This window comes from Peromyscus leucopus, chromosome 16_21, assembly GCF_004664715.2.
Source record: "Peromyscus leucopus breed LL Stock chromosome 16_21, UCI_PerLeu_2.1, whole genome shotgun sequence".
NCBI lineage: Eukaryota > Metazoa > Chordata > Mammalia > Rodentia > Cricetidae > Peromyscus > Peromyscus leucopus.
In genome coordinates, this window is record NC_051084.1 from 8,449,505 (window position 1) to 8,591,503 (window position 141,999).

Here is a 141,999-nt window from a genome sequence, read left to right on the forward strand (position 1 = left end):
TTTCTAAACTCTTACCAGACTGTCTATTTAAACTACTTTTGGACATCTTAAAATTGACTCTTAAAAATGATTATGCTTACATTGTCACCGTCTCTGTCATAAACTACTTGGTTGCAGGAACTCTGATTTTTATTTTCTATAATTTTTTATGGCTAATAGAGCATTAGTAGCCATCAAGATCATAAGGTCAACTTGGTAAGCTAGAGATGGAACACTGTCAAAGGAACTTATTAGATATTTAATAAAGATGTTTTATTTCAGAAAACACCATCTTTCTTCACTGGATTAAATATATTGACTTATAAAGCAAAATTTGGAAGACGAAGTTTGTGGCGGGGAAGTCTAATAATGGAAAACCAAATAGCAGAAAACGAAGATGTCTTGAGGATTTTATAACCATGATCCTCTGGGGCGAGGGCTGAGACACAGCTTATGCCCGAGGATCACGGTGGTGGCGCGCCTTCTTCTCCACTTTGGCTCTTCCTTCTCTTCTTCTCTTTCTTGGGTGCATCACCCTGTTCCCCTCCTGGATTTCCGTCTGGTGGTGGTGCCGCGGGTGCTTCTGCCGGGGCCCCTCCTGCGGGTGGTGGTTGTGCTTCAGGAGCTGGGGCCGCTGCCTTGGATGACCTTGCTGCAGGAGGTGGAGCATTTGAGGCCATTCTCTGGGGCGGCCACGAGGCAGGAGGCGTAGCAGTCTTCATGTATTGGTACTCGAATTCATGTTCGGTCAGTGGGCACTCGCCCTGCCATTCCTGTCTCTTCAGCATGGGGTCGTTGGTCCTCCTCATCTTGGATTCAGGCCTTCTGTAACGTGGTGGTTCACACCACATGGTTTCGGGTGGAAGGCTTGGGTCAAACCTTACTTGAGAGTCTTGTCCTCTTGGGGAGTCTCGCCTCCTTGCCGCTCCCATCTGATCCATCGGAACCCCGCCCTCGCCCTGCAGCCCCATCCCCGGCCGGACTCTTCGTTTGATCTCTCTTTTGTGCAGCATCGTGTAGGATTCATTAGGACATCCAATCATTCTCTTTTTCAGTGAGTCCCTGCATCCTTCTAGAAAGAGTCCGTCTTCGGGTCCATCCGCACAACCTAGGAACAGAACTGAGCATACAGCAAAAGCGTGTGATTCAGGTATCCAGTAATTCCTCTCCCCCTCCCCCAAGACTGACTTTAAAACCAACAAACTGAGGGTAATTGAAGATTTCCCCCAAAATATAAAATGGTGGAAATTACATAGTATAGTTATTAATATGACCTAGATATTAGATAATGTAGGTATTGATAACTAATAATAAAATACAGATATTATTGATAAAATTCTGGATTCTTTTCAGTAAATTGGAAGGCCAGTGAGAGAAAAGGTAAAATGTAATGGGAAGGAACTTGCTGTTCAGTAGGTTAAGACTAATGAATAGTGAGTGGCAAGGGGATAATGAGCTTGCAGCTTGGGAAGAAATCAGGTAAGATTTACTGTGGGAAGAAACGATTATCTTTTAAAATGGAAGAAAACGCAAATGTGCTGTCCCTGTTGATAAAAAGCATATTTCATCATGTAAAAGTAATAATAGTACTAGCTGATAATCATTGCCATTATCACATTCCAAGAACCCACCCTCCATACATTTTTAGATTTATTTTGTGTTAAGTGTGTGTTTCTGGTGAAAGCACACCACGTGTTCAGTGCTCTTGGAAGCTAGAGGAGAGTGCCAGTCCCCGGGACTGGTGTTAGGGACAGCTGTGAGCCCCCATGGAGCTCCAGGGCCCCAGGTCCTCTGCAAGAGCAGTAAGTGCTCTTAACCATGGAGCTTTTCTCTCCAGCTCAGCCTGGCACCCACTTTTTTGAGCATGAAATGAAATAGTCCCATCTTCACAACAGCCAGACAAGCCAGACCCTGTTGTTAGAGTTCTGCAGATGAGGATGGAGTGTCTAGGTGTTACTGATGGAGGAGCTGGGAACTGAGTCTGCTGGTCAGATTTCAAGGTTCAGCTCTAAATACCACTTTAGACGACTTGAAATATATGCTAGCTCATTTGTCAAAATTTCAGGTCCCTTTAATGATGTGTGGGTAAGCCAGCTCTCCTGTGCGTCCATTTTTGTGTTCTTATAAAACTCAATTTGTTAGCTTTGGGTAAGAATTTTGTGTGGTTTTTTTGTTTGTTTGTTTCTTTTTTTTCCCTCTTTAGTGATTTGGTTCCCTAAATCAAGAAAAAAGAACCATCTAGGCTATCAAAGCAGACCGTGAGGATTCTTGCTGGAGCAGGAAGGCTCAGTGTGGACAGGGGCTCAATGTCTCCTGCCTGTCCAATAAAGTCATTTAGAAGGCAGGAGGGAGGAGGGAGCCTCCACTGTCAAAAAGAGAGGAGCTCTAACAGCTATTGGGGTTCGGAGTGCGGCGTTTTCCTCACACTGTGCTGGAGGCGAGTGAGGAGATGTTCCTTGGCGCTCACTCTCGGAAGGTGGTTGGGGTACAGGTGTTATGGCCCTTTTGCAGGATTTCACCTCCCCCACAGCAAAGCAGACACTAGAAGTCTTAGGAGATTTTGAATAAGAGGAGAATTTGAGGATCATATGCCTCAATTTTGGGAGTAGAAAAGTCCAGTCCAGAAAGTATGTGAACTATGTCAAATATCTAAGTTGAGAATAGTTGAAGAACTTACCCATAGGAGGCAGCGCTAAAAAAAAACAAAGCACACAAGAGACATTAGTGGAGTTTTTCAAACGCCAGGAGAACCCACTTTCTAACAGCTCTTCTCATTTTTGTGTTTACATCTGTGAAAGCATGTGCCGTGTGTGTGTGTGTGTGTGTGTGTGTGTGTGTGTGTGTGTGCGCGTGCGCGTGCGCGTGCGCGCGTGTGCGCCCGTGCTCTAGGAGGCCAGGCAGAGTTTCAGGCAGCTGGGAGTTGCCTGGTGTGGGTGCTGGGAACTGAACTCAAGCCTTCTGAAAAGCAACCAGCCTTGTTCTTGACCTCTGTGTTTTCTTTCCATCCTCCACCCACAGAGAAGACGACTCTGTCCCAGAGCTAAGGTCCACATCCTCAGGCTAGTGACGCAGTCCCACCTGAATGTATTTCCTGCCTTTCCTTACTCTTCCACAAGTTACTTTAAAATTCTCCTCATCGATTGGTGGTTACAATCATCATGGTGTCTTGACAGACATGGTTTGTCAGTCTGGGAGTATTTGTCATCGTAAGTAAAAACAATCAGTTTGCTGGCCCAGCACAGAGAAAGCAGATCCCGGGATAACAGACTGTGGCAGGGGTTCTCAACCTTCCCAATGCTGCGACCCTTTAACACAATCCCTCATGTTGGGGTGACCCCCAACCGTAAAATTATTTTTGTTGCTACTTCCTAACTGTATTTTTGCTACTGTTATGAATTGTAATGTAATTTTTTTGGGGGGGACATAGAGAGTTGCCAAAGGGGGTGGTGACCGTAGGCTGAGAATCACTGAACTATGTATTGGCATGTGCTCCACCAGAGTCTTCCACAGTAACTGAATCAGAGACAAGATCGTGCGTTTTACTACAAAAGGAAAATAGGCAAGAAGGATCCAAAGCCAAAACAATAAGGAGCCACTTAAGACATAATGACTCTTTCAGACAGAAGGTTTTGCAATTCGGGGACAGAAACTCAAGGGTGACAATCACAGAAACAGGAAGGTAAGGGAATGATACAAACTTACTGAATTTCCCCGACTGCGAACTGAAAGAGATAAAGGCAAAGGCATCATCAGTTGATGTTGGGTTTCCTTCCTTCCCAAGCCCTGGGCCCCTGCGTTGATGGAATCCATGCCACTGTTGTCTGTGCTCCGCTGGGTGGGTGGGGGGACATTTGGTTTCCTGTGCCTGATGCCTGAGCAGCTTAGCTCTTTGGCATAAAAGGCTGCACCCCCTGTCTTCACGGGCCTTCACTACGTCTCAGTTTTGATTTGAAATGGGAGATCCCTAGGCTAGCACAGAGGTTCTCCACTGGCTTAACTTCAAGACTGTGTCTCAGAAAATACTGAAGGTGGAGGGATGGGAGAGACACGTGGCCAGGGAAGACAGACAGATAAAATTATTTAAATTTACACTAGCAAACACGGAGGGAAAGGGATGGAAATTATTTGTGTCTCTGAGCTCAGTGGTTCAGTTCAGAAAGTGCCAGTGCGCTTGGAGGCCACAGACGCTACCCACACCAGAGGAAGCTTGAAAGAGGAGACCTGGACTTACCGGAGCTTATCGGTGTGAACACTTGAAAGGAAAAGAAAATGGATTAGTTTGAAAATAAATTACCTACTAGGTTCCCATTAAGACCCCACTTGTAACACTAGAGGAAGGACTTAGTGAGACAGTCTATCCTCCAAGAATATGCTATGATCTCATAGCCAGTCTGAACTCCTGTGAACGACTTAGGAGCCCACAGCATCTTTATGGCCTGTGGGGTCAGTTATAGGAGTAATGGCCATTTTTTTTTCCTTCATAAAATGCAAAAAAAAAAAAAAAAAAAAAAAAAGACTCTTAGCCAAGGCAAAGTGAAGTGTCGTGACTCTTAGGAGACTGACAGGTTCCTAACATGAGCCCTTCTCCCATGGTCTCTCCTTTCGTACTCAGGAACATCATCGCTGTGTTCTGTACACTTACAGGGAGCTCATTTGTAACCTAAGCTCATGACTCTAAACTTTGGTTACAGTTGCTGTTTTTGGCAATCTCTGGGGTTTAATAAGAAATCTAAGGCTGGCTTGGGAAGAGTTGTGGAAGAATATACTCCAGATATTTTAGGATGAGAATATAATTAACAAAGAAAATGATTTTTTAAAAAAAATTCTAATTAGGTGTGTATGTTTCTCTCTCTCTCTCTCTCTCTCTCTCTCTCTCTCTCTCTGTGTGTGTGTGTGTGGCACATATGTGTCATGGTGTGTGTGGAGGTCAGATGAAAGCTTCCTGGAGTCACTGGGCCTTCTAAAAGCTTCCCATCTTTAGGTTTCAGGGATTGAACTTGGGCTGCAGTCTCAGTGGCAAGCTCCTTCATTCACGGGGTCAGCCTGCTCCTTCATTCACGGGGTCAGCCTGCTCCTTCATTCACGGGGTCAGCCTGCTCCTTCATTCATGGGGTCAGCCTGCTCCTTCATTCACGGGGTCAGCCTGCTGGCTGGCCAGTCTCCTCTTTACCTCTCATCATGTCCTTCAAGGTTCCCACTGCTCAGTTCAGTTTATCTTTAATTCAAAACTGTATGAATTGTCTTTAAGATTTCTCTGGGTTTTGTGATAAGCTCGTGTTATGATTGAGGAAAACTTAGTAACCCCACAACTTCCTAAGAACTGTGGGAAATCAGAACCACAGCAGCAGGAATTGATGTTCAGCTGAGCGTGTGCAGTAGTTATGAGCAATGTCAGTTTCCTCTTTGCTCAGAGGGCATTTAGGGAGGAGTTGAAATACAATCATCTGGTAAAAGTGCTTTTTATGGGGCTAGGGAGGTTAGAGCTGCTAAAAGGTGGGCGAATTCACGAGAGAATGTCACCCAGGCTGGGGTCGGAGCCCCCCCTAGTGTCCTAAACAAAATTTGACTTAATGCTAATAGGCAAGGATTTTGTCATTTGATTAAAATCCCAGTTCTCTCACAGAGTGCTTGCAGCAGCTAATGTCTACCTAGAGAGCATAATGCTGCCCACTGAAGGACTAACGACTCGTGGTGCCAGGAGCCCTGCACCACAGAGTGTGAAGTGTTGCTGAGAACAGAACGACACCAACTCCCCCGCTAGTGGAGTGGGGGGATTGTCACCTTGACCTAACTGTCACATGAAAAGCTAAGACTACGTTGGGAGAGACAGATGATAGAAAAGTGTGAAAACACACATTGCTCAAGAAACAATGAGGAGAAACAGACTCCACATTCAGCGGTGAAGGATTTCTCTTCAAAATTCTCTACTAGGAATTATGCTAAAGGAGGCCCCAGAGAGACATATTCCATATTTAGGATTACTCCATAGAGCATGTTTCTACCACTGGAATTATTAAGACCCTGTACTCTAATGTACATAGCACATGGCACGTTTGTTTTCTAAAGGGCTAGCCATGTGTGAAAGCAAGATCTCTATCAAAATTGCACCAGCATTAATTATTCCTGAATTCTCTTTGCATTAAGTGAACAGCACCACGCAGGGCCCTAATGTCCATCTTTAGTCCTCATTCCATTTATTCGCTGCTGGCTAGTCATTGTGCAGATTAGACAGTCAATTCTTCAGTACTTAGGGGGCTCTAGGTGACAGAGAGGAAAGGGAGTTGGAAAGCATGTATCTAAAATCCTTTACTTCTGGGAAAGGTTCTAAACGACACTGAAATGTAGAAATGGATGAGTAATGAACTTACCAAAAGGCACGAGAGCAACTGGCAGGACAGCATGAAACAAAAACACGTTAGCAGAACATTTGAACAAGGCTCCAATCTCTTTCATTTTTCTTTCTCCCAAGGCCTAACCATTGCTAGTGCTTCTGCTGGCCCAGACCTCCCCGGAAGCAGCTATCTATGACGGGAGGCAGGGGTGTTTTCTAACGGGAGGGGCTGGTCTGACGTGACTGACTGCCCTGGGTAAGGTTCCCTTTTCCCATCCAGTAGGACGTTAATGTGGAGCAGTCAGTGAGGAGCGGGCTGCACTTATCCGCCTCCTTTGCCTCCTTCAGTCTGTGTGCCCCGTGCTCCTCCCGGCTATCTCCGTATCTGGTGTGTCATCCTCCATAGCTTTTCTTCTCGAAAGAAGCGTGGAAACTTCTGTTTCTTATGGGAAGCTGTCGGCAGGCTGGAGAGACGGCTCCGTGGTTAAGAGCTCTGGCTGCTCTCCAGAGGACCCTTCTCCAGCACCCACATGGCAGCTCACAACTGTCTGTAACTCCAATTCCAGGAGATCGAAACCCTCACATAGACATACATGCAGGCAAAACACCAATGCACATAAAATTAAATATTTTTTTTTTTTTTTTTTAAAAAAGGAAAAGCAAAGCTGTTAGCAACTTCTTCTGGGGATTTTTCCCCTCAATCTTTCAGTCGAGTGTTTGTTTACCTTTCTAATAACAGACTGCTCATTAAGAGGACATGCTGGGGCATTCACAAATAGAAGCATTCCACTGAATAGAGATCGGTTAGGTCAGCATTCTCCCCATTTTGGGATCCCTAATTCTACCAGATTGATGAAAAGAAAATGCACTTACAGATAGGCACTGCTACACGGGCTAAGATCCAAACACAGACAGTTAGTGTGGGCTGTACCGGCAGCAGAACCGATGACAGAAGTCTAAGGATAAGCTCTTCCAGACAAGGATTCTGGGCTGAGGAGAGGCCCTCCCACTCTTCATAACAAAGTGGCTGCAGTAGGTTTTTTCTTACACTGATGCAGTCATTTTGAAAGGGTGAAAAAGATACAAGCCCTTCCCCTTTGTCACCCAGTTCCTCTGGAAAATGAAGTACTGCGGAAGCTGGACAAACTCCATTTCCTGGGCTTTCGCTCTCTTTTGTTACTTTGTCTCTCAGGACTTTTTCTGCTTCCCCTCTCATCTCTTGCCTCTATTATTTGAAAATGCGTTCTTTTTGTGGAAGAGTCAGGAGAGCAAATTCAGGAGATGCTGCCCAGCTCTGACTTCTGTTTGCCAGTTTCATTCCATTTGGCCAAATGAGGCAGAACTTTTTGAATTTCATGCAGAGGCCCAGCAAGCTGGGCCACTCTGGTGCAGGGCTGGGGAGCAGCCTGGCACCAGCAGGTGACCTGTGATGTCTTATAGAAGTCCCCTTTTACTTTTCATCCCCTCTCTGAGCACTTGTGTGCCATGGCATGCATGTGGGGTAGAGGACACTTTGTAGGAGAGTAATTCTTCCTAAGTATGTAAAAACTTATTTGCTTCTAGCAAGACACTTTACTTGCCAGGAAAATACCACCATGTTGATGCTTCCACTAGTCCACTGTACCCTGTGCTTTAAAAACCAAGAGATTCTGGTACTCGGGAGACCTTGTAATCGACCCTAACATGGAGACAGACAAGGCTGCACTGAGCAGGTGCCATACTTATCAAACAGGACTTTCTTAGAATCACAACAGTCGGTAAAGCCAGCTCAGAGAGCACGAGGCTCACGGGTCCTCTTCAGGGAGGGTAGAAACACACATTCAAGTTCTAAAAGGTTTTTGTTAGTGGTCAGAAGCAGCTGTGAACTGCTTTCTGCCTTTCAACTTCCTTGGACAGGAAACGTGTCAGAAACGTCCAATTGCAGGAGTGAACTCTTGCAGGGATGAGTCTTTTCCATCTTTGCCCTGCTGTATCTCTCCTGGATTGCCATAGTTTTAATTTTTTTTTTTTTTGTAAAAGAGTAACATCTCAGTTGACTTAACTTTGCTAATTCAGTTTGATTTCACCATCTCTTACTTTCTTTTCTTTTCTTTTTTTGTTTTTAAACCCCAATTACCCATAAACTCTAGCAAGAAAAACAGCAGGTGACATTTTTCTCATAGGTGACAATTTTTGAAAACTGTTCAAAACAGCAGGAGTATGTTCTGGCATCCTGTAGTAGGGGGACTTCCAGCAAAGGGTTATGTATTTTAGAAGGAGCCAGCAGAGGCTAACAGGCATGCACTAAGCGAAGGAAGGATGCTGGCTGCATAGAGAGACGAAGGTGCTGACTAGCTGGACGTGGTGACAACATGTCATATACATACAGCAAAGCACACACAGTAGCCCATCAATGTGAACATTATTGTGTCACTGCAAATAAGTTAAAAATAAAATAACCCAGTTAAAAGTATTCAAAAGGACCACATCTGACTCCAAGGTACCTTCAGGAAGCACATTGTCTGACTTGGAATCTGTAGGGTTTTCAGTTTCTAAAATATTTACCAGTGACTTTAGAGGAAGCTGTTCAATATAAAACAAGAGAGACTGAAGGTCTGAGGTCAGAGAGGCAGCAGGTGCGGGAACTAACCCCAGGATCATCGAGCAGACACAGCACTTACCCGGATCTTGTCTGACTGTGAAAAAGAAACAGATAAATAAATGACCACACCGTTTCTAGACGAAGAACACAGCTACTTCTTAAACTATGCAACAAATTCTAGCAGAAGGACTGGGAGAGACTGCCGCATTCTCCAGAACCCACCACATCCGCTGGCGGCTCTTAACTGGGGTGCATTTTTGGAGAAAGGGGTGTCTCTGGGAGAGGCCATTGCCTTTCCAGATTCCCCCCCCACCCCCGACTCCCTAGAAATTTGAAAATTCCCAGTTAACATTTTTTTACATTCCCATCCTTTTATTATCCCTCTTCCTATTTACCTCTTTGGAAAAATTGTGTTTAACTGTAATATTTTTATTATGGCTCAGTTGTTTTTTTTTTTTTTTTTTTTTTGGTTTTTCGAGACAGGGTTTCTCTGTGTAGCTTTGCGCCTTTCCTGGGACTCACTTGGTAGCCCAGGCTGGCCTCGAACTCACAGAGATCCGCCTGCCTCTGCCTCCCGAGTGCTGGGATTAAAGGCGTGCGCCACCACCGCCCGGCCGGCTCAGTTGTTTTTATGGTTCATCTTAGAGCACACTCTCTTTTTCTTCCATAAGCATAAATCTTTCATGGGGGCCTGGAGGATGGTGGCCATTATTTCTCAGACAGTGAGCTACGGAGACCTAGTATGAGTAACTGTGGTAGGATATGTTAGTTTATAATTCCTCCTGTGTATGTTAGGAGTAAGTAGTGACTTATCTGATACAATGTATATGCATGTTAAGCAGCAAGTTCACTGCTTGGCACAAGGTAAGTACCCAGTGAATAGTTATCATCATAGCACCACACCAGGTACTAAGCAATTTCAATTATCACTTCCAAATGGCTATGGATAGCTAAGAATGGAGCCAGCTGCTGGGAACAGGAGTAGGGAAACGTGAAACTAGAGAGCAAGGGATTCTGAAAAGCTAATAAACACAGTCAGAAATAGAAATGTTGGGTCTTGGTACGTTCATAGTATTAACATTGGGACTCGTGCACAGGAAGCTAGTGATGACACAATTGAGGAGAACACAGGACTGCTGGGGGATGTCTTTCCGTATGTTGTGAATATATGTTGTTCCGGTTGGTTAATAAAAAAGCTGCTTTGGCCTATGGCAAGGCAGCTTAGAGGCAGGTGGGAAATCCAAGAGAGACAGGAAAGAGAAAGGTGGAGTCTGGAGATGCCAGCCTGCCACCCAAGAACAACATGCCAACAGGTTAGTAAGCCACAGAACATGTGGCAAAACATAGATTAATAGAAATAGGTTAATTTAAATTATAAGAGCTAGTTAGCAAGAAGCCTGCCATAGGCCATACAGCTTGTAAACAATATTAAACCTCTGAATGATTATTTTATAAGTGGCTGAGGGACCTTGGAGCCGGAGGAACATGGGACTGTGGGGCTGGGCAGGACCAGAGAAACTTTTGACTACACAGAACTTTCCTATTACAGGTGGTCCAGGTCTTGCTTTAATGAAAAAGGAAAAAAAAATTAGCATAGTTTTTGATTAAATAGAAGTATTTGTCCACGTGTGTGACTTCTGCATGAGTCTTGCAAACTGGCTAAGCAGGGTTCAGCAGGGTAGCTTTGTCTCAGAAGGAAAGAAGGGTCCGAGGCTAGAGATGAGCTCATGCTACCCCTCCCGTCTGAATGTCCCACATCCCAAGCTGTGTTGAACCTCTGCTCTCAGCTGCTGCTCACGTGTGGAGGTTGGTTCCCTCTTTCCACCGTGTGTGTCCTGGGCTGGAACTCACAGCATCAGGAGAGGCAGCAAAAGCCTTTATCTGCTGAGCCAGCTTGTTAAGTGCGAATGGGGGTTTCCCTGGGCGTGCGCGTGTGTTCTTGTTCGTGGGTGGCTAAGCAGCAATGTTATTAGATGTGAGTCTGAACTTACACTCTCTCAGGCTGCGTGACAGGGTTGTTGTGGTTTAGAGACCTCTGTTTGTTGTGAATTCTAGGCTCTTTGAGGCAGTGGGTTTGTCAGCACCCTAGAACTGCACCTGTGACTGGAAAGGGCTTCAGTTCTGGCTTTGGGGTGCCTTCAAATCTCACCAGGGACAGAGGAAACCACAGCAGGGTTGTTCTCATCGCTAGTGAATGAGGAGGAATTGCCCCCTCTTCCATCTTAGAAACACAGACGCTTGGGTCTCCCGTAGGTGCTCACTTTTCCCAAGACGGGCTCCTTGGGGTGTGATTGCTTTTTTTGCTCTCTTATTGCTTTGAGAAATTAAAATACATTCAAACTAAGTGCCCAAGTGCCGATGGTCACCACCTACAACAGGACATTTGCCACAACTCACTACTGGGTTTGTTTGTTTTGAGAAAAAAATGGTATGGAGAACTAACAGCCTTTGAACACAGATCTCAGGTCAGTCTCTCCACTGGCTCTTCAAGGCAGTCACTCCCATGAGTTAGGTGTGTTTCCAGTAATTAAAAAACTGCCTCACTGTTATGTGGAACCTTAAGCATTGTTTTTTGTTTTAATTTAGTTGAGTAATCTTTTAAAAACTTTGTATCTGTAAATATCATTTAATACTGTAGTTTGGGATTTTCTTCGGTCATACAAATGTAGAAACATATGCTCAATACATTTTAAATTTTATTTATTTTTATTATTAACCATTTCATATACCCTTGTGTGTTCTTTCACTTATATATAAGGTGTTTCTCTGGCACTTACATTCTGAAGTGGAATTCAGAGGTTCTGCATGGATCTAGTTGTTTTGGGGCGGGGATGGGTGGTTAAGGCCTTGTTGTGCAGCTAGGTTAGACTTAAATTTATATCTTCCAGCATCAGTCTCTCTCTCTCTCTCTGGTTTACAAGACAGGGTCTCTCCGTGTAGCCCTGGCTGGTCTGGGACTCACTATGTACACCAGGCTGGCCTTGAGCTCAGAGACCCATCTTCTTCTCCCTCTCGAATGCTGGCATTAAAGGCGTGCGCCACCACTGCCTGGCCCTGCCTCTGGGCACCTCCAGTCTGTCTCTGTGTTTGTCTGTCTATCTTTCTTTCTTGGTCATTCTTTCTTACATAACTGTCTTCTCTGTCTTCAAACTATCTTTAATATATTCTCTAAGTATTTTTTTATTGTATGATCTTTGTTGTATGGTTTTTTATTGTATGACAACCCACGAGGAAACGTGTGACCTAGAACACTGCTTCTTGGTGTCCCTTCCGTGCTCTGCCGTGCACTGTGCCGCCCGCATCCACATCTTCACCTGCAGAAACTGTCAGCAGCTTCTTTAACCTTCTCCAGGGAGCTCCCTTGTCCTGTCAAGGTGAGTGATGACTTCCGTTTTGGAAACTGTATCGCCAACTCTTCATCCCAAAGTCATATTCTCTCCGGCTCGGAAAGGTGGTTCTGTAGCGCCCTCGGCCCCTCCCTCTGCTGCTGTCTCTCCACGCACTCCTTCGTGTCTGTCCTTAGATTTGTCTTCCGTGTCTGAAACTGACAGTCTTCAGCACAATCCTTAGCTCTCTATCTTTGCGTGCGCCTTTGATGATGCAGTTTATTTCAGTCTCATTCTTTTTACGCCTCCTCTTTCTCCCTGTCGTCCTGTTGTTCAGATCATCATCATCATCATCATCATCATCATCATCATCATTGTCGTCATCGTCGTCATCGTCATCATCATCATCATCATTGGTACCTCTCTATGTAGCCCATGTTTGTGTCAACCTTGCTATCCTTCTGCCTCAGTCTCCTGAGTGGTGGGATTATAGGCATGAGCCACTATACTTGACTGGCCCAGTGTTTGCTAATTAACATTAGATTTCTTCCTCACTGGGTTTCTCTCCACGTCTTCAGATTCAGACATTGAGTTTTCTTTTCACATATACAGTATGTTTCCATAGGAAGAAGATTCTTAGGCCATAAGAGGGTGTTGGATCCCCTGGATTAGAGTTATGAAAGATTGTGAGCCACCATGTGGGTGCTGGGAATGAACTCAGGTCTCTTGCAAGAGCAGCAAGTGCCCTTAACTGCTGAGACAATTCTGCAGCCTCCATTACATATTAAAATATCAAAATATAATCTTGAGTGAGGAGATGTCTACTCACTGGATCAGCACCCGCACTTAGGGCAATGCCCAGACAGAGTAGGCCAACACATACTAAATATATATCTTGCAGTGTGTATCATCTATGTCTGCTAAGCATATTAACTCTGACACTTGAGAATAAATAATTTCCTGTCTCAGTCCTCTTCAGATTCATCTAGCTCTGTTGCTCAGAGTTGGGATTTCTTTATAGATTTATTGTCTTTTTTCTTCTTCCTCTTCCTCCTGTAAACCAGCCCACGTTTGTGCGTAAAGCCAGACAAGACTAAGCCAGCGGAGGGAAGGTGGCATAGTCCCAGCTGCTTTGGCACACTTCTATGCCGCCACAAATGTCATGTCATGGCTTTTACATTCCTTTTCTGCCTAGCTTCTCTGATGCCTCCACCAAAAAGAATATTATTTACTTGGTTTAGATTCTGGCTTCTCATTTCCAGAGGCAAGACCTGTTTACTTCAAGTGTGTGTTCCTATTCCCAGCTGTGGGTCTGTGTTCCTGTTCCCAGCTGTGGGTCTGAAATGATTCACCTCATTATCAACTTGATTGATTTAGAATCATGCAGGAGACACCCTCTGGGTCTAACTATGAGAGTGCTTCCAGGTAGCTTTTTATTTTTTATTATATGTCAGCGTGTGGGTATGTGCACATGAGCGCAGGTGCTCTTGGAGGCCAGTTGGCATTGGATCCCGTGGATCTGGAGTTGCCGTGGTTATGAGTCACCGGATATGTGTGCTGGGAATCAAACTCTGTGGTCTGCTGCAAGGGTAGTACATACTGTCTTTTAAGTTAAGAGAGGTAGATCTCCAGTCCCACAGAATCTTTAGAAGAGGGAAGACCCATCCTGAATGTAGATGGTACTTCCCATGGGCTGGAGTTTTGGGCTGAATAAAAAGAGGAGAAATCAGGCTGTCACCAGCATTCTTCTCTTGCTTCCTGACTACAGAGGCAATGTGACCAGCTGCTTGGCCTGCCCCAGCATGAGGGACTACCCTTAAATCCTCCCCTAGCATGCCAGACTACCCTTAAATCCTTCCTTCCCCGGCATGCTGGGCTACCATTAAATCCTGAGCCGCAATAAAGCCTTCTTCCTGGAGATGCTTTCTTTCACGACAGCAGGAAAAGGTGATGGACACGGTGACGTGCCTAATCTGGAACATCTGGAGTTTCCAGTTCCATCCTTGGGCCTGAGTTATGATGGTGTGTTCATTGTGCAGTGAGAAGTGGCTGATCTGCCTGTCTGCTGAGGACAGAGGAGGTATATGTGGATGGGAAGTTGAGAGAGGCACTAGCGTATCCCAATCCATCCTTCCAGCTCCTTTGTCCTAACACTGAAATCACTAAAATTCTACTAATAAAAACTGCTGGGAGTGTGCTTGGGTGGAATCGGAGTGTTTGCAGCCCACCAGACAGAGCCGGGCACATATCATGGATAGAAATTAGGACATTTTACCCCAAATGTGGATTAAGTGAGCTGCTTTGTCAACTCTCTGCATTTTTTTTTTTTTTGGCATGAATAAGTAGGTTGAGTGGAGCACCCTCTTCAGACCCTGCAGGGTGAGTGGAGCACCCTCTTCAGACCCTGCAGGGTGAGTGGAGCACCCTCTTCAGACCCTGCAGGGTGAGTGGAGCACCCTCTTCAGACCCTGCAGGGTGAGTGGAGCACCCTCTTCAGACCCTGCAGGGTGAGTGGAGCACCCTCTTCAGACCCTGCAGGGTGAGTGGAGCACCCTCTTCAGACCCTGCAGGGTGAATGGAGCACCCTCTTCAGACCCTGCAGCCTCCTGACCCCATTCTCCACAGCACTTGGCTTCTTCTCAGCACACTTACTTATGGTACCTGCTGAGCATTTTGAGTTTTTAACACCGACAAAAACTCTACATTTCAAGTTCAGCACAAGGAGCACACGGGGACAGCACACTCGTGAGATGGCCCTGAGTTTGGCCTTCATCGTCAACATTTCATCTGCATGGTCTCGAGTAGCAACTGATACCTGAAGATGTGAGTTACTAACAAAGCCTGGGAAGTCTGTATCTGGGCCCCGTGACACCGGCCATGCAGTCGGCCTCAGGCCCTTGTGGAGATTGAAAGCAAACGGACATGAGAAACAGGAATCTCATTTTCTGGCAGTTAGAAGCAGAGCCAGCTAAGCCATGAAAACCCCACATACCCCAGCAGAAAAGTAAAGAACTTACACAAAGTTTTCTGTGACATTACTGAGAGAGAGAGAAAGAGAAATCCATTTAATTTTTCTTATCTAGAACCAACAGAGTTCTCTAACAGTTTTGCTGGTGTCTGTTAGGGGTTACTCAGCAAAGATGCATTCAAAACAACTCCATGCAGATTAGTTGTAGCTCAGATTTAGATGCAAGATTAATTCGTGATGAAGAGGTTAGAGGCAGAACACCTGAAAACCCCTTCATTATTGGACTTGAGCAGCTTTGGGTTACAGACTTCCCTGAGACCACTGGATTGTGTACTTCCTGTACACACCATTATTCTCTCGCTGGAAAAACTCTGCCTACATCGGCGACTTCATAGTGCTTTTAGATTTTTGCTGACAAATGCTAGCTCGTTACTTCTTGGTATCCTATTCTACAGTTATGTTTGGTGCAGGGAAGCTGGGCAGGAAGGGATGAGAGGGGGAGAGACTCAGGCCAACAGAAGTCAAGAGAATCAAAATCAATCACAGTACTCACCTACGGACACCGGAGTCGCACCTGAAAAGTAACAACAGCCGTGAGAGGTTTCCATGAGAGGCACATTTGTGAGGTGGGCAGCTTAGGAGGGTACAGCTCTAGGCTTGAATTAGGTCCTATGACTAGATTCTTGGGTAAATCTTTGGCCTCAGTTTCCCATCCACTTCACAGGGATTAATTAATGGCACTACTATAAGAATTCAATGAGATGACGAACTAAAAATATGTTAGTTCTTACAGGAGGAGGGAGTGGACATGCATCGGAGGCCGGGGGGGGGGGCTGGATGACAAAGGCAAGGGGGACTGGGGGGGTCACACATCTCAGGTCTGCACACAGGGTAGATATGGGCAGGGCACACACAGAGGGCCGTGACAACGGAGACCAGGCACAACTCACAGACAGGTGTCTTGGGTGACGGTGGACAGCCTGTAAGACAGAGAAGGGGTTTAGCGCCCCCCTCTTGCACAGATCCGTCTTCTTTTTAGAGCTCCATCTTGATGGGAGATGACCACCCTTTGGTCCTGCCTGACCCTGTGTGAGTCTGTAGATCTGGCTGTCTGAAAGGGCCCTGCGGCATCATGGTTTCTGATACAGGAAGGTGGGTAGTTAAAGTCCTATGACCCCTAAACCTAGAAACCTTAGGGTCGTCAAGGAAAGGAGGCTGTGGGGCCCCAGAGCGAGACTTACTGATGGCGACTGGAGTTATTGCACCTGATAAGAAAACAAAAACAAAAACAAAACAGAAAATTACCTGCTTTTTATTTTTCCTTATTCATTTTTCACTTTATTTTTACATTTTAAAGTTTATTCATTTGGCGTGTGTGTGTGTGTGTGTGTGTGTGTGTGTGTGTGTGTATGTATCTGTGCTATGTGCATGTGGGTGTAGGGTGTATGTGGTTGTGTGTACACACGTGTGGAGGTCAGAGGTCGACCTCTGGAGTTGATTCTCTAGTTCTCCCTTGCGGGGTTCGGGGATTGAACTCAGGTGTCAGGCTTGTGGGACAAGTGCTTTTACCCTGAACCGTCATATTTTAAATTGTTGAGAAACTTACCCCTTGTTACATATTTTATCTAAGTCAGTTCTTTGACTTTTTCCATAAAAGTATTTAAAAAGTAAAAAAAAAAAATTATGGGTAATGTAAAAGCAGGTGCCAGGAAACAGCAGCTCCTAAGCTCTGAGACTTCCTACAGAGTCAGGGAAATTGTCAGATGTTGTTATCAAATGTGGAAAGGCAGACCCAGGTTGGGCACCCTCACCACAGCGGTTATATAAGCACCCCATTCCTCTTTTCCGTAAGCAGTCTTTTGTTGACGATTATGTAAAATTGTAGGACCCTGTGTGTTTTACCTCTTCATGTGTCGGTACATCAGTCAAGTTCAGACTTTATAGTATATTGTCAATAACCCAGGCAGATTTTGATAGTGAATTCTACAGTGGCCAGATAAAGACTTTTGGACCCTAGCAAGGGGGTGCTGGGGGTGGGGGAAGGATGCAGACCTCCTCATCCCACAGTGGCCAGATAAAGACTGTTGGACCCTAGCATCCTTCCTTCTGGGGGAATGGATGCAGACTTACTCATTGCCTGAGACTGTATTCCAACTTAAAAGCAAGTAGAGAAGATTGCTTTGCTTTCTTTCTTTAAAAAGAGTTGCTTTGAGGGCCGGGCGGTGGTGGCGCACGCCTTTAATCCCAGCACTCGGGAGGCAGAGCCAGGCGGATCTCTATGAGTTCGAGGCCAGCCTGGGCTACCAAGTGAGTTCCAGGAAAGGCGCAAAGCTACACAGAGAAACCCTGTCTCGAAAAACCAAAAAAAAAAAAAAAAAAAAAAAAAAAAAAAAAAAAAAAAAAAAAAGAGTTGCTTTGAGACAGGGTCACACTATGAGTCCAGGTTAGACTGTGACCTCCTGTTTCCACTGCCCAAAGCCGGGATTACAGACATCACCGCCACAGCAGCTTCATCACTTTTTGCTTGTTTCTGATTCCCTTTCTCCCTTGCCCCCATATATCAGGGACTGAACTTAGGGCCACTTATGGTAGACCAGTGCTTTACCTCTAATCTATATTCCTGACCCCCTTCTCTCCCAACTCCTAGCCCCTTCCTTTTATATTTTTGCTCTTTATTTTGAGACAAGGACGTATGGGTTTGCCCAGGCATGCCTTTCCCTTAGCCTGTAGGCCACAAAGCAGGCAATGCCCTAGCTCCGCCTCTCAAGTCGTTGGGCTCAGAGATCTGAGGTGCCAGGATCTTGCTAGGGACTTTAAAGTTTTCAGAGAACTGTTGACTGCTTGATGGAATTCCAGACAGCGGGAAAGCAAGGCTCAGAAAATGGGGATTTTCAGGTCCCTTGTTAGATCATGGGGTCTGACAGGCTCTGTGGGGCTCTGAGAAGGCACAGCAGGGACAAACAACACACTAATCGCTTGTGGAAATGGCCCAGCTGGAAGACAGGAATTTGTATTATTTTTCATTCATTCATTTCTTCCTTCTGTATAAGTTCCCAATTCAGAATCTTTAGAAGCACAGGGAGACTTTCCTTTGACCTTAACTTTCAAGTAAGTCAAGGAACTTGTAGAAGCTTGTTAATGTCCCAGTGGAGTCATAAGGGGCCAAGGAATTGGAGCTTTAAGCTATTGGGTTCTAACATGGATGCGGAAATTTTGACTCAAGAGCTTTTTGACATCCCTGGAGACATTGGTTTCTGTCATCTAAGGAGGCAGCCAGACTTACAGTTGGATCCTTCAGCTGAAAAACAAAAGCAGACATTAGTGTGGCAGGTCTGGTGACGGTCCTCAGTGGAGGGACTAAGTGCCTGTGGGGACAGGGTCCTCAGTGGGGAGGGACTAAGTGCCTGCAGGGACAGGGTCCTCAGGGGAGGGACTAAGTGCCTGCAGGGTCAGGGTCCTCAGTGGGGAGGGACTAAGTGCCTGGGGGACAGGGTCCTCAGTGGAGGGACTAAGTGCCTGCAGGGACAGGGTCCTCAGTGGAGGGACTAAGTGCCTGCAGGGACAGGGTCCTCAGTGGAGGGACTAAGTGCCTGCAGGGTCAGGGTCCTCAGGGGAGGGACTAAGTGCCTGGGGGACAGGGTCCTCAGTGGAGGGACTAAGTGCCTGGGGGACAGGGTCCTCAGGGGAGGGACTAAGTGCCTGCAGGGTCAGGGTCCTCAGGGGAGGGACTAAGTGCCTGCAGGGTCAGGGTCCTCAGGGGAGGGACTAAGTGCCTGGGGGACAGGGTCCTCAGGGGAGGGACTAAGTGCCTGCAGGGACAGGGTCCTCAGGGGAGGGACTAAGTGCCTGGGGGACAGGGTCCTCAGTGGAGGGACTAAGTGCCTGGGGGACAGGGTCCTCAGGGGAGGGACTAAGTGCCTGGGGGACAGGGTCCTCAGGGGAGGGACTAAGTGCCTGCAGGGACAGGGTCCTCAGGGGAGGGACTAAGTGCCTGGGGGACAGGGTCCTCAGGGGAGGGACTAAGTGCCTGGGGGACAGGGTCCTCAGGGGAGGGACTAAGTGCCTGGGGGACACACTAGTGGGCTCTTGTCTACTGGGTAGGGAGGTCTTCCCTTTACAGTGCTTGTCACCTGCTCACATCCCGGGTCGCATTTTCCTAACCCATGCTGCCTTCACCTTTCTTCTTTGTGCAAGCCTTGACTCATGGATACAGCCTCCCTCCCACTCTTGTTGACAAGTTGCTATAAACTTTGGGAGGTTTCCTCGAATCTTGTTTTTTTTTTTTTTTTGGACAAGAGCTCCTGTAGCTCAGACTGGCATTGGGCTTGCTAAGGGTGACCTTGGACCCGGTTCTCCTCTCCATACGAGGGTTACAGTGTATGCGCCTTCCTGGGGACAGGCACCAACTAGATGGTGGAAAAAGTAAAGGGGCAGGGGAGGAGCAGGGGAGGAGCATGGGAGGAGCAGAGGAGGAGCAGAGGAGGAGCAGGGGAGGAGCAGGGGAGGAGCAGGGGAGGAGCAGAGGAGGAGCAGGGGAGGAGCAGGGGAGGAGCAGAGGAGGAGCAGGGGAGGAGCAGAGGAGGAGGAGGGGAGGAGCAGGGGAGGAGGAGGGGAGGAGCAGGGGAGGAGCAGAGGAGGAGGAGGGGAGGAGCAGAGGAGGAGGAGGGGAGGAGCAGAGGAGGAGGAGGGGAGGAGCAGAGGAGGAGCAGGGGAGGAGCAGGGGAGGAGCAGGGGAGGAGCAGAGGAGGAGCAGAGGAGGAGCAGGGGAGGAGCAGGGGAGGAGCAGAGAAGGAGCAGGGGAGCAGGGGAGGAGCAGAGGAGGAGCAGGGGAGGAGCAGAGGAGGAGCAGGGGAGGAGCAGCGGAGGAGAAGGGGAGGAGCAGAGGAGGAGCAGGGGAGGAGCAGAGGAGGAGCAGAGGAGGAGCAGGGGAGGAGCAGGGGAGCAGGGGAGGAGCAGAGGAGGAGCAGGGGAGGAGCAGAGGAGGAGCAGGGGAGGAGCAGCGGAGAAGGGGAGGAGCAGAGGAGGAGCAGGGGAGGAGCAGAGGAGGAGCAGAGGAGGAGCAGGGGAGGAGCAGAGGAGGAGCAGAGGAGGAGCAGAGGAGGAGCAGGGGAGGAGCAGAGGAGGAGCAGGGGAGGAGCAGTGGAGGAGCAGAGGAGGAGCAGGGGAGGAGCAGGGGAGGAGCAGGGGAGGAGCAGGGGAGGAGCAGGGGAGGAGCAGGGGAGGAGGGGAGGAGCAGGGGAGGAGCAGGGGAGGAGCAGAGGAGGAGCAGGGGAGCAGCATGAGGCAGAAGGAAGAGGGGAAGAGCCCGGCCTCTCTGAGAGTCTTTACTCACGAACAGCGTGTGACTTACGGAGGCAGGCTTGTGAAGGTTCTTCTGAGGGAAGAGCAAACACAGGACGGCCATCAGGGAGCCGTCACTTACCTCCTCTCCACCCAGGATGGAGAATTCTTGACACTGAGACCGAGAGCATCGTGGTCCGTGTGCTCCGGGCCTCTGCAGCCCCTTCACACCCGCGCCCCACCTGGGCCTCCGAAAAGCTTCTCTTCCTCATTCGTTTTTGTAAATTCTTTTAGTTTTAATTAGCCTGCTCTAAACTTTCTTTTTCATCCACAACTCACAGGGAGGCTAGAAGGAATAAAACCAGCAATACAGTTTTCATGTATATATTATAATATTTCAAAAGCATTCACATGCAGCACACCTATGGTGGCTCTTCAGAGACTTTGGGCCGCTAAGAATTCTCTCTATGAGAATTTCCAAGGCAGCAGGTGTGGGATAGTTAATAGTAGAGATGGAGGTAGCTGTGATTCAGGGTTACAGGCGTGTGCCAAAAGCCAACTATGATGACTTTTATTCATTTGCCAAAAATAAATAAATAAATAAAAAATCTTTAAGACCAGCATTCAGGGTGGAAAACAACACCTGCTGCAGAGGTCACAGAGGTCACAGAGGTCATGATTTTGCGGACGCCTGCGGGGCTGTACACACCACAGCACCAAGACCAACCAGCCTCAGTCTGTTCAAACTGTATTGTCTCCCCTCTTTAGGGCTTATTTGGGAAGTTTTCTCGCCCTTTGTTATTTTCTCTACATTATTACCATCATCTTCTAGCAGGGCCTCTGTAAACTGCAAAGCTCTCCCGAGCCGCCTTTCTCTGGGGCCTGGGAAAACTATTCTGTGTATAGAACATGTTATATGTTATAAGAGCACACCATGTTTCAGAGTACATCGTGACATTTGGTGATTTCCTTTCTCCTTTTCTCTCATTTGAAAAAAAATTTAATTATTTTATGTACATGGGTATTTTGCCTGCATGTATATCTGTATTCTATGTGTGTGCTTGGTATCTACAGAGATCCCTGGAGCTGGAGTTATGGTTGTGAGCCTCCATGTGGGTGCTGGGAACTGAACCTGGGTCCTCTGCAGGAGCAGCCATTGCTCTTAACAAATGAGCCATCTCTGCAGTCCCTCTCTTAATATGTAACTCTAGAGAGTTCTTAGCAGGTACAAAGTGGGAAGTGTGGCGGTGGTGTACGGCAACAAGAACCATCAAGAGGAGGGACAGGCCCTCTGAACAGTATGCGAGGGCAAGGAACACCAGAGAGAGAGAAAAAATACATCATGGACTTACCACTGGATTCTGTAAACTGTGCTACAAACAGAAAAAACAAAAGAAGATTGTGGTTAGAGACAAAGCAGGCAAACTGTTCTCCGAAGGAGCTCGCTGAGAGCAGCCTTTCCAGGCAGTATTGATCTGAGCACTCAGCACCAGTACTTCCCAGGGCATCCTTGCTGCGTGCAGCCTGGCATCAAGCACCCGGCCTCCCTCCAGATTTAGCTAAGAGGGAGGGCTGCCTCCTCAGGCTTGCTTTTTGTGACAGGTGCTGCCGGTGAGCTCCTTAGTTACGTCCCCGCCCTTGCCTTCTTCCACCCCCCCCGCCCGCCCCCCCCCCCGCCCCCCCCCCGCAGGCTTCGTTTTCGCAGCCACCCCCTTTCAGCTTTACCCCTCCCTCCAGCCCTCTCGACCATCAGGTTTGCTTCGGTTAGCTATTCCAGTGTTTATTGACATAGCGTTACAATCATAAACAATAAATGCTGATTTTAGGGCAGTGGGACCCCCATTTTCTAAAATATGAGTCTCTGAGAAGGACGGTGTGATACAGGGGGAGGCGCGGCCGAGGAACAGGATTTGGGAACAGCTGGAGCCAACGTCCTTCTTTGTCATAGACTGTCACTCAGGCTGATCCACTTCATCTACAGGCAACTCACCAATAGGGCCAGGAGTTTGCACTACAAAGAAATTAGAATTGGCATGTTAGTGTGAATATTTTTTGCGGGAGAATTTTTCTAGGCGAGGAAGAGCAGGAGGAGGGGTAGCTGAGATCTTGGAGAACTAGCCCAGTCTGCTAACCACGGACAAAAGGCGTGCGTAGCTCTCACTGTGGGGTTCTTGTGGACGCAGGGGATGCTAGAGGAAGAAGGAACTCTTGCTTTTCCTGCCAGTACTGAGAAGAAACCATTTGCCTCCACGAGGGACTATAATCTAATAAGAATCTTATTTCTCACCAGCTAACACGTCCCAGGGGTACACAGGCAGAGGAGGTAAGGGCTTAGTCTGTCCTTCTTCCGGATTCTGCTTGGAGACTGTGGTGGTGACTGCTGTCTGATGTGATGAGCTTCAGAGTCTGAGCAGAGGGTCAGTTGATGCTGCTGAGGTGACCGGAAGACTGGAGACCTGCCCCCTCACTTGCAGCACTGCTCACACAGGAACGAGCCCCAGTGGGTGACGTGTCCAGAAGGGGAACGGCGGTCTCTCCTGCACAAGCTGCGGCCATGCTGCTGTCAGGACTCCTGTAGACGGTGTGCACAGGGCTTTGGAGGAGTTCTGTGGGGCCTTTTCCAGGGCAGGGCAGCTTTGTTGGAACATCGAAGAGGATGGTGCCCAGACGGCTTTTGAGCCTTGTGGAGACCACAGCGAGGACACCTCTCAAGAAGGGGCTTGGCTGCTGGCTGACAGCCTCTCCTGCTGAGGACACACCGATCAGCCGGCACCGGATGGCCATGGTAATCCTGCGTGGGTGCGGTTGGGTCAATCCAAAGGACCCCCACTGGGACGCAGCCTCTTTCTCTCCCACCACACCGCATGCCACGGTGCTCATGATGGAAAGTGTCTGCGGTTGACCCACCATCTGAAGGTGGCTTCCCGGATCTGGGTACCCTGGGCGACGAGCAGCAGACAAGCTAGAATTTTCGGTGTTTTGCAACATAATTTAGCAATTTCTCTCCCCCCACCACTGTGTGTGTGTGTGTGTGCACGTGCATGCGTGTGTGCACACCCTTGTTTTGGGATAGAGCTCCTGGAATACCTGCTAACTTAATGTCAGCCACCAACTCCGTGGGTACATGATAATTTCACATTTTTTCTCTTTCTTCAGTTTCCCTCACTGCCATCCGGTGCCATCCGGTGCCATCTGGTGCCATCCGGTGCCATCCTGTGCAGCTGTCCTTTTCTGCCCAGTCTCAGCCATATTGAGTCTCTGCCTCCTGCATCTTTTACTCTTCTTCCCCTTTTCTCTTCCATTTCTCCGTTTTCTCTTTTTTCTCTCTCTCTGTCATCTTCATCCTCTTCTGCTTTGCCGTTGCTGGTTCACCTTCGTCTTCCCGTGGCCCCTTCTCTCCTGAACCCAGTACGTTCCATAACCCGCTTCTAACACCCAAAGATGGTAGCAGAAGGACTCAGAGTCAATAAGACCTGAGTCTTTGGGCTGGAGAGATGGCTCAGTGGTTCAGAGCACTGACTGCTCTCCCAGAGGACCCGGGTTCAATTCCCAGCACCCACATGGCAGCTCACAACTGTCTGTGGCTCCAGTTCCAGGGAATCTGACATCCTCACACAGACATACATGCAGGCAGACACCAATGCACTTAAAAAAAGAACCTGAGCCCCCACCTTATTAAGGACAGTGTGACGCCTGCCTCACTCGTCATTAGTCATCATTGCTCGGCCCCAGGAAATAATGTAAATAATGTAAATGGTACCGAGACATTTCAGAGTCAGCCGGCGATGGCTCATTTGGTTGATCACATGGATCTAGAGGAGCCAGCCTCACGTCATACTTATTTAGGTGCAGAATTTAAACAAAAAAATCTTAATTTTTGTTAGTAAGACTATAAAACATACCATGGAAAAAAGTTTACGTGTGGCTAGGACTCAATTTATAAAGCTCTAACAATGGACAACTTTATCTTGGCACCTAGCTGTTACTTGTACTGTTTCTGAGGGAAAACGTATCTCAGGCAGTGACAGTTGCCTTGGAAGTTGGTGACAATGAACCGACTGTCTGGAGAAAAGTCCTCAGGGAAATTAGAAGTCAGAGGAAACGATGTTTACGTCATTTACAAGACAAACAACTGCATGGAGGGGGGAGGTCTCCATGCCTTAGTAGTGAAAATCTTTGTTGTGGGCAGGATCTAAAGGGCTGACCGTGACAAGCGGGCCAGGAGGGGACACCCCAGGCTCGCGGGTTCCACTTCCACGGTTACTACCTTTCCACTCTTGAGCCTGGTTTAACGCCCCCTATAGGAGTTCTGGGAGGGATAATCAAGCAGGCAGTGCTCGGTGTTTGAGTCTGTGCGTAGAGATAACGAACACGAACCAGACTATAAGCCTAAGAATCTCAAGGGTCCAAACATGCAATGGATACTGAGGTGACTTACCGATGGTTCTCTGAGACAGCCCTGGAAGAAACAGAAGAGAAGGAAGTAAGAAGGGGAGTTAGAAGGTGACTCTGGGCTCTGGACACCAATGCTCTCATCTCCATGCTTTCTCTGGTGAGGACTGAACTGTACACCTGAGGGAGGCTGCAGCAAGCCGACTCTCTTGCCATGAGTGTGTAAGTGTAAGTGCTAGAGCAAGCTCAGGCAGAGAAAAGCCCTTTGCCCGAGGGCTCCCCTGAGATGTGGTTGGCAGAAGTTCCATTTAAACCCTACCAGAGGACTAGAAAAACCCTGCCTGCTGGAACTGTTTTCTTCCGCTCCCACTGGCCTCCCTCATGCTGTTGTTAGAAGCCCCTTTGGGATGTTGGTACACTCCTGGAAACTTTCTACAAGGGTCCATCCTCTACTTCATGCTTGCCAGTGAAATGTGTATTCACACGTCACAGATGACTCACTGAAATGCCATTCGGAGGAAAACCAAAAAGGCCAGGAAAATGACACTTCCGGACCTTTGGAACTCCACCATAGAAAGCAGGAAAAGAACCGTTAGCTACTGCAGAAAAAGAGTAATCACCACCGAGGATAATCAGACAAGAAACTTACTGATAGGTCCTGTAGCTCCAGCTGGAGAGAGGGGAGGAAGATAGAGATCATTAATTGGCGTGAAGGAAATACCTGCGTACCTGCCTCTCAACTTTCATTCTAGCAGAACTATCACGGATGGAGCCTATGGGACCTGTAAGAGTGGAGGCTTCTTTTTGTTTTGTGGTGGTTCAGCCTTAGGCAACCGAGAAAGACTCATTCCATGTAGGTTTGTCTTCTTCCATTTCCCCAGAGACTTATGGTTTGAGAAGTATACCTTCCAATGCTTTAGGGCGATTACACTGCCCCTTGGAGGCCCTTATTTTGTTTTTTATTAAGTTAGCACGTGGGATTTGAGGTCATTGCAATTCACGCAAGGCCCCTTTGGAAACTGTAATGAGATGCCCGGGAAACACAGCACCAAGGAATGGGGCAGGTCCACCCCCACCCCTGCAGGTCCACCCCCACCCCTGCAGGTCCACCCCACCCCTGCAGGTCCACCCCCACCCCTGCAGGTCCACCCCCACCCCTGCAGGTCCACCCCACCCCTGCAGGTCCACCCCACCCCTGCAGGTCCACCCCACCCCTGCAGGTCTGCTATCGAAAGGGCGGCAGATACTCACGGATCGGCGCGGAGAATTGCACTGCAATGTGAACAAGGGAACGTCAATGTGGCTGACAGTTGCAGAGTGTGCATGCCACCAATATTTCCCCAAGAAATCATGGAACAGCTCAACCATAGGGACAATGGCTAACACAAAGATGGCAAGTAATTTAGCAGAGAATCTCAAAAGTTCCTATCAGAGCAAGGTATTCAGGACCCATCTTAAATAAAAACATTAAAAAAAAAAAACAAAACCCAACAAAAGAAAAATGTAAGAATGGTTTAACTTTCCCTTTTCTTAAACTCAGTGATTTTTCAGGGCACTTTGTCTCAGGTCTTGGACATCGGGAGGTGGCATGAACTTTGAAAGCAATCAGGAAAATGCGTGGGAAATTCTTCCGGCATGGGAGTTGAGACAGGTGGGGCACCGAGAGGGGAGGGTCCCATAGAAGGACAAAGAGATAAAAAGGAACTCACTGATAGGTCCGATGGTTCCAGCTAAAATATTGGAAAAAACAAAAAGAAGTCAGTTAGTTCTTTAGCGGAGGAAAACGGTTTACATAAAAATCTTTCTGGGAAAGAGTCGGAAAGAGACACTAACAGTGAAGTTTCACTTCACTGGGCAGCACTAGCCGAGGTCAGCACCCTCCCCTGGGCAGCGTGCTGTTGACGTGGCCATGCCTTCCTTTCCGCTGCCCAGCTGGGACTGGTCAGCTGGAGTCAATGGCCTCGTCTTCTCAAGGAGACCATGGAGTTCCTACCTTTGCGATGAGTTAGGGCCTTGTTCACCAGACCAGGCTTGTCACAGAGGAATATGACAGATTGAAGACATTCTAGGTAGGGATTGTGGGTAAAGGGATTAGGACCCTAGACTCCTGTACTCTGCAAAATAACCTCCTTATGCAGGGTGTGACTCATGAGCCCTGACTCTGACATTCTTTTTTTCTCTTTCCTTTGGGATTAACCTATTCAAGGTCTGATCCGCCTCCGAAATCGTGGGCAGATGTGTTAACACACTGAGTCCTAGGGAGGTTCACTTTTCTTGTCAATAGTCCCTTTACGGCTACTATTGTGCGGAAACTCCACAGGGATGGAAAGCTGACTCAATTTGGGCCAACCACATGCGGGTTTTATTTCCTTCCTAAGTCACTCACATCTTTCGCCCTGCATCCGCTGGCTCCTGACAGATGTGCTGTTAGAGTACCATCCACAATAGTCTGTAGGCTCCTCTTCTAGACTTGTGCTCATAGGCACACTCCACTCATTCTACAAACATCACTGTTGGTGTGGGGACCCTCCGTCTGCAGGTGGGACTCACTGAATGCCACCGAAGCCTTCTCCCGTGTTACTGAGGAGGAGACCACGTTAGCCTTCTCCCGTGTGTGCCACGAGATTTTCAAATGGAGGGACATTCCTACTTTTCACTCGGCTGTGCCTGTTCCTGAGAAGGTTTAGGTTCTGTAATCCCATCTCCAAGGGGTGTCCAGTGTCTCAAGGACAGAGGAGGAGGAAAGGAAAGGAGAGACAGTGTTTGCGGAGAAGTAGAGATTCCACGACTCTGAACGTTGTAATTATTCTGCGAAGCAAGGTGCAGCAAATGAGGATCAAAGCGCAGAGAGGAACTTACTGATGTGTCCTGCGTTGCCTGCTAAAAAAACCCAAAAAACATAAAATTAAACTTGGAAGGAGCATAACTTAGGACATTTGTTTTGGGGGGTTTCAGGTCAAGCATTCGCTAAGGCCAGATTCACATAGGAGGATGCCAGGAAGCCAGCCTGCATTTCCTTTTGCTGTCTAGGAGACAGAGGCCACCCTCTCACTAAAGTCATTGCCCTTGTCAGGGCCTCCCCTCGTGCTTTTCACCACGTCTTCCTGCAAATTTTTGATGAAGTGCTTCCTCTGGCCCCTCAATTTTTCTTGCACTTTTAAGTGAATGAACTCGGATTTTGTTAGCAGAATGTTCACTGTGTTGCACAGAGCAGCGGGACCGTTACTCAGAGGGTCTTGAAGGAGGAACAGACAGGAAGAGGCAAGCAGCAGGGCTTCCTGCGTCTGTGTCTGCTCCCACCCTTTGCAAGCTCCCCCAGAGCAGGCGTTGCACAGAAGACCCAAGAATGGGATTACAGATCAGAGAAATTTACCCAGATTATCTCGGGACTTGCTGCCTTTTGCTTTGTCTGTAAACAGAAATTGAGATCATTACTGAAAGCCACAAGTGATAAAAATGCAGAAATCAACTGCATTTTAGGTGCTTGCCCCCAATTAATACATTTATAGCACAACCCCTGTACTTAGAGAACATCTCTAACAAAGGGATGGAAAGACCATCGGGGCAGGATGACCAACACAACTTCAAGAGACAGTCTCCTCAAGAGAGGGCGTGGTCGGGGAGGGGCGGGTCTGGGAGGAAGCAGGTGGTGGTGACTATGGTCAAGATACACGGTATGAAATTCTTTAAAAGTTCACAAAAACATTACAGAAAGGACAGAGAATGGTCTTACAGTTTGGACCACAGAAGGCAGGTGACTGTTCCCTTCAGATGTGTGGTGCAGAGTCTTGAGGTCACAGACCCGAGTGTCAGCTTTGTGATTTTCAGTGCTCTGGTGCTGGGCACATCAATCTGCTGTGCCTGGCTTCCTCATGTTTAGAGTGGAAATTGTGCTCCTCATGTCTTAGTACTGCTTTGAGACCCCAGTGGGGGAAAATCCAGAATAAAAACAAACGGGAAAAGAGGAAATTCTGCTGGGAACACGGTGGGGAGGCACAGAGGGACAGAGAAGACTCGAGTCTGTGGGCCGTCAGTGTGGACGCAGGGAAGCGCCAGGCTCAAGTGCCCTGGCAAACCCTAAAGAAAGTGTACTTGGGATCCAGGGCAGTTTCTGTGGAGATTCCTCCAAATGGGAACGGAATCTGTTCTGCAGTTTGTGCTAAGTGTTCACCCTAGGTAGACAGCCTGCTGGCCACTCTGCTGCTTGATGATCAGTGCCCTTGGGTGTCTTCAGGGGCACATGTACAGGCACACACATGGGCACGCATGTGTGCACATGCACTAGTACCCACATGCACACACACAAGAAAGCACACTTGAAGTTTCTGTGTACACACACAGTCTCAGGACTGCGGCTCTGCCAGGATGAGCCATCATAGGGGTGTTGCCGACTCGAAAAGTCCATCTATCTAAAAATATTTGAGCTTAATAATTAAAATTAATATGGTGACCAAACAAAACACCCCTGCAGATGGACTGGCTTGGCAGTGGCTCATTCAGGAGTTCCTGTGAGGCTGGATGGAAGGCAGGAAGCCCGTGGCCTTCCACAGCAGTGTGGTCGGGCTAGCCCCAGAGGCCTGTGGCCCCGGGAGGGAGGGCCAATGAGGCCTTTTCACTGGTTTAAGAATAGGTGTCAATTGGTTGGATTGAGTTGGACACCTGCGATAAATAAACTCATCTGGCTACAGGGCACTGAGGCTGTGGTGCATTGGGGGTGGGGTTAGGGGTGGGAGGGTTATGAACTACATCTTCAAATAACGTGATGTACATTTGGGCAAGATGGAATGATTTTACCACTAGGAAAGTGGGTTTAATATGAATCCAGATGAGTAATTTTCAGAGTGGAAAATTATCTGAAGCATATATAGATCTGGGGAAAAAACCCAAACTCTCTAATTGGGATTATTTATTTTTTAAATTTATCCCTGATTTCCTTACTTAAAAAATTTCTTCCTTCTCTTCATCTTTCCTTTATTTAGAAAACGTGTTTATTTTGCTGAAATCTGACCCGGGAGACTTTTTTAGACTTTACCACCTCAGTCTTCCTCACTTTTGAGAACCTTAAAACTGGTTGTTGTGGGCTGGAGAGATGGCTCAGAGGTTAAGAGCACTGACTGTTCTTCCAGAGGTCCTGAGTTCAATTCCCAGCACCCACATGGTGGCTCACAACCATTGGTAAGGAGATCTGGCACCCTCTTCTGTATACATAATAAATAAATAAATTTAAAAAACCTGGTTGTTGTAATTACTTATGTAATTGATTTGCATTGTTGGGACAGACTGAGTCACCTGCCTGTGCTCGCACAACTACTGATGTGTCTGATGTGAGCAGGATGCCGGCAGGAGGGGAGGCAGCGCTAGGCAGCCTGGCAACAGCCCCTATCCCAAGAAGACTTCAGTCAACAAGCAGACATGATTCAAAAGTGTTTGTGAGCAGGTCCTGTCTCATGACCCTCAGTTTATGTAGGACATGAGCAATAGCTTTTCCCTAAGCTCCACAGCCCACAGCCAGCAAGAAGAATGTGGGCTGCCCGGGTGTGTGTGTGTGGGGGGGGTGGGGGTGGGGGTGGGGTGGGGGGGCTGTGGTTAGGCGGGGTGGCGGTCGGAGGAAGACTCACCTGTGCCGCAGCTTAAGGAGGGGGTCTGAAGGGAGGAGAGTGTGAAGACACAGAAGAGAACGGGCTGATCGAGTTGAGGAATGTGTGGTCAAAGACATGGGTTTGCTTAGGCAGGGAAGGGCGTGCCACTGCCTTGGAGAGAAATGTTGTGAAGGTGGGCGGTGGACTTGATGCAGCTAACATGGTCAGTGAAGGCAAGCTACAGAATCACGGGCTCCAAGTCCAGTCACCCCGCCTTATCAGAACCCAGAGAAGAAGGGGAACAGTCCTCTGTCTGTGTGGGAGTCTGAGGACATTAGATACTGAAAATGTAAGAAAAACTTACTTCCTGGTCCTTGGCATAAAGCTGAAGAACAGTAAAAAACAAAAATCAAGTTAGTGCAGAGACCACAGTTCGCACACTGTTCCCAGTTATGTCCCGAGACCATTTTCAGGAGCTGCACCCAGGATGCGTGAGGCCCTGCACTGCCCGGGAGGCACCGCACCGTCCCTCTCTGCTTGGTCACTGCGCGGGCTTCAGATTTTCCAAATCTGAACTAAGTTCTCAAGCACACAGATTTGAGGTTCCTTCCTTAGGGTACCACAGTCAGGTGGTGGTCTGTGGCCATGCCCTAGGGGAGACCTCACACCTCCTCAGATCCACACTCTGGAGCCTCAGGGATGCACACACCCTTTAGCTGAGTACTTTGGCCAATTGCACTTTGCTTTGTGGTTAACAGTGACAGGGGCCATATCCTCATGGAATGTACCTGCTGCCCGAGGGTGCTCTTTGTCGTAAGCCTGTTGGCCAGCGTGGGTCTAACCCTACTCTGATGCCCCTGAAGCCCCCTGTTCTCTGAAACTTGTGCTCTTAAAACACATGGTGCCTGAATTCATACTGGGGACTTCCCCTGCACTGCTACAGTGTCTCATCACCAACTTCTTTTGACAGACAGGCAGCCCTGTGTCATTCGATGATCAGAAAACAGGGGAAATTATCAGAATCTTCCCAGGGGCCTGCCCTGAGAAACCCAGTGTCCTGGGGAAGACGCTAGGGCTGGCATGGGGTTATCTGAGGTCTGCGTACACTGTGCTCTTCTGTCCATCCCCCTTCTCACTTTAAGACAAAATTCTTTCTACATGGCTTTAGCTCTGAACTCACACTCTGTCCCTTCTTTTCCTGTCCTCTCACAGCACTACTAATAACTAAGTTCTTATACTCTCAGACTCATCCTAATCCTCCGCTCCTCTGTCCTCCATCTTTCCTTTTTCTTCTCCTGATCTGACCTAATCCCTACTATCTACAAAAGCTCTACCTGACTCTGCCGGGACCAGGAATTCTGCTCCAGTCTTTACTGCACTTGGTTATGTAAAAAATCCGTTTGTCCTGAGTCAATAGGTCTGCAATGCCACTAGTCCTGAAGGAAAGGGATGGTCTGAGCTTCATTTGCACAAGAAACAAAGCTATGCATCTACAGTCTGCCTGTCTCCTAGGCTCTGTAGGGGTGTTACCTAGTTCAGAATCAGCAGTAGATCTGAGAAGCTTATACTGTTTGCTGTTAAGGCCTAGTAGTATATGAGTGCACAAGAAATTCATAGCAAAAGACAGTGGATATATTAAAAACTGTATAACACCAAATATTCCCTGATATGTGGCTTCCCTCTAGAAAAATTCCTTGACTTTTTTAGGTATAGCCTTATTATATAAAGCCAAATCTATAATATATCCTTGTGGCTTGCAGCAAGAAATGAGCACTGGGATTTTAGAGCATTGTAATTGCAATTAGTAACATATATATTCAAAAGTTGCAGAGACTCTATTTTATTTTATTTTTATTTTTTTGTTTCTCAAGACAGGGGTTCTCTGTGTAGCTTTGTGCCTTTCCTGGAACTCACTTTGTAGACCAGGCTGGCGTCGAACTCACAGAGATCCGCCTGCCTCTTCCTCCCAAATGCTGGGATTAAAGGTGTGTGCCACCACCTCCTGGCTTTCTGAGACTATTTTTATTTATTTATTTATTTATTATTTATTTATTTATTTATTTTCTATCTATCTATCTATCAATATTTTTTTAAATTAAGAAATTTTCTACCCACCCTACATACCACCCACAGATCCCACCTCCTCCCTCCTCCCACCCCCTAGCTCTCCCTTCTAAGCCACCCCTGATCCCTACAACCTCCAAATCAAGCCTGGCACACTGAGCTGAGGCAGGTCCAAGCTCCTCCCCCCTGCACTAAGGCTGCCCAAGGTGTCACACCGCAGTCACCCGGCTTCCAAAAGCCTGCCCATGCACTAGGGATGGATCCCAATCCCCCTGCCTGGGTGTCCCCAAACAGTTTGAGCTAAACAGCTGTCTCCCATATCCAGAGGTTCTAGCCTAGTCTCATGGGGCCTCCACAGCCATTAGTCCACAGTTCATGGGTCTCCACCAGTGTGGCTGGTCATCTCCGCACCTCTTCCCATCATGTCCAAGACTCTATTTTAAATGTTAACTCTGGAGCATGTGACTATATATTAATTCTTGTGCTGTAGACATTGTATAATAAATGCATGTACAAAAATACCATGCTGTATACTATAAATAAGTACACTTTGTACTCATCAATTAAGAAAAAAGACCCCCAAACCCACCATGCCTTTTGTAGCCCACTGGGCGTTGGCCGTTTTAAATTTCCACACCCACAGCTGTAGAGAAATGTCTTCCTTGATCCGGAATGCTCCCTAACAAGTCCCTTCTTTAGAAGCCCCTGTGGTCTGTGGAGAACGCGAGCCGTGACTTCCCCACATGCAGTGCGGGGCCATCTCAGCTGTTTCACACCCGACAGAGGCCTTTCAGAGCGCGTTCCCCTTCCCTGGCTGAACCTTCCCAGGCGCAGACCACAGTGTTCAGCATTGCTGTCCGCTGCTTTAGTCTCAGAGGCTTTCTGTGGTCCAGCCAACCCCGCTCTCCTTCGGCAGCAGCTGCTGGTCTTGCAGTCAGTTGCCTTGTCACTCTCCTCTTTATCTCCGGAACTTGACGCCCTCTTTGCTGGGGAGGGCTGTTCTTCCCACGGTCCTCTCCTTGCCGCCCCGTTTCGCCAGGCTGGTGTCAGTTCAGGTCTCCTTTCAAAGCGCTGATGTCTTGTTGTTGCTCCACACCTCCATCTTCAGCTCCTCCTCTGTACCGCCCTAATCTACTCTCTCCGAAGTTCTGGTCTCCAATCTGAACAAGTCAAAGTGTATTTGTGTGCAGCTTTATTTTTTGTCTTACTTGGCTAGGACCTGCATTCTTTACACAGGGGTTGAGGCTGGCTTGCTCACACATCAGACACATTAGTACATCACGTGACTTTCAAACATTACATGTTCCATGTCCAGTGTTCTGTAATTTTCTCCTACCTTTTCTTTTCCTACCAGATTGGAAAATTCACCTCCTTTTCAAGTAAGCAAGAGTATTTATGGTTATTATGGTCAGAGCTGTAAAATGACATGTCCATAAGGGAAGGGGAATGAGCTAATTAATCATTTACATATGCAAACCCCAGGAGGCTCATGAGTGTAGACACAGGCTGGCACCTGCTGTTTGATATATCCTCCTGTTTGCTTCTTCTGTCCGTGTTTCGAACTCTCTAGACTTCAGCTAATTCATCATTACGATAGAATTTACATCATCTAGAAATCAGCACTGGACTCACTTTGCAGTGCCCAGTTCGGAGTAGGAAGTAAATCCACAAGACACTGAGTTCCTACAGTGTAAGGGAGTGGGTCCAGCATCCTGAAAAACCCAGCCTGTGCCATGTTAGCCGCAGCAGTGACAACTCACTGTGCCGTTAACACTTCCCCGTGCAAGGGCTTCAGGGGCCAGCTGGTCCACGGAGAGGTGGAAGGACACACAAGTTCAGAGTTTATTATTTCAACTATTTAAATAAGAAAAGATCTAGGTTGTTCCTATAAGAAATTATCCTTTAAAGAATGATTTAATAAATAAATCAGCTAGATCCATTGACTGCCTTAGAGTCAGATGAGCAGCAGTTTGAATATTATTTTTTTTTTGCTTTAAAAAATAAATTATTCTTTACATGACTGACTTACATAATAATGAAGCAAAGCTAAATAAATCTATCTTCATTATTGTGGTAGTTTGAAAGTAAACAGCCCCCATATGCTGTGGAATGTTCTGTATGTTAAATGTGTTGCTCTGATTGGTTAATAAATAAAACATTGATTGGCCAGTAGCCACGCAGGAAGTATAGGCGGGACAAGGACAGGAGAATTCTGGGAAGTGGAAGGCTGAGGCAGAGAGACTCTGTGAGATGTAAGGTACCGGGAAGCCATGAGACACGTGGCAACTTATAGACTAATAGATATGGATTAATTTAAGATATAAGAACTAGATAACAAGAAGCCTGCTGCGGCCATACAGTTTGCAAGCAATATACGTCTCTGTGTTTACTTGGTTGGGTCTAAGCGGCTGCAGGATTGGCGGGTGAGAGAGATTTGTCCTGACTGTGGGTCAGGCAGGACTGAAGAAAACTACAGCAACAAATGGTGCCCAACGGGTTGGCAAGAGTTTCTACCTAAAACCTGAGAAAAAAGATTCTAAAATGGAGCTAAAAACAGCTTCCTAGTTGTCTCTCTCAAGTTAGCAACAGCCTGCATGTTTGAGCTACTCTATGGCAGGTTCATGGTGTGCATGCAGGCTTGACCTACACTATGTTACACAGAGGTGTCTCCAAGTTGCGCACTATGCTGTGTGTTGGATATAGTTTTTTGCTAGTTAAAAAAAAAAAAAAAGAGCTTTCTGGGCTACACACTCCTTTGATAGAAGCATAGAACCACTGTTTCTAAGAGTTGATGGCTCCCAGAGCTGGTGGTAAATGTACCACCGCCATGCTGGGAAGCTGAGGTGGGTGGAGCCAGCAGCCAAAGCTGCTATTTTAGCCCTAGTAATGCTGCAGTTTCAATAGGTTCACAATAAGGCAGATTCAGAAGGAGCAAGACTTTAAATGGTTTACAATGTGTGTAAAAATGTATGTAGGCTTGGAAGAGAGAGAAAAAGGAATGTATGCAGTTATATAAAGAAATACATAGTTTTAAAAAATAAAGTCTTTAAAGAGACAGTAAAATTAATATAAAAAATAAGACATGTAAAGATGGATATTACACAGAGAATCTGTATTGTCTTTGGGATTCTTAACTGCAGAAAGACATTTGATTGTAAAAGCTGTTGAGTTAAGCCAATATGTATATTTTAAAGGTATCTTGACTTCAAAATTTGGATGTAAGGATATGCTTCTTTGGAAAGGAGGCTCTGCTTTTGTTTCCACAGAAAGCCAGAGGCTATGTATTTGTTCCAGATTAAGACACATCAGGTTTGAGCAGCCAAGACCCCCTGAAAGGTCTCCGATGACACCATGGCCCAGATGATCCAACATCTAGAACTGTTTCAAGGCAATTGGCTCAGACAATACACCCTCACGGACTACTCCATAATCCTAAAATTTTCTTTATGTCCCCATAAGATACAGCACCCCCCTCCAGCAGGAAGTAGTAAGAGAAGCTATGCCCAAATTCCCATATATACCAAGTTGGCTTTGGAGATGGAATTGGCTCATTCCTTCTCTAAACCCAAACATATTGCAAAAAAAAAAAAAAAAAAAAAAAAAAAAAAAAAAAAAAAGGTTAAGAGATTCTTGTGTCTCATGTCAGAAGAGCCCCCCTGGTGTGGGACAGAGGAAAACCAACATTTTTATTTAAAACAGGTTGATTATAAATGCAATCTCTTTCTAAAAAAAAAAGAGTATATGATGTAGATATGATAGAATCAAAGGGTAGATTATTGAACCTGCTTTTAAAGAGCAATTTGCTTAAAAATGTTTTAAATTGCTATGGATTTTAGTTTATTGATACAAATTTAAAGTTAATTTTGTTATACTGTATGTGGATTTTTACTCTTGTTTAAGATACTATGTTTATACAACTCATTTAATTTGTAATGGATGAATTAGTCTTCTATGATAGTCAAACTTATAGTCATGTTAAGTTTTCTAGGTATACATAGATATATTTCAGATACATAGGTAATCTTCAAATACTTCAAAGATTTACAGAATAGATCTTTGGCATTTAAAATGTTTTTAAATTTAGACTTTCTGGACAGTGAGACAAGTCTGCTCCTGACAGCACCGATTTACTTCAGAGAGGAGGATGGGCATCAAAGACACTCCATATGGAGTTTATCTTCACCTTGGTAAAAAAAATAGCCAGTTGGGCAAGAAACTGTTCTTGCCTGGACTGCTTGATCGACTGAACATGCAGGAATCATGAAGGTGACCCACTGAACTTTGCTTGGCAAAATGGTCCTTCAGGTTCCTGCTTCTCAGAGGAAACTGCCAGACATTCTACAGGACACTGAGAGAAGTGACTGAGAGACTCTAGGCCTGTGGGCTAAAGACAGATGCCCCATTTTTACAGAGGAACTATGGATGACTGTCCAGGCTGGCAGCTGTTTCTGTCTGCTCTCCCAAGACTCCAGAAAGTTGCTTGTGTCCTTCTCCTGTTTCTCAGGTAATTATCCTTATAAGGTCTTTAATGTAGTTGAAGACCAGATAGTTACAATTTTCCTTAGTTAGATATGAAACTTTAGACTCGCAAATATAGGAGAGATAGAATATTTTCTTTTTTCTTTTTGATTTTTCGAGACAGGGTTTCTCTGTGTAGCTTTGCGCCTTTCCTGGGACTCACTTGGTAGCCCAGGCTGGCCTTGAACTCACAGAGATCCGCTTGCCTCTGCCTCCCGAGTGCTGGGATTAAAGGCGTGCACCACCACCGCCCGGCAGAATATTTTCTTTAATTTTGCCAAAACAAATCGACTAGATGTTGTAATTGTAATTCTTGCTTGATAACTGTTTTGTTATATGTAATTTTACTATGTGAAAGTTAAAACTTTCCTTTTTGAAAAAAAAGAAAAGGGGAAGTGTTGTGGGATGTTCTGTATTTTAAATGTGTTGCTCTGATTGGTTAATAAATAAAATATTGATTGGCCAGTAGCCAGGCAGGAAGTATAGGCGGGACAAGGACAGGAGAGTTCTGGGAAGTGGAAGGCTGAGGCAGAGAGACTCTGTGAGATGTAAGGTACCGGGAAGCCATGAGACACGTGGCAACTTATAGACTAATAGATATGGGTTAATTTAAGATATAAGAACTAGATAACAAGAAGCCTGCTGTGGCCATAAAGTTTGTAAGCAATGTAAATCTCTGTGTGTTTACTTGGTTGGGTCTAAGCTGCTGCAGGACTGGCCAGTAAGAGAGATTTGTCCTGACTGTGAGCGAGGCAGGACTGGAGAAAACTCCAGAAACACTGATAACCTCATAGGGAGCAGCACTATTAGGAGGTGTGGCCTTGTTGGAGGAAGCGTGTCACTGTGGGGGTGGGCTTTGAGATATTCTATGCTCAGGATGCCACCCAGTGTCTTAGTCAACTTACTGCTGCCTGCAAGACACTCAGCTACTGTCTGCCTGCACCATGCTCCTTGCCATGATGAAAATGAACTGAACCTCTGAAACTGCAAGGAAGCCACCTCAGTGAATGTTTTTCTTATAAGAGTTGCCATGGTCATGATGTCTCTTCACAGCAATAGACACCCTGACTCAGACAGTTATAAAAGTCAACAGAGGATCTAAGGGCAGCTTGGAAGGGTCAGTGTGAATAGCCTTACTCATGGAATGATGTGTAGCCCATCAGTGGCAAGTACTATCATTTTCAGAGATAGATTGTCACAACTTATGGTTTCCAAGCCACATTTAAAAATTGAAGTAATATTTCAAAATGTAAGCACGATTTTGTAAATTCCGTAAAATCAACTCTTCCTTTTGAAAGCTCACTGTGGACAGAAATAAGTAGTCATGTCCCAGAGTCCCGGGGTCACTGGAATAGCCCTGACTAGGAGTGAAAACCCATGGTTCAGAATGTGAGTTCAGCCCCTTTATAGCTGTGTACCCACAAGCCAGTTCAGTGCTCCCTGTCAGCTTCTGTTTGCTCATCTGTACTATCTGTGCGCTAGCCTGTCTTTCCTCACAGCCAACTCCCTGCACCCTGCTCCCAATGGTCTTCCACTACAGCCCACTTCCTGCCTGTTTCTAAGTTTAAGAAAGATGGTATAGCTTTGTTCAAGCACACAAAAATGTTTGCTAACCAACACCTCTTTAATTCTCTATACTTTTGTTAACCTGTGTGTCTATCACTTTCCAAAGAATTCATTAATCTTTAAAATGCTCTGTGGCGGATAAGGAAGGGTAGAAACCTAGCAGGGATTGCAAAACAGTTCCCAGCTGTGTGACCAATCAAAGAGTGAGAATGGGAAAGAGTTGGAGTCCTACGTGTTTGTTCTCCAGAAAATAAATGCAAGCAAAGGACTTATGGCATTAGGCTCAAAAAATGTGTGTCCAAGTCTCTGTGTGTGTTTTTTATTAAAACAAGGGACCTGGAAAGAATGCACTTCCAACCAATGCAGTTGCAGCCAGGGGCTGGGGCATTAGTCGTCTGCTCCATTGCTGCCAGCAAGACTAGGGGACATGTTTGGGAAGTGGGCACTGTCACTCATACAGAGCTTTGCAGTCCCTCCCAACATGTGACATCATTTCTCTCTTGCTGCATGCCCTATTCTCATTGAATCCCCTCATTCCATTCTCCTTATTAATATGGCCCTTGTTCCACAGATTTGGGAATCTGTGTGATTTATGGGAGCACAGCCCTTAGTAAGCCACAAGGAACTTCCATTTACCTTCTATTTGTTGGCTGAGTATTGGGGTGTCTGCTTACAGTGAACCAAGAAATGTGGGGAGTTTGTGGAAACCTTCTGGGGTAGTTCAGGGAACTGTCCTTGTGATGTGCATGGGGCCAAGAGTTGTAAGGGTGAAGAAAAGGTAAGCAACTTACCAGGATTGGATATGGTTAGGGCTGAAAGGGGAAAAAAAAAACCAGTGAGTCCTTCACAAATCTGAGAGAACTCAGAGTCTGTGGATGTTGCCTTAGAGCAAGGCTGTAGGGAAGAGGACAGGAAACAACCCCCCCTTCTCTGCCATCGGTGTGAGGCAGTGTGGTGAGAGGATGTCTCTGCACCACCCTCCAGGCATGCCCCAGACTGTGCTGTGTTTCCTGAGGAACACTGGCAGGAGAGAGAGGGACTAGAATCCACAAGAGTAAAGATCAGACACCTTGAGAAAGAACAGAACTAACAGATATGGAGAATATAACCATTTTATCCAAAGATCAGTGACACAGGTAAATGAGTGAATTCAGCCAAAGAGAGAGCTAGTGAAGCAGAGGGGAATAATCCAGGGACTGCCTGTTGTTCACTGTGCTGGCTGCTCTGTGTCAACTTGACACAAGCTAGAGTGACCTGAAGGAATAGAACCTCAGTTGAGAAATGATTCCCTAAGGTCTAGGTGTAAGGCATTTAATTAGTGATTGATGGGAAGGGCCCACCCATTGTGGGTGGTACCAACCCTGGGTTGGTGGTCCTTGGGTTCTATAAGAAATCAGGCTGAGCATGCCATGAGGAGCAAGCCTTGAGTAGCAATCCAGTGAGCTGCAGCCTCCATGGCCTCTGCCTCAGCTTCTGCCTCCAGGGTGCTGCTCTGTGTGAGTTCCTGTCCTGACTTCCTGAAACTATTAGGAGGTGTGGCTTTGTTGGATTGGGTAGTCCTTATTGGAGGAAGTGTGTCATTGTGGGGGTGGACTTTGAGGTTTTCTATGCAGAAGATATCCCTCAGTGTGTTAGTCAACTTCCTGTTGAGTGAAAGACTCTCAGCTACTGTCTGCTTGCATGCACTGGGCTCTTTGCTGTTGATGATAATGGACTGAACCTTTGAAACTGCAAGGGAGCCACCTCAATAAATGTTTTCCTTATAAGAGTTGCCGTGGTCATGGTGTCTCTTCACAGCAATAGACACCCTGACTCAGTTACAAAGTCATCATAGGACTAAGAGCAGCTTGGACAGGTCAATTTGAATAGCCTTACTCATGGAATGATGTGTGGCCCATCAGTGGCAAGTACTATCATTTTCAGAGATAGATTGTCACAACTTATGGTTTCTAAGCCACATTTAAAAACTGAAGTGATATTTTAAAATGTAAGCACGATTTTGTAAATTCTGTGAAATCAACTTTTCCTTTTGAAAGCTCACTGTGGACAGAAATACGCAATCATGTCTGGGAGTCCTGGGGTCACCGGACTAGCCCTGACTAGGAGTGAAAACCCATGGTTCAGAATGTGAGTTCAGCCCCTTTATAGCTGTGTACCCACAAGCCAGTTCAGTGCTCCCTGTCAGCTTCTGTTTGCTCATCTGTAGAATCTGTGAGCTAGCCTGTCTTTCCTTACAGCCAACTCCCTGCACCCTGCTCCCAATGGTCTTCCACTACAGCCTATTTCCTCTAGTAGAAGACCACTGGGATTGATTGAGGGGATATGTTATCTTAACAAGTCCCAAGGAAATTCCATATACTTTGTTTTTTGGCAGAGTATTGGGGTGTCTGCTTATAGTGAACTAAGAAATGTGGGGAGTTTGTAGAAAGCTGGGGCAGTTCAGGAAGAAGGTCTAGTGATGTCCATGGGGCTGACTATTGTCAGGACGGCAGAAAAGCTAAGCAACTTACCAGGAGTAGATTGGCATATTGCTGAAAGGCAAAAATAAAACCAGAGTGAGTTATTCACAGGTCTGAGAGAACTCAGAGTCTGTAGAAGTTGCCTTAGAGCAAGGCTGTAGGGAAGAGGACAGGAAACAACCCCCCCTTCTCTGCCATCCGTGTGAGGCATTGTGGTGAGAGGGTGTCTCTGCACCACCCTCCAGGCATGCCCCAGACTGTGCTGTGTTTCCTGAGGAACACTGGCAGAAGAGAGAGGGACTAGAATCCACAAGAGTAAAGATCAGACACCTTGAGAAAGAACAGAACTAACAGATATGGAGAATGTAAGCATTTTATCCAAAGATCAGTGACACAGGTAAATGAGTGAATTCAGCCAAAGAGAGAGCTAGTGAAGCAGAGGGGAGTCATCCAGGGACTGCCTGTTGTTCACTGTGCTGACTGCTCTGTGTCAACTTGACACAAGCTAGAGTGACCTGAAGGAATAGAACCTCAGTTGAGAAATGATTCCCTAAGGTCCAGGTGTAAGGCATTTAATTAGTGATTGATATGAAGGGCCCACCCATTGTGGGTGGTGCCAACCCTGGGCTGGTGGTCCTTGGGTTCTATAAGAAATCAGGCTGAGCATGCCACGAGGAGCAAGCCTTGAGTAGCAATCCAGTGAGCAGCACTCCTTTGTGGGCTCTGCCTCAGCTTCTGCCTCAAGGGTCCTACTCTGTGTGAGTTCTTGTCCTGACTTCCTGACACTATTAGGAGGTGTGGCTTTGTTGGATTGGGTAGTCCTTGTTGGAGGAAGTGTGTCACTGTGGGGGTGAACTTTGAGGTTTTTCTATGCTCAGGATGCCACCCAGTGTCTTAGTCAACTCTCTATTGCCTGCAAGACTCTCAGCTACTGTCTACCTGCATGCACCATGCTCCCTGCCATGATGATAATGAACTGAACCTTTGAAACTGCAAGGGAGCCTCCTCCATGAATGTTTTTCTTATGAGTTCCCGTGGTCATGGTGTCTCTTCACAGCAATAGACACCCTGACTCAGACAGTTATAAAAGTCAACAGAGGATCTAAGGGCAGCTTGGAAGGGTCAGTGTGAATAGCCTTACTCATGGAATGATGTGTGGCCCACCAGTGGCAAGTACTATCATTTTCAGAATTAGATTGTCACAACTTATGGTTTTCAAGCCACATTTAAAAACTGAAGTGATAATTCAAAATGTAAGCACGATTTTGTAAATTCCGTAAAATCAACTTTTCCTTTTGAAAGCTCACTGTGGACAGAAATAAGTAGTCATGTCCCAGAGTCCCAGGGTCACTGGAATAGCCCTGACTAGGAGTGAAAGCCCATGGTTCAGAATGTGAGTTCAGCCCCTTTATAGCTGTGTACCCACAAGCCAGTTCAGTGCTCCCTGTCAGCTTCTGTTTTCTCATCTGTAGAATCTGTGAGTCAGCCTGTCTTTCCTTACAGCCAACTCCCTGCACCCTGCTCCCAATGGTCTTCTACTACAGCCTATTTCCTGCTTGGGAATTGGGGATATTTGAGGGGATATGTTATCTTAATAAGTCCCAAGGAACTTCCATATACTTTCTGTTCTTTGGCTGAGTATTGGGGTGTCTGCTTATAATGAACCAAGAAATGGGGGGAGTTTTTAGAAAGCTTCTGGGGAAGTTCAGGAAGAAGGTCTTGTGATGTCCATGGGGCTGACTATTGTCAGGAATGAAGGGAAAGCTAAGCAACTTACCAGGAGGAGGTCGGCATATTGCTGAAATGCAAAAAGAAAACCAGAGTGAGTTATTCACAGGTCTGAGAGAACTCAGAGTCTGTGGATGTTGCCTTAGAGCAAGGCTGTAGGAAAGAGGACAGGAAACACACACACACACACACACACACACACACACACACCCTTCTCTGCCATCGGTGTGAGGCAGTGTGGTGAGAGGGTGTCTCTGCACCACCCTCCAGGCATGCCACAGACTGTGCTGTGTTTCCTGAGGAACACTGGCAGAAGAGAGAGGGACTAGAATCCATAAGAGTAAAGATCAGACACTTTGAGAAAGAACAGAACTAACAGATATGGAGAATATAACCGTTTTATCCAAAGATCAGTGATACAGGTAAATGGGTGAATTCATCCAAAGAGAGAGCTAGTGAAGCAGAGGGGAATTATCCAGGGACTGCCTGTTGTTCACTGTGCTGGCTGCTCTGTGTCAACTTGACACAAGCTAGAGTGACCTGAAGGAATAGAACCTCAGTTGAGAAATGATTCCCTAAGGTCCAGGTGTAAGGCATTTAATTAGTGATTGATGGGAAGGGCCCACCCATTGTGGGTGGTACCAACCCTGGGCTGGTGGTCCTTGGGTTCTGTAAGAAATCAGGCTGAGCATGCCATGAGGAGCAAGCCTTGAGTAGCAATCCAGTGAGCTGCAGCCTCCATGGTCTGTGCCTCAGCTCCTGCCTCCAGGGTCCTGCTCTGTGTGAGTTCCTGTCCTGACTTCCTGACACAATTAGGAGGTGTGGCTTTGTTGGATTGGGTAGTCCTTGTTGGAGGAAGTGTGTCACTGTGGGGGTGGAATTTGAGGTTTTCTATGCTTAGATAACTGCCCAGTGTGTTAGTCAACTTCCTGTTGAATGAAAGACTCTCAGCTACTGTTTGCCTGCATACACCATAGTCCTTGCCATGATGATAATGGACTGAACCTCTGATACTAAAAGCGGCCACCTCCATGAATGTTTTACTTATAAGAGTTGCTGTGGTCATGGTGCCTCTTCAGGGCAATAGAAACCAAATTTAACGTTAAGAAAAATGTTATAGCCTTGTTCAAGCACACAAAAACTTTTGCTAACCAGCATCTCTTCAATTCTCTATTCTTTTGTTAACCTGTCTCTCTATGACTTTCTTAAGAACTCATTAATCTTTTAACTGCTCGTAGTGTATAACAAAGGGCAGGGGCCTAGCAGGGAGAGAAAAACAGTTCCCAGCTGTGTGACCAGCACAGAGTGAGAAGGGGAAAGAGTTTGGGGCCTAGTGCCGTGTTATCCAGAAAATAAAGCAATCAAATGGCTTATGGCACTAGGCTCAAAAAATGCATGCCAATGTGTGTGTGTGTGTGTGTGTCTGTGTCTGTGTCTGTGTGTCTGTGTTTATCAAAACAAGGAGCCTGGAGAGAATGCACTTCCAAACATTTCCAACCAATGCAGTTGCAGCCAGGGGCTGGGGCATTAGTCGTCTGCTCCATTGCTGCCAGCAAGACTAGGGGACATGTTTGGGAAGTGGGCACTGTCACTCATACAGAGCGTTGCAGTCCCTCCCAACATGTGACATCATTTCTCTCTTCCTGAATGCCCTATTCTCATTGAATCCCCTCATCCCTTTCTCCTTATTAATATGGTACTTGTTCCACAGATTTGGGAATCTGTGTGATTTGTGGGAGCATGGCCCTTAGTAAGCCACAAGGAACTTCTATTTACTTTCTATTTGTTGGCTGAGAATTGGGGTGTCTGCAGATAGTGAACCAAGAAATGTGGGATGATTGTGGAAAGCTTCTAGGGCAGTTCAGGAAGTGGCCATGAGATATTAACGGCGCTGACTATTGTCAGGACTGTAGGAAAGCTAAGCAACTTACCAGGAGTGGATGCACATGTTGCTGAAAGCAAAAAAGAAAACCAGAGTGAGTTATTCACATGTCTGAGAGAACTCAGAGTCTGTGGATGCTGCCTTAGAGCAAGGCTGTAGGAAAGAGGACAGGAACCCCCCCCCCTTTTCTGCCATCGGTGTGAGGCAGTGTGGTGAGAGGGTGTCTCTGCACCCCCCCCCCCAGACTGTGCTGTGTTTCCTGAGGAACACTGGAAGGAGAGAGAAGGACTAGAATCCACAAGAGTAAAGATCAGACACCTTGAGAAAGAACAGAACTAACAGATATGGAGAATATAACCGTTTTATCCAAAGATCAGTGATACAGGTAAATGAGTGAATTCATCCAAAGAGAGAGCTAGTGAAGCAGAGGGGAATCATCCAGGGACTGCCTGTTGTTCACTGTGCTGGTTGCTCTGTGTCAACTTGACACAAGCTAGAGTGACCTGAAGGAATAGAACCTCAATTGAGAAATGATTCCCTAAGGTCCAGCTGTAAGGCATTTAATAGTGATTGATGGGAAGGGCCCATTCCATTGTGGGTGGTGCCAAACATGGGTTGGTGGTCCTTGGGTTCTATAAGAAATCAGGTTGATCATGCCTTGAGTAGCAATCCAGTGAGCAGCAGCCTCCATGGCCTTTGCGTCAGCTCCAGTTTCCTGCTCACTGTGAGTTACTGTCCTTACGTTTTGACACTATTATGAAGCAAGTGACCTCAATTAATGTTATCATTAAGAGTTTCCGTGGTCAAGGTGTCTCCTCACAGCAATAGAAGCCGTCTTTCTAAGTGTAAGTAAGATGGTAGAGCCTTGTTCAAGCACACACAAACTTTTGCCTACAAACACTTCTTTAATTCTCTATCCTTTAACCTGTGTGTCTATCACTTTCCTAAGAACTCATTAATCTTTAAACTGCTCAGTGGTGGGTAAGGAAGGGCAGAAACCTAGCAGGGATTGAAAAACAGTTCCCAGCTGTGTGACCAAGCAAAGAGTGAGAAGGGGGAAAAGTTGGAGTCCTAGTGGTTTGTTCTTCTGAAAATACAAGCAACGGGCTTATGGCATTAGGCTCAAAAAATGTGTGTCCATGTTCGTGTGTGTGTGTGTGTGTGTGTGTGTGTGTGTGTGTGTGTGTGTGTTTATCAAAACCAGGGGCCTGGAGAGAATGCACTTCCAACCAATGCAGTTGCAGCCAGGGGCTGGGGCATTAGTCGTCTGCTCCATTGCTGCCAGCAAGACTAGGGGACATGTTTGGGAAGTGGGCACTGTCACTCATACAGAGCGTTGCAGTCCCTCACAACATGTGACATCATTTCTCTCTTGCTGCATGCCCTATTCTCATTGAATCCCCTTATCCCATTCTCCTTATTAATATGGTCCTTGTTCCACAGATTTGGGAATCTGTGTGATTTGTGGGAGCATGGCCCTTAGTAAGCCACAAGGAACTTCCATTTACTTTCTATTTGTTGGCTGAGTATTGGGGTGTCTGCAGATAGTGAACCAAGAAATGTGGGGAGTTTGTGGAAAGGTTCCAGAGCAGTTCAGGAAAGTGTCCATATAATGTTAATTGGGTTGACAGTTGTAAGGGTGAAGGAAAGTTAAGCAACTTACCAGGAGCAGGTCGACATATTACTGAAAAAAAAAAAAAAAAAAAAAAAGAAAACAAAAAACCAGAGTAGTTATTCACACATTTGAGATAACTCAGAGTCTGTAGAAGTTGCCTTAGAGCAAGGCTGTAGGGAAGAGGACAGGAAACACACACACCCTTCTCCGCCATCGGTGTGAGGCAGTGTGGTGAGAGGGTGTCTCTGCACCACCCTCCTGGCATGCCACAGACTGTGCTGTGTTTCCTGAGGAACACTGGCAGGAAAGAGAGGGACTAGAATCCACAAGAGTAAAGATCAGACACCTTGAGAAAGAACAGAACTAACAGATATGGAGAATATAACCATTTTATCCAAAGATCGGTGACACAGGTAAATGAGTGAATTCAGCCAAAGAGAGAGCTAGTGAAGCAGAGGGGAATCATCCAGGGACTGCCTGTTGTTCACTGTGCTGGCTGCTCTGTGTCAACTTGACACAAGCTAGAGTGACCTGAAGGAATAGAACTTCAATTGAGAAATGATTCCCTAAGGTCCAGGTGTAAGGCATTTAATTAGTGATTGATATGAAGGGCCCATCCCATTGTGGGTGGTGCCAAACATGGGTTGGTGGTCCTTGGGTTCTATAAAAAATCAGGCTGAGCAAGCCATGAGGAGCAAGCCATGAGGAGCACTCCTTTGTGAGCTCTGCCTTAGCTCTTGCCTCCAGGTTCTTGCTCTGTGTGAGTTCCTGTCCTGATTTCCTGACACAATTAGGAGGTGTGGTTTTGTTGGACTGGGTAGTCCTTGTTGGAGGAAGTGTGTCACTGTGAGGGTGGGCTTTGAGATATTCTATGCTCAGGATACCACCTAGTGTATTCTTTAACTTCCTGTTGCCTGCAAGACTCTCAGCTACTGTCTGCCTGCATGCACCATGGTATTCGCCATGATGATAATGGACTGAACCTCTGATACTATAAGAGAGCCACCTCCATGAATGTTTTCCTTAGAAGAGTTACCATGGTCATGGTGCCTCTTCAGGGCAATAGAAACCCTATTTCTAATATTAAGAAAGATGTTATAGACTTGTTCCAGCACACAAAAACTTTTGCTAACCAACATCTCTTTAATTCTCTATACTTTTGTTAACCTGTCTGTCTATGACTTTCATAAGAACTCATTAATCTTGAACATGCTCAGTGGCAGATAAGGAAGGGCAGGGTCCTAGCAGGGATAAAAATACAGTTCCCAGTTGTGTGACCCAGCAAAGAGAAATGAATGGGAGAATTTGGGCCCTAGTGGCATGATATCCTGAATATAATTGCAATCAAAGTACTTATAGCATTAGACTCCAAAAAATGTGTGTGTATGTCTGTGTCTGTGTCTGTTTCTGTGTGTGTGAGTGTGTGTGTGTAAGCACATGTGTGTTTATCAAAACAAGGAGCCTGGAGAGAATCCACTTCCAACCAATGCAGTTTGGGCAAGGGAGCTGGGGAATTAGTCGTCTGCTCCATTGCTGCCAGCAAGACTAGGGGACATGTTTGGGAAGTGGGCACTGTCACTCATACAGAGCGTTGCAGTCCCTCACAGCAAGTGACATCATTTCTCTCTTCCTGAATGCCCTATTCTCATTGAATCCCCTCATCCATTTCTCCTTATTAATATGGTCCTTGTTCCACAGATTTGGGAATCTGTGTGATTTGTGGGAGCATGGCCCTTAGTAAGCCACAAGGAACTTCTATTTACTTTCTATTTGTTGGCTGAGAATTGGGGTGTCTGCAGATATTGAACCAAGAAATGTGGGATGATTGTGGAAACCTTCTGGGACAGTTCAGGAAGTGGCCATGAGATATTAACGGCGTTGACTATTGTCAGGACTGTAGGAAAGCTAAGCAACTTACCAGGAGTGGATGCACATATTGCTGAAAGCAAAAAAGAAAACCAGAGTGAGTTATTCACATGTCTGAGAGAACTCAGAGTCTGTGGATGCTGCCTTAGAGCAAGGCTGTAGGAAAGAGGACAGGAACCCCCCCCCTTTTCTGCCATCGGTGTGAGGCAGTGTGGTGAGAGGGTGTCTCTGCACCACCGCCCCAGACTGTGCTGTGTTTCCTGAGGAACACTGGAAGGAGAGAGAAGGACTAGAATCCACAAGAGTAAAGATCAGACACCTTGAGAAAGAACAGAACTAACAGATATGGAGAATATAACCATTTTATCCAAAGATCAGTGACACAGGTAAATGAGTGAATTCATCCAAATAAAGAGCTAGTGAAGCAGAGGGGAATTATCCAGGGACTGATTGATGGGAAGGGCCCACCCATTGTGGGTGGTGCCAACTCTGGGCTGGTGGTCCTTGGATTCTATAAGAAATCAGGCTGAGCATGCCATGAGGAGCAAGCCTTGAGTAGCAATCCAGTGAGCAGCAGCCTCCATGGCCTCTGCCTCAGCTCCTGCCTCCAGGTTCCTGCCCTGCTTGAGTTCCTGTCCTGACTTCCTGACACAATTAGGAGGTGTGGCTTTGTTGGATTGGGTCGTTCTTGTTGGAGGAAGTGTATCACTGTGGGTATGGGCTTTGAGGTTTTCTATGCAGAACATACCCCTCAGTGTGTTAGTCAACTTCCTGCTGCCTGCAAGACACTCAGCTACTGTCTACCTGCATGCACCGGGCTCTTTGCTATGATGATAATGGACTGAACTTTAGAAACTGTAAGGGAGCCACCTCAGTGAATGTTTTTCTTATAAGAGTTGCTGTGGTCATGGTCTCTCTTTACGGCCATAGACACCCTGACTCAGACAGTTATAAAAGTCAACAGAGGATCTGAGGGCAGCTTGGAAGGGTCAGTGTGAATAGCCTTACTATCATTTTCAGAATTAGATTGTCACAACTTATGAGTTTGAAGCCACATTTAAATATTCAGTGGTGGATAAGGAAGGGCAGAAACCTAGCAGGGATAGAAAAACAGTTCCCAGCTGTGTGATCAAGCCAAGAGTGAGAAGGGGAAAGATTTGGAGTCCTAGTTGTTTGTTCTCCAGAAAATAAGTGCAAGCAAAGGACTTATGGCATTAGGCTCAAAAAATGTGTGTCAGATTCTCTCTGTGTGTGTTTTATTAAAACAAGGAGCCTGGAGAGAATGCACTTCCAACCAATGCAGTTGCAGCCAGGGGCTGGGGCATTAGTCGTCTGCTCCATTGCTGCCAGCAAGACTAGGGGACATGTTTGGGAAGTGGGCACTGTCACTCATACAGAGCTTTGCAGTCCCTCCCAACATGTGACATCATTTCTCTCTTGCTGCATGCCCTATTCTCATTGAATCCCCTCATCCCATTCTCCTTATTAATATGGTCCTTGTTCCACAGATTTGGGAATCTGTGTGATTTATGGGAGCACGGCCCTTAGTAAGCCACAAGGAACTTCCATTTACTTTCTATTTGTTGGCTGAGTATTGGGATGTCTGCAGATAGTGAACCAAGAAATGTGGCGAGTTTGTGAAAATCTTCCAGAGCAGTTCAGGAAAGTGTCCATATAATGGTAATTGGGTTGACAGTTGTAAGGGTGAAGGAAAGTTAAGTAACTTACCAGGAGCAGGTCGACATATTACTGAAAAACAAACAAACAAACAAAAAAACAAAAAAAATAAAAAACCAGAGTAGTTATTCACACGTTTGAGATAAGTCAGAGTCTGTGGATGTTGCCTTAGAGCAAGGCTGTAGGGAAGAGGACAGGAAACACACACCCCCCTCCTTGTCATCGGTGTGAGGCAGTGTGGTGAGAGGGTGTCTCTGCACCACCCTCCAGGCATGCCCCAGACTGTGCTGTGTTTCCTGAGGAACACTGGCAGGAGAGAGAAGGACTAGAATCCACAAGAGTAAAGATCAGACACTTTGAAAAAGAACAAAATAAAGCTAAGAGATGTGGAAAATATAACCGTTTTATCCAAAGATCAGTGACACGGGTAAATGGGTGAATTCAGCCAAAGAGAGAGCTAGTGAAGCAGAGGGGAGTCATCCAGGGACTGCCTGTTGTTCACTGTGCTGGCTGCTCTGTGTCAACTTGACACAAGCTAGAGTGACCTGAAGGAATAGAACCTCAATTGAGAAATGATTCCCTAAGGTCCAGGTGTAAGGCATTTAATAGTGATTGATGGGAAGGGCCCACCCATTGTGGGTGGTGCCAACTCTGGGCTGGTGGTCCTTGGGTTCTATAAGAAATCAGGCTGAGAATGCCATGAGGAGCAAGCCTTGAGTAGCAATCCAGTGAGCAGCAGTCTCCATGGCCTCTGCCTCAGCTCCTGCCTCCAGGGTCCTGCTCTGTGTGAGTTCCTGTCCTGATTTCCTGACACTATTAGGAGGTGTGGCTTTGTTGGATTGGGTAGTCCTTGTTGGAGGAAGTCTGTCACTGTGGGGGTGGACTTTGAGATATTCTATGCTCAGGATGCCACCCAGTGTCTTGGTCAACTTTCTGTTCCTTGCAAGGCTCTCAGCTACTGTCTGCCTGCATGCACTATGCTTCTTTCCATTATGATAATGGCCTGAACCTTCGATAGTATAAGGGAGCCACCTCCATGCATGTTTTCCTGATAAGAGTTGCTGGGGTGTCATGGTGCCTCTTCAGGGCAATAGTTTAAATAAGATGGTATAGCCTTGTTCAAGCACACAAAAACTTTCGCCTACTAACACCTCTCTAAGTCTCTATCCTTTAGTTAACCTGTGTGTCTATCACTTTCTTAAGAACTCATTAATCTTTAAACTGCTCCGTGGTGGATAAGGAAGGACAGAAACCTAGCAGGGATAGAAAAACAGTTCCCAGCTGTGTGACTCAGCAAAGAGTGAGAATGGGAAAGAGTTGGAGTCCTAGTTGTTTGTTCTTCTGAAAATAAATGCAAGCAAAGGACTTATGGCATTAGGCTCAAAAAATGTGTGTCCGAGTCTGTGTGTGTGTGTGTTTTATTAAAACAAGGAGCCTGGAGAGAATCCACTTCCAACCAATGCAGTTGCAGCCAGGGGCTGGGGCATTAGAGGTCTGCTCCATTGTTGCCGGCAAGACTAGGGGACATGTTTGGGAAGTGGGCACTGTCACTCATACAGAGCGTTGCAGTCCCTCACAACAAGTGACATCATTTCTCTCTTGCTGCATGCCCTATTCTCATTGAATCCCCTCATCCCATTCTCCTTATTAATATGGTCCTTGTTCCACAGATTTGGGAATCTGTGTGATTTGTGGGAGCATGGCCCTTAGTAAGCCATAAGGAACTTCTATTTACTTTCTATTTGTTGGCTGAGTATTGGGATGTCTGCAGATAGTGAACCAAGAAATGTGGGGAGTTTGTGGAAACCTTCTGGGGCAGTTCTGGTCATGTCCTTCTGATGTGCATGCGGCTGACAGTTGTAAGGGTGAAGAAAGCTAAGCTACTTACCAGGAGCAGGTCGGCATATTGCTGAAAGCAAAAAAGAAAACCAGAGTGAGTTATTCACAGGTCTGAGAGAACTCAGAGTCTGTGGATGTTGCCCTAGAGCAAGGCTGTAGGAAAGAGGACAGGAAACACACACACACACCCTTCTCTGCCATTGGTGTGAGGCAGTGTGGTGAGAGGATGTCTCTGCACCACCCTCCAGGCATGCCCCAGACTGTGCTGTGTTTCCTGAGGAACACTGGCAGGAGAGAGAAGGACTAGCATCCACAAGAGTAAAGATCAGACACTTTGAAAAAGAACAAAATAAAACTAAGAGATGTGGAAAATATAACCATTTTATCCAAAGATCAGTGACACAGGTAAATGAGTGAATTCAGCCAAAGAGAGAGCTAGTGAAGCAGAGGGGAATTATCCAGGGACTGCCTGTTGTTCACTGTGCTGGCTGCTCTGTGTCAACTTGACACAAGCTAGAGTGACCTAAAGGAATAGAACCTCAATTGAGAAATGATTCCCTAAGGTCCAGGTGTAAGGCATTTAATTAGTGATTGATGGGAAGGGCCCACCCATTGTGGGTGGTGCCAACTCTGGGCTGGTGGTCCTTGGGTTCTATAAGAAAGCCGTGAGGAGCAAGCCATGAACAAGCCAGTGAATAGCACTCAATTTCCTCTGCCTCACCTCTTGCCTCCAGGTTCCTGCTCTGTGTGTTAGTTATTGTCCTGATCCTTGATGATGAACAATAATAAGGAAGTGTATGCCACATAAACTTTTTCCTCTTCAGGTTGCTCTTTGTCATGGTGTTTCATCATACCCACAGTGTCTGTGACTAAGACCTTTACCAAATGACTTCCTTTTCCTTCTCTTGCCAACGTGTGTGGTTAGCAGTCTGATAACCACGTTGGAGCTCACCGTGTCCCAAACCTTGGGGTCTCTTATACTGTTATATGGAAAATAGTGTCAGTGCTGCAGATGGACGTCAGGCTGTTCCAGAGATCGTCCTCAATTGTGTTGATGAGAACAATCATTGAAGGGGATTGTTTTATTTCCACGATGATATGTCTGTCCTATGTCCTCTCCACTCCTAGCATGCCCTCCCTGTCAGCACTGACTTCCTCTCACTCCTGTCCGAGGCTGTGCTTTATTCCCTGTCTACCAAACTGGATGGAAACAAAGAACCGCAGGTGTAGACTCTGTAACAACCCATCACATCCTGTATAAGAGGCAAGAACACAAGAAATCTCAAGTCTTTCATTTACGGTCTAGTTGTGTTTGTAGCTCTACCTGTGTGTCCGAACAGAGGCCGTTAGACAAGATAGACAAAGAACACGTCAATGCAGAAGACCAGACCACATGGAACTTGATAGAATTTTGTCAACAGTGAGGAAGGAAGGAGGAGGCTGTGATCCAAGGAATCCTGGGAAACTGCTAGCTGAAAAACAAGGGAACACCCCCCCCCAGGAGGGTTCAGATGCACTGGCGCCCTGATGTGTTTGGCGATTGCCCTTCTGACTACTGAACTGTAAGGTAAATTGGTGTTGTGTTGAACCAGAAAGCTGTGATCATTTGTTACCGCCATGGAAATAACACATCCAATCCTCCCCTGCAGTTAGGTGTGGTCCTCTGACTGAGGTCTAGCCCACCCACTGCCACAGTTGACAAGTCAGACAACACCCAGGTTTGAGAGGAGCGTCCACTAAAGACATCCAAAAGTCCACTTCGCATCACTTAGTGGCGGACAGCAGGAGGAGTTAAAAGCTGAAGAGGTAGAGACGCTGGATGAGATGATAGCTCAGGCTGTGGCTGAGAGATGGGCACTTAGCTTCCAGGCAGGACTTGCTTCAAGCTGGCATACATTCTAGTGGCCAGTGCTCGGAGAACCTGAATCAAAGGCTAGCCTGGGCTACATAGTAAGACCCTGTTGCAAACCACTTATCTTTAGATGTTAGTCTTTATTATAAGACATGGGTTTAATTGAAAGCATATGAGAAATGAGCAAGAAGTGCTGAGACCTTAGGCATGAAGGGATCCTTAACATTTATTTTCATATGTGCAATCTCTAGAGAGAGAAACTATGGGTTTGTTAGACAGATGTGGATGGAGGTGGGAGGAATGGACATATTCACAGCAATCAAGGTAGGTGATTTTTTATAATTAGAGACTCAAGCCAACAAATTGGAAAATCTTGAATCCTTATTCAAGCTAGTTCCACATGTAGGAACAGCATGGCTAATACTTAGAATGCAAGAACAAAGAGAAGTCTTAAAATATTTTTACTTAGTAACAATCATCAAATAGAAGATTTTATCAACAATAACAAGACCAAGAGTGATCAAAAAAATAAAGTGCTGAAGGAAACAAATTTCCATTAAACACATTCTGTGTTTAATGAAATCATGAGACTGTATGTGAATTCAGGGTACTTTCAGTCACAGGCAAGTTGGGAAAACAGCTCCTCACACTTGGGACTGAGAGGCCAATTTTGTGTGAGACGTAGATCAAAAAAGAAAGGCTATGGCAACATTGTAAAACAAGTTCTGTGGGGTAATATTAATGGAGCGATTGTCTTTTGCTTATAAACAGTCATTAGTGTGGGAGCAAAGCCTATTGGCCAATGGCCAATTAAACGTTACTGTTCAATAGAAAATGATGGTTATTTCCATTAAAAACAACAACAATTAGTGAATATGTATATTACAAATTTAAGGTGAACAAAACAAATCCTGCCAAACACCAAAGACAACCACGACAGAAAAGGAAGGCCACGGGGCAGAGATGGCATCTGTTAATGGAATCATCAGAATAGCTGGCTTTTAAACAAGAAACTAGATCCCCCACATTATGTCCAAAATATCCCTCTAGAAACAAATTTAAAAATCATTTGGAGTAAGGCTTTGTATCTAGAAACGTAACCTTTATAATGATAAAACACAGCTTAAGGCAGTAACTTGTGGTACCACATGAGAAAAACCAAGAAAAGCACAGACCTGAAAAGATTGACGTGTTGAGTGACAGGGGCTGTGTGCTGGGGGAGGGGCTTGGAGCCAGCCAAGAGACAGCCTGAGAGAACTAGAGAAGACCCCGAGGATGTATCAGTAGGGAAAATGATAGGAAAGTACTGTATGTTCACAAATTGTGATTCTATTCTACAACTGAGGTGCTAAATTACATTTCTGTGTATTTCAATATTACAGTTTTGAGGAAAATGCAAACTGTAATGATACCTTAAAAAAGATGGCAATTCAGTAAAAAAATTATGAAACGACAAATAATGCTACATTGCATTCAGCAGTAGATTGTATAAATATCACAAGTAGACATTAGAGACAGAATGCAGTTATAAGTCTTAGAGACGGTAGAGTAAAGGAAGGGTCTGTAATGGGGACAAAGGAATTTCAACATTATTTACTACTTGAGTAGGACAAAATATTAGTAATTGCCACAATGAAGGTGTTTATACACATTGATGTGCCTACACGTTGAGGGTGTGTACATATACTGAAGATGGGTTTGCATATTGTACCAGGGTGTATACACACACTCAAGGTGTTTACACAGTGAGGGTGTTATATACACAGTGTTAATTATTTTTGTATCTTATCTTAAAAAGCACTTAAAAAGAAGAAAAAACTAGTATGTAAACAATAGGGCGTGCAAAGCAGAACAGAACAAGGCAGAACTGAAAGAAGCCATGGAACACTCACCCTGGGAGCTGGTTGGAAGTGCCCCTAGGAAGATGGCTGCTGCTCTTTCCTGACAAACAGCAGATGGTACTAAAACATATAAACAGACACTCAGGAGGTCAGCCAGCAGAACTTGGGCTTCCAACCTTTGCCTGTCAGCTCCTGCACATGCTGTTGCTGTCAGACTATTTTGGTGGTGGTAATTGAACTTAGAGCCTGTGCTCTAAGTTCATTAGAGCTCAGTAGAGTTCAGTAGAGTCACTGGGCTAGGAGGGAGTCTCAGTTGAGAAAATGCCTCTATAAGATTGGGCTGAAGGCAAGCCTGTAGAACATTTTCTTAATTAGTGATGGATGGGGGAGGGGGCAGCCCACTGTGGGTGGAGCCATCCCTGGGCTGGTGGTCCTGAGTTCTATAAGAAAGCAGGCTGAGCAAGCCATGAGGAGCAAGTCAGTAAGCAGTACTCATCCAAGGCCTCTGCCTCAGCTCCTGCCTCCAGGTTCCTGCCTTGTGTGAGTTCCTGTGTTAACTTCCTTAGATGATGAACATGATGTGGCAGCAAGCTCTCCCGAGTTGCTTTGGTCATGGTGTTTCATTGCAGCAGTGGAAACCTAACTCAGAGGGTCTTGCACATGCTAAGCCAGCGCTCTGCCACGGAGCTGTGTTCCCAGCTCACGTCCTGCTGTCCACCCCCCTCTCTTTTCCTGCTCTCTTCTTCCCTCCTCCTCCTCCGCCCCTTTCTCTGGTTTACTGTTTTCTCCTTTTTTTCTAGGTGGTCTGTGGCTAAGATTCTTCTAAGTCGGCCCTGGGGGAGTGGACGACTCGTGTGTGGTGGCGAGTTTGTCTCTCCTTAAACACAACCTAAGGGATCAGGTGCCAAGAAGCGAGACAATACTTATGGAAACCTCCTTTGCACACCTCTGAAAGCTCACACACACAAAACAAGAAAAGTTCCGTGTTAACATCACCAGAGAGCAGGCAGACAAAGAACCAGAGGCAGCATCTCTTCATGAACAAGCGGATGGAGGTTAGCCAAGGCGGATCATTTGTAGAAGAAATACAAGGGATGGAGACATTCACAGGGAATATACTAATTATAGCAGGAGTTGAAGGAGAGTAGGAGAGGTTTGGTAGAATAGCTACTTGGCTGCCTGAGAATTTGAAGGGTACCACAAACCGTAACTGCACACGAATGTGGATATGATCATTAGATGTACTTTGAGAGAGCGAGCACTTGGTTTTTAGTGACGTCACAGCCATAGAATTCCTAACGGATCTCAAGACAGGCCGAGCAAACACAAACACTGCCATCCTCCCTCCCGTGGACTCGGAAGCTGCACTTGACCCTGCTGTTGACCTGTGTTGACGCCTGGCAGCTGGGGTGCTTGGGATTCTGTGAAAGTCTAGTTGACGTGTCCAGAGCTGTCGGGACACCAGCCTTAGTTCCTCCCCTGAACACAGGTGCTGTCTTAGTTAGGTGTCTGTTGCTGTGATAAAGACCCTGACTGAAAGCCACTCAGAGAGGAAAACATTAATTTCATCCTGCGGCTTTCGGTTCTTCATGAAGGGAAGTCAGGGCAGGGACTCAGGGAGGAACCTGGAAGCAGGAACTGAAGCGGAAACCATGGAGGAGCGCTGCTGACTGCCGGCTGCTTCCTGTGGCTTGCACGGCAACCCAGGACCACCTGCTGGGGGGAAGGGCAGGCAGGGAGAGGGGAGACACCGCCCACAGTGGGCTGGACCCTCCGTCCATCATCAACCCAGAGAATGCCCCCCTAGAATTGCTTAACAGAGCAATCTGATGGGGGCGGGTTTTCAGCTGTGGTTCTTCTTTCCAGATGACTGGCTTGTGTCAAGTTATCAACTCTCTCTCTCTCTCTCTCTCTCTCTCTCTCTCTCTCTCTCTCTCTAGCCAGGACAGACGCCATCATAGGGAGAATTAAGTCAAAGCACATGGGAATTTCTCTTTTATACCATTACTGCTTCTTATGGCCTTACTGTGTGCGCTCACGAGTGTGGTGCCTATAGGTGTTTATGTATGTGTGCATGTGAATGCCCGTGGACAAGTATGTGTACATGTGGAGGCCAGAGGTCAGCATTGAATATCGTTCCCATTCATTCTCACCTTATTTCATTCATTTATTTGGCAATGCTGGAGATCAAATCCAGGGCCTGTGGGTGTCCAGCAGCACTTTATCACTGAACCGCACTGCCCACCCTGTCCCTTAACCTTAGTTTTTGAGATGGTGTCAGCCATCGACCTTGAAGCTCATCAGTCTGGCTTAGGATGGCTGACCTGTGAGCACCAGGGGTCAGGCCATGTCTGCTCCCAACCACGCTGTCCCTGTGTTTGGTTCTATGTGGGTGCCAGATATCTCAACTCAGGCCCGTGTGCAGTATGTGTTTGAAATTTGTTATAAAATAAAACACTTAGGCACTGTATATACATTTTCCTATAATATTAAGCATGCATTCAATTAAATCTCAAAATGTTTAAGGTATCATAGCAACCTTATCATATCTGTGATTCATTTAAATTTAACTAAGCTTTAAACACTGAATTTCATGCAACCAAACTAACATCATGATTTCCATAGTCTCAGTTGGCCAGCTAATTAATATTTTTACATTCAGAAGTGATAGAAGGGAACTCGCCAGAGCTTGGGCACCCAAAAACTTAGGATAGTTGGGATTTATAGGGCCACCTTAGGGGTGACTGCAAGGCCACGAGTCTTTATGAGTTTTAAATTTTGGCTTGTCTATATGTCAGTAAAATGTCTCCTGATTTAACTTTCCCCTAAGGATGCAAACATCCACAGCCAGGAATAAAATTAGGGTCAAGAAATCTCATGTGCGCATCTGCATTGCGTCATCTGTGATCCCATAGCTTTGGGCCAGCCATTAATACTTCTCGTGGATAAATTTCTCTTCTGTAAATTAGGAATAGTCACATTAGCAAATAGACTGATTTAGGTAAGAGCTGATCACCAAGGCCCCGATGGTGAGCATCTTCAGAGCTGCTGTGTTGTGGTGGCCCCAGCTGTTCACTGCGGAGAGAACCCTGCACTGTGCTCCTGCTGTGGGCTGTGTGAGCCTGGAGGGTACCCAGTGTCCTCCACTGTAAGCTAGGGGTGGCCCGTGATGGCAGGGACAGCTCTGGGCAGTTCATCTATATGTGGCTGTCTGAGCTGCTCGCAGAGACGAGATGACGCATGCCCACAGTAGGAGCCAGCACACAGTAGGAGCCAGCACACAGTAGGGGCCAGCACAGAGTAGGGGCCAGCACAGAGTTGGGGCCAGCACACAGTAGGGGCCAGCACACAGTAGGGGCCAGCACACAGTAGGGGCCAGCACACAGTAGGGGCCAGCACACAGTAGGAGCCGAGTTCACGTCCATCCTCTTCACGTTCTGTTGCGTGTGGCTTTACTTTGCAGCCTTAAGTTTCTCACACTGAGGTAGCTTCTTGCCCTTGCTGGATGTGCTTTGAGGAGTAACTGTCACCAAGGAGGTGAGTTCCCCAGGAATTAGGAGCCACAATGACAACACCAGACAGTGACCATACTTCTTTGAACCCTGGAACTTCATTGTCCAAATCATACCATAGTGCAATTAATTTTTAGGGATCTGTCCCCTAGTATTAATGCTAAGGGAGCTCATTGAGCGCTTGGTGTTTGTGTGATCCAGACGCTGGGTTTCCCTCCAGCACTCAGGTGACGTTTTCTTTTTCTGCCTGTGTTAAGGCATAATTGGCATAAGATTGTATAGCTTCATGATGGTTTGATATAAACATTGCAAAATGATCACCACATTCAGCAAATCAGTGTGTCATCATTTCACAGACTGTCTTTTTCTTGTCACGATGAAAATCTTTCCAACCCATTCACTGAGTGAACTACAAGCATACATTAATTATTTGTCGTTATTTCTTCGGGACTCGGGCCCCTTAGAATGGCAAGTCTGTGCCTTTGATCAGCCACCCTTGGTCTTTAGCAATTGCTTTCTCATCTCTTTTTATATGAGTTTTTATTTTTATTGGCTAGTTTTTGAGAATTTCATATATGAATACTGTATTTACATTATTTCTTCCCTGCTTCTCCTCCATCCACCTCCTTCCTCATCTCTCCCACTCCTCAAATTCATGACCTCTTATTTTTAATTATTTTGTTATATATATACAAATTGCACTTCCTACTCCTCCTCAAATTCTTTTATATTATTTTGTTATTACAGCCTCCTCTGCCCCCACAGTCCACCACTGAGAAAAGTCAGGGTAGGAACTCAAACAGGGCAGGAACCTGGAGGCAGGAACCAGAGCAGAGGTCACGGAGGGTGCTGTTCACTTGCTTGTTCCTCACGGCTTGCTCATCCTGGATTCTTACACTCCAGGACCATCTACCCAGGGATGGCATCACTACATTAATCATCAGCTGATAAAATGCTCCACAGGCTTCCTACAGGCCAATCTGGAGAGGCGTTTTCTCAGCTGGACCTTTACCCAATCAATTTGACATAAAACAGCCAATTCAGACAATTAAACATGGCGAGTCTTCCAAACCAGAACACAACATGTCTTTCCGTTTTCTTGTTTCTCAGTTTCCTTAACCAGCACAGTACTGCTTTTGGTGAGCAGGTCTTTCGCTCCTTGGTTTCTCAGCTGGTCCATTGCCAGTGCGGAGAAGTGCTGATGGTCTCCGAATATTTTTTTTTTTTTATGCTCTGCACTGCAATGAAGCTTTGGTCTTGATGACTTTTTGAAGGAACTTGGGGTTTTCTTGTACAAGGCCATATCTACAAACAGGTGTCTCTTCCTGATTTATGTGCCTCTTGCCAGGTTGCTCTGGACAGGACTTCCAATGCTACATTAAATAGAAGTGGTGAGAGTAGACATCTTGATCACAGAGGGAAAAGTTCAGTTTTCCACCCTGGAAGGTGACATTAGCTTCAGAGCTGTCACTTGGGGCCTTCGTTTGTTGAGGTGCCTTCATTACATACCTAACTCACTAATCATGGAAGAATGGCGGGTTCTGCAAATGCCTTTTCCACAAATCTAGATATGGTCTGACGACTTTGTTGTTTATTTTTTTTTAAATCTCACTTTATTGATTTGCATGCAGGAATAATTCCCCCACTGCTCACGGAAATGATTCTTTTTTGAAATACATAATTTGGTCTCCTGTATTTTTCCATTGTTTTTGCACCTGGTTCTTCAGTGATGCAGCTGGTATTTTCTCCTGGTGCTTCTGCCTGGCTTCGGTATCAGTGCGGGGCTGGTCTGTTGGAGCAAGTCTCGAAGCATTTCTTCCTCCTCAGTTACTTGAGCTTGAGAGATTGGGATTGATTATGGAATGTTAGATCAATTCACTTGTGTGTGGGCCTGAACTTTTGATGAGAGAATTTTGCAAATAGCTGATTTTTTTTTTTTAAAAATCCATCTGGCAGGAGCTGCTTCCAGATGCTTTCCTTGGGAGACACTTAGGAAGTGAGCCATCGAGAGGGTCAGTTCCCAGGGAAGGTATCCGAAGTGGCTCATGGGAAATGTCCTTGATGGAGTCTTTGGAAGATCATCTGGTAACTTATCTTCCCTGCTCCCAGCCTCCTCAGTCACTCAGGGTGGTGATCACCTTTGCAGGTAAAAGAATTGAATCTGTTGGGCAGCATTCTTTATGGCTGGAGGATGTGGGCACTCATTCGGTAAGCTGAGACTTTTCCTTGTGGGAGAAATGAGGGCCTTTGGGGCCTTTGCTCAGCTTTGAGTTTGTCCGGTGGGGAAGATAATATGGCAAGAGTGAAACTGTCAGTATTTTTAATGCTTTTATTCTGAAATTCTCTTCCTGACTCCTGGAGTCCCACAAGGTTCTCCTGGATGTTGATCTACGCTGCTCGGCGCAGAGAGGAAAGCCTCTTGGTCACGCTGGTCCTCTCAGTGCAGACCTCTTCTGGAAGCACTGAGACTTTGGGGCCCATTGGAGAGGAACTAGATGCATTTTGTACTATGGGATGCACATGAGCCTGTGGTTTGGATCCCGACTGTGCTCCAGAAGGTCACAGGTTGAAGGCTTGGTCCTCAGGGCGGCATCCAGCGGTGGGGTTTTTGGAGGTGACTGGAATCAGGAGCACTCTCACTGCATGACTGGATTGATTTAGTTATGAGCCTGTGGGTTAAGGGGCTTTGGACCAGGGTCCGTGACAGTGAACATTCTGCGTTTCCTGAGCACTTCCCCTCCCCAGGTAACCCTGCCGTGGTGTGCTTCCTTGTCACAGTTTCACAGCAACTGGACCAAGGCTCAGTGGGTGGAAACATCCAAATCAGAGCCAAGCTCAGGCCCTCTCTTTCCAAGATGTCTCCTTTAGGTGTTTTATCACACGATGAGTAACACACGGCCTTGCAGATCCTCACATTAGGAGGCAGACTGATGTTCCCTCTAATTTTACCATAGATATACTTACCTCAGTCATCACATGAAATGTCTAGAGGGTTGAAGAAAATGTAAGTTCTTACTGTCTTCTAAACAGACTTATGCATTCATTTCTTAACAAGCCAGAGTCTGATTTATTTACCGCTTTCTGTTGAACACGAAGTTCGGGATCCTAAAGGAAACAGAACATAATGAGACTCTGAATTGATTATATACACATCTGTGCTTCATAGTAAACGGAATTCTGTTTACCTCTTCCTTTTTTTGCTCTTGCACAGGAAACACCTTGTGTAAAAAAAGAGAGAGAGAGAGAGAGAGAGAGAGAAAGAGAAAACAGACTAAGTTACCAATATCTCATCAAGAAATAAATTTACCGCTAGCCCACATCACTACTGAGGGATTTAGCACTTTCCCAGACTTTCCCATTCATTTATCCTTAATTTCAGAAAATAAAGAGGATCTAGAAGTTCTTTGCTCTCCACATACTGTGCATCACAGAGATGGAGGGGAAGGGGTCGTGAACATAAGTGGAGGGGGGTGCATGCGACAGACAGGGTGACCAGACTTTCCCCAGATCTTGGGGATCTATATTTGGGGTGTGTCTGTGTGTCTGTGTCTGTGTCTGTGTCTGTGTGTCTGTGTGACTGTGTCTGTGTGTCTGTGTCTGTGTGTCTGTGTGACTGTGTGACTGTGTCTGTGTGTCTGTGTCTGTGTGTGATTGCTTCTACAACCCAAAGCTTCGTGACTCTCTAGTTATAGATTGGCTGGTGGCCCCGTCTGGTGACTTCAAACAGGAACGAGAGGCAAGTCTAGCAGTTTCCGTGAGATCGGGTGACTGCGGGCACAGTGAGCCGAGGGCACATCCGTGCACAGCCCTGAGAGGAAGTCCTGAGGGAGGACAGTTCGAATGCTGAGGGGTCAGAGTGAAGGTCGTCAGTGGCAAGCTGAAACCAGAGGTCTGTGGGAGTCCCTGCAGAAAACCATCAAGCTTCTGAAGATTTTTATTCCAAGTTATCTTTGTAATTACTCTGTGTTCACACCAGCCTACATGTCTCAATTTGGTGGGTAACCTAACGATAAATAATGCTAGATATGGAAATCCAGCGTTCAGTGATCCTCTTTTCTCTTAAGTCAACTGCACTTAGTTAGTTGGGTCTGGACACTGGAGTCACGAGCCTCACCTCACCTCACCTCACCTCACCTCACCTCACCTCACCTCACCTCACCTCACCTCACCTCACCTCACCTCACCTCACCTCACCTCACCATCCAGCTTCTCCTTTAGTAGTGGAGCCCAGGTGAGTATCAGCTATGTTTAAATTATTATCTTCATTTTCTAAAACAGGGTTCATAAATTTTGTGTGTCTCATTTTATTGGGTAGCTTTCAAAGGATCTTTTCAACATGCTGTTTAACCTTCATGAAATCTATAAAATATGTATTTTATCTATTTAAAGTTTATTTTATGTATATGGGATGGGTGTTTTGCCTACATACATCTCTGTGCTCTTAACCACTGAGCCATCTCTCCAGCCCTTTTTTATCCTATTTTAAACATCTGTGGAATTGTTTCATAAATACGTATAGATCTTGGGGGTGGGAGTAAGCAAGATGTGGAAATGAACTCTCTTAACGGTCTTAGGAGGGAGACACAGTGGCCCGTTTTGAGAACGATGCACAGCTGTTGTGCGTTTGCGCAGGTATGAGCACAGAGAGGCAAGCGGAGATGCAGCAGACTGTGCTGCTTGTACACATGACGCTGAAAAGGAGAAGCAGCAGCTATGCCTAAGAGACACATTCTTCACGAATTCTCTGTAGCTCCTGATCTTTTGGTCCCTACCGTCCTCATAGTCCAGAAGCCCAGCACCTGGGGAGAAAGGAGAGAGAGCTCCGTGATTGTGTTTCCTCGTCATCACTGGGGCTTTGCTTACACGTCTAAGAGTTAATGTAAACGCACATTTCCAGGATGGAGAAGCATGTGGGTTAACTGTAAAGGGGCACTTTATGATGTTGGCTAGGTCAGGTGACCTGGGGAGGGGGGTGGCTATCACTGCAGCACCCAGCTCCCTCTTCCCGCCCAGCGTCCTGGGCTAGCTTTCAGAGACATTGCTCTCTTTCCCCCCCCATCACAGTAACCATGGCTGGATCTCCCCATTCCTGACTATTAGAGCCTTCTGTCCAGCCACCTGGTGGAGGCCTCGTCACAGTGAGACTTAGACCTTCCACTGAGTCATTAGTCTACTGCCCAAGGGGTCTGTTGATCCCAAGGCTTAGTGTCTCTGCTGTCACTGAGAGGAGCCCTGAGACCATGCACGCTCACACACTACCGATCCATTCTAGATAGACTCTATCCAGTTCTGGAAGCACATGGTGAGCCGGGCACGCATTCACACACAGAACCCACACGCGCTAAGCGTCAGATACTCACTCTGTTCTGAAGGGTATCTGGAGAGCTGTGCCACTGTGGAAGGAGTAGGCAAATGTTTCGGTTAGCTATTGTCAGAGATGCTGTCCCTAACCCAGCCTTCGGTACTCTCCCCCGGAGGTCCTCCCTATCCACATCTCCATCTGGCCCTGCCATGCTTGCCTGTTTTCTCTCTGAAGGTTCACAGGTCCTGAGGAGAGGAAATCTGGGAGATGTGGGTGCTGAGAAGGAGGCAGGACAGATATTGAGGGAGACCCTGTGGAGAGGGACCTTAACTTTGTGGCCCTGTCCCTTTCCTCTTACAGGTAACCCCCAGGGTTTGTATCGCTGTCTCCCACGCTGCCGCTCACAGCCCCGGGTTCTTTCTGCACACTGTTGGGTGTGGCGTCTGCCAGTGTTTTCCCACACTTCCAGACTTGAGTTCTTTCCTTTGGAGCTCAGACAGAGTTTGCTTTAAAGTATTCTTATTCCTCTCGCTAACTCGTCTGTTTTTGTAGACAGTGCTGATAACTTAACTTTAGAATTTCACATTGTGAGCAGAGTCACTGGCAGGGTGAGATCTCTGATGTCTGTGTGGGAAACACACGGAGCACACTGGCAAAGCCTGTAGCTATCAGGGTTGCATCCCAGCTTCCTTCTCTCTGAGACTTTCATGGGGAGTCACCATGGTTACTCACCATTTTGCTTACGCCGTGTCCATCTCGCTATCAGAATAGCCAGAATAACAAGGCCCAGCAGAGTCAGGGTGACAGCCAAAATCACTTCTAAAACAGAAAGCACCTGTGAGCTTTGGGCCACGCGTTCACTGGAGACAGCCGCTGCCATCATTCTGTCCTGTCCCTCTGCCCTGCTTCCTCAACTCTTTAATTGATTTATTGTTGTTTTTAGATGGGGTATCACATAGCCCAAACTGGCCTTGAACTCACTATGTAACTGAGGCTGGCTTTGATTCCTGATGCTTCTGCAGACTTTGCCTTCCGTGGACAAGGATACCAAGCCTCATGGCCAAGCCCAGCTTCTGGATTTATCTTCCTTATGCTTCTGTCACTCCTGTCTCAGCCCAGTTTTAGCTCTTACACTTGTTCCCTTGGTGCTATAAGAGCCCTGGCTGCTATAACCCTTGCTTTAAAGTGGGCAATCTGAGGGACCCTGCCTCTGTGGAGCCCCTTGGTAGAGCGGGAGAAGGTTAGGGAGATCAGTGGTCTGGCAAAGCAGTCCTCTGAGGTGTGAGGAAAAAAAATCAGAACTTCTGTTTTTTGGTGTATAATTTAACCTTTACACATTTCCCATTTTCTTTAAAACATAAATATTAGTATATTTGTACATTCATAACATTTACAGTTATATGAGGCATGACATACTCTTTTTTTTTTTTTTTGGTCTGGACGAGCAACCAAAAGTTTTGGAGGCGCTGGAAAGATGCTGTCTAAAGGTAACAATATTAATGTAAACCATATGAGAGGACAGACGTTTCTTATCAACGAGGAAGACCCTGGAGTCGTCGCCCACCGAGCTGAATGATAAGGTGAATATTGGTGACCTTTGTCAGAGAGACTGGAGGATAATGCACATTAGGACTGTCTGTATATGTATATGATTGATTTGTATTTGATATTTAAGATAGAGCAGAAGAGACGATGAATGGGAGAATACATCTGTAGCCACTACAAGTCTGTTAGTGACAGTAGAAACACTGAAAAATACCAAACTCTGAATGACTAAGAAAGTAGATGATTCCACAATCAAGGCTGCTTCCAAAAATCACCAGTGGAATCCATGTCACGATGTAACCACACCCCAACTGGCAGATTGGGCTTATGTCTACTGAGCCTTTTTAGATGTTTGGCAATGTGAGAAAATTCTGCTGCCAAACCTTTACCTTTAGAGACTTGCTCTGAATGTCCTTCTAAAGTCAGCAGCCTGTCTCCATCATGAGAGTGAGATGAACTTAGATGGTGGGCTCAGAGGAAGGCCCAGAAAGCAGCCATCCCTTTGCTTGGCATCTGAAATGCTCTTCTAGAGGGCATTTGGGAGAGGGTCGTCCCGTGTACGGGGGTGTGGGTGGGGAAGGGATGAAGTCCTTATTTCTCAGTACTGAGGCAGTCTTGGAGAGAACAGTACTGTAGGAAGGATAGCAGAGGCACTGTGGACAGTGGTTACGTTGAGAGTTCAAACTTCAGGAAGCAGAAAAGATTGCTCTAGAGATGAGGTGATGGTGGGCAACTCTCCCTCAGCTTCCCAGAGGAATCAGTCAGAACAAAAGAATGAATATTGGGTTTGAAAGACACAGGCAAGCCAGCTTCATAAATGTCCCCAAGACAAGACTCTTGCGAGAGTAGGTATCAAGGAAATGCAGGAGAGGAAGCTGGTTCTTACCTAGGTCTTCCATCTTCTGGTTAGTGTCTTCAGTGAGTTCCACATCATCTGGATTCTTTTGTCAGAGAGAGATCGAGATCAAACAAATGCCCCAAGCGCATCGCCTCTGAGCTGTGAGAACCTGAGTGTTGGGGAGACCCCTGTAGACAAGGGTGCAGAGGGTCTCCCAGGAATTGTGTGGCTTAGGTTCATCAGACCTAAGCAGGTTATGGTCTATGAAGATTCCAGAATTGGTGTCATAACAAAGTCTCAGAACTTCTGAGGCAAGGGAAGTTCCTAGAGGCAAGGGCTTCTGGGAGACCAAATTCAAGAACACTTTGGTGGATCTTGAATTCACATATGAAACTCATACTATTGGCCTTTACAATAATTTCTAATAGTCTGGACACTTTGGCTCAAGAGATTTCATGTTAAGAACCTTGGGCAGAGTAGCTTTAAAAATGTTTCATTGTGAAAACTTCCTATACTTAAAAATAAGAGCCTTCAGATGAAGATGGACAGAGGAAGTGAAGGCATTGAGTCAGGTGACGGAGCTGAGGGGTGTGGTCCTGAGGACTAAGCCACCAAAGGGGGTCTCACACACCCGTGTTGATAACAAAGGAATGAGCACCTATTGCTGAAGTCTGTTAGCCCCAAGGCTGTGCAGGAGGCAGCTTGCAGCACACAGGCAGCCCCCAGTGACCTTCATACCCCCCCAGTGACCTTCATAACCCCCCAGTGACCTTCATAACCCCAGTGACCTTCATAACCCCCCAGTGACCTTCATAACCCCCAGTGACCTTCATAACCCCCCAGTGACCTTCATAACCCCCCAGTGACCTTCATAACCCCCCAGTGACCCTCATCCCCCAGTGACCCTCATACCCCAGTGACCTTCATCCCCCAGTGACCAGCAGTCTTTCTAGACGGCAGACACTGAAAGTTACACCAACAGATGTCTGGGCTTCTGATCACAAAGCCCACGTGTACGCACAAAGCTACGTTTCCCTTCAGTGCTGAAGGCCTACTGTCTGACGAGGTGTTTCCTAGGGAAAGCGGCCAGCCCTAGAAGAGGAGGCCTCCAGCGTCAGATGCCCGGCCCCTTCAGGACTTTGTTTCATGTCAACCCTGATGGTTACAATCCTTACTCGATTTTTATGGTGTAAGTTAATGAGAACGTTATTTAGAAAGTTTCATAGCTATAAAATTAAATCACTAGAATTTCAATAGTAATTTAAAAATTTTGCTAAAACTTGTCTTGGCATGGGTCCATTATAAAGTTATTAGGACACTATATGTATAGTGTATGTGTGTGAGGTGTGAGTGGGGTGTATGTATATGTGTGTGCTGGTGTGTGGAGGCCACACGAGGGTGTCCTCATCGTTCTCCACCTTTTCCCTCTGAGCGAGGGTCTTTCCTGAGTTCAGGTTTTTAGGCTAGGCTGGCACCCAGAAAGCCCCAGGGATTGTTCAGCCCTTGCTGAGGCTGGAGGTGCACAGGCTCACACCAGGCTTGTTCTGTGGGAACTGGGATGGAAACCCAGGTGCTCTTAATAGCTACACCATCTCTCCAGCCCCTCAACTATATAACTGTGGTCATAGCACACCCTAATAGAATTGGGATTTGTTTGGATAACATTGTACAAAATAGATTGCTACCTCAGCTTGGTGTCCACGTTTCCATTCAAGTTTCTCTGGTCTGTTTTTAAAATCTTTTATCAGTGTGATCAAGTGCTTACCAAAGGGACCCTGTACCATGGCGACAGGGAGACTAGACTTGCGTAGTGAGGGTACCTGCTGTTATTGGGGGCAGATACAAGGATGAGGGAGGGTATCCAGTATCAGCTGGGCGGAGGGAACCCCTGGGGGCCCATGACCTCCCAGGAGTCCTGCAGAGCTATTCTGCAGGGGGCTTGGTCTTCATAGCTGTGCCTAATCCCGCAGTGATCCCACAGTGATCCCTCAGTGACCCCTCAGTGATCCCACAGTGAGTGCCACACAGGTTCTGCCAGCCACTGGGCGCCCAGGGACTCACTCCAGGGAAACCAACCGCAGAGAAGAAGTGGTTCCTGTTGCTTCTGACATGAAAGACCTCGAAGATCAGCTGCCACAGCCTGAGGCCCTCAGAGAACTTCCTTTCCCTTGCCTCCTTGGGAACTGTCCTAACTGAAGTTGTCACAACGTGAACAAACCTCAGACCTTTCATGAGTAAGGAGACTGAGCTAATAATAGAAAATTTGTCCATCCATGGAAAGCTCAGGATCATATTGCTTTACTATGAAACATTTGATGAAGAGCTAAAGGCAAGATTCTGTATCACTGAAGAGGAAATGCTTCCAAGCATTTTAACAGAACACCATTATCTTGATACCATAATCAAAGAAGGACACTGTGAGCAGATGGCACACGAGGTTCAAAAGTCCTCAGCTCAACACCTGCAAACCCACTTCAGTGAGCCACACGGAAGAATCCCACACCATGACTAGAGAGGGCTTGTCCCGGGGATGCAAGGGTGTTTCATCATGCACATCAGAAAAGGTGATAGAAAATGCAAGAAACATCAAACCACAGACTCAGTGTTTATAGAAAAAGTGTTTTCAGATTTAGACATTCTTCCATGACCGAAGTTCCCAATAAATGCGATATGGAAGGAAGACACTTGAGCATGATGGAGAACACACATGACATTACTACACCAGTTGTGACATTCGATGGAAAAACCAATAAAGACCTGAGCCTATGGGATCCTATAAGAAGTGAAGAACCTTGGGGTATGGTTATGGCAATCATCTTTGGAACATGAGACCAGAACTGAGGGACCTCAAATGCAGCAACGTCCTGCACTGTGAAGGGACTGAGCTCAGTGGGGAGAGGGTGGAAGGGACAGGAGGAAAGATCTGAAATCGTCATCAGACAAGAGTTGGTATTGAAAATACACAAACAGCATGTACAGTTTGGAAACCAGGTGACAGACAACTTGATTAAAATCGTCAAAAGCCTTGCTAGACGCCTTTCCAAAGAACACACAGAGCACCGGCTCACAGCGCAGTGTTTTCACTGTGTGAACCTAAACCACAGGAGGTGTCCCCTCACTCCAGCTTCTCTTGTGCATTTACACAGTGTTGGGGGATTGTCAGGGGATTGTTGGGTTTTAGCCTGTGGTTCATACGAGTCAGTTTAGTCAACAGCTGAACAGAGCTCAGAAGTGGGTGTGAGGATCTCCTTGTCACAGGCAATGTGGGAACATGGTGGACATGTTTACAGTCATTTAGAAAGTTGCTTTTCCTTTTCTAAAGAGTGTTTTATAAGATTTATTTTAATGCTAGGCGGTAGTGGCGCGGTTTTAATCCTAGCACTCAGGAGGCAGAGGCAGGTGGATCTCTGTGAGTTCTGGGATAGGCTCTAAAGCTATATAGAGAGACCCTGTATTGGAAAAAAACATTATTTTAACTGTGTGTGTGTGTGTGCGCGCTCTATCTATGTGTGCCTGTGCATGTAAGTGCTGGTGCCTGAGGAGGCCAGAGACAGCAGATCCCCCTGGAGCTGGAGTTGCAGGGAGCTGTGAACTACCCCAGGTGGGTGCTGGGAACTGAGCGAGGGTCCTATGAAAGAGCAGTTCTTCTGAACCCCCGAACCATTTCTCCAGCCCCTGGGAACTTTCTAGAGCAAATTTACACACACACACACACACACACACACACACACACACACACACACACACACACAAATTCACACACACAAATTTATTAAGTTACATAAATATGTTATGTATATATGTATGTAAATATGTGTATACACACACACACACACACACACACACACACACACACACACACACACACACACATTTTTCCTACTAAACTGCTGTGTCCTGAAGTCACCTGGTCACACACTGGTTGTTTCTGTACCATTGTTTGAAGTCTCTTGCCTCTAAACTGGGTGTGGTGGTGTATGCCGGTTTTCTTAGAAGTTGCAAGACAGAGGCAGAAGAGCTGCAAGTTTGGGGCCAGCCTGGGGTACAGACGGAGTTTGGGGCCTTAATGGTTCCTGTCTATGGTTCCCAGGTGATGCTGTGCTGAAGTCTCTTTGTGGTACTCTCCACCCTGCAACCAACTTCTGGGCCTGCAGGCTGCACAGGGCAGCCCCTGGAGTCTGGGTGGAAACCCCCACGGCCGACAGCCCTTGCTCTCAGTGCTCCTGCAGCGTTAGCAGCACATTGGTGCCTCCACCGTTAGCAGCGGTGGCCTCTGGAGTGGCCGCTAAGCCACCCTGGGCCTCCTTGTGCTGTGGCCTGGGAGGGCAGGGGCCCTAGGCCGGGAGAAAGTGAAGAAACATCAAGAGGGCTGCTTCCTCTTTGGTGAGGGTTTCTAGGTAAAGCAGTTCAGGGACTTAATCCTTCCATTTTCTTTCCTTTTGAGTCTCGATACATGCATATGTAAACACATGGATATCCATGTACGCACACAATTGAAACTGATACATACAAACTGAAACATACACCAGAATCTATCGGTCTATATCTACATAATTTTAGTTACTCAGTAGATGAAACTTTCAGTCCTTTATCTGTTCATCCCTTGATAGGCATCCTGGCTGACTGTGCATTTAGTCATGAAGAATTATGCTACAACAAACATGGAAGCAGGGGGAAGCCCTGGGTTCCATCCCCAGTACAGGAAGATAGAATGTCAATGTATAGTGACCGTCAGTGAACCGTCAGCATGCAAGTGTGTTGGGCTTTGTCTCACATGTGCACACACACACACACACACACACACACACACACACACACACACACCTGCCAATGTTGCCTGACACACCTCAGCTCAGACTTGTCTTTACTGTGAATGCAGTGTTTTTGCTGTGTGAACAGGTTTCCTCTGCTGTAGAAACAGTGCTATGATTGCCAGACTTTGGGTTAAAGACTTAGTATTTCTTAGCACGGGTTTCCATCAGGACAGGGCCCAATCAGAGCATCCTTAGATTATGTTGTGTTGGACAAGCATGTGTCTCATTAGCATGCAAAGAGGCCTTCATTTTTAGTTATTTATTTGAAATGCATTTTACTTTATTTTAAATTGTATGCATGTGGATGTGTGTGTGTAGGTATGTATGTGTGAGGCAGGTACCCACAAGGCCAGAAAAAGGAATCTGCCTGAGGCTGGAGTGATGGGTGCTGTGAGCTACCCAATGGGAGTGCTGGTAACCAAACTCAGGTCCCCTGTAAGAGCAGCAAGTGGCCTTAGCCATCTCTCCACCCTGCACTCATCTTAATAAATGGCAAAATTATATGTATTTCAAATAATTGCTTTACAAGAAAGTTCTTTATCACCTGTGGGTGTTTGTTTTGCTTGCCTATTATGTGTCCTTATCTTCCTGGGTCAGGCAGTATTTAAAGTCCATGGGACAGTGTTGGTATTGTTATAGGCTGACACATGTAAGGGTGTCCCACACATTCAACACTCTGCTCTTCATCTCGATGTTCCACCGAGCTCCTTCCTTATGGGTGAACATCTCAGTTTCCTGCACTAAAATTCAATGGTGATAAGTGAGGTTTTCAGACAATGCTGTCCTCTCGAGAGGACCGAGCAGACCCCATAAGAGGCTGCTCAGTCTCCTCTCAGAGGTCAGGCCTCAATTTCAGTTTCCTGAGACTGAATAGACAGTTTCTAAAAGAGCCATGAACAGAGGACAATCAATCTCCAACACCTGAAACAGCAAGGATGAGGAGGCCTGGTACATACAGTACAGGCCTGAGCCACAAACAGCTCAAGGTGATAACCCAATAAGGACAAAGCCTGGCACTTGTCCAGGCCTGCCAAAAAGTGGAAAACTGTAGCCCTCACCAGCCCCTGACCAGCCCAGGCCAATTAGAATGCACAACATGATTGCCACTTGCTTGAGCCAAACATATCCAAAGTGACCTAACTGCCTTAGGACCTCCCCCTGGCTATGCTTAAAAGGAGCCCACACATCCCTCTTGGGGTCACTGCCATCTTGCCTTTGTGTGGGATGGCAGACCACAGCATGCTGGAAAAATAAACACTCTTGCTGATTGCACATGTGGATGGTGATCTTTTGTGGGGCCCCTCCAGGACCCTAACATATGGTACGTCGGCCAGGAACTCTCCATAGCACTTCCATCCCATTGAGCACCTGGTAAGCAGGAGTGTGAGCGCTCTTTGTCTTGGTCTGTGTTCCGACTGTTACTATGTTGCTGTTCTGTTCCACCCGTTCATGTTTCTGGAAAGCTCAAGCTGCCTGAACCTGGAGGCCAGGGTTTGCCTGATGGACACAGTGGAGGCAACTCTGGCACGTGAGCCCTGCAGACGTCCCTGACTCACCTGGACTGCAAGGGGATAAGGGGATTGGGGCCCCCTGGGTTGGACTGAGGTAAGCAGGTCGCTCCTGCCAGGTGGGGTTTGTCAGATGGGGCTCGCTTAACCGGGAGTGAGGACGTTGTCTCAGTGCTGGTGTACCTGTCCTGGTTGTCTGTGCTATTGTTAATTGTTTCTGTCTATAACCTCCATCATTTTCCTGAAAAAGAGAGAGAGGCATGGCTAGGGCCACCTCCCTCTGTTGCTCCTTGCTCTCTGGCCCACTGAGAGGGCGGGGCTTGCCCTGGCATACTAGAGAGGCTCACAGATAGCTGTGGCTCTTGCAGGGGGCAGGGATGGGGCTTCAGGGAAGCCCACAGTGTGGGCGGGGCTTGACTTGGCATGCAGGAGAGGCTTGCAGCCAGCCAGCAGCTCTCACAGAGGGCGGGGTGGGGGGTTGGGGGTGGGAGTGGGGTAGGGTGGGGGTGGGGCACATGCTCAGTACAGGCAGGTGGGGCTACAGGGATGCACACTGGTGCAGGCGGGGCAGCGGAGTGTTGACTGCCTGGAATTGATAAGCTGCGGTGGACACTGAACAGAGAATCTGGGGTTGATTATGGCTGGAGGGGTTGACAATCTCTCCTGCAGGACTGCCAAGGGCACACTCTGTGCCCACTGTTCCCCCTCCCTTCCTTCCTAAGCCAAGTTCTTCTTCATCTTCACTGTGATAACGTCAAGGTCTTGGCTGCTAGCCTAACACTGCTTGGAAAAACTGTTGAATTAAATCAGCCTAAATATATTTGGGGAAAATTATGCTTTTGCTTCCACAGGAAAAGAAAAAAATATATGGGTTTTGGTCATTTGAATTCAATGGATTATAAATATAAATGTCATCATTTAAGGGAATAGGTTACAAATTATTATTGATTAGGGTGAGAAAAACTACTGCTACTCTCAAATGTTCCACATTGGTACAGGTTTTTATATGTTGATGTTGATACAAACTTAAGGTTATCTCTGCAAATATATATATATATATATGACCACAAGAAGGACTTTGATGAAAATTTGCATGTTGTTTGAGAAGCAAGAGAGAAGGCAGGACCCAAGAAATGGAGGTAGCAGAAAGCCGGACCTGAGGATGTGAGGGAGGTTATAGACGGCCACATCCCTATACAGGGGGATATAACCTATAGTGAATCCAAAGGGAAACTGTAAAATGCGTTCAAGATTTGACCATATTGGGTTAATTCTGGTTGGTTTTCTTCATATAGAAAAATAACTGGTGATTCTTCACTGCAAAATGATTATGTTAAAAACGGGATCTTTCTCTTTAAAGGAGAAAGGAAGACTGAGGTCCAAAACACAGGTTAATAATTAATCATCGTATTATAACCCTCTGAGTTACAGGGTCCTATATGACTGGCATCCTATGAAATGACAAGGTTAAAGCTCTTAGCTATTCAGAGTTTCATAAGAGAAGTTCAAACCTGTTTCTTTTACTTTCTTTTCTTTCTTTCTTTTTTTTTTTTTTTTTTTTTTTGGTTTTTGGAGACAGGGTTTCTCTGTGTAGCTTTGCACCTTTCCTGGAACTCACTTGGTAGCCCAGGCTGGCCTCGAACTCACAGAGATCGGCCTGCCTCTGCCTCCCGAGTGCTGGGATTAAAGGTGTGTGCCACCACTGCCCGGCCAAACCTGTTTCTTAAAATTGCCAACATCACATCTATTGCAGTCTGGCTGCTCCTGCAATGTCTATGGATAGGGAAAAATGCTTATAAGAAAAAAAGAGAAAAACAGAATCTAAAAGGTCCATTTGACTGATATATCTACAGGATACCATGATGATCTGTGGTGATACTTTGTGCTCTAACAGATAAAGCTCGCCTGGAGATCAGAGTGCAGAGCCAGCCACTAGTTAACCATAGAGGCCAGGCAGTGGTGGCACACACCTTTAATCCCAGCACTTGGGAGGAGGGAGCAGGAAGATCAGAAGTTCAAGGCCACCATGGGCTACATGAGATAGAGCCAGGTGGTGGAGGCACATTCCTTTAATCCCAGCTCTAGGGAGGTAGAGACAGGAATATAAGGCAGGAGGAGACAGGAGCTCAGCCCTTTCAGTCCGAGGATTCAGTAGAGGTAAGAAGTCTTTCCAGTGGCTGGTTGCTCTGCTTCTCCGATCTTTCAGCTTTCACTCTGATATCTGACTCTGGGTTTTTATTATTAAGACCAATTAGAATTTAAGCTACAATGGCCTGGTTGTTGTTACCAAACTTAGATATATTTTTCAAGATATAGGTCTTAGGTCTAAGTTTGTTTAGCTCAGATATATCTAATAGATAATGGTCCTCAAACTTGTCAAAGATCTGATGAATATGGCTTTTGAATTATTAGATTAAAAAAAAAAACTTACTATGACAAACAGAGGCTCCCAGCTCTTAGCAATGACTCCCAAGTTCTCCAAAGAAGACGGGAAACAACCTGACGATGCCACCTGATTGTTAAGAACACTGACCACTGTGCAAGATGCCTCAATGCAACACCTGCTGCCAGGACCCAACCCAGACTACGGACACGTGAGACACAGGCAAAATAAGATGATTTGCCTCCAAGTTCCTCCTCCACAGGGAAAGCTCTCATCGTTTGGGCCTGGAGGCCAAAGACTGATGCTGTCTTGCCAATGCTATGAAGACCACAGGGGCCTGGGATGGCTAACTGGGTAGGGATGGTCTCTCTAATTTTTTTAAATAGATTTGGAAGCTGCTTGATCTGCACTTCTGCTCACTCAGATAGGATTTATCCCTCTCAGATCCCTGATGGTATTGACATCTAGGCTCACTGAAACTTTGTCAGCTTAGCAGCATCAGACACCCAGGGTCTTCCACAAGGCTGCAGCCACCTTGTTAGTTCATTGATCAATACACTGATTAATTAAAGCTATTAGGTCTCTTGAAAAGAAAAGGCAAGCAAGGTTTGCCTTACTCACAAGGTTCATATTAAGGGACACATAAATTTCAAACATGATTTAAAATGACTGTTCTTAATGATAACTGCTTATATCTCTGGGAAATGATTGAATAAAAAAGATATAAAAGTCTATATAAATTCAAAGGCTCTAAGAGGTATAAAGGTCTGAAAACATAAAGGCTTAGAGTATAAGGGTCTGAGAAAATGTTTTGAGAAATAGGATACAGTTTATGAGGATAAAAATGGCTTAAGATATATGAAAATTATCACAAGATTTCTTTCCATCAACATACTGTCATTGCATTGAAATTTCAAAAATTCAGAGCTGAATATTAATAGAGTTCTTACAAGCTAATAGAGCAATGACTCCTTACTGTTTGGGTCACAAGTAAGTGTGATTTTAGATTTCTTTTGGGTGTCTTTTGAATATAGACTTACAGATGCTTTTCATTGGGCCAAAGACATTTTAGTCCAATCTATACCTGACTCTCTAGACAGAAGGAAAATGTACATGATTTTTAATCCAAATCTGGAGCTTTTGCTAGGATTTAAAGATAAGAATCTACTTTTGCTGTTTTACAGATACCTGCTGCCTGCTTTTTCTACAATATGGATTTCAATACAAATTGATAATACTGATATATCTGAAACTTTTATGTCTTCATAAAATGTAAATTCACATAAACTTCAAAGAATTAAAGATGTCATAAAACTTGGATCTACATCTTCCAGATCAAAAGGATTCCAGATAAATACAGACTAGGTTTCCCTATCTGTTTACTCCTGAGGATGGTATTTCTCTCACTCCTGGTCTTTGGACTCCTCCCCTTCCTCAATTACTGAGACTGGGCCTATAAGTTCCAAATAAGTTCATAAATTTTAATTTCTGTTCCTAGTTTGTATCTGTCTTAACAGGTTTCCACTTGGCTGACAGACACATCCAAGCACCATTTGCTGATGACAACCTGTTCCAAATGACTGTGAACCCTGAACTTACTGAGAGCTGGTATGGACCAATCCAACCAATGTTAATGCTATCTCTTCAGCTGGTCAATGAATCAGATGTTTCTAAATTCCCTCCTTGCCTTTTACTAACATTCTAGACGTCCAGGGCCCTGACAACAGTCTCCTAATGTCAGCAGGAAGGAATTACAGAAGCAAATACATCGTCTCCTGCTCCCCCCTGGAATGTTAGATCAAAAGGGAATTTCCTGTCATAGGGAACCTGAGATAAAATAATAACTGGTCCCCATTCTCATTTTCAAGTTCCTTCTAGATAAGGAACTCTGTCAGTCATCACAGGACCTTTGGCCCTTCTGCTTCTGCTAATTGCTGTTGGCTTTTGTGTCACTGATGCCATAACTAAATGATGACTCCTGTCTGGGTACCACTGAACTGATGATGCTAGAATCCCAATATCAGCCCCTGAACCAAACTCATGACACACTTGCAAATGGCAACAAACAAATAAGGGAAGGGTCACTTTGCCATTGGTAACAGAAACGGTCTCTGTTTGGAACAACCTCCTTATGGCCATTTCCACCTCTGCAGTCTCACTCGGAATCCAATGGGAATTGACTTCCTGATACTGCTGGAGGAGACCTGGTGATGGGCTGCCTCTGGCTTGACCTTCTATGTTAATACTCAGCCCCCCTATGTTAATACTCAGGTTTTGAATCAAACAAAAAAAAAATTCTTGTGTCCTGGTTTAGTTAGACCCCAGAATAGTCTACTATCCTGATGATAAAGTCTCTTACCAATTAAAAACATCTCCAAGATTTGAGATGATGAACTTACTCAAGGGGGGGAATGAGAGGACCGAGCAGACCCCATAAGAGGCTGCTCAGTCTCCTCTCAGAGGTCAGGCCTCAATTTCAGTTTCCTGAGACTGAATAAACAGTTTCTAAAAGAGCCATGAACAGAGGACAATCAATCTCCAACACCCCCATCAGCAAGGATGAGGAGGCCTGGTACATACAGTACAGGCCTGAGTCACAAACACCTCAAGGTGATAACCCAATAAGGACAAAGCCTGGCACTTGTCCAGGCCTACCAAAAAGTGGAAAACTGTAGCCCTCACCAGCCCCTGACCAGCCCAGGCCAATTAGAATGCACAACATGATTGCCACTTGCTTGAGCCAAACATATCCAAAGTGACCTAACTGCCTTAGGACCTCCCCCTGGCTATGCTTAAAAGGAGCCCGCACATCCCTCTTGGGGTCACCGCCATCTTGCCTTTGTGTGGGATGGCAGACCACAGCATGCTGGAAAAATAAACACTCTTGCTGATTGCATATGTGGATGGTGATCTTTTGTGGGGCTTCTTCAGGAACCAAACACCTCTCTCTGAAGAGAAAGGGTGAAGAGTCCAGGCAGCAGGCCCCCTGGCTCCTTTGAGAAGGCGGCAGTTACTCCAACTGTAGGCAGCCTGCCCCTCCCCCGACGTGCTTCCCAGGGGAGTGTGGGATTCCTCAGTGGCCTCTGCTGTGCAGCTTCAGCTTTGCTGAAAGGAAAATTGATGAGTTACCCACAGGTCTCCACTACGGGATGCTCACTTTCCATCAGACAGCGTGTGGGGGTGAGGCGTGCATGCAGCAGGCTTCTTGTAGCCACAAAACTGCTAATGGACACAAAACTGCCTGTGGGTTTGAGGACTGTTTCTTTTCATGGTTGTCAGAGCATGGTGACTCAGTTACTTGTGGTGTCTGAGAATTCTGTCAGGGTGCAGCTCCTCGATGTTGGACGATGCTGGGTTTACTGGCATAGGATGTCAAGAACGGCATTTCAACTGGAGGAGCTCACCCACCCTACACATTCTGAGGCTTGCTGGTTAGATACTTAAGTTGATTTTACTTATATAAAATGTTACTGTGAATACATGCTGCTGTGGATATCACTCTATATAAATAAAACACTGATGGCCAGTGACCAGACAGGAAGTATAGGCGGGACAAGGAGAGAGGAGAATTGGGGAAACAGGAAGAAGGGGAGAGACACTGCAGCCACCGCCAGGATGAGCAGCATGTAAAGACGCCGGTAAGCCACCAGCCATGTGGCAAGGTATAGATTTATAAAAATGGGTTAATTTAAGATATAAGAACAGTTAGCAAGAAGCCTGCCATGGCCATGCAGTTTATAAGTAATATAAATGTCTGAGTGATTATTTTATATGTGGATTGTGGGACTGCGGGGTTTGGTGGAACCTGGAGAGGAGCCCTCCAGCAACAACATGCTACTTATTTTATGCTTAGTTAGAAACTTATTCATCAGCTGGGATGGGTTTTTAATGAGGTGAATAAAAGACTATTGATTTTTAGTAAACAACATTCTATCCACAGGATTTACAGAATGGATTGTAAAGATAATGATTGAGCAGGTTGATTTCTATTATGTGCATGGGGATGCAGGTGTGTGTGTGTGTGTGTGTGTGTGTGTGTGTGTGTGTGTGTGTATGCATATGTGCCTGTGCATATCACATCCAGAGGTCAATTAGGATCAGAAGCCGTGCACCTTGTTTGAGACAGGGTCTTTTACTGGGACCTGAGTCTTGCTAACTAGGCTGGGCTGCCTGGCCAACAGGCCATAGGGATCCTTCTGCCTCAGCCTCCCCAGTGCTGGGATTACAGTCATGTGCCATGCATCTAGCGTTTTACGTAGGTGCTGGGGATCAAGCTGAGCCATCAAGCTTGTGTGGTAAGCACTTTCCTGACCGAGCCGTCTCCTCAGCCCCAGGTTGATCAGTTTCCACACTGTCTACACCACATGCAGCCGCAGGATGGTAAGTCCTGGAACACTGAAATGAATCTGAAGAAGAAAAAAATCTTCCTACTTGGACCTTTTAGATCCCAAGTCTGTGATGTTAGCTAGTCTAGAGGTTAGGATCGGAGGACCACAAGTTCAAGGTTATCTGTGAAACAGTGACTCCTGTCTCAAAGTGAAAGTGGGGTCTGTGGCTGTAACTCAGTGGCAAGCGCTTGCCCAGCATGCATGAGGTCATTGGTTAACTTGCTAGTACTTTTATCTGCCCGGTGTTAGTCTGAACTTTCAGGGGGTCGATGCTTTGCCATGGAGATTTAGATGGGGAAAGAAAATGTAAACTTTTCCATTGTGGAATATTATTTTAACTGGGCAAAGATGTGTTACATGTGTTTATGCTGCAGATTATTACTTTAACTACATAAAGGTATGTTACATTTGTTTCTGCTGCTTTTGTTATTGATGTAAAGATGTATTGCATTTGTTTGTGTGGAATTTGTTTAATTATGTAAACATGTGTTACATTTGTTTCACCTTGTAAGACCTACCTAAGACACCTGACTGGTCTAATTAAGAAGCTGAATGGCCAATGGCTAGGCAGGAGGGGATAGGTGGGGCTGCAGGCAGAGAGAATAAGTGGGAGGAGAAATCTAGGCTAGAGAAGAAATAGAAAAAGATAGAAGAGAACGAAGGAGAAAGAGAGGGATATGCCCTAGAGCCAGAAGTTAAGCAGCCACCAGACAGACAGACAGACATGAGAAGCAGGAAAGTAGGACATACAGAAGGTAAAAAGCCCTGAGGCAAAACATAGATGCAGAGAGACAGATGAAAATAAGATCTAATGTAAAGCCGAGCATTCATAACTAATAATAAATCTCCATGTCATGATTTGGGAGCTGGTTAGTGGTACAAAAGAAAGCCTGCTACACTTTTCCCTGTACAGTATTGATCTTCAAGGATGTGAGAATTCCAGTTCCCTCCCTGTGCATCCACAGCAATTCTGGACCTGACTTCAGTGTGTTGTGCTAACGGATATAAAACCAGGTAAGTTGAGTCAACAACATCAGGAAGAGGAGCCTTGCCTCCAGCTGACACCCACAGAGATGAGCACATCTTCTATGGCTGCAGGCAAAGTCAGAGAACCGCTTCGGTCTGGATCCAGCTCTGCGGCACACTCCACACTCCCCAGACTGTTGTTCTCAGGACTTTAACTGAAACCTGGCAGGATCCCACCTTCATCTTCCCAGGATGCCCAGATATTATGGAATCGTCTTTTTGTACACTGTGAAGATGTGTTGCTCCCATTGGTTTAATAAAGAGCTAATGACCAATAGCTAGGTGAGACATGTAGACAGGGGAGAGGAAAGCATGGGTGGGGTGATGAAGGGCAGAGTTGCCAGGAGACTCAGAGAGAAGCAAGATGAACTTGTACTGAGAAAACGTACCAAACCATGTGGTTGTACATAGATAAGAAATATGGATTAATTTAAGTTGTAAGAGGTAGTAACAAGCCTAAGCTATCGGTTGAGTGTTTATAATTAATAAGTCTCCATGTTGGTTATTGGGGAGCCAATGGTCCCAACAAAACCTCCACCTACCCCCAACCTCAATTTTGAGCTTTTCCCTTGAGGACTGGGCTGTGGGTAACCACAGGCACCCTCGCCTGAACTTCTGGAGGCTCCACTGAATCAGAAATGGTTCAGGGACTGAGCTGGAAATGCCCCTTGCATCAGGACTAGACCATGATTAACCTTCAGTTCCCTTTAGCTTGTCAGAGATTTCCCTAGGTGAAGAAGTGCAGATTCCACTGTCCAATCAAGAGCTGGCGTTCTGCCACATCATCAGTTACCAGGGGAGGCTGTGGGGCAGTAAGCACCAGGTTAAAGGTCATCTTCCTCACTTCCTTTACTCTCAGGAGCTTCAAACACACAGTTGTCCCGTCAGCCCTGAGTAGGAGAGGTGAACGCTCCCCAGGTGCTCAGACTGGTGAGTGAATGACAGAGCATCGCAGAGCTGGCTCAGCACTGTGGCCGGGTGAAAGTGATTCAGTTGCGACTGGGTCAAGCATTTAAAATACTAAAGAAAAAAGAAATTGCTGGTTTCAAAGAGGACCCTCATACTGAATTTCTAACTAGCAACTGATGATGCTGTTTACATCTGATGTTGATTGGCTCCTCAGCACTGACCTTACTCAACACAGCACCAAAGCAGTGAATCCCCTGTTTCTTCTGACCTGGGGTGTACATGGAGAGAGGAGATAGTTTCCAGGGTGTGAGACCACCACCTCTCCTCCAGCATGGTGTGTCTGTGGCTCCCCAGAGGCCCCTGTGTGGCAGCTGTGGTCCTGACGCTGATGGTGCTGAGTCCTCCCGTGGCGTTGGTCAGGGACCCCCGACGTAAGTGCACACCTCAGGGGCTGAGCTGCTGGGGTGGGGGAGGAGGGGCCAACTTCTCACTGTCCAGGTCAAGTCACTTAATTTGCTGATATTTTCTGTGACCACCCACAGTCCTCACATGAAATCCAAACTGTTTCCCAAATAGGAACCTGGCTGCTGTGCTCTGAGATCTGTGTGAGCCCCCCCCCCCCAATGTCAGCCATTGCTCTTCAGTTTCTTCCAGTCATCTCCAGCCTTGTGACATATTCCCTCAGGGCCTCGGGAGGATTGATAATCATGATGTTAAATTAACCTCTTGCACAGGGCTTGTCTTCATTGTGCTGAGCTATGCCAGACAACGAGGTTTCTCTTTAAAAACAGAACTGCACGTGTGTATTTTATTCTATTTTGTGTGTGTGTTTCTGTTGTTAACTACAAAAACAGTCAAATATTGAAGTAATCAAAAGGTTTCTCTGAAAGCATCATGAAGTCACGGGAACAGGGTGGGCATCCCAGGGACAATCCATGTGAGTCCTCTGCAGGCTGTGAGGCCGCTGCCTGGGCACCTGGGCGGCTGAGCCCAGGGCTCTGACTTTCTCTCTCCCTGTGTCTGTGCAGCCTGTTCCGGTGTGGGAGCTCTGTGGGGTGGTGGGTGAGCTCCCTTTCTCCTTGGGAGCACACAGCAGCTGAGGCAGCCTTAGAGCAGATGGGCTGTGTGAGCCGTTCCCAAGTGTGTGAGGCCTCTTCTGAGAGCCTGGGCTGGGTTAGAACCAATTTTGGTTTTGTTTCACACACCTGTACTTAATTTTTCTCCCACATTCTCTGTCTGGGACCATGGAAGAGGATTGAATCTCATCACCCCTCCCCTCAGGTCAGATCTGACAAATGAATTTGGCATTGAATTTTAAAAAGATCTGGTTTGTGAATTCTCTGGATCTGTAACTCAGATAAGAGACTGTGGGTCAGTGTTAGGATCATGGTTTTAATTTCCGGAAACTTCTCCAGTAGTTTCCTGTTACTTAGGAGAAAATCCAAAAGCCTAAGTCAACCACAAGGCTCTGAGGCACTTGGCTCCCCATGATTCCTACAGCTCATTTCTCACCCGCGCCCTCACACTCCACGCTCCGTTGTCCTCTGTGTTCTTGAGTAAGTTCATGAACTCAAGGTTTTATGCATGGCGTCCCCTCACCTCACATGTGCCCCACCCTAAACACTTGTAGTCAGCGCCCTTCCCCTGTCTGAGATCAACTCATCCGTCCTTGACACTTAACCGTCCCTCCCCTGAGAGCTGCTCTGGTTCCTCCCTCACTCCAGCCTCCCACCCCCCTCTTCTCTCCTGACGTTTCTCATTCTGCGATAGGTTCTTGACCAGTTCCCTTTGGTTTCTGCTTTCAGAATTTTAAGCCACGGAAGCGAGGGGCGGCCATTCCTTTCTCCTCTCTAGATCCCCAGAGGAGCAAAGGCCTGGGTCATAGCCAGCTCTAAGAGGAGCCCTTGGCAGAATATTCTAGAAAGGTGTGGTTCAAGGAAAGGGTGAAGAGGGTTGAGTGGGCAGGTGGGAGGCGGCTGCCAGGCGCAGGCTGGAGCGGTCACTGTGTGGTCTCCATTGTAGCCCTCAGGCTGAGCAGGACATTGTTGGCGTGGGATCAGAAGGTGTCCCTGGTCCACGGGCCCCTCTGCCTCTGGAATAACAGGGATGCATCCTTCGGGTGCTGATCCTTGAGGAGGTGACATGACAGCACTTGTCACTACCAGGCCCTTCTGGTGGCCATAGCAGGCTTGCTCTGTCTTGTTTTAACCCACCTGGGCTGTTCTTCCAGTCTCCCTGAGCAGCAGAGACTGTGTGTGGGAGACAGAGCGAGACATTCCTCCATTCTTCAGGCGGTTTCTGTTTTATTTTTGGGACATGCTCTTTGATGGGTCTGGAGCTCACCAAACAGAGAAGGCTAGTGGCCTGTGAGACTCCTGGATCCTCCTGGGTCTCCCCATCATGGGGTTACAGGTGTGAACTCTGGGAATCAAACTCAGATTCTCAACGCTCGCAAGGCAAGTGCTTTACCCTTGAGCTTACCATCTCCACAGCTGCAGCTGAGATTTGTTCTCTTGGCCAAGACTGGGGAAGTGGGGGATGGAATGGCAGAGCAACTTCTCTACCCACTGGGATGTGGAGGTCACAGACGAGGAGCAAAGGGATGAGGGGAGGGGTGGGCTAATAAAAGGCCGGGGTGTTTGTGCTTTTTCTGGCAGTGAAGGTAGGTTTTCCCAGAATTTGGGTTCTTTTGTCTTCTTTTATGGAGAGAGAGAGAGAGAGAGAGAGAGAGAGAGAGAGAAAGAGCAGTGTAGGCAGAGGTGGTCCAGGGCATTCATGCCCAACTGGTTTGGGCATCTGGAGAGGGACTGATGGATCTGAGGGGTCTGGTCCCTGAGAGAACCGCCTGGGCGGCTGACACTCTTGTCTCCACAGCACGGTTCTTGCAACAAGTGAAAAGTGAATGCCGTTTCTCCAGTGGGATGGAGCGGGTGCGGTACCTGCAGAGACACATCTACAACCAGGAGGAACACTTGCGGTTTGACAGCCGTGTGGGCAGGTACCAAGCGGTGACCGAGCTGGGACGGATCCAAGCCGAGTACTGGAACAGCCAGAAGGGCTTCCTGGAGCAGAAGCGGGCCAAGGTGGACACGTTCTGCAGATTCAACTCCGCCATCGTGGAGATATTAACTGTGCAGCAGAGAGGTGAGGAAGGGGGGAGGGAGGGAGGGAGAGAGAGGTCACACACACGTGAGGAGCACCCAGAGGAGTGTGGGGTTGTGAGGCTGTTGATTGCCAGCAGTACTTATCTGGAATCCATCTGACCTGTGACAGGTGGATCCAAGTTGTGACTCCCCGAGGCTTGCATTACTTTTTTAAGTTTACAAAAAGTGATAAAGGTTATAGACATATTAGCATTACCACTGTTTGTAATTGGTACTGAAAATGCTCCTGTAGAAAAGGCAGCTAATGGGAGTCTGTAAGACAGCTAGAGTAGATTCACGTCATTGAGTCACAGCAACAGCTATGGCTTTGGGTTAAAAGCTTGAGCACTCTTTCCTCTGTCCAGAGGGCTGGATATATATATGACAGAGATATTTTCAGTGCAATGAGAAGCATTTTTTAAGTCTATGTTTAGAAAACAACCAAGGAAATTTAAAATATTGAGCTTGTGACTATGATGACATTAGCAATAATTTTGTAGAGCTAGATTAATGGCTTATCAGAACTCCACTGATTAATGTTAAAACTCTGAACTTCTTTTTCTTCCTTATTTGTTTGTTTGTTTATTTATTTATTTATTTATTTATTTATTTATTTATTTATTTTTGAGACAGGGTTTCTCTGTGTAGCCTTGGCTGTCCTGGAATTCGCTCTGTAGACCAGGCTGACCTCAAACTCAGAGATCCGCCTGCCTCTGCTTTCAGAGTGCTGAGATTAGAGGTGTGAGCACCACTTCCAAAAACTCTAAACTTTTGAAGTCTTAACATAACACTAGCACAGAGAGGGGAAGAAATCTGAAACACTTCTGATTTTTCACATACCTTAAATCACCTCCTTAGACCTTTGCAACTTGTATTTACACACCTTAAATTACCTTCTTAGATCCTCACAAACTCACTTAAACTTCAAATCTTTCATTTTCATGCCATGGTTCCTGAGATGGGTCATTGTAAAGCAAGGTCCTTTAAACAAAGGAAGAATAAAATGTTACATTGAAACCTGTTTTGTGAGTTTATCTTTCAGTGGGAAGTCAGTCAGCAAGGAAAACTATTTTGTGTCTGCCTTTCTCAGTGGGAAACCTAATGGCCCTGGACAAGTGAGGGCGGAGTTTACATGTGAAATCAGCTGAGCAGGAAGCTGCAGCCTTGGGCGGAGGGGCTGGGTGGAGCTGTTGCCAAACTGGTAACAGTGCCCAGTGGTTAGTGTTACCACAATCCAGGAGGAGTTGCCTTTGCCGGTGAATTTCTTTGGAGAACTTAGGGTTGCCTCTAGGAGCTGTCATTTCTGTCTGTCATGGGAAGCTTTTTAATTAAACATTTTAAATGCCACATTTAGCAGATCTCTGAGGAGTTTGAAGACTATATATTAAATATATTTGATTTTGAGATGGAGAGATGGCTCAGTGGTTAAGGGCACTGGCTGCTCTTCTAGAGGTGCTGAGTTCAATTCCCAGCAACCACATGGTGGCTCACAACCATCCTTAGTGATATGGTGGTATTTTATTTGTACTGAAATGTGATTTTAATTGTATGTTAATAAATAAAGTTGCCTGGGGGTCAGAGGTATTAGAGCCATAGCAAAAGCTGGGCGTTGGTGGTGCATGCCTTTAATCCCAGCACTTGGTAGACAGAGCTAGGTAGATCTCTGTGTGTTCAAAGATACAGCCAACAGACAGTGACAAGGCAGTCATGTGGTTGGTATTACAACCAATGAGAAGGCAGAACAGAAAGTCTATATAAAGGCAAACAGACAGGAAGTAGGTCTCTTTCAGAGAGGTCTCTTGGCTTAAGAGGCTAGCTGCAGCAGGTGGGTAAGGCTCTTAGCTCTGATCTCTTGGCTTTCTTTTTTGCATTGGTTCTGTGTTTCTTATTTAATGAGATGGTTGGATACATCTACATTTGGCGCCCAATGTGACAAGAATCCATTAAAAACCGCTTGACTTGGCTTGGCGGCAGGTTTGGTTTCCCGCCTGGGCTGCTGACTCCCTAGCCTGGGCCCAGGTAGGCTTGGTCTCAGGCCAGACTGACTGTAGCCCCAAGCGATTATATGCAGCTGGAGCTACTTGGTTAAAGCCGGTGTTATAAACAACTCAGGCCTGCCTTGCCAAACAGGGCCCCTGCCTGTAAAGCCAACGCATGTGGTCAGAGCTTAAGGAAGCCAGAGCCAAGGCTTGACTCCGCTCAAGCGGGAACACGTGGTTGGATTTAAGCTCTTAGCCAGAATTTGTAGCTACACTTGCTCTCTCTCTCTCTCTCTCTCTCTGGATTCACACCTCGGACACTAGGTGGCTGTTTTGAAATTCCCTTGGATTTCTACTGTTCCACGCAGACTTGGTAAGTCAAATAAGATATCAAATATTTTAAAGGAAACTATTTAAAAGAGAATTTTTTTCTCATTAAAAAAACGGGTTTTATGTGTACATTGGAAGAAAATTGGGCTTTGTTTGAAATTTTAGGCAGTCTGACAATGGAACAACTATATGAGAAGATTAATGTTGATCGAATTATGCAGTTTATTACTATGCTTATCCTCATTTTACTATTTAAAAAGATAGTCAATTTAAGTGCCAGGATAACAGTTTTAGAAAAACTTGTTAAACCTGTAAAAATGAATCATAGAGAAATTCAAATTTAGACAGAAAAAATTAACAATGAAGTTGTTTCAAGATTGAATCATAAGGTTATAGAAAGCCTGTTTTTATACAGTCACCCTTAATTTATCCGGTAACCATACAACAGTTGCCTAATCAAATGAATACACAAACTATTTGGGCTCCAATTGAAATGTTAGATTTATGAAGGTTTAAGGAGGCAATAGTATCTTACGGCTTGCATTCCCCATATGTAAAGCAAATGTTAAACTCTTGGTCAACATATAATAGGATTGTACCACAGGACTGGTGGGACCTTGCACAAGCTGTTCTGGAACCCAGCCAGAGGCTTCAATTTCTAACTTGGTTCAAGGATGAAGCTAAAAACATAGAAAAACAATGGAGAGATAACGGAATACAAGTTTGCCAGGATCAGCTTATTGGAGAAGGCCAATATGCTTCAGTACAAACACAATGTTTATATGATGTCCAAACCCTAATTCTATGTCGAACAGCAGCCTTGAATGCATGGGACAGAGTTGAGGAACCAGGAAAAAAAAACTGAGTCATTCACAAAGGTTATACAAGGCCCAAAAGAATCTTTCACAGATTTTTTACAAAGACTGGCTTCAGCAGTAAAGAGAATGGTCCTGGATTCAGAAGCTAGTCAGATAATAATTGAATCTTTGGCCTTTGAGAATGCAAATGCAGCATGCAAAAGAATAATCAGGCCATTAAAGGCAAGATCTGCACCTTTGGAAGATTAGATTAGAGACACAGTTAATGTTGAGGCTCATGACCATGATGATATGTGGTTAGGAGAAGCAATTTCAAAAGGTTTGAGGAATGTTAGATGTTTTGGATGTGGAAAGCAAGGACATTTGAAAAGGGACTGCAAACAGGTCATTCCTAGAAACAATGTTTCTTCAAGGAACAATGGCAACAGAATGCCCCTTCCTTCTGGAGTATGCAGAAGGTGTGGTAAGGGAAAACATTGGACCAACGAATATAGATCAACAAGGGACAGGCAAGGTAATCCTTTGCCTCAGTCTTCAGGAAACTCCCAGAGGGGCCTCATGCAGGCCCCCATAGTAAATCCAGTTCAAACCTTTCCTGCAGCCGTAGAGGAAACCCCTGCTCAGAGCAATTAAATAACCAAATGCCTATTGGAATAAATCATGCTGTTTGGGATGCTGAGATGAAGCCATATATACACAGCCAAGAAGAATAGACAGCTGAATTAAAAAACCGTCAACAATTTCCAGAATTTAAAATCCTGAATCATGACATGACACTAGTGGAATTCAGGTTTTTCTGGTACATGGACTGTTCTCACCCAATGTGAGGTTGAACTATTGACCTTGTGTACATCCTATTTCACAAATGAGTCTGTCAGATACACTAAGCCTATAGGCTGAAGATGATGCCCCAACACTGCAGAGAAACATCAGGTGACTCTCCAGGCAGCTGGCTGTTTCTGTCAACTCACAAATTTTTTGGAAGTTGCTTGCATGCACTTCCTGTTTTTATTTTTGTTAGGTAATATTATTTCCTTCTTGGGTTTCTGAGGGAGTTGAAGATTAGCTAGTTATAGTTGAAGATTAGTTAGTTATAGTTGAAGATTAATTAGGATAGAAAGTGAATGAGATACATTTTGGACTTACCAAAATAGGATAGATATTTGGTATTATTTTCTCTGAATTTGTCAAATACAAATGGACTAGACATTGTTTAGGTATTTATTACTTGTATATATTGTATATAGTTATTGTACTTTTGTATATAGTTTTTCTTATGTTAGTTATAACCTTTTTCCTTTTTCCTTTTTTCTTTTTATTAAAATAGAAAAGGGGAAATATGGTGGTATTTTATTTGTACTGAAATGTGATTTTAATTGTATGTTAATAAATAAAGTTGCCTGGGGGTCAGAGGTATTAGAGCCATAGCAAAAGCTGGGCGTTGGTGGTGCATGCCTTTAATCCCAGCACTTGGTAGACAGAGCTAGGTAGATCTCTGTGTGTTCAAAGATACAGCCAACAGACAGTGACAAGGCAGTCATGTGGTTGGTATTACAACCAATGAGAAGGCAGAACAGAAAGTCTATATAAAGACAAACAGACAGGAAGTAGGTCTCTTTCAGAGAGGTCTCTTGGCTTAAGAGGCTAGCTGCAGCAGGTGGGTAAGGCTCTTAGCTCTGATCTCTTGGCTTTCTTTTTTGCATTGGTTCTGTGTTTCTTATTCAATAAGACAGTTGGCTACATCTACAGTCTAGTGCCCTCTTCTGGTGTGCACGCGTATATGCAGACAGAATACTGTATACTTAATAAGTATACCTGATTTTAAACTGTTTTTAGTTACTTGCTTTAGGATTAACCTTGAGAGCATATTCAGGAGGCTGAATAAAGCTTGTCCCTGTAAATGAATTATATTTGTACTTAGCATGACTATGAGCCTAGTTCTGAGCACATTAAAGAATCTGATCCTTTATAAGGTTACTGACCATTCTTGCATGTCTTAATTATCTTCAACAATTTACAAGAAGTTAATAGCTTTTATAAGATTAGTATTTTATAATTTTATACCTGTTAAGTCTGGGCCTTAAAAAATTGTCTTGAAGCTGGATAGTGGTGGTGCATGCTCTTATTATTAGCACTCGGGAGGCAGAGGCAGGTGAGTCTCTGAGTTCAAGACCAGCCTGATCTACAGAGTGAATTCCAGGATGGCCAGGGCTACACAGAGAAACTCTGTCTTAAAAAACAAACAAACAAAACAAAAAATGAAGATTTAATGAAGATCTTTTAGTATCACAATATGACTTTAAATCATAAGTATAGAAACTGCAAGCTTTACAAGATCATAGCTACAGTTCACATAGAGACTGAGAACCTCCCTTTCTGATCCTTTCATAGTACACCATTCCAGAATGTAAGGAAAGTGTCGGCTGAGAACCCCCAAGACCAAGTTCTCAGCACAAAGGAGATTTATTTGCCCCAGAGGGACAGAGGGCAGGGATAAGGGACAAAGACAGGAGACAGAGGGTGAGTGAGAGGGGGAAGAGAACAAGGGAGAGGGGAAAAAGGATATTTGCCCTGGCGGGGACAGAGGACTGCCTCTGGATGGAGAGGAGACAGACATGGCACATAGGAACATGGCAGTTTATGAAGGTAAGGGAAACCCCGTGTTAGGGAGTGGTGGGTAATTTTAATTGGGTGTGTTGATTAGGTGAGCCAAGGGGACTTTTGAGTTCTGGACTTCAATACTTTGACAGCTGGACCTTGGTAGCCTCAGGAGGAAGTGGCCAAACAAGGGGATAGACCTTGGTGGCTAGCTTCAGGAATGCAATCTAATGGTTTTTAGCAAGGCAGAAGGAATGGGGGAGAAGAGTCTCTTCGCAGACTATCAGTTTCTTGTATGTCTTAGGGTTTCTGTTGCTGTGAAGAGACACCAAGACCACGGCAACTCTTATTAGGAAAACACTGAATTGGGTGGGCTTACAACCTGCTGGAGAAGGAGCTGAACGTCTGACATCTTGCCTTGCAGGCAATAGGAAGTAGCCTGTGACACTTGGTGGTATCTTGAGCATCTATGAGACCTCAAAGTCTGCCTCCACAGTGACACACTTCCTTCAACAAGGCTACATCTACTTCAACAAGGCCATGCCTCCTAATAGTGCCACTCCCTTCGTGGGCCTTTTTTTTTTCAAACTACCACATTGTATGTTTCAGTTTATCCAAATAGCTAAAGCTTAACAAAATTAGCAAAGACAAAGAGGCTAGACATGTATCTCTAAGCCAGTTTCTGTTAACCTGAATAGACCTTAGGAATTTATAAATCTTATTTATCAAACATAGGTTATTCCTTTTTAAAATTCTCCAGAAGCCTAATTAGTAAAGACATGAGGGTTAGACATATCTCGAAGGCAGTTTCTGTTAACCTGGTAGACCTGTATATCTTAGGAATTTATCAACCTAAAAAAAACCATCCCACTCCAAAATATTTTTGGAGACCTGCTGTTGCTTCCTTACTGTAAAAGGAGACAAAATGATGAGCAGAGGGCTCAGGATTGGTTTTAAAAAATAATAAGCGGCACTGATTACTGTGCAAGAAAGGTCACGAGGCATGAGGCACAACCAACCCCAGTATCAGAGCTTTTTTAGGAGGAGGGGGCGGGACAGAAAAGAGTAACCAGGCCTGGGAAGAGACACATGCAGAAAGAGAGAGAGAGTGGGGGAGGAGGAGGACAAAAGAGAGGGGAGGAGTCTGTGTCAGGCTTTTTAAGGATTTCCCTGCACATGAGCAGGTAGGCTTACAGAGCTACGCCATGCATGCACTGATTGCATGATCACACTGTGGGCATTTGTGCAATCACACAGCACACTGATGACGTAAGACGTAAGACCTCTTGCTTAGCTACTGAACTGCACATGTATGGTCATACAGCTGGAGGAGTGGCAGAATCCTAACTTAGTAGGACTAAGCAGTTTTATGGCTGTTGCCTTAGTTGGTTTATATCACGTGCTTATTTTAAGCAAGATGGTGGTGAAGTCACATGGCATGTACTCTTTTTTAACCTGAGAAGTTGGCTGCCAGCCACGTGGTTCCTGATGATGTCATCAGCTAAGATGGAGGCCAGCCACACGGTTGCTGTTTAAAAACACCCATTTTCCTAAACAAGAGTGGAATCCAAGTTACATGTAGTAAATAATGTATAAGTATAGATTTTTTTAAAGTATCAACCTTTTGTTACAAGTTTTAAGCTTTTTGTTACAGATTTTGTGGAATTTTAACCACACCCAATAAACTCACAAATCCTAGAGTTTACACAATAGGTTTTAGAGATTTTTTTGTTTTGTTTTTGAGCAGAAACAAGAAATCATGAAGATAAAAGATTTTCAAGAGTGGAAAGTAGAAAAATCTTAGAGTTAAGAGACATTTGGAAGTGCAGAGCAGAGAAAGTTCAGACATAAGAGATTTGGGATCATTTGTTTGTGCAGTGGCAGTTGTTACGATTTGTGAGAGTTTAGAAATGGAGTCTTGTAGCTAGAGTTTTCCTGCCTTGCCCACAGTCAGGACAAATCTTTGTCACCCGCCAGTCCCACAGCCGCTCAGACCCAACCAAGTAAACACAGAGACTTATATTGCTTACAAACTGTATGGCCGTGGCAGGCTTCTTGCTAACTGTTCTTATAGCTTAAATTAATCCATTTCCATAAATCTATGCCTTGCCACATGGCTGGTGGCTTACCGGCATCTTCACACGCTGCTGGTCATGGCGGCGGCTGCAGTGTCTCTCCGCGTCAGCCTTCCACTTCCCAGAATTCTCCTCTCTCCTTGTCCCACCTACTTCCTGCCTGGCCACTTGCCAACCAGTGTTTTATTTATGGACCAATCAGAGCAATTTGACATACAGACCGTCCCACAGCACTTCCCCTTTCTTTTTTTTAAAAGGAAGGTTTTAACTTTTACACATCTCCAAAGTCAGCTTGGTGTATTTGGGAATTTGGGCGTAGCTTCTCTTACTACTTCCTGCTGGAGGGGGCGCTGTATCTTATGGGGACACAAAGAAAATTTTAGGATCATGGAGTAGTCCTTGAGACCGTATCGTCTGAGCCAGTTGCCTTGAAACGATTCTGGATGTTGGATCATCTGGGCCATGGTGTCATCGGAGACCTTTCAGGTGGTCTTGGCTGGTCAAACCTGATGTATCTTAATCTGGAACAAATCCATAGCCTCTGGCTTTCTGTGGAAACAAAAGCAGAGCCTCCTTTCCAAAGCAACATATCCTTACATCCAAATTTTGAAGTTAAAGTACCTTTAAAATACACATTTTGGCATAACTCAACAGCTTTTGCAATCAAATGTTTCTCTTCAGTTACGAGTATCAAAGAGAACATAATCCAGGTTCTCTGTGTGGTAGCCATCTTTATGTGGCTTATGTTTTATATTACCTTGAGCCTATTGCTTTAAACTGCAGCCTTCTAAGCCTGAAAAGGCGCTGTGGCTGCTGGCTCCTCCCACTTCAGCTTCCCAACATGGCGGTGGTACGTTTTCCGCCAGCTATGGGAACCATCATGGGTCTATGCTTTTATCCAAGCAGCGTGTAGCCCAGAAACCTCTTTTTTTTGTTTTGTACTAACAAAGGCTAAATCCACTACGCAGCTTAATGTGCCACTTGCAGAGGCCTCATTCCCGCCATACTGCAGATCAAGCTCGCACACTAGGAACCCGCCAGAAACTCAAACCGGCAGGCTGCCGCTCATTTGAGAGAGACAATTAGGAAGCTGTTTTTAGCTCCATTTTAGAATCTTTTCTCAGGTTTTAGGTAGAAACTCTTGCCAAAACGTTGGGCGCCATTTGTAGCTAGAGTTTTCCTGCCTTGCCCACAGTCAGGACAAATCTTTGTCACCCGCCAGTCCCACAGCCGCTCAGACCCAACCAAGTAAACACAGAGACTTATATTGCTTACAAACTGTATGGCCGTGGCAGGCTTCTTGCTAACTGTTCTTATAGCTTAAATTAATCCATTTCCATAAATCTATGCCTTGCCACATGGCTGGTGGCTTACCGGCATCTTCACACGCTGCTGGTCATGGCGGCGGCTGCAGTGTCTCTCCGCGTCAGCCTTCCACTTCCCAGAATTCTCCTCTCTCCTTGTCCCACCTACTTCCTGCCTGGCCACTTGCCAACCAGTGTTTTATTTATGGACCAATCAGAGCAATTTGACATACAGACCGTCCCACAGCAGAGTCTGGCATCATTGACCATTGAGCTATACTGAGGCCAAGCTGTTTTCAGGAAGACAGCAGGCTTCAATAAGATCTCTAAGTCCATGGAGGAAAGGAGAAAGGGTCACAAAATGAACTCCACTGGAGGGAGGATTCCGATAAACTCCAAGAGGGAGCTGAGAGACAGAGAACAGGGTCACAAGCAGAAACTCCACCAGAGGGAGGATCCCAATGGATAGAATTCCTAGCCACTCCCCCATGACTGAGCATGAGCCAGCAAGATGCTTAGTCATCCCAGGGCCTTATGTCTTATGTAATCCATGAGCGGTGTGGCCATGTAACTTGTGCTCAGTGTGATCACATAATCTATGCGCATGCGTGGTGTAGCTACATAGGCTCATATGCGCATGTGTGGGGAGGGGGGATTCATAAAAGTGGGTCCCACATACCCCTCCCCCTTCTTCCTGCAAGATCGTTCCCATAGGCCTAAGCACGCCCTTCTGTTCTCCTTCCCCTAATAAACTCTTATAGTGGGTTTTGTTGTGCCTTGTGGCTTTTCTCGCACGGTAAACAGGGCCACTTAATAAATAACACCAATATTGTAGAAGCCCAGGAGAGAGCTGAGGAGGAACAGGGCCGTAACTGTAGGCCCAGGAAAGCATAGCCAGTCAAGGAGAGGGGCGAGTGTCTCAGTGGAGACATGTCCACGTGGAGGGTTTCCACGTGGTTTCAGGAGCCAGAGAGACCCTTACTGAGAGGGTGAAGGGAGGGGAAAGCAGCCGAGGAGTTGGAGTCCAGAACTTGAAGTCATATTTGGTGGGTGGCAGAGGCCAGGAGATAGAAACAGACATACCTTAGGAGAGTCAGATCAGCAGCCTGGTTCAGTCAGGAGAGGCTGGGACCCTTGGGAGCGGCTCACGTGGGCCCCTCCTGGGTTCTGAGCACCAGATGAATGAAATGAGGGCATGGCACCCCGAGGTGCGGTTGGGGAGAAGGGTTTTATTATAGATGTGAGGGAGAGAACACCAGAAGCATCTGGAAGAATCCAGACTGAACTGGGCCATGGGGGCGGGGCGAGAGAGGAAGGGAAGAGAGAAGGGCAAGGGACCAAGGGCGGAGCCTGGAGAGCGCGGGGCTGAAAAGTGCATCTGAGTCATTAAATACACAAGGAAATTTTTTTTTTTTTTCAATCTTAGTTTCATTTTTTGTATTTTTTTTTTAGACAGTAGTTATTGGATTGAACGCCTGTACCTCTGGATCCAGGTCCCTCCGGCCTCGAACTCACAGAGATCCTCCTGCTCTGGTCCCTCCGCAATTTTTTGGATTATGTCCTAAAGCTGTGGGGCACCACCCAGACCACGGTCTATACATGCCACCCTTTATGCTTGATTTGAGGGTTTTTTTTTTTTTTTTTTTTTTTTTTTTTTTTATTGAGACCAGTAGTTCTAAGTGCTCTTCTGATCCAGGTGGCTCGAACTCACAGAATCTCCTGCCTGCCCCGAGTGCTGGATTAAAGCGTGCACCACCGCCCAAAGGCACATTTTTTATTTTATTTTACAATACCATTCAGTTCTACATATCAGCCACGGGTTCCCCTATTCTCCCCCTCCCGCCCCCTTCCCTTACCCCCAGCCCCTCCCATTTCCACCTCCTCCAGGACAAATCCTCCCCTGAGGACTGCAATCAACCTGGTAGACTCAGTCCAGGCAGGTCCAGTCCCTTCCTCCCAGTCTGAGCCAAGCGTCCCTGCATAAGCTCCAGGTTTCAAACAGCCAACTCATGCAATGAGCACAGGACTTGGTCCCACTGCCAAAGGCACATTTTTATAGGAAAGAGAAGCTGGGGGGAGAGAAGTGAACCTCGGGGGCTGGAGAGGTAGGGGGCAGGGGGTAGAGGGCAGGGGGCAGGGCGAGGAGAGCCGAGAGTAGCCACAGGTACTGAGTGAGCCCAGCGGCCAAGCAGACACTTGGGTATGCTAATAGGCACCACCACTGGCCGTTTGACCCGGGTTTCTTTGGGACCTGACAGATTCGGCTGCAGTGGTGGATGGGAGTATTGCAGACTGGCAGGCTGGCACCACCAAGGGAGGGGGAGGCTGCTGCCCAAAGTGGTGGAGAGGGAGCCTCGGTTCTCTGTGGGGGACACTTTCTGGAAGAGGCTCGTGGAAGTCCCAGTTGGGGGGCCTCTTGCCTTTCTGTTCTCCCAATCACGGCTGTCTCTCCACATTCTCTGCACGGTGTGACAGACTTTTCCTGGGAAAACACATCACTAACACACCTGCTTATCCTAGACAAGGAACCCACCACAGACCAAAGTAATAATTGAACTGAAATCCAACTTGGTGAAGCCGGCTGAGATTTTTTTTTCCCTGGGGTCACTCACAGGAAGAGGGGTGACTGAAATGTAGTCAGCGAAAAGCCCACCTCACCAGGGTCAGGGCAGGGGTGCCGAAAGCTGCGTTCCTGGAGCTCTTGCAGTTCATGCAGGCGCCCAACAAGACTGAGAATCTCCTCTCGGCAGCTTTGCTGGCCAGAGTCCCTGCCCCGCACCACCGTTTATGGTTTTTACAGCTTCAGCATTCTCAGATTGTCTACCTCCTGAGCTTCACAGCTGTCACCGTCTCCTCCCCTTCAATCGAGGGAAGCTGCCACACAGCATCCCTGACAGGTCCAGACTTCCCTTGGGAAGCTAGCTGGTTGGAACTTGAGCGACGGCTCCAGGCTCAGCGGAGGCTGCGAGCTGGCGCCACCTACTGTTAGCTCCCGGGGCTTCCACGGCGTGCCAGGAAACAGAACGATACTTGGGTGCCTTTGGTGGAAATATCAGCTTTGCCTCTCTGGGGCACCTGAGGGAAGCAGAGGGCCTTCCGACAGGGTTGAAATCGTACCTGGACACCGCCTGGGATGGAGCTGTGGGAGTCTGGAGGAAACGGAGTGAGGAGTGCTGGGAATTGTCTGCATGCTCAAGAGCGAGCCAGTGCAGAATTACCCCGCAGACAGAAGAGCGTCATCACCTCGGGTGTGTGGAGCGCCACGGCCAGGCCTTGAGGTGGGACAGCATCAGTGGCCATGTGTGATGGGAGCCCGAAGGAAGAGCCTTCATGTCCCTAAGGGGGATTTCTGACTTTTATAGATTTCCAGGGAGAAGCAGCTTCCCAGTCAGGGTCACCGTTTGTACAATGAAACTCCACGACCAGAACACCCTGGGGAGGAAAGGGTGTATGTGGCTTATACTTCATCATCACTGTTCATCATGGAAGGAAGTCAGGACAGGAACTCACACAGGGCAGGAACCTGGAGGCAGGAGCTGATGCAGAGACCGTGGAGGAGCGCTGCTTACTGGCTTGTTCCCATGGCTTGCTCAGCCTGCTTTCTTATAGAACCCAGGACCACCTGCCCAGGGATGGCCCACCCACAGTGGGTTGGACCCTCCCACATCAGTCACTAATTAAGAAAATGCCCCACAGCCTGATTTTACAGAGGCATTTTCTCAACTGAAGCGCCCTCCCCTCACATATAGCTATTGCCAAGTTGAGGCAAGCTGGCCGGCACAGGCGGGCAGTTTCACAGTGTGTGATTTAGCCTGGCTTTGCATCCGTGACTCCTGCAATGGATGGTCTAGACAGGACCATCAACAGTGCCATGAAGCTGCAGGGGAAGGGCTGGGCTGGCTCCTGCCTCCAGCCTCCAGCTCTGACATCACCGCAGGGGCCTGTCAGCTCTGGAGCCTGATCTCGGCAGAAACTGGAGCATCTAACAGGAAGTGTGTGTTAATTTTCTGCAGTTCTGGGGAGTGCTTCCCAGAGCAGGGTGGCATTGTGGAATTTGCCTTCCTGGCCTGTCACGGCCTTCAGTCTGTGAGGAGCATGCAACCGAGGAGGATTGCTCTTCTTCCCTGGTTTTAATTAATACAATATTTTGTAAAAGTTGAAAATACTTAAACTCAATAATGAAAAGTTGTTTGAGGTATAAAATAAAACCTTAGAGTTCCTCAGATCCAACGGGCCCTGTGATCAGGATTAACGTCACAGGAAGGTTTGGGAGACCTGCCTGGACTTGACCTGGGTGGATGGAGCAGACAGACAGACAACCTGGGAGGACACTCCGCCCTCATTCTCACCTCCCTTTCTCCTCTAGCTGAGCCCAAGGTGACTGTGTACCCGACAAAGACGCGGCCCCTGGACCACCACAACCTCCTGGTCTGCTCTGTGAGCGGCTTCTACCCCGGACACATTGAAGTCAGATGGTTCCGGAACGGCCAGGAGGAGAAGACTGGGGTCGTGTCCACCGGCCTGATCCGGAATGGAGACTGGACCTTCCAGACCCTGGTGATGCTGGAGACGGTTCCTCAGAGTGGAGAGGTTTACACCTGCCAGGTGGAGCATCCCAGCCTGACCAGCCCTGCCATAGAGGAGTGGAGTGAGTGAGAAGCTCCTGACCCTGAGAACCCCTGCCCATGGAGAAGGGGATGTGGTTTACCCCAGCCTATCAGCTCTCTGACCCTGAGAATCCCCGCCCACCAGGGAGGGGGCGTGGCTTACCCCTGCCTGTCAGCTTTCTCTGCCCACACTGTTTCCACTGGTCTGTGCTGTCCTCTCCTTCAGCGCGGCTCACAGGGGCAGGTGTGTGATGCTTCAACAAGCACCGTTGCCCCCTGGGAAGCACTTGTGCCACCACACACTCTTCTGAGCCTTCCAGTGACTTCACAGGTCCAAGACCTGGTTGGCCTGGGCTGCAGCCTCTGCCTCTGGCTGGGTTGTTTCGACTGCTGCTCCTGGTGACAAGCAGCAGCCCAGGGTCATGGCTGACCTCAGGGACGTCCAGTCCCAGCTCTGCCTTTGCTTAGGTCTGCCACCCTCAGGACTGTGGGGTCTCAGAGCTCAGAGGCTTCCTGTCAGCTCAGGCGGCCATATTAAGTCTCTTCATGGTGTGAACCTCTGATGTTGGATTGCTGTCAGACATCACCAAGAGTGTTCAATTCCAGCTCTTCTAGAACAGGCTTCTTCCTTGATCTCAAAGCGCTGAATGTCAAGGTCCCAAGTGGAAATGAGATTTGGGCTGAAAACCTCAAAACTTGGTTTCCTTTCTCAGGGGCACAGTCCACATCTGCACAGAACAAGATGCTGAGTGGAGTCGGGGGCTTCGTGCTGGGTCTGCTCTTCCTCGGGCTGGGGCTGTTCATCTACTTCAGGAACCAGAAAGGTAAGGAGCCTGGTGAGGGTCAAGACTCCACAGCATTTCAGGGAAGAGCCATGGCTTTGTTCTCGGGATGTCACTGGCTCTGTGAACTCTGAACACAACAGTTTGTAGTTATTGGATTGAACCCTAAGTAGTGATAACATATGGAGATGGGGACGTTAAGGTGATTCTGACTTGAGAACTGGAAACATGTCAGGGACAAGGACAGAATCTCTAGTTAGTGGAAAAATACAGACCCCCATAAGACAGGGAACTAGATCAGCTTACAGTCAGGTTGCCTAGAAACAGGACATTGAGTCAGAGCCCTTGACCCTTTCACCCTGTAAACATCCTACAAACATCCTGTTAGCTTGCCCACCTTATGCAGATGACAGCTTCCTGCTCCCCCCACCCTGCAGGAACTATATAAACCCTCCTGGAGAAAAATAAAGTTGCACCTTGATCAGAATCTTGACTTGGTGTATTTCCTTTGTGTCTCCTGTCCCTACATTCCGTCCTTAGGGTGGTTGAGAACCCGTTAAAGCCCTGCTGGTGGGGCAGGAACAGAGCAAAAATGAACAGCCACTGGGCTGGTGTGTGACTGAGGCTTCCTGAGCCCTCTACCTGTCCACACTCCCCTCTGCCCTGGCTGCTGTGGGCTGTGATGCCAGAAGAATCTCGGGTAGCAGCTCGGAGTCTGGGAACATGCGTCTGGGGACAGATCTGCCTCCATGCACTTACGTGTCTATTTTGTTCTCTTTTCTAGGACAGTCTGGACTTCAGCCGACAGGTAACACCCGTCAGTCTTCCCTCAGAGACAGATCTGCTTCCCCTACAGTGTGGGCTGGGGTGTGATGGACCCCAGACAGAAACACTGGGGAAGGTGTAGATCCCAGGGTCCGGCCAGCGGTGCGCACTGAGCCTTGTTCCTGCACTTACTGAAGGCCTGTGCTCTGAAGCAGCGTTGACTTGGGGCTTGAGAAGTTCCTCTGCTCACGTCACGCTGTCAGGAGAGGCCTGGGGTGGTGAGAGAAGCCACTGCAGGGTTAGGTCTGGAAAGGCCACTGTCCCCTGTGCTCTGCAGGACTCCTGAGCTGAGGAGAGGTGACAAGGCTGAAGGAAGAAGTCCCCTGTCTCCATGGCATGAAAACGTGTCCTGTCTGGTTCGCATTCCTCCATTGACAGTGCTTTCCCAGGACCCGGCTCCTCCTGACTCTGGACCTGCAGACCTGTGCTCCTTGTTCAACCCCTAGCCGCAGCCTGGCATCCCCTGGGACAGAAGGCCCCCCTGACCTGCCCTTTGCCTGGTGCATCTGAATCTATCTGCTGCCACAGTGCCTGCTGTCCTGGATGGTTTTATGTCAACATGACACAAGCTAAGTCTCCAGAGAGGAGGGAACCTCAAGTGAGAAAATGCCCCCATAAGACTGAGCTAGAGGCAAGCCTGTAGGACATTTTCTTAATTAGTGATTGATGGCTGAGGGTTGGGTGGTGCCACCCCTGACTGGTGGTCCTGGATTCTGTAAGAAAGCCAGCTGAGCAAGCCATAAGGAGCAGGCCAGTAAGCAGCACCCCTCCATGGTCTCTGCATCAGCTTCTGCTTCCAGGTTCCTGTCCTGCAGGAATTCCTGTCCTGACTTCCTTCAATAATGAATGTAACTGACTCCCACAAGCTCATAGGGAGTAGCACTATTAGGAGGTGTGGTTTTGTTGGAGTGGGTGTGGCCTTGTTGGAGGAAGTGTGTCACTGTGGAGGTGGGCTTTGGGGTCTCATATATGCTCAAGCCACACACTCAGTTCACTTTCTGTTGCCTGCAGGTCAAGATTTAGGACTCAGCTCCTTCTCCAGCACTATGCCTGCCCGCACCCCCCCCATGTCCCACCATGATGATAATAGACTAAACCTGTGGTGATATTCTGTCCCCCCAATATATTGTGCACCCTAATAAACTTATCTGAGGTCAGAGAACAGAACAGCCACTAGATATAGAGGCCAGAAAATGGTGGCACACACACCTTTAATCCTAGCATTCTAGAGGCAGAAATCCATCTGGATCTCTGTGAGTTCAAAGCCACACTGGAAACAGCCAGGCATGGTGACATACTCCTTTAATCCCAGGAAGTGATGGCAGGAAGCAGAAAGGTATATAAGGCATGAGGACCAGGAACTAGAGTGTGGTTAAGCTTTTAGGCTTTTAGCAGCAGTTCAGCTGAGATCCATTTGGATGAGGACACAGAGGCTTCCAGTTTGAGGAAATGAGATCAGCTGAGGAGTTGGTAAGGTGAGGTTAGCTGTGGCATCTTTCTCTCTGATCTTTCAGCATTCACCCCAATACCTGGCTCTGGGTTTGTTTTTATTAATAAGACCTTTTAAGATTTGTGCTACATAAACCTCTAAAAATATAGGCCACCCCAATGAAATATTTTTCCTTTATAAGAGTTGCTGTGGTCATGGTGTATCTCCACAGCAGTCGAAACCCTAACTAAGACAGAAGTTGGTACCAAGGACTGGGGTATTGCTGTGATAGGCCTGACCATGCTTTGGTTTGAAGGAATATGGACCTTGGGTTTTAAGTGGAAACTCTTGCCGTTGGGCGCCATTTGTAGCTGGAGTTATCTCCAGTCCCATTCAGACCCAAATAAACACACAGAGACTTATATTACTTATAAACTGTATGGCCGTTGCTAGCTAGATCTTACATCTTAAATTAACCCTATTTCTATAAATATTAACCCATTTCTATAAATCTATACCTTCTCATGTGGCTCATGGCTTACTGGTATCTTCACATGTTGCTTCTCATGGCGGTGGCTGGCAGTGTCTCCTGACTCAGCCTCCCATGTCCCAGAATTCTCCACTTTCTTTGTCCTGACTATACTTCCTGTCATGCTACTGGCCAATCAGCATTTTATTTATCAACCAAATCAGAGCAACGCATTCACAGCATCCAGAGCCATCGATATCCACAGTGTAAGACAGACTGTAGTAACGAAGAGTAAGTGAAATAAACCCTTTATTCTTTATGTTGCTTTTGGCCAGGTATTTGGTGACAGCAATAACAAAACAATAGGACACAACAACAAATGACTGGATTTGCAGAAAAGGCAAATTCACTCGACTAAACAGGGAGACGATGAGTGAATGCCTCCCCCCTTCCTCCCTCATTCCCTACCTTTCATACTTTCTCTCTGAGGCAGGGTCTCATGTAGCCCAGGCTGGCCTCTAACCTGCTATGTAGCTGAAGATGATCCTGAACTCCGGATCTACTGTGTCTACCTCCCGAGTACTGGAACTTCAGGTGCATGTCCCCATGCCTGGCCAGTCTTCATCTTTTAAAACTCACTCTAATTAACTTTTAAAGTATGTTGACACAGGCGACAAGATGAAGAAGGCACTGTTTTGGAAGTCATCACACTTTCTAAAGGTCTCAGGGAATGGAGGTTATGAGCCGTTTATTTTTCTCGGCGGTCCAGGAGCGAGTGGTACAAGGCTTTGCAGAATTAGGAGCCTCATGTAAGGGGAATCGTAACCACACCAGCATCACTGCACTGGCTGGGTTTGTGTGTTGACTTGACACAGTTAGCGTCATCAGAGGAAGGAGCCTCAGCTGAGGAAATGCCTGGATGGGATGCAGCTGTAAGGCATTTTCTCATTAGTGATCAATGAGGGAGGGCCCAGCTCATGGTGGGTAGTGCCATCCCTGGGCTGCTGGTCCTGGGTTCTATAAGACAGCAGGCTGAGCAAGCCAGTAAGCAGCACTCCTCCATGGCCTCTGCATCAGCTCCGGCCTCCAGGTTCCTGCCCTGTGTGAGTTCCTGTCCTGACTTCCTTCAGTGATGAACAGCACTGCTGAAGTGTAAGTCAAATGAACCCTCTCCTCCCCAGCTTGTTTTATGGTCATGGTGTTTCGTCATAACAATAGAAACCGTAAGACGATCACTCACCAGGGCATAAGAATGTGTCCCTCCAGCCTGCACGGGGACAGAACAATGCAATGTCATTAAATGTGTTTTAACTGTGTTTTCCTCTTTTCATCCGTGGTGTTCTCAGAGCCCCCAGTTAAACATTTATATGACAGGTCTAGTCTCTCTCATGTGCACGTGATTGGACATTCTTTTCCTAAACCTGAGTATGAATATGTGACCAGAAAAATGTAAAGATGAAAGACAAATCAGTCTAAAGTCGAGGAAGGAAGGAAGGAAGAAAGGAAGGAAGAGAAAGTAAAGGAATGGTGGAAAGAAATACAGACAGCTTGAGAAGTGAGGATGAAAGGGGAAGGAACAGAAAGATGGAAGGAAGGAAGAAAAGACAGACAGAGGGAGCCGGGGAGGAGAGAAACATGGAGTTAGGGAGCACAGGGAAGGGACTAAGCTAAGAGAAAGTGGGGAACATTTTTATATGGAGAATGAGAGCAGGGGCGCTCAGGAAGTGCACGTGAAATGGTCACAGCTTTGTCCCTCACATCAGTAAAGGGTGTCCACCCACAGCTACAAAGCAGAGGGTCTCAGAGCCCGCACACTGCACTCCCATGGGGACGACAGCCAACAGCCAGCCTGGCTTTCTGCACAAGGGCTGGAGGAGGATTGGGAGTCACTGTCTGAGTCCTTGACCCCAGGTCACGGACTGTTCCTGCACTGGGCTTCTGCTCATCTGACAGGAGATACGTGAGCCTGGGGCCTGGAGGCAAAGTGATAGCCTCGAAGATGCTCTGAGCTCATCACAGCTCAGCCTGGTGCATTAGCCAAGCTGCTGCTCTCCTGAAAGTGCTTCTCAAGAACAAAACCTGCTGGGTGTGGTAGCCACGCTGTGACCCCAGCTCCCGGGAGGCAGAGGCAGGCGGGTCTCTGTGAGTTCGAGGCCAGTCTGGTCTACAGAGTGAGTTCCAGGACAGCTAGGACCACATAGTGAGACCCTGTCTTAAACAACAAAAACAAAACAAAACACATTTCCTGATCAAGCAATGCTGAAGAGATGCCGTAGGCTGTATACACATGTGTGCGTAGACACACACACGTACACACGTACACACACACACACGTACACACACACACAGACACACACACACACGTACACACACACGTACACACACACACACGTACACACACACACACACACACACAGACACACACACACGTACACACACACGTACACACACACACAGATACACACACACAGACACACACACACACACACGTACACACACACACACACACGTACACACACACACACACACACACACACGTACACACGTATGTAAACACAAACAATGATAATTAAAGAAGAGGCCCTGACTATGGGAGGAGGATGTGGAAGGAGTTGGGGGTGGTGACGTCGATGCAGGGTTTGTGTATGAAGTTCTGAAAAAGATAAGATACAGAGAGAAGCAAACCCGCACCCAGGCCGCTTGGAGCCTTACCACTCCACGCATAGTCTGCTGCCATTTAACACGCAAGAATATTTTCTGTTTCTTTTTCCAAATTGTCCAAGGTTTCCTCAGATTTCTTTTTTTCAGAGAAATGGAAGGACTATGAGGCAACATTGGGTAGGTGTTTTATCTTCTCACAATACAAAGCAGTTAATGCCGACCTTGACTCTCACAGTGCCACACATGTCTCAGCTTTGTAGAGTCAAGTTTCACCCCCGAGGGGACCCAGTGATGTGGTTCTCTGTCCTTTCCTTTCTAGGGGGTTTCTATTGATCTTTTTTTTTATACTTGTAATGAGGTAAGACCCATCAAACACTGAATTATCACTTTGGACAGCTCAAGCGCCTTAGCACATGGGCATGTTGACAGCTCTCACTCCCAAAGCACTTTTGGAAAGTGCTGTTTGGAAGAAGCCCAGTGTTAATTAAGAATACTTCCTCATCCCATTGGCCCAGCCCCTGACAACCACCAACCAGCCCCTCTATTCCTTGAAGTTTTGGGGATCTGTGTGAGAGCCAACCTGTGCCAAGAGCCCCTCCTTTGGGCATCCGGGTCAACACTGTAACAGAGTGGGGATATCACACTTGAGCCGTTTCTCTCTGGGCAGACATTGGTCCCCTCCCTTAGCTATTGTGGATAGTGTTGATTTTGGAGTTCTTGTACGGTGTATATCTGAATACTTGTTTTCAAATTTGGGGAGCTATGTAAGTTTTGGCTCAACTTCCCAGAATTTCTCAAAATTCTAGAGGCCTTTTATTCAGACAGAAATACCAAGCGAATAAAGTTGCTGGGGCTGGAGAGAGGGCTCAGCGGTCAAGAGCACTTGATGCTTTTGCAGAGGACCAGGGTTCATATGAGTGGGTAAAACTGCTGCTGGGTCTTTCCTGGATTCTCAAATACAAAGACAAATCTGCACGAACCTGTGGAGGTTAGAGGATAACCTTCAGGAGTCTGTCCCCATCTTCCACAATGTGAGCTCCAAGGATCAAACTTGGGGGATCAGGATTAGCTGCAAACACTACCCAGCCAGCCTGAGAAGGTCTGTTTTCAATGCTACAAGGCCATTTTTATTGCCTTTAGAGTTAATATCCTATTTCTCAAGTGCCTGGGTTTTTATTTAAAATATATGATTTTAAATAAAAAAAAACCCATTTTATGTGTATGAGGGTTTTACGTGCTTGTACATCTGTGTACCATGTGCGTCTTGATGCCTGGGGTTGTCGGAAGAGGTTACAGATGGCTGTGAGTCACTGGAAATTGAACCAGGGTCCTCTGGGAGAACAGCCATTGGTCGTCACCGCTGAGCCGTCCCTCCAGTTCCATTAAATATATGACCTAATGACACATGGAAAAGGACCAAGCAAGATCCTTCTGGAACTGTGAAGCAGGAGCAGAGGAAAGAACAAACTTCAGGAAGCATACTACCCAGGGAAATGGAGGATGCAAAGAGGAAAAACGGGGTGGTGTCCAAAAGTTAGAGTTCACCAATAAAAGGGCCAATGAGACTGCAGCCAGTGGACCAGGAAGGAACGCCTCCCCTCCCCTCCCCTCCCCTCCGCATTTTTCCTGTTCCATGAACAGCGCCCCCCTCCCACCCCATCTTGCCCTGGGTTGTCGGTTTCAGGAAATCCCCAGCTAAGTTCTGTATTGGTAGGAGACTGAAATGGCTTTGTGTACCCGACATAAATCCTAGGGTGTCTCCACACCTGGAGCAGCATTTATCACCGAGCTAGAAGGAAGCTTAAGACTCACAAATCAGCCTTTTGCTCCTGAGAGCTGTAGCAAAGTGTAGTGGGAAATAACCCCACAAACAAGAGGCTGTTCTGGACTCTGCACAAAACGGGTCATAAAAATCTCTGTTGCAAGGTTCACGGGCTTACTCAGCCACTGTTACGAAACCTCAGCCCACAAATAGCTGGGCAGAGTCTGCTGTCTGAGTACTTACTGTAGCCAGCAGCCGCTTTAGTATACCGCTAAGTAAAACAGACCAAAGCAACACAAAGCCTACCAAACAAATTAGTTTGTTCCAGTTGGATCTTATTCCAGTTCTGTTTTAGCTGCAGCTTACATGGTTCAAAGACTGTATTCTTTTCCAAATTACAGAATAAGATACTAAAATTTGGGGCTGGCTCAGCGGTTAAAGCACTGGCTGCTCTTCCAGAGGACTGGGCTTCATTCCCAGCACCCATGTGGCAGCTCACAACCATCTGTAACTCCGGTTCTGGGGCTCTGACCCCCTCTTCTGGCCTCCATGGACACTGTACTCGCATGATGCACAGACATGCATGTAGGCAAAACACCCACACACATAAAACAAATAGATTTTTTTTTACAAAGACATAAAAAATTTAAAAGGATAAGCAGAATAGGAAGTATATTAACTATGTCTCAGCTTATGGGGTGTATTCACGGTATGTTTGGCAGGTGCTCAGATCGACTCCTTTTGTTGAAGAGTCCTCAGGAATTTTTATTAACGTGTATCATGCTTTGATTCCATTCATGAGAACAGGCAGTGTGACTTTCAAATACCTTTAACGATCTGCCTTATCTCCAGGTTCCATGTGACAAGCAAAATAATTGAAAGAGGACCCTGGGAACCCCACTTTATAGCTGCTCCCTGAGGAGCATAAGCGGAGGTGGGGGGCCTGTGGAGCCGAGCCGGGGGTCATGAGACACCTGACTGGCAGGTGGCAGCGGCGGATCCAAACTGGACTCGAGGACACCCAGGTGTGGGACCCCATCTGTGGCGGAAGCACACTGTGAGTGGTGACTACTGGCTGAGAACACAGGAGAATCAGTATTTTTCCCTTCTGTGTTCTCAGCAGTATCCAATGTAACTACCATCTCACCATGGCTTTCATTTATAGATGTTAATTTGGATCTTTAGAAAAACTAAATATGCCTGCAAAAACAGTTTTCAGCATCCAGTCACTCCGACTTCTACGGGGTTGATACTGATTCCGACGTAGCGGTTCTGCCCAACTGTGGCTTGTCAGCCATATCTTCATCCTGAGAGGGATATTTTCCTGCTCTTTGCCTGGTCATTTTTTATTTAGTATTAGGCACCATGAATTTTATCTTGTTAAACTTTGTTCTGGAGTGAAACTAAGATATTTTATCCAAGGTCTCCATGCCTTTGGACCCAGTGTCCATAGAATGCTCAAGGTTTTCTGGTCTAGCCCATAGCAGCGGTGCACATTGGAGACAGTTTCTTCCAGGTGTTTCTTACCGTTGTTGTCCACAGCTTTGATTGGACTGGAAGAAAATGAGCCGCCCTCTCCCTCTGCTGACACACTTACCGAGAATTGGAAGTATTCATTTCTCTATTATTTTAACTATGCATGTGTATGTGAGTGTGAGTGTGTGTGTGTGTGTGTATGTGAGTGTGAGTGTGAGTGTGAGTGTGTGTGTGTGTGTGTGTGTGTGTGTGTGTGTGTGTGTGTGAATATGCATGTGAGTGCAGTTGTCTGTGAAGGCCAGAAAAGAGAGTCAGATCTCCTGGAGTTAGAATTACAGGCAGTTGTGAGCCTCCTGGCCGCCATGCTCTCTGCCGTGAGGATGATGGACTAAACCTCTGAAACTGTAAGCAAGCCCCCAATTAAATGCTTTCTTTTATAAGAGCTGGTTGGTCATGGTGTCTCCTCACAGCAACACAGCAGTGACTAAGACAATGGCCAAGAGCATTTTGGAAAGGAAAGGGATTACTTCATCTCACAACTCCCAGATCCCACTCTATTAACAAGGGAAGTCAGGGCTGGAACTCAGCACAGGAACCTGGAGGAAGGCCACAAAGGAACGTTGCTTACCAACTTGCTCCCCAAAGCTTGCTCGGTTTGCAGGACCACCTTCCCAAGGGCTGGGTCTTCCCACATTGATCATCAATCAAGAAAATTTCCCACTGACTTGCCTACAGGTCAATCAGACAGAGGGAATTCCTCAACTGAGGATCCCTCCTTTCAGACGTCTCTAGCTGAGCCAGATTGACAAACACCTAACCAGCACATTGCTGTCCTATAGCACATCAGATACAAACAAAGAATAACACCGGGGGACTGTGCCCAGAGCACATTATACACTTGCACAAGAATGGCCCTAAATGATGATGATGATGATGATGGTGATGGTGCCACTGGTGTATAAGCAGGGAGCAAATGTGCCATCAGATTCAAGAAGCCATGGATTCATTTATCTTAGGAATATTTAAACAGATTTATATATAAAAAAAAAGAAAGGAAGACTATTAACAATCATAACACCATGCACAGCACCAACTGTCTTCTCTGCCGATAGTCTGAGAATCTTGATGTCTAGAGACTGGCCACAGAGGCTCACGGAGTCTCAGGGAAGAGGCATCACAGGGACCTCCCAGGCAGAGGTCCCTGTGCCTGCCCAGGAGCACCAGAGTCCTGGGCTGCAGTACCTGCCCATCGAGTTCTTTGTTCACATCACTTGGGACTGTGTGATGGAGAGAGGTCCATGCGATTACGTTTGAAGTAAGGATAGAGTGATCCCTGGAAACCGGCCTGGGTGAAGGAGAAGATGTGGGTCTCATCAGTCATGTTGTAGAAAGAAAGGTCATTGTCCTCGTGATCCAAGAAGATTGCAATCTTCAGTGGATGAGTGTCCAGCAGCAGATCCTCTTCCAGAGAAACGTTTTGGGAACAGAAGGTAAGAGCCCTGTATTTGTCTCCCTTCTTCTCCAAGACTCTGAATTTCTTCACTGAGTCTCTGGGTGGTGCATCCTGAGTGTACAGCTCATAAACGCCTAGTGTCCATTCCTCAGTGTCCCCGATATCCACCTCCCAGTAGTATCTCCCCAACATGAAGCCTTCCTGGTACAGTGTGATGATGTTGTGGTCTACTTGCGGGTTGCTGAGGGATGGATCCGCTGTCTCCTCTCTGCTGCTCTCTTCTGTCTTTGGGCCAGATTTGTCCTGGTGAGGTACTTCATGATTTATCATCACAGGAGCTGGGAGGAAAAGGAGGAGGGGGGAGGAGAGGGGTGGAGGAGGAGGAGACTAAACCAAAATTGCAATGTCTGTACACCAATAACTCTGTGTTCAAAGTTAGCGTTGTGTGTAGGGGGCTACTGGGTGGGTGACGTCTTACGGAAACTGGGTTTGGGGAGCTGGTGGGACAACGTTCCTGAGGTGCTGGGCCATGCGCCCTCACAGTGCATCCTGAGCTCTGTGTCCTATTCCATCTTGTCTATGCTACTGTAAGGTCTTGGGAGAGCATGGAGTGAGCCAGGACTTGGTAAATCGGAGCCTTGCTCCTCTCTTATGGAAGTGCTGGTCACAAGCCGACCTCACAAAATGAAGCTGAGTGTTCTTGCCCCTTGGCGCAGTTCGGCGCCTCCTCAGTAAGGAGCCATGGTTCTGTCATCCAAGCCCAGTGGATCCCACAGACAAGAGTGCTTGGCCAGTGTGTGGAGAAGGGAACAGAACCAGCGCGGTTGAGCCTGGCAGTGGCCTGCAGCACAGAACCACACAGCAGGGTCCCTTCCTCCCCTCCTCACTCTCAGCCTCAACAAGGAAGTCACCGACACCAACACACAGGACACCAGAGGAGGGGGGGGGGCTGACATGCTCAGCTGCAAACAACAGGAGCAACCTCAGGGGCTGGAGGCAGGTAAGAGCAGGTGGACTCACCCAGCTGGAACAGTTCCTTCCTCCAGTCTGGAAGAGAGCAGAGCAGACAGATGGTGGAGCCGCACCCAAGGAATGAACGAGACTCACGTCCCCGTGCGTTCTCCTCCCAGTCACTTCGTCACTGAGCCCCTCAGACTTCTAGGGTCCAGAAACTCCCACAGGCAGGCGGCTCTCTGTGCTGACTCAGGGGCTGCTCCCTAGAGACTCAGTGCTGGGGGTGGGGTGGAGTGAGGTGGGGGTGGGGGTGGGATAGGGGTAGGGATGAGGTGTGAGTGGGTGCTAAGTTCCTCTTGCTCAGGTGCTGTTGGGCCTCAGGTTTTTATTCAGAAGTTAAATACGTGCGTAGCCTTGGGAGGAGGACAGACAAGGACTTTTGCTTCTTAACAGACACAGCGCCGTGGTCTCTCGCTGAACCTCCTCCATCTAATGTGTAGAGCCATGAGGACAGGCGTCAAGAAGAGCAGCTGCAAATGCAGCTCCTCCCGGCGTCCTGCGGTGGAGGAGAACGGCGGAGCCCTGGCTCCCTGAGCTCCTGTGCCCCATCCTCAGCGTTTAGCTCCCTTCGTCAGAACCACAGGGAGTTTTAAAAAAAGATTTGTTTTTTAATTTTATTTTATGTGTCTGAGTGTTTGCCTACATGTATGTACGTGCGCTACATGAGTGCAGTGCTGGCAGAGGCCAGAAGAGGGCGTTGGATCCCCTGGGACCAGAGTTACAGATGGTTGCGAGCCGCCATACATGGGCCATGGGGACCGAACTCAGGTTCGCTGCAAGAGTAGCCATTGCTACTGAGGCGTCTCCCCAGCCCCGGTTGGAACATTTCAGAGCAAATCGTTAAAGTCTCACCAGAAGCTGCTTACTGAGCTGTCTGTCAACCTGGAGGGCCCACCTGTCTGTCACCCTGGAGGGCCCACCTGTCCGTCACCCTGGAGGGCCCACCTGTCCGTCACCCTGGAGGGCCCACCTGTCCGTCACCCTGGAGGGCCCACTGGTCTCCTCCTCAGGGCACTCAGGCTGCCTGGAACAGCTTGGTTTCCAGCTTATGTTCCTTGGGGACTTTCAACCTCCACAGGGTCAGAGATGACAGTGCCACCTACGTGTGGCACAATGTCCGATGTATGGAAATTGCACAGATGGGATCAAGGAATGACCTAACGTGTTTGTGAATGTCACATTACACACATACATCACACATATACTCACCCACACATCACATATATACTTAGTCTATACACACATCATATACACTCAGGCACACATCACATACATACTTACACACACATAGACACACTCACATACACATTACACACTCACATACATGCACACACTCACATACATCGTCACTTACACATGTGCACACACTCATGCACACATCACACACACTCTCACACATACCACACACAGTCACACACACACATTATACGCACTCATGCACACAGCACACACACACACATACGCACATACTTCATGTGCACACACACTCACACATATGCACACACATCACACACTCACTCTCACACTTACACACATCACACACATGCATATACACACACTCATACACATATCACATAAACACACACACAATAAGTGACTAGTTCTCTCTCCTTTTTCTTAGCTACAGAAAATAACTGAACCCCCAGCACAAATGACCACAGCTTGCTGGGCACGTTTGCACACCTGAAATCCTGGCATTTGGGAGGCGGAGGCAGGAGGCCTAGGAGCTCAAACCCAACCTTAGCTCACAGCACGTGATCCAGCCCCGGTTGTGCCTCAAAAAAAGCTGTTTGTTTTTTTTCAATTTACAAGTCAATGGCCGTTAAAGTGTGCATGTGTGCACGCAGGTGTGTTTAAGTTTCCCGGTATTATGCCCATTCTTTTAGAGTTGCTGGCAAGGTTCAATGTCCACTCGTCACTTACCCGGGTACAGCAGGGCTTTCTTCCAATCTGCAACAGAACAGACCCAAGACAGCTGAGTACTGACCTGTGGCCTCACACGACCCCCTTTTCCTCCCCGTTTTCCACACCAGTCACCATTAAACCTTTTAGTCCCCCTGCCCACCCTACGAGGGTACCAGGGGGGGTTGGCATCAGGGCAACCGGGACGCGGGACGCCTGGTCTCTTTACCTTCTCTGTACAGCGCCTTCCGCCGATCTGAAAGAAACAACAGTCGATGATGAGTGGCCGGAGTGGCGGGAAAAAGAAGCAAATGCTACGGGGGGGGGGGGGGGGCACTCACCCAGGTCGGCCTGGAGCTCATCTGAAAGAGAGGAAAGACTGTGTGTGTGAGATCCGTCAAACTGGGTCAGTCTGGAGAGTAGCTAAATGAATTAGGGTTGGCTTTCCCTCAGGGGCCCCACAATCAAGGAGATGAGCATGCGCACATGGCCACTGCAAACCCCTAAGGTGCCAAGGGAGTCTGAGGTGTCTTAGGGCTTCTTCTCAAGCAGATTCATAGGAAGAGAACCAGGCACCAGAGAAACAGCTGCACCCTCTGGAAGAAGGGTAGACTGTGGGCGTGGGAGGGGTGGGGTGTGGCGTGGGAGGGGTGGGGTGTGGAAGCGTGGGACTGTGAGGAGCAGGGTGTGAAGGCGCGGGCTCTGGTTTGAGGCCACTCTTCAGAGGCCTGATGTCCACTCCCCTTGGCCCTCTGGTCCTCTGCAATGACTGTCCGCTCCCTAGTTCCCTCGATCCCCCAGCCTTTCTGCGAACCTCCGACCTACTCTGCTTTCCCCATTTTTACCTCTGTACTTCAGGGCGGTTTTCATTTCCTGGCTCATCTGATTCATTTTTTGCCATTCTTCTGAGTTTTTATCCTTCTCTCGCCTTTTGGCTCGATGCTCTTTCCAGCAGGCAAGGCTGGTCCCACTGAACAGGACCAACAGTATGGGGAGCAAGCAAGCCAGCGCTGTTCTCCATGGAGAATTCCTGGGGAAGAAGGGCTCTGACAGGGCGCATGCAGTCGGTCAGAAACTGGCCTGGAGGCAGCTCCTTTCGCCTCTTGCCCTCTCTCCTCTTCCCCCTTCCCCTACCCCGGCCCAGGAGTTTGGCCCTCACTGACCTGGGAGGGAGATGGTCTTTGCTTTCTCTTGGTCATGGAGGGGATTTTGGATGAAGCAGATCACATCACCCACAGCTCTATCTGTGACCAAAAGAGATGTTTCCACGCGGAAGAGCCCGTCTCTGTCTTGGGCCTGTGATTCAGAGGAGGACGGTAGAGTGTTCCCCCGAGTGTCTCTCCATTGGACAGTGGGTTTTGGGAACCAGCCACTTGAGGAACAGGACACTCGGATCCCATTGGTCTCAACCCCTGTCATTCGAACAAGAGGGGCAGAGCCTAACCCTGAGGAGAGAAGACACCTGCTTGAGGCCCGCGGTTCCTGGAGAGCAGAGTGCTTGAGGGAAGCTGACCTTCACGGTACTGCAGAGCAGCCTGGAACTCAGAGGTCAGCTGAGGCTACCCTGAGACTCGGTTTGGTCTTAGCTCACTGGCTTTGCATGTGCTTGGACTGGGAGAGGTTAAGTAAGGGTCGTTCTAGGAAAAGTTAAAACTTGAAAATGGGTCTAATTGTATTTTCTGCCTTGATTTACTGGAAGTTAACGTCAGAGGTGTCCATGTTCCTACTGCATATAATTTATGGGGTCTCTTAAGATATAAAAACAGACTCAGAAGGTTGGTCAAGTACATCAGTCAGCAGAGTGTTTGTTGTGTAACCAACGAGGACCCAAGTTCACCTCCCCAAACCCACATGAAAACCTGGACGTGGACGCACAAGCTTGGGGACCAGAGACAGGTGGGTCCCTGGGGATCCCTGACCACCCAGCCTAGCTGAGTTGAGAGTCTTGTCTCAGAAAACATGGTGGACAGTGACCTGAGGCTGACCTCTGCCTTCCACATACACAAATATACACATATATGCACTCCCCCCCACCTTTGGTTCAGAAATGTGAAGCCTGTGATGTTAACCTCTGATGGCAGACAGTCTCATTCTCACTGGACATTGCAGGGAATGGCTATACCACAGTCATATCAACACATCCAGGACCACAGGCAGCTCCAGGTTGGGCGTAAGGAGAGTTACGGGCAGTTGGGTCTTTGTCTTACTTCACAACCAACACCCTGTGCCAGGCTCACATACCTATGACATGCAGCTCCACGGTGGCCTCTTGGGAGGTGAAGCCATACGTGACTTGACAGTGATAGAGGCCGTCGTCAGAGGCCTGGACCTGCTGTATCTGCAGAGCCACACTTCCCGTGGCGATGGCGTCTCTCGCCAGCTGGGTCCTGCCTCGGTACTCCGGCATCTGCACATCCTCTTGCTCCTGCCCGTCGTGGACCACTAGCACAGCCGGGGTGAGCTGGGCACGGTACCAGCGGACGTGCATGCCGGATGCACTCTGTACAGGTGACAGCTGGCAGGGCAGGGTGGCATCAGTCCCCAGCAGGACCATGATGGGCTCAGCTGGTCCCCTCACAGAAAACTGAGACACTTCTGGGGACCGGAGACAGATTGTGGAAGCGAGTTAGAGACACGAGACTTCAAATAAACAATCCCGTATTTCCATAGTTAGGGCACTGAATGTATTTCTCTTTGTACTACTTTTAAAAAGTATTAACTTTTAAGCCGGGTGGTGGTGGCGCATGCCTTTAATCCCAACACTTGGGAGGCAAAGGCAGGCGGATCTCTGTGAGTTCAAGACTAGCCTGGTCTACAGAGTAAGTTCCAGGACAGCCAGGGCTACACACAGAAACTCTGTCTTGAAAAAAAAAGTCTTAAAATTTAATAGATAAAATTTTAATAGTTATATAAATGCATATAAATACCTTAGTCTCTGTGTATATATGTATGTGTGTGTGTGTATATGTGTGTATACATGTGTGTTCTTGGGACTTTTTTTTTTTTTTTTTTTGTTTTTGTTTTTGTTTTTTCGAGACAGGGTTTCTCTGCGTAGTTTTGCGCCTTTCCTGGAGCTCACTTGGTAGCCCAGGCTGGCCTCGAACTCACAGAGATCCGCCTGCCTCTGCCTCCCGAGTGCTGGGATTAAAGGCGTGCGCCACCACTGCCCGGCTGTTCTTGGGACTTTTACAACACCAACACTTGTTCAGAAATGTCAGCTTCTTCAGTATTTATAATCTACTGACAAACACGGCCTTATCTCATTGTACAGTTTAGGAAATGGACATTCTTCAGATAGGTCAACATAGCCAAGATCACAAAAGCTGCAGGAGAGAGAAGGGGTGCAGGGGAGGCTCTGGGTTGAGGAGAGTTCAGGCAGGGACAGCCGTGCTGGGGAACTCTGTGTGATTGTCGAGTTGGCAGCCCTGGTCATCACCCCAAACAGAGTGATGCTCCGTGTCAGGAGCATCACAGTGGCCATTGCTAGCCAGGGGCCAGGCTCTTTTCAGTTCCACATTGCTTCCAAACGTGGGGTGCCTCTGTGCTTCAGAGGATGTGTGTTCTCATTACCCAACACTGGGTGTCAGTCAGTGTACATATAGGTCATATATGTACGGTTTGGAAAGACTGTTTGACTTCTGTGAAGCCACAGTGTGGTGGGGAATCATGGTTTCACATGAATGCAACCATTAAGCATCAGTTTTGGCAACGGAGGACTTCCAGATGTTCAGTACATGGTTAGCTGTGCCCTATTTATTTACTTTTAACAATCTATACCATTATGGTCAAGCTTCTCCTAATGGGTGACATTTACAGCGCTTCCACCTTGTTACTATAAGCAATCCTGCAATAAACTTCACACACATGCATATACATACATGCAGACACAAACATATGCATGCACATATGAAATTTTGAATCAGCATTTATGGACATTAGTGTTTTCTGGTGGACCAGTTGTCTAGGATGTAAAGTGCCCTGGGTTTCACTTGGATTTTTATATTTACCACCTGACATCAGATTCAGGCGATAATTCCCGACTATGCCAGCCACATGATCTCCTCTCTGAGTTCTCTCTAGAGTCTGGGAACTCCATCCAGAGTTAGTTTTTGCTTTATGAAGGAAGGGCCAGTGTCCCAGAGAGAATAAATGACTTATTCAAGGTCACAACCAAGAATTCTGAATCCAAACTCTTTGTTCTCCTATGTCCACAGACCCTCCCCCACCATGCACACCTTCCCTGCCACAGTGGCCCAAACCCTCAAACCATAAACCACACTAACCACATGCACACAGAACCCCTAATGCATGCCTTCCCTGCCGGTGTCTCAAACCCTGGAACCATGGGCCAAGCTAAGCAAGTCCTCTTTAAACAACTTCTTGTCTGGTAGCTGGCCCCAGCAAGGACGAACTGACACACTCTGTGGACCTCACGAACGATATCTCAACAAACAGATCCTGGAGGCGTTAACAGGCTAAACTCACCCACACCCAGTGAAAGTCTAGGTAAATATCACAGTTCTGAGTTTTACAAAAACTACCCAAAGGACCCGAAAGAACTTTTTCTTGGCTGAGTGATTGCATGTTCTTGAGAGAAACCATTGAAAACACACAATAAACACAGAGCAGGAGGCAGAACACTGACCTCCTGAGACGCCGGTGGACACCAGGAGGAGCAGAGCGAGGAGACAGCGAGCTAGAGGGAGAACCGGGGAGCCCTTCATCTCCAGAGGGGAAGGTCAAGGCCAAGTTCACCTGTAGGAAGGCAGCAGGTGGAGGTTCTCAATCCCCAGTTCAAAGGCTTAACATTATGCACAGGTTTCTAATAGTGTTTCCCACCAAAACCTTAAGACAAAACCCACCAACCCCACTCTCCCCAAGGCCCTTCCCATCTTCTCTTTATTCTGAAGGCCCATAGTTTCCTCACAGGCATGGGAAACTGCCAAGCATTTTCTGTGCTGGGGGGAGGGGAACTTTCTTGCCTTTCTGTGGGTCCATGGTCTCACAGGGGACCTCGGAGCTGAGTTCCCTGAGTTCAGTGTAGGGCATCGAAGTCACACAAGGAAGAAGCCTACTCCCACGTCCGGTCTATCCTTACTTCTTTCATTTGCTTATTTATTCTTTTATTTGTTCATTTACTTATTTCCCAATAAAGGGGCCATTTCTCACTACATCCTCATGACTTCAATCCCCCTTTCTTCAGGCCCACACCTCCCTTGGACAGACCGCTCACAGGCACGAACTCCCCACTCACCGTCTGGACAGTGCTGTGGGTCCCTGGGAGCTCCTGGGATCCTCAGTGAGTGATCTAAAGTCTGGTCCTGGAGACCGTCTGCGCCTGTGTTACTGCGATCAGCACTCAAGGGTGTGGCTGCTGGGGCCAGGGTGTCGGATTTTCAGAGGCGTTCTTCACAAGGAGGGCACAGGGTTTCCCCCAGGCTCTGGCTTTAGAGTTTCTCCCAGAGAAGTCTAGGAGGAAGCCGCAGCCATCTCCAGCCCTTCATTACTTCAAGAGTGGAAATAAAAGCACAAGGGACTTTGCACTGGGCTGAGCCGTAGAATGATCGCGACTGAACCACTTTGGAGACTTCTCGCTGTAAGCTGCCTCCTACATTACCAGGGAGAGGCAATCAGGTCTGATGTTCAGATCTGAGGGTCACTAGCATGGTTAGCTGATTTAGAGACTAAGGTCAAGCATGCTTCCCCTACTCCATGACTGACTTAAGTGTGTGTAGAGCCTCGGTTACATGAACAAGACCTCGTCTGACAGCAGACCAGAGATCTCTGCCAACTCTCAATAGACTTGCATTTTAAAAAACGTATTTCGTGTCTATGGGTGTGTTGTCCGCATGCGTGTGCACCACATGTGTGCAGAGTCCATGGAGGGCAGAAGGGGATGCCAGATTCCCAGCCCAGCGTTACAGGCAGTTGTGACTAGACCTGGGCCCTCTGCAAGAGAAGCCAGTGCTCCTAACTACCCAGACATCCCTCCAGCCCCCCAATTTTGCATTTTCATACTCTACCGTATATTGTCACCCCTTGGCAACTGCTGGAAATCACACGGTCTTAGTGAATATCTCCATTTAAAAGGGAATCATTTTCTTCAAATGGTTTCTCCTGAAAGCTTATTTTTCATTTTTAAGTGAGCATGTGATACATAAAATTTTGTTAGAAAATGTCCGTCTGTACTTGCTTCATCTTGTAAGTCTCTTATGACCTGCTTGTGGATGTTCAGCCTTAGATCCAGAATTTCAAGGGTATAAATTAGTGTTTTCTTTCTTCCCTTTTAAAGAATTATTTTATTTTTAATTATGTGTGTGTTGTGCACCTCTCTCTCTCTCTCTCTCTCTCTCTCTCTCTCTCTCTCTCTCTCTCAGTGTGTGTGTGTGTGTGTGTGTCTGTGTGTGTCTGTGTTTGTGCACATGAGCACAAGTGTCTTTGGAGTCCAGAAGAGGCCATCAGATCCCATGGAGCTGGAGTTACAGGCAGTTGTGAGCTTCCTGACGTGGGTGCTGGGAATCAAACTCAGGTCCCCTGGAGCAGTATGTGCATTTAGCCTTGAGCTATCTCTCCAAATGTCATTCTGAGCAGGAACGTTAATTGTTCCGGAATTCACCGGCTTGAAGGACAGGAAGCTTTTCTCTCCTTGCTCAGGACATGGGAGTGAGACAGAAGGGCCCAGCTGATGACTGTCCATGCTGTGTGTACTGGATGAGGCGGGTTTAATCAATGTCCATGGAGGGCCTGGGTGAATGAGAATCAGAAAGTTGAACCGTGTTCATGAGAGAACTGACCAGGAGGTGACAATGTGTGAAAGCATCAGATAAATTCATGGGCCTGGAGCAGACATTGTGAGAGAACTTGCTAGCATTTGGCTAAAAGGCTGTGTTGTAGATACCCTTGTTTCTCATATGTGGTGAAGGAATATACCATCTCAGGAAGGGGTCAGAGGTCTCCGGCAGTCTCAGAACTGATCTCAAGATTATCACAGCACTTGCCATTATCTTTATCAGGTGATTGAGATCAGAGTACACGGCCAAGTCTGACCTTTAGAACTTTAGAAGCAGTTGGTTGGTTGTATAACGTGCTTATCTTCTGCTCATTTAACCTGGTTGGTTAATTATGTATTTACACTTACTTATCTTCCATCTGCTCCCTGAGCATCCTTTGTTGTTCTTTTCTATGGCCAGCCGGGGCTTTCTCGTTTCTACTTTGGACTCCCACGGCTATGTTCTTTCAGGAGGTTGAAGTCTACTTAGAGTTGGTTCTTGCTTCTTCTGCTCACTCTGTCCCACTTCCCTTAGGACCAAGTTCATGCACATGTTTTCCATTTCCCTAAGAGCGTGTGGCAGTGCTCTTCAGACAACTCTGGGGAGACGGGTTGTGCCACAGAGTGTTTGCTGTTGTCCAGAACTTTGTCCTCCTTAACTGGCCATGGTATGGTGGCAAATATTACTGGAGGGATTATAATTTTTAGTTAAAAAATGATGCAGTCAAATATCATGATGTTTCCTCCATCCAAGAAATGGGGGAGTGAACCCAGGAGAGCTTATATGAGATTGAAAGGCAAACTCATATGCACTCTTAAAATGAGCATGTCCATCATTTGGGGATACTGGGCCCTTCCTGAGTCCTTCCTGTGTCCTGGCATTGCTGTTTTTATGTGGGTGCTGGTTACATGGGTCCCACTTGTAAGGACATGAAGATGAGACGTGATGGGAGGAGAAAAGGAATAGATCACAGATAAAAATGGAAGCCGCTAGGACTCCTTTGTGGACTCACGCAGTTGCTTTTATTGTTCACGTAATCTCCACTAGGGGATTAAAAAAGCTAATTGAGGGATGAATTACAGACTGTGGCCGTTTGGATGAGAATGCCACAGCTTGTATGCTTGGATGCTTAGTCCCAAGTTAGTGGAACTGTCTGGAAGGATTAGGAGGTGTGGCCTTGTGGGGACAACTGTCGCTGGCCTGGTTGGGCCTTGAGGAGTCAAAAGTCCATGCCTCTCCTTGTTAGCTCTCTTCACCATCCTCGTGGCTCAGATGTGAGATCTCGGCTGCTGTCCCAGTGCCAGCCTGATGCCCTGCTCCCACCATGACGACATCATGCTCCCACCATGATGACATCATGCCCCCACCATGATGACATCATGCTCCCGCCATGGTGACATCATGCTCCCACCATGACGACATGGACTCTAACCCCCTGGAACCATGAGCCCCAGATGAAATGCGTTCCTTTATAAGTTACCTTGGTCATGGTGTTTTGTCACAGCAATAAAATATTAACAAATTTTCCTGTCATCTTTCTGTTACCCTTCCATGACCCAGCTGCAAACATGCTTGGATAGAGACCACAGGGCCGGCTTTGGCCTAATCTTTTGTTTATTAAAAATTATTTTTATCTTATTTGGATGTTTTGCCTGCATGTATACCTGTGCACCAGGTGTGTGCCTGGTGCCCTCAGAGGCTAGAAGAGGATTCAGATCCCCTGGAACTGGAGTTAGAGACGGTTGTGAGCTGCCATATGGGTGCCGGAGGAGAACTCAGGTCCTCTGCAAGAACAGCCAGTGCTCTTAATGCTGAGCTACTTCTCCAGCCCCTGCTCTGATTCGTAGTGTAGGTGCTGGGTCTTCTGGGACTGTGACTTACAGTTAGTCCTTTCTCTGTGGAGAAAGAAAAAACGCCCTCTCCTCCCACCTACAGGTGGGGTGCTTCGTCCCCCTGGAGCTTCTGCATCGGAAGTTTCTAGAAAAACCCATCCAGATCTCAGACGAGTGACACTTCTCTCCGGATCTAGGCTCCCCTTCTTATATCCTCACGATGGGTCCAGAAGACAGTGGGATAAGGCTGCTGTGCACAGGCGAGGGACAGCAGAAAGATGCAGAGGGAGAGAAGATGTCATCACTGTGAGACACCAAGGTGGCGATGGGCGATGGGCTGCCTCCGGGAGAGGTGTCCCTCACTGTGAGCAACAGGAGTGGGTCCTGCCCCACGAAGAACCCTTTTGGACAGCAGCAGGAGAGGCCATTCCTGTCAGGGCAGTGCTGCTCATCGAGGGGAAAGATGAAAGGAAGAATGGGGCACACTCAGGAATGGGGTGCACCGGGCTCGCATGGGGCACACTCAGGAATGGGGTGCACCGGGCTTGCATGGTGCACACTCAGGAATGGGGTGCACCGTGCTCACATGGTGCACACTCAGGAGTGGGGTGCACCGGCCTCGCATGGTGCACACTCAGGAATGGGGTGCACCGGCCTCGCATGGTGCACACTCAGGAATGGGGTGCACCGGGCTCGCATGGTGCACATATATATATTTTTAACCAGAGCTTCTTGTCAGAGGGAAGTCCTCGTGTGGCTTTCATCATTCTTGAGTTTTTGCTGATTGCTGTGGTGTTTTTTGGTCTGGAAGGAAGCACAGAAGAGAAGGAGATTACAGAACGTCAAGGGTGAAGAGAAAACGGAGAGGACGTGCTGGAGTCAGAGCGGTGTTCGAGGGCTTCCGGCTGTGTGTGGGACTGGGATGAATGGAGCCCAGAACCTCTACAGGAAAGCACACAGCAGGATTCAGCAGAGAGAAAAGGTCACTGAGTGTGGGAAAACAAGCACACAATTGTCAGTTAAGATACGTTTGTGGATCTCGCTAACAGAAGAGGTGAGTCACATCTGTGAATAATAAATAATATAAACTAGAAATAAACGCTAGACTTCTGCCCTGAAAAATGATCTTTAAATCTGGCTTTGCTCCTATAGAAACAGTGGAGAAAGAACTGGGGAGCTCTCCCCCCTCTGCCCTTATGGTGGAAGAGGCATCCTTGCCCATGCTGTACTTGGAGTCTTACAGGCTATTCTTCCTTTTCAGTGCAAAGGAAGACATTGCATCAACAAGATGTCCCCTCTCCAATCTAACACCATGGCTGGGCTCACCGTCATCACGGCTCTGCCTTAATCTCCTCCTGTTTATTTTTCGGTGAGAGGGTTCTCCATCCAAGCTAGCTAAATAAGACCAAATGCTTGACACTAGTAGTGGACACATTATTAGTCACCTGCACTCATGGCCTGGGGTGCGAGGACATGGTCTAAGGCCTGGACATGCAGGAACACAGGGTGGCACTTGGGGGCCCAGGGACCCACAAGAACTTCAGGAGGCGGCTCTGTGGTAACTGGAGGCTGAGATGGCCCCTGGTTTCCAAGAAAGTATGTGACTAGTTTGAGTTATTTGTAGGCTGACAGAGAGTTGGAGCCCCAGAAGTTGGGGGCCAGATAGGGTTTTGTTCACTTGACGGAAGGCATCAGCGGATCGGGGCTTTCCTGCTTGGCAGTGGGGTGGGATGATGGGTGAGAGCAGGGCATCGTGGTTGGGCATTGGCAAGGCAGTACAAGACGCCTGAGGCTGAGCAACTCTCCTGAATTGGAGTTACAGACAGATGTGAGCTGCCCAGTGGGTGCCGGGTCCTCTGCAAGAGCAGTCAGAGATCTTAACCCCTAAGCACCTCTCCAGCCCCAGGTAGTCAGCGCACAGCGATAGGTTCCAGTGTGACATTTTCTTCCATAGATGTCACTATACTCTGCTGTTATTCTTTCTTCTTTCCCCATTGCCCATCTTTGTCTCCTCTTCCAACTTCCTCTAAAAATTATTTTTTCTGTCTATAACTATTTGCCTGCATGTATGTCTGTGAACCATGGCATGTCTGGTGCTTGCAGAAGCCAGAAGAAAGCGTTAATCCCCTGAAACTGGAGTTAGAGATGGTTGTGAGCCGCCATGTGGGTCCTGGGAACTGAACTTAGGTCCTCTGCAAGAGCAACAGGTGCTCCTAGCTCCAAGCCATCTCTCTGCCTCTCTCCTAACCTCTTTCTGGTTCCTCTTCTCCCCCTGTGCTGAGGTATCCTGACATCATCGTCATCATGAGGCCAGCTGAGGCCGGGAGAGTTCAGTCACCATGGTCCAAGTACCAGAGGAGGGATGCAAACCCAGATCCAATGGAACCTCGGGTTTCAAGCCCTGCGCCATTGCTCTGGCCCCCAAGTTCTAACCCCATTGCTGTTGTATCTCTGAACTCCAAGCTCACTCATCGCTGAGCCTGGACGGCAGGAATGTACGCCAGGACTCTCGTGACCCGTCAGTTGCTGAAGAATGACCCCGTGCCTGTCCAGTCCTGTTCACCCACCTACCTTTCGGACGGTGCTTCACCTTGAGCAGGTCAACAGCCATGGCAAGAGGCAGCACCAGGATGGGCAGGGCCATCCACAGCAAAGCTATCTTGGAGTCTGAAACGCAAGCCCCAGTAAGTCATGAGACAAGGTAAATATCAAGATGGCTCTGTTCCCAGGAGCAGCCTGAGGACCTGGTCCCTCCAGGAACCTGCTGGTTCAGTTTCCCTGCTCCACAGAAGCCAAGGGAAGCAGGCAAGTTTGGCTTTGGTGCCCCCCACCCCCCATTTTCCTTCTCTTTCCAGTTGTATCATTGCGTCACAGAGCCATTGGAGTAACTGGTGTGGAAAAGTCTCCCAGGCTATAACCACCAGGGTTTTGAGGAAAATTAATTTCTTGTGGTGAAATAAATTCACTATTGTTGAATTTATTTGAGAGAGAGAGAGAGAGAGAGAGAGAGAGAGAGAGAGAGAGAGAGAGAGAAACTCAGAGAAATGTTGTTCCTAAGTGACCTGAGGACAAACTTTGCAAGCGACATAGATTTATTTTTTAAAGATTTATTTAAAACAACAACAACAACCCACCTGAGAGAAAAAAATAAAGTAGGAGGAGAAGAAAAGAAGAAGACAAGAGGAGAAGGGGAAGGAGGAGGATGAGCAGCAGCAGCTGCCGCCACAGTGGGCTGAGTGTCGGGTTCGCACCCGTAATCCCAGCACTTGTGATGTGGAGGCAGGAGGATCAGAAGTCCCAGGCTAGCCTGAGCACATGAAACCTCTCCAAGAAAAACCGCAGATCCCTTTGAATCAGTCTCAATCTGTTCGGCACTTATTTCCCACGCCAGAGGAAAGCATGAGTCACCAACCTGAGAGAGGAAACCGCACAGCTTTCTCCTCGCCCGCAGTGAGGCTGATGGAGCAGGTCACATTCACCACGGAGCTGTTTGTGACCAGCAGGAGCGTCTCCACCTGGAACAGCCCCTCGCTCTCTTGATGAAAGGCCTCGGAAAACGACGGTATTGCCTTTCCGTCTCTGCCCCTCCACTGCACGTGGGGCCGTGGGAACCACCCATCCGATGTGCACCTCAGCTGCATGCCTCCATCCTTCAGGACCTCCTGGGTGATCCGTGGGGTGGAACCCACCGCTGGGGACAGAGACCAATGAAGCAGAGATGAAGCCTTCGCACGTGTGTGTGTGTGTGTGTGTGTGTGTGTGTGTGTGTGTGTGTGAAGGGGGAGGTAAGAGCGGCTTGGGGAGAACAGCTGAGCTCGTAGCCAAAGCCTCTTCTGGGAACTGGGGCTGACTACAGGGTTTCTTGTTCTGTTTTTCCATTTTCTTTTCTTTTCTTTTTTTTTTCTTTTTGGTTTTTCGAGACAGGATTTCTCTGTGTAGCTTTGCTCCTTTCCTGGATCTCACTCTGTAGCCCAGGCTGGCCTCGAACTCACAGAGATCCGCCTGCCTCTGCCTCTGAGTGCTAGGATTAAAGGATGCACCACCACCATTTTTCTATTTTCTATTCCAAAGTCTTCTGAGACAGATCCATAGGAGTTTTTTTTTTTTTTTTAACCTTGACTTCCTGTCTCTTTCCTCCAGCCCTGACAACAAAGTTGCTTTGATCAGACATGAGACACATGGACAGCGTGGAAGAAACTGAGTAGAAGTTTCTCAAAGCAGAGGCAGAAAGCAATGTAGAAATCCTCGAGGCATTTCACGCGCCTGCTCATTAATTTAGGCTGGGACTTGGAGGGAGAAATATGAAGGATAGCCACGGTTTGGGCCTATGTCCTTGACGACATTTGCTGACCTTGGAGAGCTGTTCTAGGGGTGATTTCTGTGTGCCGTCCTCTGAGCACACCCAAACTGTCAGTCTTCACAAATTCTGTGTGTGTGGTAGATTGAGCTGAGTCTTCAAATTACCACACTTCCTGGAAATTACATAGTTCCCAGAATCTCAGTAGCACTGGGAAATAATAAGTCTTACATAAAATTATGGGGAATATTCTCAGATTGCCCAGAACCTATGGCTACTTTATGGAGGTGCTTGAGAGTGCTACTTTCCTGATTGTTCTATACTTAAAAATTTAAACCACAGGAAATACCTGGTACTGCCAGACTGGCCAAGAACTCGAGGTGGTGAAGCTTGTAGCCCCAAGGGAGACTCCTGCTGTCATTTTGTTAAGTAGTATCAAACCGCCTCCCAGATTCTTTATCTCTGCCCCCATAGATTAACACAGCTCTAGGACCTCATCAGAGAAGTGTCTTTGTGCAGTGGATGGTGGTTAAGACAGAGACAACTGTCAAAGTGCAGGGAGGTGTCGGGGGGCTGCTCAGATACCCACAAATGGGATATCTGTATCCTACCACCCCCCATGGCTGAGCGGCCATCACAGAAGAGTGAAGCAGAAAGATTGTTAGGGTCAGAGCACGGTACTGAAGCAGTGTCTGAGCGTGACAGGACCACTGTATTCAGGAATCCATAGCTGTGCCGTGGTTGCCTACACCAGACCTCACAAGATCAAGCCCGTCAGCATTTCAGCAGGGAAGTGGGAGGGCATCATGAGCCACACCCCTAGCTGAGACGCTGTGGACAGTTGAGAGCTTCAGGGAAGGGGAGAGTCAGTTCTCTTTAAGGGTGTGGCTCCTGGTAGGCTGACCATACTCTAGCGGATGGTTCCACACCCATGAGCACAAATTGGAGTCGATGAGTTATTAAATAAAAAAAAGAGGATAGGAAGTTGGGGGGTAGAGAAGGGAGGGTAGATCTTGGAAGAGTTAAGTGGGGGGTGGGTTGGAGGGTGAATATGATCAACATACATGGTTTGAAAATCTCAAAGAACTAGTAAAAATATTTATTTAAAATCTTCAAATCAGGTTGCCTGAAGTTGTGATCTTGAAGAATCTGCGGTGGTTGCTGCACTAAAAGCTCAATATAAATTTGAAAATGAATGAGCACGGAGAACACTTTGGGAGCCAGAGAAATCTCCCAGGAACCAGCATATGTCACAGTGTTAGCCTGGAATTCTTACCCATCACCTGTACATCCACACGGGCCTCCTGGTAGACACCATCTTTTCCAAAAAGGCACCGGTACTGCCCATCATCTGAAGGTTTGGCATCGTGTATCCGCAGGGTCAGATTTCCCTCATGGATGGCGTCACTCATCACCACAGTTCTCCCTCTGTATCCCACCATCTGCTCCTCAGCTGAGTGGGCCCCGTCCACATACACGTGGACTGCGGGGTAATAGTAGGATCGGACCCACCTCACCTCCATGCTCTGAGCGTCAGTTCGAGGTGACAGGTGACAAGTTAATTCTATGTTTTCCCCGACTTGGACAAGGATGGGCTGGGAAGGTCCAATCACCCTTGAGGAAGCTGTTAAATATACCAGACAGAGAACAAGAAATGAACCAACATGGAGAAGTAACTATCAACACCGACTTCTTATATGAGGTTCAGAACCTGCAAAACCCCAGGGGAGGTATGAGGCTCAGGGTCACTCTTGGAGGAGGGTGGGACTCATGGTCTTAGGATGCCAGTGGTCCTTGTTTAAGGAAGAGCCTTGCTAGTCTGAAGAGAACACTAGTTAAAGCCCAGGCTACACACCACTAATGGAACGATTTTACTGCTAAAACTCTCAGAATAAAATGAATATTCTATCACTTCAAATCTGGCTGACTTTACATACTGAATCAGTCCATGTCTCAGAGTTTTAAACTGTAAAATGTACCTACTGCTACTCAAATCCTAAGGTAGTTGTGGGACTAAGCAAAGGCTCTTTGGTGACCATGCAGTGGGAGCAGAGGTTAGATTTGGAGATGTAAGGGTGCAGGAGCCCATACTACCCTCTGGTCAGCGGCTAAAAGTGAGTGTCAGGAGGGTGTGTAGCAACAGAAATCGAAGAAGCCCTTCCCTACACCAGTATCTGAAGGAGGCTGCGGAGGTCTGTGCCCTGCAGTTCCCTTCCCACGCTAACTTAACCAGCACCAGGGAGAGCCCTGTCTCCCCTTTTCCTGGGGATCATGAGGTGTCCCGGCTGTTTTCCACACTCTGCCCTCCTCCAGGGAGGGGTGTGCATGAGAATCTCACTCACCCAGCTCTGTCTGGAGTTTCTCTGGAGAAAGAAAAAGAAAAACATTTTAAGGAATTTGGTCTAAAGGAAAGGAAAGAAACTATCTCCAGAAATAAAGGTAAGCTTTACATTTTATTTAAGAACTCAATTTACTTAAAAAATATGAAAAGCAGAAAAATAATTCTTCCCCACGGATCATCTGGTGATACAGATTTTACTTTTTTCACAACAAAAAGCTGTCAGTTCTATCACCATCAATTCAGTTTGCTTCGGCTGATATTAAGTGCTAGTAAAAAATACACATTATTTTTATAAATGCATGCTAAATATGAAATATATGGTCACAAACAAGTATCACTTAGAATTCCAAACCAGGACTATATGACACTGATTGATACCACATTTACTTTGCTTACATCAGCAACATGTCCAAACAGAGTGTCCTAAAATCTCACTTCAATTTAAGGTATTTACAGACGATACTCATCACATAATAGCAATGTCTAGGTTGGCACGTCAGCTCATGCCTATAGTAACATAATAACAACCCCTGGGAGGCTCCGCCAAGAGGATTGCTGTGGGTTTGAAGCCAGCCTGGAGCACAGAGTGAGATTGTCTCAAAAGAAAAAGAAATGCCTATTCCAGATAGAAATAGACAGATAGATGATAGATAGATAGATAGATAGATAGATAGATAGATAGATAGATAGATAGATGACAGACAGGTAGATGATAGATATTTAGAAAGACAGGTGATTGATAGATGATGATATTATAGATAGATGATAGGTCAATGATAGATTAAAAGATGATGGTGATTGGTAGATTTGTGATATCTAGGTGGTGGATTAGATATATGAATGATAGATAAATGATGGATAATTAACAAATAGTTGGCAGATGGATATATGATAGATTATTGATAGATTAGTAGGTAGATAAGATAGGTAGGTGATAGATGATGCTAGATGGTAAGTAGATCTGTATCATTGAGCATGAGGATTTTCTGGGCTCTCAAAATCATTCAGGGCTTCTCTCCATCCCAGCTCTAACTTCTAACAACACACGAAACATACCTCACCCCTAATGTATTGAGTGTTTTGATTATTGTTTTTGTTACTTTTTATTGACTATTTTGTTACTGTTTATAATTAAGAAGCTGTCAAAGAAACCACCCCATTCTGACTAAGCACATGATTGGTTCCTGGAGGTAACTGGCACAGCACAGGACAATGTCTCAGCTGGAGGAATATTTTTATTACATTTCCAATGTATTGAACGTCTGCGAGGAAAAATCAACACTGAATTACAACGTAGAACTTGAAAATTACTGAAATACTATGAACTGCCATCTAATCAAAATGCACTCACTACATGCTTTTCTCGTATAAATGTTTATGAATTTTAACATATTATTTAAATACAATCAAATAAAACATGAGTTACTGCTGAGCAGCACCCCCAACCTTTCAGGGTGCCCGAGGCAGAGCACTGACCTGGCAGGGCAATGGTGGCCTCCTTGGCCTCCTTGAGGCCATGGTTGTAGATGAGGCAGCAAATGGTCTCTGAAGTGTCATTCCTGACCACTAGTGTGTCTTCCACGTAGAACAGCCCATCTTCACCCAGCACGTGATTCTCAGAGAAACTCAACAACTTTTCTTCCCTGGTGTCCTCCCAGTAGACCTCGGGTGCAGGGAACCAGCCCTGGGATGTGCACACGAGCTGAACCCCTCCATCTCCAGGTCCCTTCACGTGGATGTTTGGGGAAGATCCTAGAGCTGGAGAGAGAGAATATCCTTGAAGCTCAGAGCCCACAGAGGGAGCTGAGACCCCGAGTCCTTCACAGGGAGGAAGTGGGAGCCCAGGGCCTGGAAGCAGGCAGCATCACCAGGAGTTCTTCCCACCGAGTTCTGGTTTTTTGTTTGTTTCTCAGTCTGTGTCTTTAAACTTTAGTATCTGACCATACTTTTCCTCGGACTCAGATGGTGAAGAGGGAGAGGAGGGAAACATGACAGAATTTGTTTTGTGTCTCTGGTGCTGTGAAGAAGATGCGGTGTGAAAATGATGTGGTGTGAAGAGTGGTGTGAGGATGTGGTAAGAAGATGTGGTGTGAGGATGAGGTGTGAGGATGTGGTGTGAGGATGTGGTGTGAAGAATGGTGTGAGGATGTGGTGAGAAGATGTGGTGTGAAGAGTGGTGTGAGGAGGTGGTGAGAAGATGTGGTGTGAGGATGTGGTGTGAAGATGAGGTGTGAGGATGTGGTGTGAAGCTGTGGTGTGAGGATGTGGTGTGACTCATTCACAACGGTGTCTGTGCTCCCAGCTTTGCTTTTTCCTCTCTCTGTGTGCTAGGTGCCTTGTCTGCCATTTTGGATGGTATCTGGACTCTAATTTAAATGAGACATTTATTATTAAACTCAGACATCACGCTCATGGGCTATTTTCATTTCTTCGGTGGGCAGTTGCAGTTTTGGCACGCAGTAAAATGCACGAGAAATTACTGTACCTTAACATTTTTTCAGTGGGGAAATCTAACTAATTTGTATAAACCCCGAAGTGCTTTCTTTAACATCACAGCTGTTTATATCACGGGCTGGGAGAATGAATGAGTGAGCCTTTCACTCACACCCTGAGAAAACCCCTGACTTGATTCTAAATGTCCCTGAGTGTGGCAGTGTCCAGCTCTGCTTGCATCTCCAAAATACACAGATTCTCACATCCGTTTCGAATCAATGGAACATAGCAATGGGAATCAGCTGTGAGCGTCAAGGAAAAATGTTAAGTGTGAAAGTGTCTCAAAAATCCAAACAACAACAATCCCCAAAGCAGAACTGATGTGTAACCCCACTGTCCCACTTCTGAGAAAACACCCGAGGGAATTTAAGCCCGCCCTCATTCATGGCAGAACCCTTCCCAAAGTCCAGCCAAAGCCCAATTGTAAGGTCAGCCTGGATGTCCGACCACAAATGAGTGGACAAAGAAAATGGGGTGTGAATGCACAATGGGGTGCTCTTAAATTTTAGTTTATGCATATGGGTGTTTTGCCTGTACGTGCATCTGTGCACCACGTGTGTGCCTGGTGCCTGTGGAGGCCAGAGGAGGCGTTGGATGCCTGGAACTGGAGTTGCAGGAGGTTGCGGGCTGCTCTGTGGGTGCCGGGAACCAAGCTGGGTCCTCTGGAAGAGCAGCAAACACTCCTAAAGGCCGAGATGTTGCTCCAGCTCCCACAATGCTGTTTATTCACTCAAAATGGAGTAAACTAAGTCATTCGTGGGAAATGGGTGACACTGGAGACTGTCATATTAAGCAGAAGGAGACTGTGGGATGGGGAGGGAGACAGGAGAGGGCAATGGGTAAATATGGTCAAAGTCCATGATAAACTTGAATGAAAGCATCACGAGACCCACCACTTTGCACAGGGAATACACACTAATGGATTTTTTAACGGTGGTAGCAGCAAAGAAAGAGCTGCCCTGGCCAGAGAGGCCAGGGTCTCCAGAGAGTCCTTTCCCTGGTGGAGCAGCTGGGTTTGCCTGCCTCCCCTTCAGCGTGTGGGGTGTTACCACAGTGAGCAGATGACCTGTGTGAGCTCAAACCAGACAAAACCCCAGCATGGAGGTGGAGATGGGCACGAATCCTGTCACTAGCTGAGAAGCTATCGGCGACTGATAGCTGCTGGGAGGGGGGCCGTTCTTCCTGCAGGGCGCCGCTCCTGGCAGGCTGACCAAGCTCGGCAGATGGCCACACACTCGAGTGTATTGATAGCACACATCGCACTGGGTGGAGGGGAGGGAGAGGAGGAGACACGGTTGTATGGGTGGGGCAGGGGGCAGAGTCTGGGAGGAGTTGGCGAGGGGAAGAATGTGGTCAAAATACATTTTATGAAGTCCTCAAAGAAGTAATAAAAATGCCGAAGAGGGGCTGGGGAGGTGGCTCAGTAGTTAAGAGCACTGGTTGCTCTTCTGTAGGACCTGGGTTTGATTCCCAACACCCACAGAGTGGCTCACAACCATCTGTAACTCAGTTCTGGGGGATCTGACCTTCTTCTGGCCTCCATGGGCACTGAGCACACACAGGGCGCACAGACACACATGGGCAAAATACCCATACACGTAAAATAAAAACAAATAGTTCTTTTTAAAAGAATGAGTAAAAAGGGATGTGTGTGTGTGTGTGTGTGTGTGTGTGTGTGTGTGTGTGTGTGTGGTTGAAAGAGGATTTTTCAAGGCACTAAGGTTGCCACAGGTGAGTGGATGCCCCCTGGTGCCCTGGGCCCCTGTGCACATACCTGCCACTTTGAGCAGCACGCTTGCCTCCCTCCAGTAGTCCCCTTCCTGGAAGCGGCACCAGTATTGCCCATCGTCGCCCGGCTGGACCTGGCGAATCTTCAGAGCCACACTCCCCTCGTCAGTACTGTCCTCTGTCCACTCCGCCCGGCCTCTGTACCCCTCCATCTGTAGCCCCGACACCTCGGCTCCATCCCGGTGCGCAATCACAGGCGTGTCGGGGTCGGAGCGGTACCACCTCACCTCCATGTGCGCCGTTGTCCTCTTGGGGAGGAGCTGACATGTTAGCAGGGCATCTTCCCCGACTCTGGTGAGGACAGGGTGAGCAGGACCGACTACCCTGAATTCATCTACAAAACAGTGAAAAGGGAAACAAGCTAACAGACCCAGATGCTTGTTTCCAGTAGCCAAGGTGCTGGAATGTGGTACCAGCAGGCAGGAGGGATTTAGTGTCAACAATTCAGAGAATTCAGCATGGGAATCTGTACATTTTTTTGGTTAAAAAAGAAACTGTATGCATCCTAAAGTTTAAAAATTTGAGTGTGAATGTGTCACCAGCCTTGTGATTGGGAGGCAATTCCATGGTTAAGATCGGGGATTTTTTTAAAGGTATTTTATTTTTAATTATGCACCTTTGTGTGGGTACACACATATGTGTGCAGACCAGATGAGAACATCAGTTCCCTAGGAGCTGGGGTTACAAGTAGTTGTGAGCCATCTGCCGTAGGTGCTGGGGACTGAACTCAGGCCTCTGGAGGAGCATTTATCACTCTCACCAACGGAGCCACCTCTTCTGCCCTGAGATTTGCACTCTTAAACGGCCCATCTCTAAGACACTAACAGTGACAACACCTCTGGGTTTCATTTCCGAATAAATTAATATGTGAGTTGATGTTTCCATGGGGAACTTTATCTTGGTTCTATAGCCATTCTGAGTTTAGACAAATCAACACTGCCACTAGGTCCTGCAGCCTTCCGGGGTCACTCATGCCAGCAAGGGAGCTGACTTGGTTTTCTCCTTCCTTCTGGAGAAGGCAGAAGTCCGGGAGGTGGCAAATGGGGGCCTCATTGAGGGTTAGAGGCATGGCTTGCCTAGAAAGTTTGAGTCTTCTGGTCAAATTTTAAGTCATCTTCCTTGGTATCTGAAAATCAGAGAGATGTCTGGTCATCCTGTTTGTTGCTGCCTTAGGGTTTCTATTGCTGTAATGAAACACCATGACCAAAGAGCGAGTTGGGGAGGAAAGGGTTTATTAGGCTCACACTTCAGCATTGCTGTTCATCACTGAAGGAAGTCAGGACAGGAACTCAAACAGGGCAGGATCCTGGAGACAGGAGCTGATGCAGAGGCCATGGAGAGGAGCTGCTTACTGGCTCAATCCTCATGACTTGCTCAGACTGTTTTCTTACAGAACCCAGGACCACCAGCCCAGGGATGGCATCACTGACCATGAACTGGGCCCTCGTCCATTTATCACTAAATGAGAAAATGCTTTACCCCTGGATCTCCCTGAGGTATTTCCTTAACTGAGGCTCCTTCCTCTGATGACTCTAGCTTGTGTCAAGTTGACACACAAAACCAGCCAGACAGTTGCTATGTCTAAGAATTTCAAGCATGTATACTATGTTCTTCCTCTGCAGTTTCAGCAAGAAGGATTAGGAGTTCAAGGTCCATCTGGGCTACCATGAGAGTTGGAGGCCAGCCTGGGCTACATGAAACCCTGTCCAGGGAGAGGGAGGGACTCAGAAGCTTAGCAGACACTTGCGGCCAAGCATGAAGAACTGAGTTCAAGTCCTAGGGTCCACATGGTGGAAGAATAGAACCAGCTCCAGCAAGTTGTCTTCTGACTTCCACACATGAGCCTCAGCATGCACATGAGCCCCCCACCTCATGTAATGTTAAAAGATAATACAATAAAGTAGTCATAAAAATAAATTTATTTAATTCAGATTTAAGATAAAATAAAATGATACTGCTCAAAAATTCTCTCCAGAACCTAAACAGAGATCTTGTGTCTTCTGTTGGTGGGATTTACATGTCACGCCTTACCCACAGTGTTAAGAGTATTGAGTGAAAACTTCGCATGCTCCAGCTACAGACTCAATTGCGCTTTCCAGGTGATTTTCATTGCCGCCTAAAGTTGTTACTCACGCCCAAGAGATGAGCAACGAAGGCAAGAGCTTTCGGAAGCCGGGGGTGTGAAGCCCAGCGTGAGCCCTGGACCTCTACACCCTGAGCTATTGCACCTCTGGTTGGGTTGTGCATCTTAGATCCTCAGGGCATGCCAGCAAGGGTGGAAGGGAGCCTACCTGGGTGCTTCACAGTCAGCAGGATGAAGAGCAAGGAGGCAGCCACACCAGACAGACTGTACCCTGGACAATCCACCATCCTCCCTGGAGCAAACACAGGAGAAAGTGCCGCTGTGATATACCCAGTATGCCCTGCAGTTTCTGCCATGTGTGTGTGTGTGTGTGTGTGTGTGTGTGTGTGTGTTGTCAGCTTGACACATGCCAGAGCACTGGTTCTCAACCTTTCTGATGCTGTGATCCTTAATGCTGTGACCCTTAAATACAGTTCCTCATGTTGTGGTGACCCCCAAGCATAAAACTATTTTTCCAGTTGCTACTTCATAACTGTAATTTTGTTACTGTTATGAATCGTAATGTAAATATCTGTGTTTTCCAATGGTCTTAGGCCACCCCTGTGAAAGGTTCATTTGACCTTCAAAGGAGTCACCACCTGTAGGTTGAGAAAGGCTGAGTTACAAGAGGAACCCTCAGTGGAGGAACTGCCTCCATCAGATTGGCCGGTGGGCAAGTCTATAAGGCGTTTTCTTGATTAATGATTGATGGAGGAGGGTCCAGCCCACTGTGGACGGTGCCACCCCCCTACAGGTGGGCCTGCACCATATAAGAATGCCAGCCGAGCAAGCCACAGGGGGCAAGCCAGTAGGCAGTGTTGCCCTGTGGTCTCTGCTTCAGTGCCTGCCTCCTGTTCCTGCTTGAGTCCCTGCCCTGACTCCCTTCAGAGTAGATGGTAAGCTGTAAGATGAAATTAACCCTTCCCTCCCCAGGTTGCTTTCGGTCTTGTCGTTTGTCTCCGTAATAAAAAGCAAGCCAGGACAGTGTCCGATGGCTACGCCGTCTTAATAAATAAACATCACCAAACCCTCACCATCAAACAAACCATGGTCTGTCTCTGTTCTCTGCAGTTACTGACCACAGCTGACTCCCTTCCTCACAGCTGACCTCTCCCTACGGGGTTGCACAGGAAGTTACTCCTTAGGCTCCACACCTCTCACACCTCACATAGCCCAGGCTGGCTTCTACCTTGCTGTGTAGCCAAGGACGACCTTGAACTCCTCCCTCTACCTCTTGTGAGTGCTGAGATTGAAATTCCATATACCGGGAGGCAAATACTGAAGAGGATGAGGCAGGTGGATGTCCAATTTGAGGCCAACCTGAGCCGAAGGAAGTTTTCTGATTGGAATGAAAAGCAGTCCCGAGCTAAGGAGACAATAACAATAAAAAGAGACTCAGCCTGGTGGCTCACTAAAAGCCCAGTACTCAGAAGGCTGAGGCAGGAGGATTACCATGAGTTGGAAGTCAGCATGGGCTATAGAGTGAGAGCCTGTCTCAGAACACCACTCTCTGAGAAATGTGCAGTGGAGATCAACAGGAAGTGAGAGCTATTGTCACCGGTGGCCATTTCCTGACAGGATGCTGGCTGTTTGTAGGCTCTACTTCCTCGTGTTAGGAGATTTCCCCAAATCCCATGTCCATCCTTCACTAGAGACTCTCCAAGTCACTCACCTGTCTCTCTCTCTTTTGGGGTGAAATCGAGGCTGTTGAGTTGTGTTGTCTCACTCAACCACAGGTGTGTCCCTCATCCACACAGCAGGTGTCTAAAGACGGGTGAGCCCAGGACACGCTGGCTGGAGAGGCAGCTGCGGAGCAGTCGGGGGAAGTGGAGGCATCTTCGGGTTGGGTGAAGGGAGATTTGAATGTTGCCAACCTGGAGGCAGAGCCAGGTCCCCGAGGTTCACTCTAAAATGAGACTGCAGTCAGAGCAGCACACTCATCTCTGGCCCATTGCGCTCGCTCACAAGTGAAACCCAGAGGACGGGTGGACTTTGACTGGGCTCCGCTCTGATTTCGCTAGACTTCTAGGCACAGCTATTACATTGACATCTTAACCTCATCAGAACGCCAGCACTCAGGCTGGACTCTGCTCCACATCCTGTTCAGCAGGCAGGACCTGCCATCTGATAGCACCCCACGTCATGGCTACCTTTGTCCTGCCTGCCAGCTTGCTGAACATCTACAATTCCCCATGTAGGACCAAGCTCACCTCAGAACATGGGGTCTGTGGGCCTGCAGAATTGGGAGTGTGACTGTCTATCTACACCTGATCTTAACTCTGCTGAGGAGAAAACTAAGGCAGGGATGTTCCTTCCCTGAGACCAGAGCATCAGGCCAAGGTGTCCTGTGAGCCAATTTATCTTTTCTTTTTCTTTTTCTCTTTCTTTCTTTTTCTCTTTCTTTCTTTTTCTCTTTCTTTTTCTTTCTTTCTTTCTTTCTTTCTTTCTTTCTTTCTTTCTTTCTTTCTTTCTTTCTTACTTCCTTTATTTCTTTTTCTGGAAAAAAGTTCTGTTTTGTGTGTGTTCTTTTTTATACAGGTTTTTCTGTGTAGTCTTGGATGTCCTGGAACTCACTCTGTAGACCAGGCTGGCCTGGAACTCAGAGATCTGCCTGTCTCTGCCTCCCGAGTGCTGGGATTAAAGGCGTGTGTCACCACCGCCTGACTTTGCTATGGTTAGTTTTAATTGCCAGCTGATCCAATGTAGACTCTCCATGAAGGATTGCATCAACGGGGTTGGTCTGTGGACAAGTCTGTGAGGGAATATCTTAGTTGGGTTAGTAGAGGTGGAAAGACTCCGGCCTGCAATCTGAAGGCACCATTTCATGGACTGGGTCCTGAGCTGCAAGTTAAGCTTCCTGAGAGTGAAGAGGCAAGATGAGCTGAGCAGACATTTACAAGAGTAGAGCACTCATGACATCACAGGAGCAGAAGCATCCATGACATCACAAGAGCAGAAGCATCCATGACATCACAAGAGCAGAAGCATCCATGATATCACAAGAGCAGAAGCATCCATGGCATCACAGAAACAGAGCAGCCATGATATCACAGGGTCAGAGCATCTATGACATCACAGGACCAGAGCATCCGTGACATCACAAGAGCAGAAGCATCCATGATATCACAAGAGCAGAAGCATTTATGACATCACAGGACCAGAGCATCCATGACATCACAGGACCAGAGCATCCATGACATCACAGGATCAGAGCAGCCATGACATCACAGGATCAGAGCATCCATGACATCACAGGACCAGAGCAGCTGTGACATCCCAGGGATCTGCAGCCAATCCGGCTTTCTTAGGAAAACCTTTCAGAGAAGATTTACCACTTGAAGTAACACAGAACTAAAGAGAACGAAGAAACTAAAGAAAGCAGGGGTCGGAGTGGGGCAAGAGCAAGGGGAGGAAAGAGAGGGAAAGAGGGAGAGGGAAGGGAGAGAGGGAGGGAAGGAGAGAGGGAGGGAGAGAGGGAAGGGAGAGAGGGGAAGAGGGGGAAGGAAGAGAGGGAAGGAGAGAGGGAGGGAGAGAGGGAAGGGAGAGAGGGAGGGAAGGGAAGGGAGAGAGGGAGGAAGAAGAGAGGGAGGAAAGGGAAGGGAGAGAGAGAGGGAAGGAGAGAGGGAGGGAGAGAGAGAGGGAAGGAGAGAGGGAGGGAAGGGAGAGAGGGAGGGGAGGGAGAGAGGGAGGGAGAGAGGGAGGGAGAGAGGGAGGGAGGGGAGGGAGAGAGGGTAAGGAGAGAGGGGAAGAGGGGGGAAGGAAGAGAGGGAAGGAGAGAGGGAGGGAGAGTGTAGTGGGTAGCCATTCCAGCTTGGATCTGGAAGTTCCAACCCCCATTGAGACTCTGGCAACTGTCACGCCTACGAGGCGGGGCCAGGGGAGGCGCCTGGAGACCTGAGAGCTGGATCAGCCAGTGTTCTCTCTGTGCTCTCTCTTGGTGCCAGGACGCTGAACGGTGAAGGTGGACTGTGCAGAACTCCGGAGAACACCGCTGGATTGTAATATACCTTCCCCAGACCCTGCGACCTACCCATTACTTAATTTGTGAGTTACGCCATTAAATAAATATTCCTTTAAACTACGTGGAGTGACCAAAATAATTTCTCCAATATCTGGTGCTCACGTGGGGCAAACTCCAAAGGCCTGGGCGGCTCCCGCCCTCTCCTCCCTAGCTGGCGGGTACCTAAACCTGCCTGCAAAGTTCCATATAACCAGGGAACACCTACACGGTTCCATTCCCGAAAAAGGGAGCAGCTAGTCCGATCTCAATTCCCTAGCTTAGCCCCAGACCAGCGAAAGAGGCAGGGGAGTGCCAGCTCCGATTTCTGCCATCTCCGCCATTTCCGCCATCTCCCTCCGACTCCAGCCAAGATCGCCAGCAAGCCCTGTTTTGGAGCTGTACCAATGCCACCTGCTGGCTGAAAAGTGCTACTACACGTCCCCAAACCCACGAAAGGTAAGCGCATTGTTTCAAGTAAAGGTACTTGATAATTTTACACCTTAAAATTGACTAACAAATTTTGAGTAATTCATGTAATATGGCTGACAACATTACCTCACAAGAATTTAAAAACCGCCAGGCGGTGGTGGCGCACGCCTTTAATCCCAGCACTCGGGAGGCAGAGCCAGGCGGATCTCTGTGAGTTCGAGGCCAGCCTGGGCTACCAAGTGAGTCCCAGGAAAGGTGCAAAGCTACACAGAGAAACCCTGTCTCGAAAAACCAAAAAAAAAAAAAAAAAAAAAAGAATTTAAAAACCTTTTTGCCTGTATGATGAATGACATCTTCCTGGAAATATATGACATTCCTAAGGCATATCTGGGCTAGGCTATACCATTTTGGCATTCATCATAATAATTCACACAGTGTTCAAACACTGATTTAAGAACAAAGATGAGTCATTATTGGGACTGATACAGGCTTTAAAAGATAGCAATGAAGGCTTACAGAAAAATATTCTTTCTCTAGAATCTGCTAAACAGGATTTACAAAACAGGCTTGTACCCAAAATTGATTTTATTGATAATAAATATGAATATTTAATGGATAGAACACTAACTCTCCAGAGTGAAGTTGTGGCTACTCAGACAGTATATAAGGAAGAAAGATTATCGTTAATTGATAGGATAAGGTCCATGGAATCATGTGTTTCTGAGGAACATAAAAACTTCTATGATTCCATGAGAAATCTGGAGTCCCTTGCAAGAGAGGAGGTTCACTCCCTAGAACAGACCCTAGGTGCTCATTTGCAAGCCCTAGAAGAAACTCTCAGTAAACATGACAAGGGAACTAATAAGCAGAAGGTCAAGACCATAGAGGTTGTAACATCTCCAAATGGCTCTCATACAATGGCTTATCCTGTTATCGTCCATGAGAAGCCAGCAGATGACACACACCCCGAGCCATATATGACATATACATTACAACCAATTTCAACAAGGGACTTTAAAATATAAAGGAAGCAGTAGTTACATATGGGATACACTCCACATACGTAAAACAGATGTTAAATTCGTGGTCTACCTCACATAGAATCATCCCAGATGACTGGCATCAGTTGATTTCAGCTGTTCTAGAATATAGCCAGCAGTTACAGTGGAAAAGCTGGTTGAGAGAAGAGGCAAAAAATTTAGAACAAGGTAAAATCAGAGGTTTTGTGATCTCCCAAGATCAAATACTTGGTGAGGGATGTTTCGCTGACAGGAATGTACAAGCCACTTATGATGAGCATACAATATCCCTATGCTGTACAGCAGCTCTCAATGCTTGGAAAAAAATTCCAGAACCTGGAAAACCAACTGAGGTATACACAAAGATATTTCAGGGACTGCATGAACCCTTCACTGATTTTTTACAAAGACTGAACACAGCTATAACAAGAGCTGTGTCAGACAAAGAATTAAGAAAAGTATTAACTGAGTCCTTGGCATTTGACAATGCTAATGCAGAATGCAGAAGAATACTTACACCACTAAAGATCAGATCAGCTCCTTTGGAAGAATGGATTCAATATACTAATGGTGTTCAGTCTCTTAACTACAGTAATGAGGCTTGGATAGGAGAGACAAATCCCAGAGGTGAAAGAAGGCCCCGTGTTACCAAATGTTTTAAGTGTGGTACACCAGGTCATATAAGTAAAAACTGTACATGGGGTACTCCTAGAAGTAATACTCCTTCTAGGAATAGCCTAAACAGGAGACCCCAACCACCTCCTGGATTATGTAGAAGATGTGGCAAAGGCCGACATTGGACCAGTGAGTGCAGATCAAAAATAGATATACAAGGCAACCCTTTACTGGCGGGAAATGCCTCAGGGGGCCTCTTGCAGGTCCCCAAACCAAACATAGTACGAACATTCCCAGCCACTGTGGAAGAAATTCCTCTCCAGGACAACTGAATAAACCAATGCCTAATGTAAAAACCGATACTGCAATGGATGATAAAACAGCTTTGATAGATGGATCACAGTTTACAAAGAACACTATAAAACAAATATTTTGGCAGACTTCCATAAATGAACAAAGACCAAAGCTTAGAATTCAAATTAATGGCCTGGTTCTGGAGGGCCTGGTAGACACAGGTGCAGATGTGACTATAATTACACCAAAATCATGGCATCCGAATTGGCCTCTTCAAGAGGTAGATGTCCAACTGTTAGAGATTGGCAACCTATCTCAGATAAAACAGAGTTCGAGATGGGTTGAATGCATAGGGCCAGAAGGACAGAGAGGAAGGCTGAAGCCATATGTAGCAAATGTAGCAGTAAATCTTTGGGCCGAGACCTGTTACAACAGTGGAATACCCAGATTAAAATTCCTACACTTTCAGAAAAGGAATACAGACCAATGCATGTTTCTAGGAATAATATCATAACATGCTATAAAAATCAGTTACCAACCATTCAGGCTGTTCACAAACAGAGCACAATTGTTGTTGAACTCTCAGAAGTACCAACTGCCTTACCTTTAAAATGGCTAACTAATAAACCTGTCTGGGTTGGACAATGGCCTTTGACAAAAGAGAAGCTACAAGCTTTAGAACAGCTGGTTCAAGAGCAGTTAAATGCTCAACACATTGAAGAATCTACCAGCCCTTGGAATTCTCCTGTATTTGTTATTTAAAAAAAATCTGGTAATTGGAGAATGCTGAAAGATCTGAGAGCTATTAATAAAGTAATTCAGCCAATGGGCTCCCTACAGACTGAGATGCCCTTGCCCTCTATGCTACCAAAAGAATGGCCTATAATAGTTATTGACTTAAAAGACTGTTTCTTTACCATACCCTTACAGGAAAATGATAGAGAAAAATTTGCCTTCACAGTACCTAATTATAATAATTCTCAGCCAGTCAAGAGATATCAATGGAAGGTCCTCCCACAGGGAATGTTAAACAGCCCTACTTTGTGCCAATACTTTGTGCAGAAACCATTAGAGATAATTCGTGTAAAGTTTCCACAATCCATAATTTATCACTATATGCATGATATCCTATTAGCTGATCCAAAGTTAGATACATTAGAAAGCATGTTTGAAGAAGTAAAAAAAGTTTTGCCTCGCTGGGGACTGCAAATTGCTCCTGAAAAAAATACAAAGAGGAGATTCTATTAATTACTTAGGATATAAGATAGAGCTACAAAAAATTAGACCCAAAAAGATACAACTAAGAAGAGATAGATTGAAGACTCTTAATGATTTTCAAAAGTTATTAGGAAGCATTTCCAACTTACTGGTTATCATGGGAATACCCAAAGATGGACTACAAAATTTGGCTAATACTCTAGAAGGGGACAAAGAATTAAATAGTCCAAGAGAATTATCAGCCGAAGCTGAGAAGGAATTGGCTCTAGTAGAAAAGACAATTCGAGAAGCACATGTGGATCGTGTGGATCCAGAACTTAAATGCATTCTTGTCATATTCCCCTCCAGACATTCCCCAACAGATATTTTGATGCAGAGGGAAGATATTATATTGGAATGGATATTCCTACCACATAAACCAAATAAGAAATTAAAGACTTATATAGAAAAGATCTCTGATTTGATTCAAAAGGGTAAATTAAGACTTTGCCAGTTGACAGGAATGGACCCAGCAGAAATTGTAGTACCATTAACTAATGAGGAAATTTCATCACTATGGAAAGATAATGAATACTGGCAGAGAGCC

General features: G+C 46.9%; 4 protein-coding genes across 9 annotated transcripts; 1 reads left to right on the plus strand and 3 right to left on the minus strand.

The window, feature by feature from the left end:
- Positions 1-223: 223 nt before the first annotated feature.
- Tsbp1 (testis expressed basic protein 1) lies at positions 224-72,658 on the minus strand. Of its 6 annotated transcripts, XM_037199739.1 has the most exons (36): positions 72,568-72,658; positions 64,890-64,976; positions 64,216-64,248; positions 63,628-63,654; positions 62,041-62,073; positions 61,931-61,960; positions 55,395-55,463; positions 51,700-51,720; positions 49,863-49,883; positions 48,187-48,207; positions 46,317-46,337; positions 44,703-44,723; positions 42,821-42,841; positions 41,095-41,115; positions 39,376-39,396; positions 30,801-30,821; positions 28,231-28,266; positions 27,717-27,737; positions 26,567-26,587; positions 26,109-26,129; positions 25,507-25,527; positions 24,904-24,924; positions 22,456-22,476; positions 21,818-21,838; positions 20,536-20,559; positions 18,469-18,483; positions 16,427-16,450; positions 16,136-16,165; positions 15,739-15,759; positions 15,235-15,255; positions 8,971-8,985; positions 6,348-6,365; positions 4,211-4,231; positions 3,682-3,701; positions 2,657-2,671; positions 1,012-1,099 (listed from the first exon to the last, which is right to left on the minus strand). In XM_037199739.1, the coding sequence occupies exons 1-36, from the start codon at positions 72,593-72,595 to the stop codon at positions 1,088-1,090; spliced, it is 915 nt and encodes a 304-aa protein (XP_037055634.1). In that variant the 5' UTR covers positions 72,596-72,658; the 3' UTR covers positions 1,012-1,087. The 6 variants fall into 6 exon arrangements, with proteins under 6 accessions (XP_037055629.1, XP_037055631.1, XP_037055630.1 ...); XM_037199740.1 differs by lacking the exon at positions 15,235-15,255; XM_037199734.1 differs by lacking the exons at positions 2,657-2,671; positions 3,682-3,701; positions 4,211-4,231 and having other exon boundaries at positions 224-1,087.
- A 9,178-nt stretch (positions 72,659-81,836) lies between these two features.
- Positions 81,837-100,639, plus strand: LOC114705840 (H-2 class II histocompatibility antigen, I-E beta chain). Its single transcript, XM_028887952.2, has 6 exons — positions 81,837-81,999; positions 84,443-84,712; positions 98,182-98,463; positions 99,136-99,246; positions 99,989-100,012; positions 100,307-100,639. The coding sequence occupies exons 1-6, from the start codon at positions 81,900-81,902 to the stop codon at positions 100,318-100,320; spliced, it is 801 nt and encodes a 266-aa protein (XP_028743785.2). The 5' UTR covers positions 81,837-81,899; the 3' UTR covers positions 100,321-100,639.
- An 8,181-nt stretch (positions 100,640-108,820) lies between these two features.
- On the minus strand, positions 108,821-117,715 carry LOC114705900 (butyrophilin-like protein 1). Its single transcript, XM_028888060.2, has 10 exons — positions 117,450-117,715; positions 116,841-116,950; positions 114,437-114,790; positions 113,359-113,640; positions 113,041-113,241; positions 112,537-112,557; positions 112,425-112,451; positions 112,217-112,243; positions 110,300-110,326; positions 108,821-109,617 (listed from the first exon to the last, which is right to left on the minus strand). Exons 2-10 carry the CDS (start codon positions 116,917-116,919, stop codon positions 109,094-109,096), a joined length of 1,542 nt encoding a protein of 513 aa, XP_028743893.1. The 5' UTR covers positions 116,920-116,950; positions 117,450-117,715; the 3' UTR covers positions 108,821-109,093.
- Positions 117,716-120,731: 3,016 nt separating this feature from the next.
- On the minus strand, positions 120,732-135,816 carry Btnl2 (butyrophilin like 2). The gene is made up of 9 exons (XM_037199990.1): positions 135,511-135,816; positions 134,008-134,091; positions 131,703-132,050; positions 128,912-129,193; positions 127,437-127,457; positions 126,371-126,718; positions 124,210-124,488; positions 123,369-123,464; positions 120,732-121,601 (listed from the first exon to the last, which is right to left on the minus strand). Exons 2-9 carry the CDS (start codon positions 134,084-134,086, stop codon positions 121,561-121,563), a joined length of 1,494 nt encoding a protein of 497 aa, XP_037055885.1. The 5' UTR covers positions 134,087-134,091; positions 135,511-135,816; the 3' UTR covers positions 120,732-121,560.
- Between the last annotated feature and the right edge of the window lie 6,183 nt (positions 135,817-141,999).

Excerpts from the sequence above, each read along its gene's own strand:
- Tsbp1 (XM_037199734.1), bottom strand. The coding sequence starts at position 72,595 with ATGCTGTGGTCTGCCATCCCACACAAAG. Across the intron at positions 46,338-48,186 it reads AATATGTGCATCCACTCCTG|TAATATGTCGACCTGCTCCT; the intron begins GTAAGTTGCTTA and ends TTTTTTTTTCAG. Across the intron at positions 21,839-22,455 it reads GCAAACTCCTGGCCCTATTG|CACAGTTTACAGAATCCAGT; the intron begins GTGAGTTGCCTG and ends TTCTGTTTGTAG.
- LOC114705840 (XM_028887952.2), top strand. The coding sequence starts at position 81,900 with ATGGTGTGTCTGTGGCTCCCCAGAGGCCCCTGTGTGGCAGCTGTGGTC. Across the intron at positions 82,000-84,442 it reads GTTGGTCAGGGACCCCCGAC|CACGGTTCTTGCAACAAGTG; the intron begins GTAAGTGCACAC and ends TTGTCTCCACAG. Across the intron at positions 84,713-98,181 it reads ATTAACTGTGCAGCAGAGAG|CTGAGCCCAAGGTGACTGTG; the intron begins GTGAGGAAGGGG and ends TTTCTCCTCTAG.
- LOC114705900 (XM_028888060.2), bottom strand. The coding sequence starts at position 116,919 with ATGAAGGGCTCCCCGGTTCTCCCTCTAGCTCGCTGTCTCCTCGCTCTG. Across the intron at positions 113,242-113,358 it reads AAAGACCATCTCCCTCCCAG|AGCCCTTCTTCCCCAGGAAT; the intron begins GTCAGTGAGGGC and ends GCGCCCTGTCAG. Across the intron at positions 112,244-112,424 it reads GAAGGCGCTGTACAGAGAAG|ATTGGAAGAAAGCCCTGCTG; the intron begins GTAAAGAGACCA and ends GTTCTGTTGCAG.
- Btnl2 (XM_037199990.1), bottom strand. The coding sequence starts at position 134,086 with ATGGTGGATTGTCCAGGGTACAGTCTGTCTGGTGTGGCTGCCTCCTTG. Across the intron at positions 124,489-126,370 it reads TGTGGATGTACAGGTGATGG|CGGTGGGTTCCACCCCACGG; the intron begins GTAAGAATTCCA and ends CTCTGTCCCCAG. Across the intron at positions 121,602-123,368 it reads GGTGAAGCACCGTCCGAAAG|ACCAAAAAACACCACAGCAA; the intron begins GTAGGTGGGTGA and ends GCTTCCTTCCAG.